The sequence below is a fragment of the Pleurodeles waltl genome, chromosome 1_1, assembly GCF_031143425.1.
Source record: "Pleurodeles waltl isolate 20211129_DDA chromosome 1_1, aPleWal1.hap1.20221129, whole genome shotgun sequence".
NCBI classification, from domain to species: Eukaryota; Metazoa; Chordata; class Amphibia; order Caudata; family Salamandridae; genus Pleurodeles; species Pleurodeles waltl.
This window is the reverse complement of record NC_090436.1, coordinates 146,978,333-147,122,511: the sequence shown is the minus strand read 5'-3', so window position 1 is coordinate 147,122,511 and position 144,179 is coordinate 146,978,333. Positions and strand designations below refer to the sequence as shown.

Sequence of the window (144,179 nt, the reverse complement as noted above, 5' to 3'; positions counted from 1 at the left end):
TTAATCAGGGCAGACAACACTCTTGTCAGCACTATTGAGAACATTGGCTCTGACTTTCCTACTGCCAAGCCCACTGTCACTTGGAAGAAAACAGTTGCCAAGAAATGGATCACAGATAGGATTTGCACAAGACGGGGGGGATACCAGTGGGGTGATGGATAGCAGATATCAGGTCAGGCTCCAGTTGGGCACACAGGTCCGTGATTGTGGCCTTGTCAAGTCTATAGGTGAGGATAATGTGCCTGTCCTCCATTGTTGCCAAGTCCACCAGGGGTCTGTACACTGGGCTATGTCTCCAACTCCTATTCATCCGCAGCGGTTACAGTCTAAGGAACAAAAGAGTGCGGAGCCGGTCACAAACTGAACATTGTAGCCACAACAGTACAATGCATGATGTAAATTTGTAATATATAAGTGGTATTTGTCCAGTATGTCCTATTTTGAACTGTGATGCAGTTATTATCCAGGGCCTACCCCCCCCCCCGAAATGGCATCCGCCTGTCCTGTGTGGAGGGACAGGTGGAAGTGATGTAATTCCGCTGACATTGTGCGCCGTTGCGGGAGGCGGGCGGGAACCACGGTGCAACTCCTCATTGGTGATTATTGGGCCCTATGGAGCAAAGTGGCCAATGGTGATGTACGCCGGAGATGACAGTATGCACCGCCGCGGACGTGACTGCCAATTTCTATCTGTTCCCTCACTTGCTTCCTGACCTTCAACAGGAGAGGACCTACATTGCATGTGCTGCTGTGACCTGTGTCTGGAGCCTACCATGGCTCGTGTGATTGGGGAAAGGGCCCCTGCCTTCACCTCGGTGGAGTTGGAGTGACTGGTGGATGGGGTCCTACACCAGTACGGACTGCTGTATGGGCCTCCAGACCAACAGGTGAGTACACTGTGAGCATGATGCATGTGGCATGAATGCATGAAATGGTGTGTGAAGGCCTCGCGTAGGGGGTGTGGGCGGATGTCCCCTAGGCTGCATGCAGCTTGTGTGATGGGCCATGTGTGTGCAAATGGCGATGTGAAGGGGTATGGTGGCCCATAAGTGCAGGACAGTCTGACTGATATCATTTCCTGTGTGTATTTCTCTGCAGGTCAGCGCCCATCAAAAGAGAAGGGTGAATGGCATGCCATCGCCAAGGACGTGCGGACCCTGGGGGTCTACGGCAGGTGCAGCACCCACTGTCGGAAAGGGTGGGAGGACCTGAGACGCTGGGCACAGAAGACGCAGAGGCGCAGCTGGGGATGGCCTCACAATGAGGAAGGGGTGCCCATCGAACCCTGACCCCCTTGATGGCCTGCATACTGGCAGTGGCCTATCTGGAGCTGGACGGGCGCTTGAGAGCATTACAGCAGCCACAAGGGGGTGAGTACAATGCCCATCATCACTACTTACGCACAGTAGGGGGATATCTGGGAGGGGGGGGTGTCAGTGGGTGCCACTAGGCCAGGCCTGACATTGCCGAGTAGGTCCCATGTTGGGCACGGTTATGAAGTGATGATCCTGCTACCTAACTTGTAGGCATCCACAACTGGTCAGTGCTGTGTGGGTCCAAGGGGTGCTGCATTTGGCGGTATGTGCCCCTCCTCATGCCTTGGTGGCTAGCATTATAACTGGTAGTGCATTGCATAGTGCGTAGGGCTGTTCCCTGTGTGTGACAGTGGTGTGTACGCCAACGGTGGTGTTGGTGTAGCGATTGACCAAGTGTATCCTTTGTCTCTTCCCCCCCCTTTTTGTTTTGGCATCCCATCCTTATGTGCATTAGCATCATCTGGTGGAGGAGCAGCGACACCGGCGACGGATGGAGCTGCATCCCACAGGACCCAGTAGGCAGAGTCCACCGATGGTGAGGGCACCAGTAGAACGGAGGGCGAGGGGAGCACCACGGCGGAGACTGGAGGGGACAGTTTGGGCACAGATACCTCCTCTGATGGGAGCTCCCTGGTGGTGTCGGACACTTCTGTGACCACCCCAGCTACAGGTACAGCCACCCCCCCCCGTACCAGCCCCGCCCTCCCAGAAGCCCCTCATCGAGTTGCCCGTGCCAGCTCACCCATGAGAGTGGGTATCTCCTTTGGCCCAGGCACCTCAGGCCCTGCCCCAGTAAGCCCTGCTGCCCTGAGTGAGAAGGCTAATGACCTCCTGAGATCTATCTCTGTAGGGCAGTCAACCATTGTGAATACCACCCAGGGGCTGGCAGCCCAAATGCAACAGACAAATGCTTTCCTAGAGGCAATTCACACTGGCTTGGTTGCCCAACAGAGATCAATCCAGGCTCTGGCCTCCTCTCTGATGGCAGCCATTGTCCCTGTTTCCACCCTCCCCCCTCCAACTTCCTCTTCCCAATCCTATTCCCCTCAACCCAAACCTATCCCAAGCACACAGGCAGATGAGCATGCACACAGGACAACACACAAGAGTGGCACAGGCAAACACAGGCACAACACATCATCCCACAGGCACTCACACAAACACCATCCAGATGCAGACATACCAACATCCACTTCCTCCACTGGTCCCCCCCCTCCTCCTCCACCCTCCCAGTTGCGTCTACACTCACACCTGCATGCACTACATCCTCATCCACTACCTCCATCACAAGCACACCTATCAGAACACACACCTCACTGCAGACACCACTACAACAGCCATGCACACAGCCCCTGTGTCCACTCCCACTGTGTCTGTCCCCCCTCCCAAGGTACACAAACGCAAGCACTCAGACACCCAACAGCCATCCACCTCACAACAGCATCCAGCCCAAGGACCTGCACCCAAACACCTACAACCACTCCCTCTTCCTCCACTCCCAAACCTTCTCCCTCTTCCCGCCCCAATGGCCCTAAAAAGCTTTTCCTCTCCACCATTGACCTCTCCTCTAGCCCCCCAGTCCTTCACGTCTGGCCAGGGTGGCAAAACCCAAGCAAGCACCTCAGCCACCCAGTCCACGGGCCCAGTAGTCTCCACACCCACTTGTGGTGGAAAAGGATCCAGGGCTTCAGCCAGCCTCAAAGAAAGTGTGCCTGTCCCAGCTGCTGCCAGGAAGGGCAAGGAGCCTGCCCCAAGTTCTGCCAGGAAGAGCAAAGAGCCTGCCCCAAGTGCTGCCCGGAAAGGCAAAGAGCCAGCCCCAAGTGCTGCCCAGAAGGGCAAGGAGCCTGCCCCATGCGCTGCCCGGAAGGGCAAGGAGCCTGCCCCAAGTGCTGGCAGGAAGGGCAAAGGGCCTGCACCAGCAGGCAGAAAGAACAAGAGGCCTGGTGCAGGGATTCAGACGGAGCCCCCACTACCAACCATGGTTGTGCAGCCATCCAAGGCTGCAGGGGGTGGGCTGGAGCCTCCCCCCACCACCACGAGCAGCAGCAGCAGCACCACCACTACCAGCAGTGCGCAGCCATCCGAGGCTGCAGGAGATGGGCTGGAGCTTCCCCCACCATCAATAGCAGCAAAACCACCAGCAGTGGGCAGCCATCTGAGGCTGCAGGGGATAGGCTGGAGCCTCCTCCACCCCCACCAGCAGCAGCACCACTGCCACCACTGAGCAGCCGTCACCACCGGCGGACAGTATCTAGTCCTGCCTCCATGGGCTGATATGCGGCCTGGGCCCTGCAAATCCAGTGGGTGTGGCACCCACCTGAGAGACTGTAACCTTGCACTCCCCAGGATCAAGAGCACAGGGCACGATGCCCGCACAGAACCAGTGGGTAAGACACCCACCAACCCCAGCCTCCCGAGGATCAGAAGCACAGGGCACGAGGCCCCCTCCAGAACTAGTGGGTAAGACACCCACCAACCCCAGCCTCCCCAGGATCACAAGCACAGGGCACGATGCCCCCTCCAGAGCAAGTGGGCAAGACACACACTTGGGAGACTGTGGGCTTGCACTCCCCATGACCAAGCACAGGGCATGTTGCCCCCTCCAGAACCAGTGTTCTTGTTCCATCTGCCGGCTGAGGTGCCCCCCGTTTCCCGTCCCCCTGAGGTGCCGGCCTATTTTCCAACTGATGCCCCTGCAATGTTCTCTCCGTGTTGTTGCAGGTGACAAGTGGGGCCTTGGACTTCGGCCTGTGGCCCTGTGACTCACTCACAATGAGGACTGGACAGTGTCCCTCGAACTTACATATGTATATATCATTAGAGTGAATTTTCCTATTTCAACTGTGTTGTTATTATTACATTCACTTTTGCACATACCTGTAGTCCTTGCATTATTCCTCAGGGGTACAGAGTAAAAATGTTTCATTACTGCAGCTGATTGTGTGTATGGTGTTGGGGTGGAGGTGTGTGTGTTGCGTGTGTGTGTCACTCTCTTTTTCCTTACTCCATCTCCTGTGTGCTAGGCAGCTGTGCTCACCGTTATCGTCTTTGCCGTCGTTGGTGTTCGCGGTGGAGCAGGACGTAGAATATCATAGGGAATATTAAAAGTTTGGGTTCCATGGATGCGTGGTTGTTCCCTGTGTCTCCAAAGGTGAGTCCTTTCCCTTCTGAGCTCAGTTTCCACCAGGCTTTTGATGTCGTTGGTACCACCCTGGAAAAGGTGCCGGATTGATGTGTCTTAATATGGTGGGTGGAACATTGATTTCCCCTGGCTGTAGGCGGCTACCGCCGTGGTGCCTGTTGTTTCCGCCCTGGCGGTCGGTGTTGTAAAGAGTCTGTATATTGGAGTTCTCACCGCCATGGTCCTAATTTGGTGGTAGTTACCACCAGCCTGTTGGCGGTATTACCGCCACTTTAACACCAACCACCAGTGTTGTAATGAGGGCCTTATTGTTTTGCTGATTATGGTTAGTTTGAAATGGCCCTTTGTGCAGGGCCACTCCTAAACTTTTGCCTCCTTCCTCCTAGTTTTTCTGACCTGTTTTTGTTGGCTTTAGGGCTCTGGCCACTGCTAACCAGTGCTAAAGTGCATATGCTCTCTGTGTAACTTGTATTGGTGATTGGTTTATCCATGATTGACATACTTGATTTACTAGTACATTCCTAGTAAAGTGCACTAGAGTTGTCCTGGGCCTGTACATCAAATGCCACCAGCAGCACTAGTTGTGCCACCCACATTAGTAGCCCTGCAAACATGGCCCAGACCTGCCACTGCAGTGTTTGTGTGGGCAGTTTTAAACTGCCAATTTGACTTGGCAAGTGTACCCACTTGCCAGGTCTAAGCCTTCCCTTTTCATACATGTAAGGCACCCCTAAGGTAGGCCCTAGGTAGCCACAGGATGCAGTGTATGTTAAAGGTGGGAAATGTACTGATGTGTGTTACATGTTCTAACAGTGAAATACTGCTAAATTCAGCCTCCACTGTTGCAAGGCCTATCTCTCTCATAGTTTAACATGGGGGCTGCCTTTAAATTACTTTAAAGTTCAGATTCCCTTTGAGAGCCGGTAGAAATTTGGAGTTTGGGGTCTCTGAACTCACAATCTAAAAATACATCTTTTACTGAAGTGGTTTTTAGAGTGTTAATTTGGAAATGCCACCTTTAGAAAGCATTTTCTTGCTTAAACCATTCTGTGACTCTGCCTGTTTGTAGATTACTTGTCTGGGTCAGTTTGACAGCTGGGCTGTTTGTGAATCCCCTCTAGACAGTGAGAAAAAGGGAGCTGGGGTGTAGCCTGCATATCATGACGAGCCATCTATGCTACAGTGGCGGGAGTAGTGGTAACTTACCCCTGAACTGGCTGTGCCTGCCCTCTCACAATGCATTCTCCAACCCCCTGGTGGTGACTCGGGCCTGGCATGGGCAAGGCAGGATCTTGCAAACAAGAGAGACATCCCTTTGAAGTTTACCGAATTCAAAGGCAGAAAGAGGTATAAGTATTGGACCCAAAAACCCTTCAAAATTAGATTTCTTCAAGATCACTTTTAGATTCAAGAGGAACCTCTGCCTGGAGAAGAGCTGAAGAGTTGAGGAGAAGTGCTGCCCCTGCCTGTGACTGTGCTCTGTTGGGCTATCCTGCAGATGCTGCTTCTGCCTGTGTTAGCGCGTCAGACCTTAATAAGTAAACTTACAAGGGGAAGCGAATAGGTTGATGAACCTTTTGACCCATTTAAGATGTTCTTGCCACAGCTCCAGTACATAAACCCTAATCAATAATCAATACGCAATAATCAATAATCATTAGTCAAAATCGATAAACAATGGAGTCAGTAATTGTCACGCACCATGACTTTTCAGCCATAAATAATCTCACCTTTAGTAAAGTTTATTAAGTTTATTTCCCTTATATTAAAAATACTAAAGTCAGATAGATTAATCTCAAAATCAAATGAAACACATATAAGAACAATACTGGTTGACCAAAACAACAGAAGAAACGCAGTCTAATGAAAGCTTGAACCACAACCCATTCTAAGGTTCCAGTACATATCAATAGCAGAGTCAGTTGTAACAAAGTAATCACATACATAGAATTCAGCAAAATAACTTGTCAAACAATTTTCTCTAAAATTCGTCAGCTGTCATGGGAATGACCTCAACTAACCCAGATTAGCATCAGCATGTTGGGCTTCATGCAAAACAATTTAGAACACAAATTTAGAAAACATCTAGCTAGGGAAACTATCAAGATAGCGCAGTTGGTACCTAGAAAGAAAAGGCATAAAAACACAAATTCAGTCACATTGTCATATCTACCTATCCACAATATGGGTCACCAAGCAGAATCAGTCTTCGTCATCAATCGATCAGCAAAGCATCAGGCTCACAGTCAGAGAATATGAGCCCAATGACAGAATCTCAATTCTCTTCTTCTCCCAAATTGCATCTTAAAATGGGATAAGATCTGAAGTATTTTCTCTCTGTTGTGTTCTTATATCAAAGTCACCTAGACTATCCCCTAATCCCCTATTGATCAATTAATCATACGTTTATACACTACCCAATATTATTTCTACACCAAATCTATGATTTCAAATATTTCGCTCTTCACACAAAGTTGATTGGCCCACTTTACAATGTCCTCATCATCCGGCTCATCAGGTAACAAATTTGTTGCATCTTCATCTCCAGTCAGTGTCTTCATTGTTCGCGTCCTTGGAAAGTACATCTCACACACATTACACACATTTTGTTACATTGCTAGGAACATCGTCTCCTGTCTGTTGGTTCTCACAAAAAGCTTTGGTTAACCACTTTTAACAAGACAATGGACATTTCAAAGTTTAGTTTACTTGGTGTATTAAACGCTAAGAAATACAGCTTCTACATGAGGCCTGGCAAAACTAGACCAAGACACTTGCTAAGTTAAGGCCTATAATTAATATGCTAGAGCATACTTCATAACCCTAAATATGACATAATACTACATTAATCTAATACATTTTCAATATTTCATAAGTATTAATCATCAATTAGTACATTTTGTGAACACTGGTGGGCATTCTTAGAAGTCACATTTTCAAACGGGTGCATCATTTCTCTATGTTATTTATTTTCTACATAATTCATTATTCAAAAATACATAAACACTCATTAATTATTTCCTGCTTCAGTACCTGTGAAAGGGGACAAAGACTGGACTTTGTGGTATATTCCTGCTTGTGAAGAATCTCCAAGGCCTTAAGTTGAGCTTGCCTCCTGTTTTGAAGTCTCAGGGCCATCAAAGACTTCCTCTGCTAACATCTGGACTCTCTGCTGAGACTCCTGCCCTGCCAAGAGGTGTCCTATCTAGTCCCTCGGCCCTTGAAAGGTGAAGTTGGCAGACAAGAGCTGAAAATCCATGCACAAAACGCCGTACGGGGACATTTTTGACACACCATCTGCAATGCAGCTGAGAAATGACGCGCAGCTGAATTTGATGCTCCACCTGCATTGTGGCTGGGAGATTGACACATCGCAACTGGAGAAATAATGTGCAACACCCGCTCGCGGCTGCTGATAACGACACAAACCTCACACATTGCCGTTTTCTAACACTGTACGACAGGATTTTCCATGCATCGCCCCTGGGCATCAAAGTCAACCTGATTTCACGCGGATCCAAGGTGTCCCCTCCGGAAATCGAGGCATTGCTCTCTTGCAAGGGAGAAAAACAATGCATTGCCGACCTGACCAGAGAAAAAACTACGCATGGCCTCCCTGGCGAGGAAGGAATCGATGCATCGCTACCTCTTCCGATGCAAGCTTGCCCGTGAGGCTTTATTTTTGAAGCTAACCAGGTACTTTGTGCAAAATTATAATTTCCATTGTTTTCTATGGTGTAAGACTCCTATTCTTTTTAAAATTCATATTTTAACTTGTGTATGTTGGATTTTTGTTGTTTTGGTCTTGTTTGATTTAGATAAATATTACCTATTTTTCTAAACTGGTGTGGTGTCCATTTTGTAGTGTTTTCACTGTATTACTGTGTGTGTTGGTGCACATACCTTACACATTGCTTCTGAGTTTAGCCTTCCTGCTCGCGCCAAGCTACCAAGGGGGTGAGTGGGGTTTAACCAGGTGTGTTTTTACTTTGCCCTGGCTAGAGGGAGGGTCCTTTCTTGGACAGTGGGTTACCTGACTGCCAACCAAAGACCCAATTTCTAACATGGTTGATCAATTGGAATTTCATGTCTGGGGTGGTAACTAGTAGATTCTCCTAATATCTGGCACTGAAAGTCAGTTTTTTTTTAACGAAGTTGGTTGTGATCATGCCTTGCGATTTAATCTCCATTGACCGGATTGTTTTTGGAAATTACTAAAAAGTATAAGTATGAAATGAATCATCTTATCTTTTATTATTTAAAAACTGATGTGTATCATGTATGTTTTGTATAACAAGTGTTTTTCGTTAATATAGAGGTTTTGATCCAGGTGACAGCCCAGTGCTTCACCAGTTCAATGGCTTTCTCATTGGTAAAGTCGTAGGTGTGGGGTGTCAATATTTCAGAAAGTAATAACCGTGTAGTTTGGATCTAAAAAGAGCAATTAATGTTTCTGTACCGCTCCGAATCAACACCCAGCCATAAAAGGAATGTGTGGTTTAGCTGTAGACCCTGAGAATGGGTAAGAACAAAAACAGAAACACTAAAGCCCAGATTTTGAAAGTTGTCAAGCAGTGCAGTGCAACAGCCAAAAATGCTGTGCTGCGTGACAAGGAGAGAGTAGGAGAGCACCATATTCACATAGAAATGGCACTCTCATCCACTCTCCCTTGCGCCGGCACTGATTTCAGTTGCCGTGCGTCATGCACACACCTTGGTTGGATACTCATAATCCAGCCATAGATTTGAAAAGTTCGGCAAAGGACTCCATTTCACCTTATGGATCGCTCACAACCTTATTCTTTTTTTTTTTAAAGCACATGTTGAACAGCATATATGCATGCAACCTCACCATCTTGTGTTTTATCAGGACTCTCCGAGCACCAAAAATATTTATTGGTTGTTGCATTGTCGAGTCTAGTAATTGGATCCAAAGAACTACACCTTGATAAATTTTAGTGGACATGAGGGAGAAAGTTTTCAGCAAATTAATCTTAGAAAAATTAAAAATCTGGTCTGACGAGAAAAGATTGATACCCATAGAACAAGGTGGTTTTAAAGCCGGACACTCCACTACAGATCATTGCTTTAGTTTATGGACCATAGCTAGGAAGGCAATTTATCTGAAAACAAATCTCTTCTGTCATTTTGCAGATTTTTGGGCAGCTTTTGATTGGGTGAACCGTGAGATACTTTGAGATGACCTGAATAATATGGGAATACACAGTGTCCTACTAAGTATACTTAGGGAACTCCATCAGGAGAACTGAACGCAGGTGGAATTAGATAAAGATTAGATGACATCATGATTGTGAAGGGCCTAAGGCAATGGTGCGTGTTGGCTCCAACCCTCTTTGCTTTATATTTAAAGGACCTACCTAACGTGGGGGGGGGCACCATATACCATGTCTGCTTTATGAGGATGATCAAGGTAAATATTGGATATGACCCAAATTGCGCTCTAGCAGAAATTAGATATTTTTAGCAAGCACTGTAAGACTAAAAAACTAGTGGTCAATATAGAAAAAAACAAGATTTTATGATTTGGTCAAAAAAAGAAAGTTTGAAGTGTTTTTAAAGGAGACACAAATAGAAGAGGTAGAATTGTATCGCTATTTAGGTATGAATTCCTTACCCAGCTTAAAATGAACAACACATTACGAGATAGTGAAATCCAACACCATGCCCCCCATATTGGGGATTAATAAGCTTATGAAGGAATACAGCGGTCCCAATTTGATACCTGTTATATCTATATATGGTACAAAACTACTTTAGCTCAGTTGGAAGCACAAGTGGGAGGGAACTGAAGGGCAGGGCCTAAAAACGGTGATGAGTATGCCAAAATCAGCAATAGTACAGGCACTATGAGGGTCATTCTGACCCTGGCGGCCGGTGGCCGCCAGGGCCACCGACCACGGGAGCACCGCCGACAGGCTGGCGGTGCTCCAATGAGCATTCTGACCGCGGCGGTTCAGCCGCGGTCAGAAGCGGAAAGTCAGCGGTCTCCCGCTGACTTTCCGCTGCTCATATGAATCCTCCATGGCTGCGGAGCGCGCTCCGCAGCCATGAGGATTCTGACCCCCCCTACCGCCATCCTGTTCATGGCGGGAAAGCCGCCATGAACAGGATGGCGGTAGGGGGGGTCGCGGGGCCCCTGGGGGCCCCTGCCGTGCCCATGCCAATGGCATGGGCACGGCAGGGGCCCCCGTAAGAGGGCCCCAAAATGTATTTCACTGTCTGCCTTGCAGACAGTGAAATACGCGACGGGTGCAGTAGCACCCGTCGCACCTTCCCACTCCGCCGGCTCGATTACGAGCCGGCATCCTCGTGGGAAGGTCGTTTTCCCCTGGGCTGGCGGGCGGTTTTACTGGAACCGCCCGCCAGCCCAGGGGAAAACTCGTAATACCCGCTGCGGTCTTTTGACCGCGGCGCGGTAATTTGGAGGGCGGGATCCTGGCGGGCGGCCTCCGCCGCCCGCCAGGGTCATAATGAGGCCCTAAGTCTGGAGTTAGGTGTGATTTGATGGCCCATTTCATGCTCCCAAAAAAGTCACATGGTATAGAATGGCAGAAATTTCAAGACAGAGGAATGTCCAGGGGTGGCTCCTCTGCTATGGTGGAAGAGTGTCCCCTCTTTCCCCCCCACTAGCAGCAGCAGCTGCAAAATATTTATAGTAAAAATATAATAAACGCTGTTTGGCAGCATGAAAGCAGCAGTAGGATTGGACGCAGGGTAGGCTGAGATCCTGTGCCTGCAATACAAAACGGAGCGGATGGAAAGTTGCGGCACGGCGCGGCAAAAAAGTATTTTTTTTTTTTTATTATTACATTTTTTTGGGTTCCCCCCCGCCCCTTTTCGCTCCTGCGAGCCGCGCCTGGAAAATTGATATGGTATTCTTCTCTGTATCTGAGGTGGACAATTTAGTAATGAGACAGGAACTTTTACTGGTTCGAATTGGGATAAAACCCATGTATCAAAGGGCAGGGCTGGCCAAGAGACTAATGTCAAATGGGGGTTTATGTCATTGGTATAAAAATGAAATCCACTAAGAAGCACATGCTATTGGATTGTATGTTTTTTAGAAGCGAGCATAGAAAAAAATTAAAACAAGTTTTAAGCAAATATGGAATTTCTAACCGATATGAAGCCTTAAAATTTCTCTCTCACATGCAATTTTTAGATTCGACTTGTGCATTAGCTGTTATTTTGTTAGCAAGTAGAAAGATATGAGAGACCTTTTAAATGAATTAGTGATATGTGTTTAGTTAGTAGGAATACTCTGTATGATGCAGGTGGACTCAGGAGCGGGATGCCGATGGACAGCTTCTGCAAACAACGTTCAGCTGCTCCCTTTCATGTGTATTGTTTGATCATTTGTGTGAAGTTTGATGACTTGGGGCAGACTGGTTTTCATCAAGGATTTAAAGTGTATAGTATGTCATGGGTTACGTTTTATGGACTACTGTCTAAAATAAACATATTTATGTGTTGAAAGCCTAGTAAGTGGAAATTCACTATATATAGCATGGTCTCCTTTCTTTTTAGGACCTTGGAATCGTTCAAGAGCTCTGGGTAAATCTTATGAAATGTTTAGATACTACAGACACATTTTCTGTACAAGGACAGAAGTTCTGACAGCGCAATTATCCCACTTTTTCGCCCTCCTTCAGGATCATTGCCCTATATTTATTGCAGGCACGCAGCACTGCCTTTGTAGTTACACCACCACCTCAAAAACTTTTAAGAATTGACAAAACTTTATTATTAAACTGCCATTTGCTGAAAACGACTCGTGGAGAACAGAGCTTCTTCCTTCTCAGAGAGGTAGGAACATCGCTGTGCTTTAGAACTAGACACTCTTGATAAAATGGATACTAACTTAGACTTATCCGGAGTAAAACAGGGTTGACTTATTTGACAAAGTTTAACTTTACTTCAAACCTAGATGATGCAGGCTGATCAAGTACAGGAATTGCAATCATAACTCTTTTTGACTCCACGCGTGTGCAAATGGACACCCTCTATTGGTCTTACACACTGAAGCACTAAGACAAACAAATACACACACAGACAAATAACCCATACATCTGCCAAAAAGGAGGAAAAGCCCTTTACACGGAACCGCCACGCTGCAGTCTCTCCAACATGGGTGCAGTTAGATAGGTTTGCTATAGAAGAGTTGGCACAGCTTCCAATCACCTCAGAGGCTGGATTGAAGGTACAGTAGCCATCCTAACTCAGGTTGGATGTCCACTTTGGGTGACTCAGTCAGCAGAGCAAACCTCTGCTTATAAACACCAGAGCAACCAAGTGGCGCACCTCCTGCGGACCTGCAAAGGGATAACTAAGCCAATGCCATTACAAATGAACAGGTAAGACGGAACAGCTTTTCCAAGCCATACAGATAACGTAACTCCCACCAGCAAGCCACAGAACGGGGACATGTTGGAGAGCTCAAAGCATCACCAGGCGTTCTGTTGCCTTTAAATAATGTTCTACCGTGAACCAGAGCGATTTTGTACAAGATATTAAAAATAGAGCCAAGATGGTTTATGGCATTTCTATAAGTTGTATGAGATGTCCAACGTCTCATGCAATTAATGCAGCGTGCCACACAATCACTGTAGGGTACCAGAGAAGTTACCAAAGTCCTCGTCAGCATAAAATGATAACCTCAGCTTTTGAAACCCTATTAAGGAATCTGAATAGACAAAATGCTTTAAATAAAAAGACAATGTACATATCCATGTATTAACTGTAGCAATATGCCTCCTGCAGGACAAGAGCATGATGATCTCCACTGATGCAAGAGCATCATCACATAAGCTGCTGTGCTGGCATCTGTTGTTGTGTTTATAGAGTGTTAAGATCTGGTGGTTTTTTTGTGGTCTGGTCTACACTAAGCCCATGTGAAATCACGAGAAGGGCTAGTGCTGATTCATTCCCAGCCAGTCTAATGGTAGGAGGGACTGCACAGAGAGAGAGTTATCAGTTTCACAAACAAGAGAAGTCCAGTTTTTTTACAGTTCGACAAACAAATGGAAAGTGGTTGACAGTCAGACCTGACTGTTGAGGCAGGATTGTTTCATAAGAGTGTGCACCGATGCCCATGTCACACCTGACAGATGTCCAGCACTGACACATCCCCACCAATGTTGTAAGAACAGGCTTGACTTTAATAGAATGAGCCCACATACCTTCTAGGTGTACCTTCTAAGCCAGTGTGTAGCAGATTTTGATGCAAAGGACTATGTACCCTGACTATGAGTCCTTTTTAGGTCTCGCCTAGGCAGCGCATGCGGTGTCTCTTCAAGACATTCTGGGGGTCATTCTGACCCTGGCGGCCGGTGACCGCCAGGGTCACCGACCACGGGAGCACCGCCAACAGGCTGGCGGTGCTCCCAAGGGCATTCTGACCGCGGCGGTTCAGCCGCGGTCAGAAAGGGTAAACCGGCGGTCTCCCGCCGGTTTACCGCTGCCCCATTGAATCCTCCATGGCGGCGGAGCGCGCTCCGCCGCCATGGGGATTCAGACACCCCCTACCGCCATCCTGTTCATGGCGGGAAACCCGCCATGAACAGGATGGCGGTAGGGGGTGCCGCGGGGCCCCCGTAAGAGGGCCCCACAAAGAATTTCAGTGTCTGCTTTGCAGACACTAAAATACGCGACGGGTGCAACTGCCCCCGTCGCACCCCTGCAACTACGCCGGCTCAATTCTGAGCCGGCGTCCTCGTTGCAGGGGCATTTCCGCTGGGCCGGCGGGCGCTCTTTTGGAGAGCGCCCGCCGGCCCAGCGGAAATGTTTGAATGGCCGCCGCGGTCTTTTGACCGCGGTGCGGTCATTTGTCGGCGGTACCTTGGCGGACGGCCTCCGCCGTCCGCCAAGGTCTGAATGACCCCCTCTGTATTTAGTCTGTGGGTTTTTAGCACTCCCACTGCTTTTCATTTGTTCTTTCATGTGCCTTTAGAAATGCATTGCTTTTTAGTAGTGACTGGTTGTCATTTGTCCCTTCTTTTGATGTGTTGTTCCCTTCCATGGAGACTGGCCCTGTTACAAGTCTCAGTTTGCTTCTGGCCATTTAAGTTACTTTCTGTGCACTACTTTTTTCGATTGCCTCGGCTTGTGTTCAAGTAATGTATTTGTTGGCTTTCTAAAGCAAACGCACTTATGGCAGTAAATCATGTCCCTATCTTGTTTCTTGTCCCGTCCCCCAATCACCTTCCTCCAGCTGCCCCTTGTTTATTTGGTTTCTAATCAGTATTTTGTTCAGTTACAGCATTATAGTAGTATTTTTTTCTTGAGTGTGGCAAGTACTTGTGCAGCCTCCTTCTGTCCATCTGTCCATCCCTCCCTCCCTCCCTCCCTCCCTCCCTCCCTCTCTCTCTCACTCACTCACCTCAGCTGTCACGGCATTGTATTCGTAATATTCTTGAGTGTGGCCAGTACTTGTGCAGCCTCCTTCCCTCCCTCCCTCTCACACTCTCTCACTCCCCTCAGCTATCTACTTCTCAGAATACTTTCTGATCTCCTCAACTTTCGGAATGCGGCAGCTCAGACTTGCAGCGAATGCATCATGGCCCAGTGCCAGACCCCTTATCAGCATCTTGGCCCGCCCACCCCATTGCTCACACACAGAAATGCTTCCACCACGGCCTGCCATCTTAGTACTTGTGCAATCTCCATCCCTCCCTCTCTCACCCTCTCGTTCCCCTCAGCTATCTGCTTCTCAGGATATTTTCTGATTCCCTCAGCTTTCAGAGTGTGGGAGTTCAGACTTGCATTGAATGCATCATGGCCCAGTGCCAGCCCCCTTTATCAGCATCCAGGCCCTCCCACCTCATTGATCACACACAGCAGTGCTTCCACCTCTGCCGGCTATCTTAGTACTTTTGCAATCTCCTTCCCTCCCTCCCTCTCTCTCCCTCTCTCACCCTCTCGATCCACTCAGCTATCTGCTTCTCAGAATATTTTCCGATTCCCTCAGCTTTCAGAGTGCAGGAGCTCAAACTTGCATTGAATGCATCATGGCCCACTGCCAGCCCCCTTATCAGCATCTTGGCCCTCCCACCCGATTGATCACACACAGCAATGCTTTCACATTGGCCTGCCATCTTCATTATCGTGTATGAAATCACTTACCGATATGTGAGTTCAGACTACCAGTTGTACAAAAATTACACTTTAAATAAGTACTTCGCAATTCAGTGCTATAATGTGCCTATTAGTGTAAAAGCTTCCACGTTAAAGAACAGTAGATGCTGGAGCACCCAGAATAATGTGCTGTATGACTAAATACTTGCCAGGTCCCAAAGGAGAGACCTATTGGCTATGCCAATGCTTGTCTACACTGCCTTGCCTTTCCTGGTCCTAGTTACTCCGCAAAGAGCTGATCATTCACACAATGATCTCACATACAGTCAATGTAGAAAATCATAATTTGCTTAGGTTCAAGACAATGGAACCTTTCCTCTTCTTCCGAGGGGTGTGGTGGGGAAACAAATGCCAGCAGAGAAATCAATCAATCAACATGGAACGGTGATCTAACCTTTGGCAGGAGCATGGCAGCCCAATCCTCAGCACCAATTTTTCCAGGAATAAAGAGGTATTTGAAAATCCAGGCCATGCATCTCCAGGGATGCCATCTAGCCCCTTTACCCAGAGAGTATCTAAGCTACAGTAAAGATTTTGACTTTGTCTATCAGAAAGACATTCAATATCTGGAGGTCGAATACAGCCCTGAGGCCTCCGTCCTTCATCAGCACAAGACAGTAGCGCAAACAGCACTTCTCGTCCCTCTCTGAGTTTGGTACCTGGTTGGTGGCGCCTTTTTTTTGGCCACCCGAAGACTGACTTCTTGCTTCAAGAAGGTGAAGCTTGCCAAAAATCACTATTGTGTGGGGGAGGAAAAGAGGTGCAGATGAAAAGTAGGGTGTAGTCTGTCTGTGGGCCAGAGAGCACAAGTCAAAGTGGCTTGGGAACTACTGTCACAGGGGAGGAAGAGTCGGAGACTTGCTATCCATACTGGACTGAATAGCCTTGATTAACCCCACACACCCCGCTCTGAAAGAACTGATTTTGCTGTAGCACCTGCCAGGAGGATTGACTCTGCTGGTAACTGAAGCTTCTGTAAGAGACCCTGAACTTTCTGGTGGAATTTTCTGGGGCAATATCCCCAAGATCGAGCTCTAGCACAATTATTTTTGAATTGCTTGAGCACTCAGTCAGCGTTATGTCTGAACAGTCTAGATCTACAGAAGGCCATGTCCAAAAGGGACACTTGAACAACACTTGAAAACCCAGTTGATGGGATCCGGGCATTCATTCTAAGTACTAAACATTTACCAACAGCAAGGCCTAGTCAGTCGGTCATGGGCATACAACACACACTTTGCTGTGTCCTGTCTGCCTAGGATCATTTGGTCTAGTGAGATACTGTGATCCTCCGGAACAACCGGCAAAATCTCTCTGGCCATTTCCTGTAAAGCAGGGGTGCACCTGCCTAGAAGTCACCCCATATTCAAGAGGGTAAATCCAGCCTAGATTAGAATTTTTTTCTTGTTCCAAAAGCATCAATATATTTAGACGTCCTACCTAGGGGTTAGCAGGAATGGTATTCTTATTGACTTCACTTGGGGATACGTGCACAAGACTTTCATATGTTGGTTGTCTCATCAAAAAATTGGGGTTGCCAGAGGCTGGTCTGTGCAATCTGCGAGGGGCTGAGCATGGCTTGGCTATGAGAGTGTTTGGCCTCATTAAATGTTAAAAGTGGCTCAGATGAAGTCAGGCCTGTGTGGAGAATTTCAGTAAATAAAGTGGATTTGGTTTTCAGAGGAGGCTACTGCAAGTCTTCGGCTGCTGCTTGCACTGCTCCAGCAAGAGTCAGTATCTTCGATTGGTGGACCTGGGCTGTGAGTCCCGCTCCGCTTCTGGTGAGGTATCTCACCCACTGGCATTCTGCAAGTCTCCACACAGTACTTCATCAGTGTAATGAGAAGGAAGCAGATTGTCGTGCTCCTCGTCATCTGTGTCATGAGGTACATTAGCTATGCCCTGGACCACATTGGAGTTGGAGCCAAAGAGGGCATCTAGCCTCAGATAGTAATGGCATTGAAGGAGATACTAGAGGTCTGGCTGTATCATCAATGGTAGTGCCTTACTTGACAGTGGCACAGCACAAAGTCCTGGTGTGCTCCGACTTGGGTTCTGGGTTAGGGACCTGTGTCTGCTGTGTTGGCACTGGCGCCAGTACGGAAGGAAATGGCATGGAGTCTGGGCAGGAGTACAAGTCTGGTACTGATCCAGGAATGAGGCCAAGAGGACAGTTCTCAGTAGATCCCAGTAGGACTTTTGGTAGCTTCAGGCCAGCTGCTGAAAGTCCTACTGGGAGCCCCTGTGTTTCCATGGGGACCAAAGAGGGGAGCCGGGGGAGCCAGAAAGAAGAGGATTTTTAGAAAACCTTACAGGACGTTTATTGTTGTGCGGTGGATGACAGCCTGGGAAATTTGACAAATGCTGGACCAGCTTATAGTCAGAAGACACAAGACCCATCAAATGATACCCTTGCAGCTTCTAGCGGGACTTCAGATGGTGGGGTGGAGATGAGTCCTGTTTGGTTTGATAGCATACAAAGCACATTTTCAACTTTGACTTACTAAAAGACTTCGATCTAGAACCAGACTGTGCACAGGGCTGACCTTGTGACTGAGAGCGGCCCTGTACACTGAAGTGCGTGCAGGACCTCTGTTTCTCCACAACCTCTTCTTATGGTTGGTATATCTTTAACTCCCGCTCCCTAACAGCCTTCGGAAGCATGAGGGCGCACTCTTGCATGACTTTGTGACTCTTGCATACATTGTGTGGTTCTGTGACCAAAATCAGTTTTGCTGAAGCCGCTGAACTGGTTGAATTCATTTTTTTTCTGGGAAGTCATTTTGCCTGTCACTGGTGCATTTTGGATTAGTAAGGAAACTGACGAAGTTCGGAGTGGAACTAGAGATCAGCATCAAAGGGAATATAAAGGATGGAACAGACATTAACACACTGGGGCTGCAATTATATGCAGCTCTGCTCTGTCTCTTCCCGGGTGAGTCAGCGCGGAACCATATAGTACCACCTCCTGGTGTGCAGTGAACACAGCTGGAAAAATCTACTGATCCAGTATGGTGCCTGAGAATGTTCTAGAGGTGAGGAATCTGATGTTAGAGGTATCCATCAGAAAGAGCGATACTGGAGTTTGCCAGGTTTGATGGAAAGAGAGTTTTTTGTTAGGAAGGAGAACATTTGCCCAGGATGGCAATGACCGTATTTAGTGCAAGTCATTTTACTATGATGAAGAGCAAAAGGGCTGCAATTCTCTATGATCGGAGACAGTTGTATGCCTTTTTCTTGGATGGTGGCCATTGGTTAGTTTAGGATGTTGGGCTGGTGTGAATGGGTGTCAGATTAAATGGCACAAGAGATGCCTCTTATGACACCAGTGTTGCTGATGAAGGAGGTCAGAGGGTTTTCAGACTGAGTGGGGGATGATGGAGGTTATGATGGCCGCTTCACTCCTAGCTTTGGAGAGAATTGGTGGCTTGTGAAGTTTTTGTAATGGATATATTAGAGGAATTGTTTTGTGCTTTTCAGTAAAAAACACAAATGTTTCACTGGTTTCTGTGAACTACAGCGCAAATGCCATAGTTTCTCACAGGGGTCAGTTAAAAATCGCTAGTGCATCCCACCAGAGCTCTGAACTTGTGAAGTGGCCACTGTCACTCCTTTTCACTCTATCTAATGCTCTGAAAGATTGTAACATGACCTGCCTGCCAATTACAGGACTTTTACATAACAGGTTAAGTACTTTAAAGTTAGAATGGATTACAAAGAATAAGCTAGTGTTGTTATAACTGTGTTTAGGCTTTCTGAGGTGGTATGGTGGGCAAAAAACGATGGACTGGGTCGAGGCCAGAGTAATCGCCAATGGCTGGGAGTGAATCAAGCAATCCACCCACCAGTTTTTGTTTTGTTTTCCTTGGTATTAAATATTGCATGGCACATTTGCTCATTTCTGTGATTAATTTTATTTTCTTCTAGTTATGTATTTGGTTTATAAAGGCTATGAGACTTGCCACAAAGCACTAGCTGGATTTCGATTTTCATAAATTGTTTTTAATTGTTCAGCGTTTTGAAGCTGCTTTTCCTTGGCATTGAGCATGTAGTGCCATACAAATAATAAACAAAGAAACAAGATGTGTCCTGGTTCACTGCAAACAGGCTCCACAACTTCAAATCAAAGAGGTTTAAATAAACCCGAGAAAAACATTCGGTACAAAAAGTCATTTTGTTAAACTGTATTACGCATGGTGACGGGCAGTAAGGCTTTCAAGTAATTTACGTAAACCAGTGGCGGAGGGATGGATTTCGAAACACGCGTTTGCATACCTGTGAGTTAATTAATTGCACAATGAGTCCAGTGTAGCCCGGCTAAGCCATCCACCCAGCTGGAAATCCTCTGTTTAAACCGATGCTTATTAAAAATGGATTTGAGCTTCTATCCTTTGCAAGATCCTATTTCGTGAACGTACAAGATTATATTCGAAACGTACAGTGATGATTAAACATGACCTGGAACATTTCCAGCTTTTAATGTGTGCACAAAACGTACTGTCTTTTCTTAGAGTATGCATCCGGTCATTTCACTCTTTCCTACAATCTTTCTTTCAGGAGGGAGCACACCCAGCTCAAGAAATAGGAGAATAATTTACCAAATAATTAATTTGCAATAAAAATGGTAATATTGTATATTTATTTTATAAGAATGTTATTGTGTTGCTACAGAAGGAGAGCGTCTAGTAATGCCTGACGCTAGAACAACAAAGTGATGGCTAGGAATGCTTGAATTAATTTCAGCCACTGGCAACAACTTGGGGCCGCACCCAAGCCATCGTTTTTTGCCCACCATGACACCCCAGTTTGGACCCAGTCATATGCAAATCAATCTTGACCCTGCTCCAATGAGAACACTCCAGCTTGTACTGCCAGACGTGGATCGCCTACACTGTGCCACTAGAATCAAGCTATACCCGACTGATGGGCCCTAATAAGAGTGAAACCGGTCATAGGTTGTTTGTATTCTGGTTCCACGAGAACCTGGCCTGGCAGTTCAGACTGGACTGTTCCCATTGGATCAGTGTCAAGACTGAATTGCATATGGCTGGGTCCAAACTGAGGTGGCATGCAGTGCTTAGTTTGTAAATAAAAATGTGCCGGTGACCAAAGCTCTCCTCTGAAACACGCGTCTGCTGTATTTAAATGTGCGAGGTCAGAATACTGAGACATCGTAATCCTGAAGCCACCTCAGGTCTCTTTAATCCATTTACAGCCCTTTAGTTTTTCTCTTCCTCCTCTTTCCCATCTGTGTCTTTTGCTCGCATGAAATGCCTGATGCAGAAAACTAAATGACGTGCTTCAAAAATAAGAGCTCGTGCTCCGCACCGGAAACCACTGGCTCAAATTAAGCACTTGTGGCTGGGATGCGGCCCCAAGTAATTATCAGTGGCTGAGATTAGTTCAAGCTTCCAACCATCATTTGTATACTTTAGTGGGACACGAGAACAGGCAGAGACTAAAAGAAAACACACACTTCCTTGTTTAACTTCAGTGCTTGATTTCTGCCCTTGGTTGCAGGTGCTTAGTAATGACGCTCATTTATGGAGACTTTAAGGAAAACTGTTACAACAAGCATTTGCAATGCAACGGGTCTCGCATTTCGTCGAGTTAGAGCTATAAGCCTTGTAAACTCCTAACCAGACTTTTCTTGCCACATTAAATGAAAAAAAAAAAACGAGCTCAATCACGCTGCGAAAGAAAGAGAAAAAGTAGTCCAGAAACATACGGAAAACATGGAGCCTCGTATGTTTCCAGTAGTTGGCCGGTGTGCTCCAGGAGGGCTAAACATCGGAAAAGGCATGACGTATGCATGCCTTACACTAATGAAAGCAAGCGGATTTTAAAAGGCAAGCCCAGGAACCAATGTAAGGGACTGACGTGACATGGGCGTGGTTAGAAGCCCAAAGAGAGATTACATCAGGGGACGGAGCGCTTTGCGCTCGCCCCTAAAAAGGGTGGTGGGTTTTGAACAACCAAGGACTTTAGCAATGACTGCGGCGGGCTCGTACGACAAACATGGGCCTCTGACCTAATTAAGTTGTGCTCCTACCTGTGCAGTTCAGCAGTGTCAGCACTTCCAAGAGACATCGGGTTTACTGTAACATTACTCATATTGGCTCAACCTGTGGTACTACGAAATTCCTCAGGGTGGTGCTGCTGACCGTTCTCCAGCTAGTGACATGCAGTAGTCTTCCTAAAAAAATAACCGCGGATATTTACGCTTTTAATGTTAATAAACAGTGTCATTTAAGTGCCAAAAAGACGAACAGTCAAGGGACAAGAAATACTGAGGTGCCTTAAACTACTTCCGTTAAATTACATAGGTCATAGGCATAGCATAGATTTGGTAGAAACCAAATGTTTTTGATTTTGCACGATCTTGCACGATTTAAACTACGCTTTGAAAGAAACAGTTTTAATATTTTCAAGTGGTAGATCCAATTCTGTGTAACCTGGCAAACGCTGGTTTACAGATAGTAGCAGTGCGTAATCTGGCATGACGGTTGTGACGTATGGATCAGAGCAGTGTGTAATCTGGCACGGCATTGGTGACGTATACATCAGAGCACTGATAATCTGCCATGGTGGTGGTGATATAGGCATCACAGCAGTGTGTAATCTGGCATAGTGGTGGTGGTGACATACACATCAGAGCAGTGCGAAATCTGGCATGATGGTGGTGAAATCACGCATTAGAACAGCGCATAATCTGGCATAGTAGTGGTGAATTATTCATCAGAGCAGTGTGTAATCTAGCATGGTAATGGTGACGTATGCATCAAAGCAGTGCATAATTTGGCATGGCAGTGGTGATGTATGCATCAGAGCAGTGCGTAATCTGGCATGGCAATGATGATTTATGCATAAAAGCGGTGCGTAATATGGCATGGTAGTGGTGAGGTATGCATCAGAGCAGTGCGTAATCTGGCATGGTGGTGGTGAGGTATACATCCGAGCAGTCCGTAATCTGGCATGGCAATGGTGACATACATCAGAGCACTGCGTAATCTGGCATGATAGTGGTGACATATGCATCAGAGCAGTGCGTAATTTGGCATGGCAGTGGTGAGGTATGCATCAGAGCAGTTCGTAATTTCGCACAGCAGTGTTGACGTATGCATCAGAGGTATGTGATCTGGCATGGCAATGGTGACGTATGCATCAGAGCAGTGCGTATTTTGGTATGGCAGTGGTGACATATGCTTCAGAGCAGTGCATAATTTGGCATGGCAGTGGTGAGGTATACATCAGAGCAGTGCATAATCTGGCATGGCAGTGGTGAGGTATGCATCAGAGCAATGGTGAAGAATGCATCAGAGCAGTGCGTAATCTGGTATGACAGTGGTGAAGTATGTATCAGAGCAGTGCGTCATCTGGAATGGTAGTGGTGAAGTATATATCACAGCAGTGCGTAATCTGGAATGGTAGTGGTGAAGTATGCATCAGAGCAGTGTGTAATCTGGAATGGTAGTGGTGAAGTATGCATCAAAGCAGTGCATAATCTGGCATGGCAGTGGTGAGGTATCCATCAGAGAAGTGCGTAATCTGGAATGGTAATGGTGAAGTATGCATCAGAGCAGTGCGTAATCTGGAATGGCAGTGGTGAAGTATGCATGAGAGCAGTGCATAATCTGGCATGGCAGTGGTGAGGTATGCATCAGAGCAGTGCGTAATCTGGCATGGCAGTGCTGAGGTATGCATCAGAGCAGTGCATAATCTGTCATGGCAGTGGTGAGGTATGCATCAGAGCAGTGCGTAATCTGGAATGGCAGTGGTGAAGTATGCATCAAAGTAGTGCGTAATCTGACATGGTAGAGGTGAGGTATGCATCAGAGCAATGCGTAATCTGGAAAGGTAGTGGTGAAGTATGCATCAGAGCAGTGTGTAATCTGGCACAGTAGCACTGCTTCGCAAACTGGGACAATGAGGAATATAGCAATGTTGATTTACATAGTGTGACAGTGTGGGATCCGGCATGGCTGTGACGCTTCATATACTGTGACTGTCTGGAGTCTGGCATGACTGTGATGCTTTACAATCTGGTAAAGTGGGAAATCTGTCATATCTGTCAATGTCCTTTTACCTACTGAAACACTACGGATAATGGCATGGCAATGTGCTCTCAGCATAAAGGACCAATATCAGAAAAAATGCACCAAGGTAGCATCTAAAATAATAGGAAATGAGCATGTAAACAAGTAACGCGAGGGTAATAAGTAACTTGCAGTAGCAGCGTGACAGTGTGTAGCCCCGGCCTGTTCCAGTAGTATAACCACCACCGCCATGTTTGAGTATCACTACTAGCGCACCGAACTACCATGACCTCTTTGAGCATCACCACTGACATGCCAGCACACCGAGCGCCACACTGGGGTATGGCATCAGCATCCTGATATCACAGGACGCATCACCTAGTTCATGCACACGATTTCCTTCTAGGCATATTCGTGATCGTTTGCTGCAGAAAAGTAACTCCTGTGTGCTGTGGCCGTCCCTGAAGTACTAATGAAATACGATTTTCTTTTCACAAGGTGCTTTACTGTCTGTTCAAATGCATGCTTTTTTTTAACTGCAGCATTTGGACCTATGTGTTTTATTTAACAGTTCTGTGGTGGTTGGGTGGCATGAGAAGGAAGGAGGTGAACTGCCCCCCCACCCCCCATGTAACCACCATTTTAGATTTTTGTATTTTCCCTTTTACACAAAGTGGGAGAGTATTACAATGTTTTAGAGCTGTTTTCCCTGAGAGGTTTGTGCGAGTCCCCCAGTGATTTCTCGTCTGTTGCAACAACCCGCATTCACCACTCACACTGAGAAACCCACTCTTTTTCTTCAGCACTGCTTGTGAATTGTTCCTTTCCACTGAAACTATCCATTGAGCCAAACCTCCATCTACATGTATAGACTACCCACCCACGAGAGTCTCAAGTTACATAAACCAGCCCACTATGGGACCGACCTACTGACCACCGCGGATACATCCATCCGACCCACACACACAATCTCAATCACCCGCCCACCCTCCTGTCCCCAGGCTAGCATTTATTCAGTTTCACCTAGTCATTGATCTAGCCTGAAACTTACATTCATATAATCAATTTCAAATTCTTTATCTTTATGCAGCTACTTTTCGAACAATAAAAGAATAACAAGAGCCGGACACATAATAATAAAATACTACAATATACATCATAAACAGAATAAAATACAAGGTAAAAAGATAAAACCCAGTAAATCCTCCCACAGGTTCCTAAAATTCGTTGTGGATCTTAAAAAACAAGAAACACAAAAAAATTGTAAATTCATCAGACAGCATTTGTAAAAAAAAAAAAAAAAAATCAGAGCAAGCCCTACTCGAGAGAATCTCATGTCCTTCAATAACGGGATAGTAACAGCTCTTCTGGGGTCTTTAAACAATTTGTAAAATATCACAAAGTGTCATTTGTCCTGCGGAGATGTGTTTTCGCAGCCGCGGGGACATATCCGGGGCCAAAACATCATTTGGGAACAGCCAACAACAAGTGCAGAAGATTTAACTTAAATCTAGTGAGCGAAAAGTGATCTCTGATGTTTTTAACGAGGGTAAGATGCGGCTCCATGGACTGTGATGTTTTTAACAATAAAATCTCCATGCTGTAGGTTTCGCCATTTCAGACTCCTCCCTATACAAGCATCTTCTCGCTAAGAAATTGTCCTTTACCCACTTCCTGTCGGAATTGCGAATGCTCTTGGGTTGTTAAAAAGCTCTCTCCTCCCAAAGACGTAAAAGAATCCCTAATATATTTAACCCCTTTGGCATTTTCAGAACACAATAAAGCGAAAGACAATCCTTTAGGATCAATCTGTTCAAACTAAGTTCCTCCTTTGTCCACAACCTGATCCAACCCAGTAAAGGACGGAGAGCAAGAAGGTCACTCACATATCCAACACTCAGCTCTTCATAGATACACAAGGAAGCGGTGCTTTGGGAAGCGCATGGTACCAGCCGCAGGAATTTGTTTACTGTAATCAATAGCTGCCACATAGCCCCATAAATCACTTCCATGAGAGACACTTTGCTTGATAGATCTTCACCAGGGTCATAAGGGGCTTACTACCTAGACGCGACGCAAAACTAAAGACAGCGGCAACAGATCTAGCGAACTCCTCGTTCTTAGCTGCCACTAACAGCTTCCAATTCATGTGGGAGTCAAACAAGTCTCCTAAATATGGAAAGTCCTTAATCTTACCAGTTTTGTGATTGCATATACTAAAGATTTGCGTCTTAGTCGAACGGGGCCCACCACCGTCACGAAGGACTTTGTAAAATTGACTGTAAGATCTAATTTATCAAAAAAGGCTGCAGATTCAGGAGGGTTTGTTGGCCCCTTGCGGTCCTTGCCATCAAGACTGCATCATCTGCGTAAAGCAAGACGGGAGGCGAGCAGGATCCTAATGGGGGGCAGTCGGCTCCTGCATCCAGCAGGGCCTGTTTGAGTCTATTAATGTAAAGGGAAAATAAAAAAGGGGCCAATGTGCAACCTTGACGCACCCCTCTTCCTACCTTAAATTTTTCTGTGTTGTCTGACTGACTGGAGTATTTAACTGACACTGAGGTCTGGGAAGGAGATCCCGCAAAAAGTAAACAATGTCAGGGTACACCCCGATCCCTAAAAGGACAGCCCATCGTCGGTGCCTATCAACCCAGTCGAAAGCCAACGTAAGGTCAATAAAAGCAAGGTGAAGGGATTTGAGTTGGTTGACAGTGTATTTGTTAGCAACCAGGTACAGGTTCATGCACTGATCAGAGGTGGACATCCCTTGCCTAAAACCATAGTGCAGGTCTGAAATAATGTTATTCTTTTCTGGCCAATGCAATAATCTTGCCAGCAATACCCGTCCCAGGACCTTTATGACAGGGTCAATAAGGGATATAGGTCTGTAACACTGAGGATTATCCTTATCTCCCTTTTGGAAAAGCGGAACTATAACAGAGGTGGACTAAGAAGAAAGGGGTCTTCCCTGACTGCCACATGTAATATCTGGGTCAGCACAGCCCTAACAGCGACATCACTAAGATACAAATCTGGGTTGAAACCAACAGGACCCGGGGCCTTATTCCTTGTGAGACCTAGGATTCCCTGGGTGACCTCATCTAAGTTGAATACCAAGTTCGAACTCCCCTGAATAAGTAACTTAGGCACTACCATCACCGCCTGGGGGGATCTGGTTGTATATTCCTCCAAAATGGGAAACCCACAAATTAGCGATATGATGGCATAAAGCAGCGACATTGGCCTGGGCAAAACACGGCTGAGCAATAATATGCCAGAAGGTCGAACTATTCTTCCAAGTAGATGCTAACGTGAGGCCATCCCACTTCTGTACCCTCAAAGCCTCTCTGCGCCTATTTAACTCGTTCTTGTAGTTCATATGGGCAGTAAGAACAAGCTCTCTGTCTCTAGGGATGGCTTTTAATGCGCTCCTTAGGGAATCAAACCAAGTCAGAGCAGGGAAAGTGGAGTTAGTGCCAGGGCAGAGTATAAGGGCTACTATTTTGTTAAACATGTTTCCAAAAGCTGCTAGGATCACTGGGTCCCTAGAAAACAAATCTGAACAGGTGGCAAAATCCTGTGCACAACTATAAAACAGGGCCTGTTTAAAACAATCTGGCTCTACAATTGCCCACCTTATGCGTCTTCCCTGACAAGTTGGACAATAAGAGCATGACTCCTCCTTTAATCTAGTCAAAATGGGCTGTGGCCACTGCAGGGTAAGAGAGGCAGGATTGTGATCCCTGAAGACACTGTTCGAAATTTCCAAATTAGATATCAATGAAAAAGGGGAGTCGATACAAACATAAAATCAATAATGGTAGAACGACACCTGCCCGTGAAGGTGGGTAGAACTTGTAAGGTTGGAGAATTGACTATTGTTGGACCTGGCTTTTTGACAGGGACATCCCCAAACTTTTTGCCTCCTTCCTCCTATTTTTTTCTGACCTGTTGTTGTTGGCTTTTGACCTCTGAGCACTTTACCACTGCTAACCAGTGCTAAAGTGCATATGCTCTCTGTGTAAATTGTACTATTGATGGGTTTATCCATGATTGACTATTTAATTTACCTGTAAGTCCCTAGTAGAGTGCACTACATGTGCCTGGGGCATGTAGATTAAATGCTACTAGTGGGCCTGCAGCACTGGTTGTGCCACCCACCTCAGTAGCCCCTTAACCTTGTCTCAGGCCTGCCATTGCAAGGCCTGTGTGTGCAGTTTCACTGCCACTTCGACTTGGCATTTAAAAGTACTTGCCAAGCCTAGAACTCCCCTTTTTTCTACATATAAGTCATCCCTAATGTGTGCCCTAGGTAACCCCTAGAGCGGGGTGCTGTGTAGGTAAAAGGCAGGACATGTACCTGTGTAGTTATATGTCCTGGTAGTGTAAAACTCCTAAATTCGTTTTTACACTACTGTGAGGCCTGCTCCCTTCATAGGCTAACATTGGGGCTGCCCTCATACACTGTTGAAGTGGCAGCTGCTGATCTGAAAGGAGCAGGAAGGTCATATTTAGTATGGCCAGAATGGTAATACAAAATCCTGCTGACTGGTGAAGTCGGATTTAATATTACTATTCTAGAAATGCCACTTTTAGAAAGTGAGCATTTCTTTGCACTAAAATCTTGTTGTGCCCTTCAATCCACGTCTGGCTAGGTTTAGTTGACAGCTCCTTGTGCATTCACTCAGACACACCCCAAACACAGGGTACTCAGCCTCACTTGCATACATCTGCATTTTGAATGGGTCTTCCTGGGCTGGGAGGGTGGAGGGCCTGCCCTCACACAAAGGACTGCCACACCCCCTACTGGGACTCTGGCAGACAGGATTGAGCTGAAAGGGAACTTGGTGCATTTCTTAGAGACTCTTTGAAATCACCCCCACTTCAAAGGCACAACTTAGTATAAAACAGGGCCTCTGCCCTACCTCATCAGACACTTGCTGGAGAAGAAACCGGAACCAGAAACTACATCCTGCCAAGAAGAACTGCCTGGCTGCTCAAAGGACTCACCTGTCTGCTTTCTCCAAAGGACTGCTGTCTTGCTGTTGCCCTGCTGCCTTGCTGAACTCTTGTCTGGCTGTGAAAGTGCTCTCCAAGGGCTTGGATAGAGCTTGCCTCCTGTTCCTTGAAGTCTCAGGACCAAAAAGACTTCTGCCTTTCACGTGGACGCTCCGTGCGCCGAAAATTTCGACGCACAGCTTGTTTCGCGGCGAGAAAAACGCCGCACACCGACGCTGATCAACGCGACGCCCTCGGGACGATCGAGACTTCGACGCACAACCTCGCAAGGACAAAGCCGCCCGACTTCCAAGGAGAAATCGACGCGACGCCTACCGTGAGTGCGAAACTTTGACGCACGGCCTCGCAAGGACAACGCCGCCCGACTTCCAAGGAGAAATCGACGCGACGCCTGCCGTGAGACCAAAATTTCGACGCACGGCCTCGCAAGGACAACGCCGCCCGACTTCCAAGGAGAAATCGACGCAACGCCTACCGTGAGATCGAAACTTCGACGCGCAGCCCCGCAGAACGACGCGCAGCCGGAAAATAAGCAGGAGAATCCACGCACAGACCCGGGACATCTGGTAATCCCCGCGATCCACAAAAAGAGACTGTCTGCGCGCCGGAAAACGACGCCCGACTTCCCCGCGTGGAAAAGAACGACGCAAGTCTGTGTGTGCTGAGGAGAAATCGACGCACACACCCCTTTTTCCACGCATCTCTTCTCCTGTGGCCCTCTGAGGAGATTTCCCACCAGAAACCAGGTACTCTGTGCTTGAAAGACACTTTATTGCTTTTTAAAAGACTTAAAGACACTTAATATCACTTTTCAGTGATATCTTTACAAATTCGTATTGCAACTTTGATCGTTTTGACCTACAAGTACCCAGATAAATATTCTATATTTTTCTAAACACTGTGTGGTGTATTTTTGTGGTGTTATACTATGGTGTTGTATGATTTATTGCACAAATGCTTTACACATTGCCTTCTAAGTTAAGCCTGACTGCTCGTGCCAAGCTACCGGAGGGTGAGCACAGGCTGATTTTGGATTGTGTGTGACTTACCCTGACTAGAGTGAGGGTTCTTGCTTGGACAGAGGGCAACCTAACTGCCAACCAAAAACCCCATTTCTAACATTGGTGATCAGCGGTGAGGATAGGACTTGTGTTTGTGCAGTGACATACAGTAGCTAAGTATTTCACTACCTACCCACAGTTGAAGGTCAACTTGATTTTTTATCTCTTTTTAGACTTTTGGTCTCTGATGTCCTCCTGGATATACTATTGATATTTTGGACTTTGGATTTTGGTTTTTGCTGGTAAGATCCTATCAGAATGGGATCGCTTACCTACTTATTCTTTTTGCCTACTGACCACCTCACTAAGGCTGACCTAAGGAAGCTTTGCAGAGAATGTGGCCTTCCTGTAGCAAAGAGATCTACTAAAGCAGAGATGCTACATGCCTACATAGTCTGGGAGGAAGACAGATGGGCAGAGAGAGAGGCAGCAAGAAACCAAATGACTAAGTACCCCTCAGAGGAGGAGGAGGACGACTCAGATGAGGAAAGAGACCCAGTGAAAAAAGAATGGCTCATGGCTCAAGCACGGTGGATGGAAGAGCTAGATGAGTTTATTGAAAGGGCTGAGGCAGCAAGTCTCTTAGCCCTGGAAGAAGAAAAGATTGCAGCTCAAGAGCTGAGCTGTAAAGAGCTGAAACTGGAGGCCGGAAGGGCTGAGTCCAGTTCAGATGGTGGCAGCAAAAATCTTGCATCTAGTACTGCTGAAGAAGGGCACAAGCCCAGAGATGTGGTACCCAACTTGAAGAAGAGAGTTGACACACCCCAGGCGGTTCAAGGGTATGAGGTAGTTCCCGTTATGCACAGGGTCCCTGAGAAGGATTGGGGAACTGGCACAGGGAGTCATATTCCTACTGGGGGGAGGGACACTTTACTGACTCTAGCAGAGAGTGACAGAGAAAAGGGTTCCCCCCTGGTGGACGTCCTGGATATAGAGTGTAGAGACATCCCAGAAGAGTTTGGGTTGAGTGTCAGGGACAGACAGATACTGTCTCACCAGTCTCAGGAGGGTGAAGTAGAGTGCTTTTCCAAGCTTGAGTTACTGGGTGGTTGGGTGAAGGGTACTGTGGTTAATACATGTGAAGGGCAGAGTGATGTAATTGCTGGAGAGCATATGTCTGGTCCTTATTTTCCAGAGCTACGCCAACACCAGGTGGAGTGTGAGTTCTCTGACCCCAGGGAACTTACAGTGGAGGCAGACTTTTGGGTGAGTACCAGAGAGTCTGAAGAGGCATTTGGGGGTGCTCCTGAAGGGAGTGGTCTAGGTGGTTCCCGACCAAGTGAGGTGGGAGAGGATTGTAGTGTCCCAGGTAGGTCTCAGAGCCTAACCTGTACCGTAGGGCTACCTTTTGAGGGAAGCCCCGCAGTGTCAGAAGAACTTGGGGGGATGACTGTAGACAGCATCCCAACAGTTCTGGTGTCTGGCAGTACCACTCCTAGTGAGGGGGTGCAGAAGTCCAGACATAGGGTTGAGAGGGGGTGGCCGACCCCAGTGGAGGATCTTGAAAGTCAGGGGTCAGCTCTGAGAGCAGAGCCCCCCAGGAATGACCCAGGTGAAACCGTTTCTGGTTTGGGGGAAACCCAGACTCTGCCGGATGGGCAGAGGTCGGGAGACCTGCGCCAACCAGACTCTTGTGTGGCCCTTGGGGACGGCGTGTCCCTTGTGGGGGGTGAGAGTGCCCCCCAGGAAGTCCTGGCATGCCAGGCAAAGATTCAACCTCAGGGTGGTGACTCTGGGTTGGATAACCGGGTTCAGAGGTTAAACTTTGACCTGGTGGGGGGTAGATGTGCCCCCCAGAAAGTCCTGGAATGCCAGGCAATGGGTCAACCTCAGGGTGGTGACTCTGGGTTGGCTTACCAGGTGAAGAGGTCAAACTCTGACCGGGTGGGAGGTAGGTGTGCCTCCCAAGAAGTCCTGCTGTGCCAGGCAATTGTCCAACCTCAGGGTGTTGACTCTGGGTTGGATGGTCAGGTTCCGAGGTTAAACTCTGACCTGGTGGGGGGTAGGTGTGCCCCCCAGAAAGTCCTGGCGTGCCAGGCAGTTGTCTAACCTCAGGGTGTCGACTCTGGGTTGGATGGCCAGGTTCAGAGGTTAAACTCTGACCTGGTGGGAGGTAGGTGTGCCTCCCAGAAAGTCCTGGGGTGCCAGGCAATTGCCCAACCTCAGGGTGGTGACTCTGGGTTGGCTAACCAGGTTCAGAGGTCAAACTCTGACCTGGTGGGGGGTAGGTGTGCCCCCCAGAAAGTCCTGGTATACCAGGCAATGGTTCAACCTCAGGGTGGTGACCCTGGGTTGGAGAACCAGGCTCAGAGGTTAAACTCTGACCTGGTGGGAGGTAGGTGTGCCTCCCTGAAAGTCCTGGCCTGCCAGGCAATGGTTCAACCTCAGGGTGGTGACTCTGGGTTGTATATCCCGGTTCAGAGGTTAACCTCTGACCTGGTGGGGGGTAGGTGTGCCCCCCAGAAAGCCCTGGTGTACCAGGCAGTTGTCCAACCTCAGGATGGTGACCCTAGGTTGGAGAACCAGGTTCAGAGGTTAAACTCTGACCTGGTGGAGGGTCAGTGTGCCCTCCAGGAAGTCCTGGCATGCCAGGCGATTGTTCAACTTCAGGGTGGTGACTCTGAGTTGAATGGCCCAGTTCAGAGGTTAAACTCTGACCTGGTGGAGGGTCAGTGTGCCCTCCAGAAAGTCCTGGCGTGCCAGGCAATTGTTCAACCTCAGCGTGCTGGCTCTGGGTTGGATAACCGGGTTCAGAGGTTAAACTCTGACCTGGTGGGGGGTAGGTGTGCCCCCCAGAAAGTCCTGGCGTGCCAGGCAATTGTTCAACCTCAGGGCGGTGACTCTGGGTTGGATACCCAGGTTCAGAGGTTAAACTCTGACCTGGTGGGAGGTAGGTGTGCCTCCCAAGAAGCCCTGCTGTGCCAGGCAATTGTCCAACCTCAGGGTGTTGATTCTGGGTTGGATGACCAGGTTCAGAGGTTAAACTCTGACCTGGTGGGGGGTAGGTGTGCCCCCCAGAAAGTCCTGTCGTGCCAGGCAATTGCCCAACCTCAGGGTGGTGACCCTGGGTTGGGGAACCAGGCTCAGAGGTTAAACTCTGACCTGGTGGGAGGTAGGTGTGCCTCCCAGAAAGTCCTGGTGCGCCAGGCAATTGTTCAACTTCAGGGTGGTGACTCTGAGTTGAATGGTCAGGTGCAGAGGTTAAACTCTGACCTGGTGGAGGGTCAGTGTGCCCTCCAGGAAGTCCTGGTGTGCCAGGCAATTGTTCAACTTCAGGGTGGTGACTCTGAGTTGAATGGTCAGGTGCAGAGGTTAAACTCTGACCTGGTGGAGGGTCAGGGTGCCCTCCAGGAAGTCCTGGCGTGCCAGGCAATTGTTCAACTTCAGGGTGGTGACTCTGAGTTGAATGGGCAGGTGCAGAGGTTAAACTCTGACCTGGTGGGGGGTAGGTGTGCCTCCCAGGAAGTCCTGGTTTGCCAGGCAGTGATCCAGTCTGAGGGTACAGACCCTGGGCTGGAAGACCAGGTTCAGGGTGTCCCCCCGGACCTGGAGGGAGGGGCTACTGATAACAGTGCCCCTACCATGTTGTCTTCTGAGGAGGCCACTCCTAGTTGGAGGGTGCTGGACCCCAGAAGGGAGGGCAGGGGGAGGGAAGCCTCACCCCGGGCCCTAGTCCAACCTGAAGGTACAGGCCCCAGGTTGGAGGGCCAGTGGCAGGTTAACAGCCCTGCACTGGTGGAGGAATGGTACAGGGTGACTTCTGTAAGCACCCTGACCATGTTGGACCCTGGGGGTACCGCTCCAGGAGGGAGGGTACAAAGCCCCAGAGGGGAGGACCAGGTTCAGGCTGTCATCCCTGACCTGGTGGAAGGGAGAGTGGTTAAAGGGTGCACAGCACCTGGGGCTACCGCCCCCCACTCTCCACAGCCACAGTGGTTGGAGAGCTTTGAGAGGCCTGGGGCCTGGCTCTCATCCCTGGCAGCTGTCAGTAATCACTGTGGCTTGCTGTCCGGGTGGACAGAGTTATCCCTGGGGAGGGGACAAGTGTCACACCCCAGGGGTAGAGTGGGCAACACCACTATGTTGGTCATGGTGGTACTATCCTGCTCCTGGGATACATCTGTGAGCAAAGTAAGGTTAGGTGCTACACAGATGGGATCCGCAGGAAAGGAGAAAGGTTCCCCATGGATGGGCTTAGTGGGCCCTGAGAGTATGGACAGAGGGATCCAATGGGAGTCAGGAAGGCGAAGAACTGGAGCATGCCCCTGCTGTTGTGGGCCTGGGTCCTTGTTCTGTCGCCTCAAACAGGGAAGTACATCAGGATAGTGATTGTTCTCCCCTGGCTTTAGGCTGGTGGGGGGTCATGTTGGACCTGGCTTTTTGACAGGGACATCCCCAAACTTTTTGCCTCCTTCCTCCTATTTTTTTCTGACCTGTTGTTGTTGGCTTTTGACCTCTGAGCACTTTACCACTGCTAACCAGTGCTAAAGTGCATATGCTCTCTGTGTAAATTGTACTATTGATGGGTTTATCCATGATTGACTATTTAATTTACCTGTAAGTCCCTAGTAGAGTGCACTACATGTGCCTGGGGCATGTAGATTAAATGCTACTAGTGGGCCTGCAGCACTGGTTGTGCCACCCACCTCAGTAGCCCCTTAACCTTGTCTCAGGCCTGCCATTGCAAGGCCTGTGTGTGCAGTTTCACTGCCACTTCGACTTGGCATTTAAAAGTACTTGCCAAGCCTAGAACTCCCCTTTTTTCTACATATAAGTCATCCCTAATGTGTGCCCTAGGTAACCCCTAGAGCAGGGTGCTGTGTAGGTAAAAGGCAGGACATGTACCTGTGTAGTTATATGTCCTGGTAGTGTAAAACTCCTAAATTCGTTTTTACACTACTGTGAGGCCTGCTCCCTTCATAGGCTAACATTGGGGCTGCCCTCATACACTGTTGAAGTGGCAGCTGCTGATCTGAAAGGAGCAGGAAGGTCATATTTAGTATGGCCAGAATGGTAATACAAAATCCTGCTGACTGGTGAAGTCGGATTTAATATTACTATTCTAGAAATGCCACTTTTAGAAAGTGAGCATTTCTTTGCACTAAAATCTTGTTGTGCCCTTCAATCCACGTCTGGCTAGGTTTAGTTGACAGCTCCTTGTGCATTCACTCAGACACACCCCAAACACAGGGTACTCAGCCTCACTTGCATACATCTGCATTTTGAATGGGTCTTCCTGGGCTGGGAGGGTGGAGGGCCTGCCCTCACACAAAGGACTGCCACACCCCCTACTGGGACTCTGGCAGACAGGATTGAGCTGAAAGGGAACTTGGTGCATTTCTTAGAGACTCTTTGAAATCACCCCCACTTCAAAGGCACAACTTAGTATAAAACAGGGCCTCTGCCCTACCTCATCAGACACTTGCTGGAGAAGAAACCGGAACCAGAAACTACATCCTGCCAAGAAGAACTGCCTGGCTGCTCAAAGGACTCACCTGTCTGCTTTCTCCAAAGGACTGCTGTCTTGCTGTTGCCCTGCTGCCTTGCTGAACTCTTGTCTGGCTGTGAAAGTGCTCTCCAAGGGCTTGGATAGAGCTTGCCTCCTGTTCCTTGAAGTCTCAGGACCAAAAAGACTTCTGCCTTTCACGTGGACGCTCCGTGCGCCGAAAATTTCGACGCACAGCTTGTTTCGCGGCGAGAAAAACGCCGCACACCGACGCTGATCAACGCGACGCCCTCGGGACGATCGAGACTTCGACGCACAACCTCGCAAGGACAAAGCCGCCCGACTTCCAAGGAGAAATCGACGCGACGCCTACCGTGAGTGCGAAACTTTGACGCACGGCCTCGCAAGGACAACGCCGCCCGACTTCCAAGGAGAAATCGACGCGACGCCTGCCGTGAGACCAAAATTTCGACGCACGGCCTCGCAAGGACAACGCCGCCCGACTTCCAAGGAGAAATCGACGCGACGCCTACCGTGAGATCGAAACTTCGACGCGCAGCCCCGCAGAACGACGCGCAGCCGGAAAATAAGCAGGAGAATCCACGCACAGACCCGGGACATCTGGTAATCCCCGCGATCCACAAAAAGAGACTGTCTGCGCGCCGGAAAACGACGCCCGACTTCCCCGCGTGGAAAAGAACGACGCAAGTCTGTGTGTGCTGAGGAGAAATCGACGCACACACCCCTTTTTCCACGCATCTCTTCTCCTGTGGCCCTCTGAGGAGATTTCCCACCAGAAACCAGGTACTCTGTGCTTGAAAGACACTTTATTGCTTTTTAAAAGACTTAAAGACACTTAATATCACTTTTCAGTGATATCTTTACAAATTCGTATTGCAACTTTGATCGTTTTGACCTACAAGTACCCAGATAAATATTCTATATTTTTCTAAACACTGTGTGGTGTATTTTTGTGGTGTTATACTATGGTGTTGTATGATTTATTGCACAAATGCTTTACACATTGCCTTCTAAGTTAAGCCTGACTGCTCGTGCCAAGCTACCGGAGGGTGAGCACAGGCTGATTTTGGATTGTGTGTGACTTACCCTGACTAGAGTGAGGGTTCTTGCTTGGACAGAGGGCAACCTAACTGCCAACCAAAAACCCCATTTCTAACAACTATCTTATCCATAGCGAAGGCTAAATTACTATTATGCAGAATTTTATTCAACTTTATGCCTTCTTTTGTGTGTTCCATGTGTAAACCGTTTTGAATCCTACAAGGAGAATATTTTCTTATAGCAGCCAGAGGGCACACACATAAATGCATGTTAAAATCACCAACAATGATTAACATAGGTGTACTCACCCATCTCTCTGATAAGGAGTCAATATAGGATCTCAATAATTGAATGTCTGAAATATTCTGAGAGCCTGAGTTCAAATTATAAAAAATCAGTAGATAAAAAACAGGGGAGCCAGGCAATACCATTCTTAAAACTTGAAGCGCTGGAGAACCAGAGGAAAGTTCTATAACACGGCCACACACTACCAACAAAACATAAATCACTAGACCCCTTTGGCCCTTCTGAAAAACCACTCCTCTGAGGGGACAGAAATCTGCATAACCCTCCAAAAATAAAAGTTTGGTAGTCTCCCAATATTCTTGCAAACATTTCACTTTAAACTTTCTGATATATGAGTGCCAGTTTGGGTCACTAAATTTAGAACCAAGGCCAGCAATGTTCCAGCTGACTAGGACCATGTCCTTAGCGTTGCTTGTGTCGGGGCTTGCTGGAAGATTGGACAAAAAACAACCAGCTGGGGGGGATGTCAGAAGACTATGTTGAAACATAAGGTGCCAGTCAGTCACATGATTCCATGGAACTAAGTGGAGCAGAAAGTTTAACGGATTCCAGGGATGGCGGTGATGGAAGCACCAGGAACAGAGGCCAACCTAGATGCCCCACACATGTCCATGGTGTGGGGCAAACGACCTTCAGCCAGTAGAAGAAACCCAGTGGAAGGGCCTGGATTGAAGATGGTTTGCGCCACCTATAAGAATTAACAGCTACCAGGACTCATGCTGCATACGCAGGACAGTTAAAGGTAACCACCACAGTGTCCCTCTCATAGGCTTTTGTGTCTTTCCCCAACCAACTCACTCTTCTCACCATATTTAGTCTTCTGTGTATATGATGGCCTAAATTGGACTGTGAGCCGATGCAGTGAGTCACTTTATTTTTTAATTGATCAGAAGACCCACTCACACCACGGAGGAGCAGCAGTGCATTCCCAATCACCACTACAAAAGGTGTAGCTGCAGGAGGCAACTCAATAACATCTCCACTATTACAGGATGCTGGTCGAACCTGAGAAGCAATAGATGGGCCACCACTAGGACCAGAAGGCTGAATGGGAACGTGAGGCAGCACCTGTGAGGGTGAGGACATACACCTTACCAAGGCAACCAACTGGTCAGGGTTACCAAGGGGACCCCTACTCTGGGTGTTATCCAAGGAAAGGCTCACTGAGCCAGTCTGGGCTGGGGTCAAGCATCCATGAGGGAAGAAAGAAGGCATAGGGACAAGTGGCCTGCTCAAGGTTTCCCAAGCGCTGCTTCAGAGGAAAGCATAAACCCTTAATTGTCGTGCCCAGTCTCACAAGAAAGTTATCCAAGGAGTCTTTAATCGTGTTATTAATCAGTGATTCCAACAAGCTTGCGGACACCCCCTTCTTGTTGGCTGAATTACCCCTGTGAGGGCCTTTTATAGTAGGACAATCCCTTTTTTTATTTTATGTGTAGGCGGGTCCAACACTGAATCTGTCCCCAAACCCTCTCGGGGGAGGCACCTCCCTTAGGTGGCTGATGCACCATCACCTGCACCTAGGCAATGTTAGAGCAACCACTCACAGCACCACTCGGGTGGGGGGTGCTAATAACAGCAGCGTTACCCACTGGGAAGGAAGCAGGACACAGTGGGCCTGGGTAGAACAAGGATTGTTTGCCCTCCCCTGAGGCGAGAACTTCCTCCATCTTCAAGATTTCATCATTCAACGCACCCCCGGCAGAAGAAAGGAATGATGAAATACTCCACTTACTCGGCTGAGATTTAGGGGCATATTTACAAGCCTTCTTGCTGCGTTGCCCTGCGTCAAAAGAAAAGGGTAGGAATGTGCCATACCTATAAGATACGGCACATTCCTGTCCTTTTCCCCTGCGCTGGCGCACAATGGGCTGCCATGAACCAAAGCAGGCACCCTTGCCCCATGGTGCAACGGTGTTTGCATTGCAGGGATGATTGTTTTTGTGCAGGAAGGGCCACCTTCCTGCACAAAATCAATCATGAAAGGTGTTTTCAGCACACATAGAAAAAAGAAAAAAACGAGGAGAAATAAAGGTACTTCTCCTCATTGTGCCTCCCGACGCATTCCTAGCTTTACGAAATCTTGTAAATCTGGAAATGTGTCAAATGACATGGAAGTTCATGGGAACACCAACCGTAACAACCATGGCACGCCTCCCTGTCGCAGGGTGAGGCGACTTGCGCTGCGTTGCCTCAGTCCATTTTTACAAGGCCATGAAAGGCCATGAAAAGCCATGAAAAGCCACGCTTGGTAGCTTAAAGTGGGCTTGTAAATATGGCCCTGCAGTGTGCGCTGCCGGACCTTCATAAAAGTGAGGATGCGGTGGCTCAGAGGGGCTTGTAAATAAGCCCCTTAGTTTGGCACAGTCATCGATTGACACAATCATTCATTAATACACAGCATCCATCATTCCATCTTCTTTTCTCATTAACCCAATCAGTTTCGCGATCTAATTGCCCCTTTCAAGCATCTATCCTCTCATTGATAGATACACGCTTGAACGTTCCTCAGTCCTCTCTAGTCTGATTATCTCTTCACCACCTCATCACTCTGCATACCTCGGCAACCAGATGGTCTCATCCAGTCATCACCTCGGCTATCCATTCAACCATCAACCCAGCAAACTCCAAATTCTCATTTAGCCATTTGTCCACCAATCCACCCCCAAACTTTCGTCCCACCATTTACCCATTCATCCGCCCACCCACACTCATTTACCCTCATTCAAGACTGACGTCACCAAAGAGACACGGAGTGGTTCACAGCAAAACAAAGACAGTTTCACAGCTTGCGAGATGTACACCACCCGTCTCCGAAGACAAAACAAAACGCGTCACCGAACACGTGACTGGGGCAGCACGACCTTTCTCACATGTTCTATTAACACACTAGCGTTTCATGCATCACATTAACCGCAATTAAAAAGGGACTATTGATACTGAACTTAGAAAAAATGTGGACGCTTCATCGTTCAATCAACAAAGTATCAAACTATTACAAAGAAATAGCTATATTCAAATAATAAACAATGTTACGGTACTGTAAAAGAGAAAGTGCGCCAAAATATTTATCAAACAAAACGTTCTAATAATGTTTCTTACCAGCTATAGCGGGTCTAATTTCTGTTCAAATCCCTCGTCACATACTTCCCTGAAAGTTTAGAACAGATTGTAGCGCCACCTGGTGGAGGAGATTCGCACAGCCTGTACTCACGCTTTGGAGCGCACTATTGTCAGAGCATACCAAATTAATCCATTCAGAATGGTATAACCTTGGGGAAAGCTATTATTTTTCAGTGCTAAAATTAATTTACATTCATTCTTTCTCCAAGCCAGTTCCTGGTTTCCAACTGTTCCACAACTTTTGAGAGCTTCTCAATAGCGAAATATTTCAAATCAATAGAAATACAATTGTGAATTTCTAAAAAAAAAAAAAAAAAAAAAAAAGTTCAGCGTTTGCAAATCGCTTTCATAAAAGGTCGGCTATTCCAAGAAACACACAAATACGGTATTTAAGGTGGCAGGATGTATCTTGATGCGTAATTGTACGCAGGGCTTTAATGGACGAAAACATTATCTTTGGGGGCGGGAGGGAGAGGTCCTCTGAAAGGCGTGGCTTGAGAAGCGAATCTAGAAATCCCTTTCAAGGGACAAGGCTTGTATAATGAGAAGCATGGCTTAAACGCGTGAACTAAAAACCTGCACTTCCCATAGCATATCATCCAAGCAGTATTTCGGGGCCTCTCTGAGTTTATTATTGTTGCATCCAGCCATATCACACAGTATTGGGCATGCACCTAGAACAAACCAAATCTACTGGCTTTACCAATGCTTGTCAGCAGTATTAAAAAAATAATAACAACAATATTTAATTTGAAGTGAACGTTTCACGACTAAATATAGAAGACTGGAATAAATATTATTGGGTTCGTGGAAGGGGTAGACGTCCTCAGAGTGTCCTTCCCTTCACATCACTTCTCCCTGCAAACTCGCTGTTAGAAATTTCCACTATTTTCTCTCCACATATTTCAGAAATCTTCCACTTGCATATCTCACACTTCATCTATTCCCTGTTTCAGCACCCTCTCTTCACTTTTTCCTGCATGTACTTCCTTCCATTCTTTTCACTTCCCCACCAACCTATATTCACAGCACAGCCACCCACCTTCAGGTAGTGCATTCATTGTCTTTTATGTTTGCTCAACAGGTGCATAGTTTCATCACACACGTTTGATTAGAATCACAAGTAGAACACCTGACCACTGCCTGCTCGCTCCGTGGCGAGGCCAAGGACTGGATGGGCATCTATTCTCAACCCCTTTGCGATGCACTGACAGGCAATGAGAGAAACCCTTATTGTCTTTGCCATGAACTTCAGTGCTCTCAGTCGCGACTTGTTATATCACCCACCCAAAACCTCGACTCACACAGACACGGAAGCGATTAAGTACACAGTAGTCATCACTATACAAGGGCAGTATGCTAGAAGAAGAAAAACACTATCGAAAAACATCCTGGAAAAAAACAATTGTCTTGGGGAATGCGTTATTAAGTAAACATGTAAATCGCTGACATGGATTACCTTAACGTGCTTACAATAATTGTTCAGAAATTGATCAGTGTTTTTGGCTGCAAAGTTAAGGGCCTAAGCATAGAGCCCAACAGGGACCTGTTTCAATGTCATTTTTTTAATTATTGATGGGTCTGAGACCCCGAGGGACCCTGCCCACTTAAAGCCTTGAATGTGCGTATTTATGTGGTATTTTATCGCACGCACCTAGTTGCGCTGTACATGGTGTCATTTTAGCAGGATTGTCACCCTTGAGGGTCCCTGCACTTTGTAGCCAGTGCGTGAGTACAGCCCTCGAAGTCTTAGTCGAAGAGGCAGGTTTTCAGGAAGAGAGGAACAGGCACTGACTGTGTTGTGGGAGGCAGTTTCAGGCTTTGGGAGCCAGGTATGAGAAGGCACCCCCCATGCTCTGCTTTCGTGTACGCGTGGGGTGTCGTGCGAGTACAACAGAGTTGTTTGGAATGTTGGTGGAAATGAATGCGCCTGTTCAGGTGGGCAGGGCCTGTGATGTGCTTTGTAGGTGTGGGTGAGGAGTCTGAAGTATGCACTTGTGTTTCGGGATCCGGTGGAGTTCTCTAAAGTGTGGTATGCTATATATATACCAGAGCACTTAGGACAGCAGACAGGCACACGCCTACAAGGACACAGTGGGTGATATGTTGTACTCTATATACACATCTTCCCTCGCAGCATATATATTCACACTAACACCAACCAACTTGTTGGAATGGTCCTTGTTCCCTTCTCTTTTCCTCGAGGGCCTGCTCCCCTTTCTTGTTGCTACCATCTGACATCTCCCCCTTTTCTGGGAAGCATGCACTCGCCCACCTCCCCTTTTGAAACGACAACCGTGCACTTTTGGTTCAGGTTGTGATTGCTTACAATTCTTTAGTGACTCGTCTAGGGTCTCAGGATGACCTGCCCAGCACTTCTGGTACACATGGCTTTTCTGTGCAACCTTCTACTGTCACTCCTGCTACTGATTCAGACTCTTCATTGTCCCTCATGCCTCTCCGCCTTCCTTCATATTCTGTAAAGTGAGGCACATTCTTTACACTTCTTGTTGCTCTTGTCATTAAACCTTTGATTCTGGTCACTCTTAGAGGTTGCAGTGCAAACCTGGTGTCTATCTGTAACCACCGTTGCTACCTCCGCAGTAGAAGGTCATGTATTTTGATGTCCCATCATTTGGCACCTTGCTTTAAATGGGTTTGTAATTTAATTTTCTCCTTATGTGTTTTTTCAACAATGCTGTTCCAGTTTAATAAAGAACTGAACATGCACTTCTTAAAAGATTTCATCACATTTCATTCCTCGTTCTCAGTCCAGCAATCTTCCTCATCACTCACTGACTTTATGCATGTCTTTGACCCTACACAATCCTCTGCTGCCTTTTGTCAAGCTTTGTGCAATACAAATGCTACATACATTTCTTGTAGATCTTCCTCACAAATATGATATTTCCTGGGTACTTACCAGTGTGCGGAGTGGTCTGAAACACAGTACCTGATCCATTGATGATTTTTGTGATTCATCCTGGTGTAGGATTTTTACAAGCAGGCCTATGAACTACTCCAACATGTCATTGGCTTGCAGTGGTAGTGGGGTGCTTCTTCAGTGCTGAGAGGATGATGCACCCAAATCTCTCAGATTCGTGGCAGCTGAATGGAAGCTCATTGTCCGTTTTCATGATGGACGGGATACTTACATTTGAAAAGATGTCTTCTAACGCTAGTATCATCTTGTCCGCCCTTATCAAGGCAACTTTCCTGACAAAACGAAATGGAGAGTATTTATCAATCACTACCAGGAAGTACTTTCCAGACGCCAGTGATCCAAAACAGTTTCCAAACTCTCTCCATCAATGCCTTTTTTGTTGCAACAGCTCATCTGTTGTCCCTATTGTACCAGATCATACAGATCTTGCCTCAGTACTCTATTACTGTGACCACTGTGAGAGCATCCTGTATGTGTTGGACCTCAATGAGCTTGCCTAGGTTCACTTCACCTCATGTCTGATTTATGTCTTTGGCATGCCTATATCCTGGAGTATCAATCAGGTGCTTCACCTACTGTAGATCGTCATCTTTGCCTGTTTCTTATGTTATCTTGTCAAATGAGAGCGATGGAGGTGTGACAACTCTTAAGATAACATGTACGTATTTTTCTGACATTGAGTATTTGGGTTCTCTTTGCCTAATGGGGTTCTTCAATTTGTAACCTGGTTTGTGTATGATAACACAGCTGTACTCTTGGAGTTGGATGCTCCTCTGTTCAATTCCTGCGGGGCATTTTTGGTTTTGGGTTGCAGAATATGTCAACAATGCCTGGTGATCTCTAACAACTCTGAAGTATTTCCTAGAGAGAAACAGGTGGTGGTACTCGCATATCAAAGAACTGCCAGGCTCTCCTGTTCTTGTTAAGAGTGCATGCACTCCACTAGAGATAGGCTTTTAATTATGTGCTATATGTTGTGCCATGGGGTGCCTGGGTTTTTTGTGTCGTGCCCAGGCATCCTGGACTGGCATCTACCATTAGCTCAATGTCCCAGAACAGGTGGAAGTAGGCCAAATGTTCTGATTTTGAAACCACTTTACTGATGACATCGATGGCTTATCACACTCCAGAGAATAGTTGTATTCCACGGTGTTGTGCTCATTGTGGCATAATCTTATGTACCTGCTGCAGTAACCTGACATTCCCAGGAACAATCGTAGCATGCGTACATATATTGGTGGTACAGTCTTCACCAAGACCGCAACCTTCACCTCATCAAGTCACATGCTTATCAGAAGTCACATTTTCCTGCATTCTGTGTTCTGCTGGTTTTCTGTTAACGCTTTGCTGAATTAGTGCAGCACTTTATCATGACAATCCCTTGTGGTACCAAAGCATAGGATAGTATTGCTGTTGTCTGATTGTTAAGTGACTTTATGCTTGTCTTTGACCATTTGATCACTTGCCAATTGTTTTCCGAATAGCTTCCTGAAATATCTTTGCAGGTGACAAAATATCTAAGTTCACTCTTTAGCACCTGAATAGCCATACATGCGTGGAGGAAGTTATGATGTGCACGAGGTTTTCTTCTAGTTCCAGTTGAGGGTATCCCTTGTTGAGGTCAAATTTTGTGAAAACCTGGGTTCCATTCAGATGTGCAATCATCTCATTCATGTCATCCCCCGGGTGTCTCTCTTGTTCAATCACTTTGTTTGGTTGACGCATGTCCACGCAGATTCACACTTTTACTGTGTCTTTTTTCAGAAATACTATGATGGATGACACCCATGGGGTGGGGCCCTTGGACTCCTTTAATATGTCAAGCACTATTAGTGGGTGTACTTTAAGCTGGATGTTGTGTTGATTGGGGCCTTCACACTGTATTTGTCAGATATCAGGCCCCTATTGTCTGCAGTTTTGAAGCTCAGCAGGCACCCTGCTGCCATCCTTCCTTGTAGTACATTTAATACAGTGTTTGTTTCATGCTCTTTGTATTTGAGGGTTGCTTCAAAATATCCTAGACAGGTCCGCGTTTTTGCTGCCTCATGTGTGTAGACTTGTACCTAAGCTGCTTAAGGAGGGTGGTGGTCTGGCTAGCTTCTTGTAGGTGTCGGCACAAAAGACCTTTATGGAGGCCTTGCTGTCTGTTCCTCCACTTGCAAGTCAATGGATGAACATCTTTTTTGTTGGGTTTTCCAATTACCCTGATTTTGTTGATGGCGTGGTTGATTGTGATCATCCTGGGCTGCTTTGTGGTGTGCAAGCCAAGTAGACTTAGTGCTGGGATTTTATCTTTAACCACACGTATTTCAACTATTTTCTTATTTCCACGTAGCAGGGTTGTGAAGAACGTCCCTGTAGATGAGAGCACCTTAAACGCAGCACAGCACATCATAGTGTTGCCTGCGACTGCCAGGACACTTACTCCAGTACATGTCACTGACGGTGGCTTCACTATCCAGCACAAATGCTATCTGACATTCTGTCACTTCTCACTCATTGTTGAGGACTCAGCAGAGTTTGTCTCCATCCAAGATCATGCATCTGTAGTCAGCATTTTCCCCAATGTCTGATGTCCTTGATGATTCCGATCCCAATGCTACCGTCAGAGGGAGTGTCTTGTGTCTCGACATCAATGACTCAGAAGTTACATCTGTTTAGTTGTCTTCTGTCTCCCATCTACTTTTGTGATCACTGGATTTCACCATGCACACCGACTCAAAGTGCTTGGCTTTTCCACAGTTTTAATATGACTGGACCATCTCTGGGCATTAGATATCCTGTGGCGAACCTTGCATACATCAATCCCTCTGGTTCTTTTTGCCCCTGCTTTTACATTTGCTTCTAGGTTTCTATTTTCGTCCCTGTTCCTTTCTGCTTGCAAGTGCCATTACCTTTTACTTTAAGTGTGCAGACTACCTGTTCAGAACTTGGTCTCTGCAATATGTTGTCTATTTTGCAAATCTTTTTTTAGAAGGAATCTTCTGAAGGACTCCCTGAGACACCTGCCGAAGACTTATGGCCTCTTCTTCAATGGACCTGTTTAATTTGCAATGATTGATTAGTTTCCATAACTAATGGACAATCTAATTCTTCAATTCACCATTTTCTTGTTGAACCATGACATTCGTCTTAGGAACAATATATCAATGTAATACTTTTCTTAACACCTGATATGTGTCTGACTTGTCTTCTGGACGTGTATCAATGAGGTCCTTGACGTCCTCCCCTGCTAAGTTTTTGTATATTTTCAGTCAATGTATCCCTAGTCTCCTCTTTACCCTCAATAAGCTACTCTTATTACTTAAGCTACTTTACCCACAATGGCCCTGTCTTATGTCAACTGGAGAACTCAAATGAGAGTGGGGGTTGTAAGAATGATGCCACATTGTACATTGATCTATGTTTTAGGGACATTATATTGTGACTTTGAGATGTTGTCATTCTTAATGGTTATAGAAATTGGTTTTATTTATATATGCTTTTGTCTTATTAACAATTAATTATGTTACCATCTGCACGTGTGCCCTTGCAGTCAGGTCATACTACTTGTTTTTGCTCCTGGCAAATTAAATTGTTTATATGGGCCAAGTGTACCTGATTGTGAGATGGTCACACCCTGTATGCAGGTCACATTGGGCAGGCCTCACTCCAAGGTGGCCGCACCATGTACACCATGCATGATCGCTCAAAATGGCCGCCCTCAGTATATGGACTGAGCCACGTGCTGTTGCTGCACAAATATCGTTTGACCGAGCATGTGGTCACATGTAAATTGGACGACACTTATATTCTCTCCTTCTAAGTGTACAGAGCTAAGTGATGAGCAACTCTGTTATCAAGTACAGAGTCATTGAGGGGTTTCCACTCTAATGCTTGACGGTTTACGTCTTCAATTGGGGTATGTGGGCTTTCAAGCCCTTTCTGAGACTTGTATTTTTTTTGGACAGATGAGCATCACAGGCAGAGACACACAGCATCGCTGCACAAAGCAGGCTAAGGCTTGCAGGTCAAGGGGTGCCAGAGGACCTACCAGCTTTGGGTTATATTAAAGACCAAATTAAATTCCCAACTTCAATCCCTTAGAGTAAAAAAACGCTGATGAGAGAAATGGTTTGCAAGAAAATATGCACTGTGTACCAATCACTTGGAAAACACACTCCAGACACCTTCAAAATCCTTAATGGGACATGTGATTAAAGAAAAGGGACTCTAACTGTCGAGGAATGCCAAACTGCGAAGATGCCACCATCGCCAATTAAATTAGCACAACACAGTTGCCAGTGACTGAGGTGCGGGACGAGGAGTGAGAGAAGCGAAAGACTGCGTCGCAGATGCTAATGACCTGGGGGAAGGTGACCTGACCCCATCCATTACCGCTCCAGAATCCCATCAAACAGCAAAGCGGCGGAGGTGGTGGGGCAGCGATAATGGTGGCAGAAACGGCTGAGGGCCATCAGCCTGCCAAACTCCGCTGCGGCCTCCACAGAGCGTTCCTGGTAAGAGGGGGTGGGGGCAGCAGCTGGTTCAGTAGCGGGCGCAGAGGCCCCAGGTCCACTGCTTAATTTGTAAATTAACGTGCCGGTGCGCAGAGCTCACATCTGAAACATGCGACTGCTGCAATTAAATGTGCGAGCACAGAACATTGAGGCAGCGTAATCCTGAAACCATCTCAGGCCTCTTTAATCCATTCACAGCCACTCCCTGTCTCTTCAGCTCACTCTTGCATCCTTCTGCTTTCTCCCTTTGTGACGCGTTTTCCTTTTCCTCCGCCTTTCGGGTGTGTGTTTTTCTCGCAGAAAATGCCTGATGCATAAAACTAAGTGCCGGCCCCCAAAAATAAGTGCCGATGTTCCGCAGCAGAAACCACCGGCTCAAATTAAGCACTGCTTAGGTCCCGCTGCACATGCTAGAGCCACGGGTCCGCTAAAGCGGCCCCACTAGGATCGGGTGCAGCTTGGATGTGCTCCCTGCCCATATTCATGCCCGCGTTTCTACACCCTCCCTTCTGACCCCCCCGCCTTTACACCACGCCGCCACCCTGTTATATTGATTAAAGGGACGCTTGCTTGCTTGTTCACCATCTTCCACCTTTAACGTTACATTACCTGCTCCACTACCCATCACATTCCAGTTTGCAAATTAATGTATAATGAAGCTGCATAGAAAATGTGTTAGAATAATACTAATGCACGCCTTTCAAATGTGCCCACGGGGAGTGGCCACCAAAGTATACGATGACTAATGAAACTGATTAATAATTAATTAATAATGTACTCATGTATGATTTTGTATTAGCATTAAGAGTTATGTATTAAGGTTTTGCTAAATTACTCACTAGGCCTTAGTTAGCAAGGGTCTGGGCCTAGCTGCCCGGTCTCATATTAACTGTGTTTTCTAACGTGCAATGTTCTGCTTTCCTGAAGGACACAACGCTGTACTTTTCAGAAGCTAGAGATGTGTGTGTAGCCGTAGTAAATTCTTTCTCAAAGGACCCGACTTGCTCAAGGAAACATTCTTGCCGAATGCAACAGTGTAATTCGTCAACAGGTGCAAGGTCGCCTAAACTAGTAAAGACAATGGAACTACTGACTGGAGTGACTAGTGTAACTTTTTCTACCTAACATTCTACCCGTTGAAGACGTCAATCACAGGAGCCAATACACTGCATGAGAACTGTCTTAGGTGAAAATTCTAGTAAGGTGAGCAACGGATTATTGGACAAAGATAACGATGCACCAAATATTGCCCAAGGGGAAATAAGGGACTTGTCCGGAAACTTTAATATAACGACGTGACACAAGGAGAAATCGGCAATTACTGGACATTCCACCGACCCTTTACCATCCTCGCCTTGTTCTTTTCATGGTTTGCACTTCTCCTTATGAGGGAAGAGCCCTTTGCTATGCCTTGCTGAGCTTTACCTGCTTATCCTGGCTGATGGCGAATCGACTGCTGTCCTAAGGACGAAGACTGTCACTGTATGTCGCCCCATTTGGATGGGTAACTATCTGATGATAAATTGTGATTGTCTGTTTGCCTTTTCTTTCTAGGTACCAACTGCTCTTTTGACAGAGGCCATAGTTAGATGTTTTCTAAATTCATGTTACTAAATTGTTTCGCATGAAGCCCAACATGCTGATGCTAACTAGAGGTTAGTTAAGGAGGTCACTAAAATCGGGTGCAAATAGACAAATGACTGAATCTTTGCTTTGTTGAATAATGTACTAATGATACTTTGCTAAAGTTTGATTCATGTTGACTTCGTGTTTTGTCCTAATGTTCATGATCTTTGCATTGATAAAGTCTTATTCCAGTTGCCATATGGTAGTTTTGTTGATGTGCTTATTGGTATTGAGACTAATGAATATGCTAGTAGGTTGTAACTAATAGGGTATAAATATCCAAACTCTTACTAGATTTGAGTGGTTATTCAATGGCCGAAAGGTCATGGTGTGCACCATTCTTATTAAATGTTAATGATTAGTGTCATTGATTAGTTATTGTGAATATTGATTTGATTATTGATCTATCAGTTGGGATGTTAAATAGATATCTCGTCCTGAGGAGTCTCCAATCAGGGTCAAAAAGGTTCATTGGCCTAAAACGAGTCCCTTTGTAAGAAAATTATCAAAGCTGGGACGCGTTATCAGGGGCCAGAGGTAGGTGGCTGGAGTAAAGGCTATTAAGACACGAAGCACTAGCAGCAGCAATAGTTTGCCTCACATCGCGTTTCACTGCGCTAGCATTGGACTAGGAACAGGGGGACCAGCGGGGATTATGCTGAAATGCCTGCTAACTTTTCAGAAGCGACCAACCCAATGAGTGAGACCAGGAAATACTAGGAAAGAGTCCTACCTCCACTTATGCTCCAAAAACCTCTACTTCCAACCCCAAAAACCTTGCAAAATAGGTTTGTGCAGTGTGCTCGTGCCTCCCTCCCCCATGTAAAATATCCGAGGCTACAACACAGGGGGTGCACTAGAGGAAGGGACTGAATTTATCTGAAACTATATGAAATAGTGAACGTTAACAGAGAAACAGAAAAACTCAAGAGTCAGAGAGATCGAAAAGAGCACGAGGGTAACATTCTGCAGCGCAGTAGGGCAGCAGCAAAGAACAGGAGCTGGATCTGCAGAGAGCGGGTGAACCAAACTACCTGGCACAGTACTAGGCATGAGCCTCAAGGGAATCACCATTAGCAACACGACGTGGGGAAAGTTAGAAATACATTGTCTCTTGGGAGCACACAGAAGAAACCCACCCCAGGCAGTACAACAACCCAGGACAAGACCTGGGACCCAGCGGCCCACCGCAACAGCCAACCATAAATAACTACAAACTATCAGCTCTTGAACGACACAAGCGCCGCCATCCACTAAAGCACAACAGACATTGTGGGTCTGTCTGTCCTTCTGACACCAACTATAGTCATACACACCAATGTTCAAAAGGTTACCAGCATCACACCCCAGCATCTGGCAACGACACCTGTCCCCTAACTCCACCTTTCCAACATGGGGACTAGCAACACCCCAGACCTGTAACTGGACTATCCAGGTGAGGCACACAAACCGGGAAGGGGAAGTATTGTAAGCAGGGACATAGAGTTGCAGCAGAGCCTTAACCCAAGATTCCCAGTAGCATCCCTGGGAGTTGAAGATCCAACCTGAGCAGTCACCACAGCAGCTAGCAACTTGAAGGCTGAGACCAGGAAACCACTGTAGGAAGCTGGCCTGGTGTATGGTGGACACCTATGGTGTTTGAACCTTATACCAGGTCCAGGCAACCCCTATTAGTGAATGAAGACAGTGTCTAGGAAGCCAGGGCTCTCTAGTGGTAGCTGTGGTGAGCAGCCAAGACTTATCAAGGAGGACTGTAAAGCACTTGCAATACCACAGCAGTCACACAGCAACTTATCACACAGTGTTACAAAAATAAAGATACTTTATTACAGTAGCACTGAACTAGATTTATGGCCCTAGGGGAGGGCCAAACCTTACAGTGAAATAGTGGAATGCGAAGTGAGGTCCCCCACCCAAGGATGTGGAGTAGTTAGAGGGGAGCTGGGAGAACGCAGGACCCTAAGAGGTGAGTACATAGGTGACCCAAAGCAGCCAGGAGAGCAGAGGTAAGTTACCTGGTGTTCCCAAAGACTAACAAGGGGACTTGGAAGAGGAAGATAGAAAGACCAGGACCAGTTCGGTGGAACCCAGCGATGGATTCCCGAAGAGGAGGACCTGCAAAAGAAGGGGACAGAGTCCAGTCCACACTGGAGTGTCCAGGCGGGGCAGGAGCCACTACCCACCCTTCTGTGGATGAAGATCCATGTCAACGAGGGAGGATGAAGATCAGCTGTGGAGGCCAGGAGATGCAGAGAGTTCCTTGGAGTCATGCAGATGATTTCTCAAGTTGATCGCCGGATCGCGGATGGTCATTGGTCAGGAGGACCACCAACAAGCCTTGGCAAACGCAAGTTGGAGCAAGAGAAGATTTGCAGTGAAGAAGAGGACCCTTGGAGGGGAGTCCGTGCTGACACTCAGCAGTTGGGAGACCCAGCAGAAGCAGTCGCAGCCTTCACAGGCAACCCACTGGTAGCAGGCACAGTATGTTGCAGTGAAGCCCAATCAGGACACCTGGAGAGGAGACCCACATCCCTAGAGCACCAGAGGAGAGACTGTCCTTCAAAAGGGTGAAGTGCTGGAGGCTGGGGGTACCTGGAGCCTAAAGATCCCTTGGAGCAAGAGTCAACAAGCCTTGGTTGTTTAAAAAAAGTCACTGTGCACAGGGGTACTGTCCTGCAAGGAGAGGCAAGGGCACACCATCTCCCAAGTTGGACAGCAGCTAGAGAGGACCAAGGGGACCACTCAGACCCACAACCTGTGTTGGAGGTTTTTCCTGGAGCCGGATGGCAGAAGATCCCAGCATGCGGTCGTCATTGTCTTAGGTGCCTGCGATTGCAGGTGAGTGACTCCTTTACTCCAAGGAGATTCCTTCTTGCTTCTTTGGTGCAGCTGAAGTCTTGCCGACCCCAGAGGATAGACAGCCGTGGAACTGTTGCAAATGCATGAAAGAGCCAGTGAAACATTGCTGCAAGGTGAGGTTGTCTCGGGAGTTTCAGGCTTGTTTGGTTCCTGTGAAATCCAGCGGCAGTTCGAGAGGCCAGTAGCAGAAGCGGTCGGTGCAAAGGAGTCCTGGTAGAGCCTTGCACGCCGAATCTGACGACCCACTCTCAAGTGAGTCCCTAAATAGCCCTAACTATGGGCTTGGTCACTCTGCAAGGTGACCACTATCAGAGGGGGTCACTGACGTCAGTCACCTGCCCTGACCAACCAGATGCTGTCGTGGGCCTCTGCACATCTTGTTTTCAAGATGGCAGATTCAAGTGGGCACCAGGAGGAGCTCTGCATAACACTCCTGGGGTGCTGATGGACAGAGGAGTGATCACTCCGCTTACATTTGTGTGCTTTCGCACCAGAGCCGGGACCGGGGGGTCCCTGGACTGGTGCAAACTGGATTATGCATGGAGGGCACATGTGCCCTTCAAAGCAAGCCGGTGGCATGGGGAGGCTACCCCTCCCCAGCCTTGTAACACCTATTTCCCAGGGAGAGAGTGTTGCCTCCCCCTCCCACAGGAAATCCTTTGTTCTGCCTTTCCCTGCTTGAGCTGGTCAAGCAGCAGGAGGGCAGAAACCTGTCTGAGGGGCTGCCTGCAAAACCTGAAAGACTTTTAGGAGCAATACTGGGGTTCTCCTAGGAGCCCCCAGAGTGCATGGAATCATGTCATCAATACTCATATTAGTATTGGGGTAGGATTCCAACATGTTTGACACCAAACATACCTAGGTTCAGAGTTTTCATTATGTAGCTGGACCACAGGTCAGTACACAGGTCAAATTGCTTCCCTGCACTTATGAAGTCCAGTGCATTGGAACTGGAGTTTGTAGGGGCACCTCTGCTCATGTAGGAGTGCCCTCACACACAGGGACCTGCACCCTGCCCTCTGGGCCAGGAGGGCCCACCATAGAGATGACTTACAGCGACCTGGTGCAGTAACCAGCAGTGAAAGAGTGCATGCACCTTTTCACACAGGATCCAATGGCAGTCCTTCAGACACAGTTTGCACGGGTTCCAATGGGTGGCATAATACATGCTGCAGCCCATGGGGGACACCTGGTGTACCAATGCCCTGGGTACCTAAGTACCATACACTAAGGATTGAGAGGGTTACAACAGAATGACAATGTGGGGTGTAAAGGGTACTAAAGCAACCAAATTTAGAGGAGATAGAAGTATCACAGTGAAAACAGTCTAAGCACACTGATAAACAGGAAAAAAGTGGGGGTAACCATGCCAAAGAGTGACTTTTCTACAACCTCTACACCCAGAGATTCATGCATCATGCAGCACTGTGGCCCTCAGTACAGATAAAGGATTCCCTGATCTAGACACAGCAATCCCATCTATTTCCCCAACCCTAAAGAACGTCCCCCTGGAGGCGGAGGAGATGATCAATCTAGGGTCAATGAGAAAAGATAGATATGACATTGGCCAAGATTGTCTAAATTGGGTAAGGTTAACGGACCAAATGGAGCTTTCCTACCTAACACAGGAAGAGTGGGACAAGATGTTGGCTTCATACATAATGGAGAATGATTAGGAATACACAACAGAGAAATTCCATCTCCACCCAGGGCCCAACTTCTAGATAAAGCTGCAGAGGATAATGACCCTCCAAACAACGGATTCTGGTCCTCTATGCTGAAAACTATCCACTCAATGGTTGATGCAATGGATTATCACTCCGCCAAAATGGATATACAAATTGAGCTATTGAACACCCTGGCAGTGCATGTGGTCGACATTGACTGTAAAATCACCAACCTAGAGACGTGGCCATCTGCTGAAGAAGATGGCTGCTTTCTAAAGCAGCTACTGCCTCTCGCAGGCCTAATCCCCATATATCAGAGGAAGTGACACATGAGATACAGAGGGAGCTGTTTGTGTGTCTCTGGGATGCCCCCGCTCTGAAAGTGAGGACACTGCCTGTGCGCTGATAAAAAGCCTCGACCTTGCATGGGGAGCTGAAGGCGACCGGGGCGAACGGCGTGGCTGGGAAAAGCGCCCACCCTCCCTCATGTAGGCCTTGGACATTACTCACTGAGGGCCTTCCCAACCCCCCACCCCAATCTCCTCCTTTGGGGAAAGAGAAATGATCGAGGCCTCCACACATGCAACACTAAACCGCGGGCCTGCCGATCAGACGTAGCAGTCAGCAACAACATGGCCGAGCACGCCCATTTTGAGCAGCAATTCACGGACGCTTCGCCATTCTGCACAGTAAGCAGTTCTCTTCCTGTCCCCACAATTGTGCAGCACGATTGGACCAGCGGGATCAGAGCTTTTTGGGGTGAGGGGAGACAAACAAAAAAGCTTGCAAACAGCTGCTTACTACACGCAGTACTATACCAAGACCTCTGGCAGTGAACCCCTGCGGCCTCATTGCAGTTTGCAAACCCTGATGCCTGGCTCAATAAATTTCCTACAGCTACCTGCACACAAGACAACAACTGCAGTGAGGGCAACGCTTATGCTGTAAAATTGGACAGTGCTGTGGTTTCACTGAGTCTTGCACTTTTTATTGTCCTCCATCCTGAACACAACCGTGATGGCACATTTTGAATTTATTGAAGCGCTTATAACTACCTGAGCACCACAATTATTATCTTTGCAGCTTGGAGTATGGAGGTAAATACCTCTCCTGAACTGTAAGCGGTCTCACTTGCTGCCTATACACCCCTACTACAACACATGCTGGGTCACCATGCCCACTTGGTGAGAACTGATCCTTGTTGGGGAGTATGGGTCTAGGGACAGAAAACCACACGGGCTGCTGAGTGGACTGTACCCCACTCCAGGCAGGCGCCGGTGACTACTTTAGAGGCTGTAGCCTCTGCTGCACTTAACAGTTGGATGGAACACAACTTCACCAGGATACAATGACGGGTGGTAAGGGGGACCCGCAACACCCACAAAACCAAGCTGGAAAAGTATGCCTTGCCCAAACGGGGACCCCCACATCACAACCCGCTTCGGTACAAGTACCCCCAACAGAAGAGCCTCTTACACTCCACAACATCATGGAGGCAATTCAGGGGGCCTGCGCCTCCTTGGAGTGCAAATAGACTCAGTGTCAACAGAGCTCACGCGAGTAAGGGCGGACCTCCGTAGCATGGTTGCCAGAATAATGGAAGTGAAGGATTTAATCACCACGCTCAAGGTAGATAACTCGACATTATAAAGGCAGGTCAGCGAACAATGCAATGTCGCATGTACTTTGGAAGTCCACAAGGTGGACTTCCAAGGTCGCTCAAGACGCAACAACATTCGTATTATTGGACCAGCAGTGGACCTCTTTGTAGAAGATCTCATACTCAATGTGCTGCAACATAGGAGCCTCTCAAAATATTTTTCGGTCGAACGTGCCTATCGAATTCCTATCACCCCACCTAAACTGGGTGCACCTCACCGTCCCATCATTGCCCGCATTTTTAACTACAGATCGGACGTTTGGCTACAAGCAGTGCATAGTGCTCCACCAATCACCCATTAAAATGCTGTCATAACCTCTTTTCTGGACTTTACGCTAAAGGTTAAAAAAAATGCAGCACAGTTTTCTAGAAGTTAAAGCTTTGAGGGATGGAGAAATGAAATTCTTCCGGAAGATTTAAAAATAGCAGAGGAGGGTAAGACCCGGCGATGCATCGGACTGGCTGTAGGGCTGGAGAATGGTTGGAAACCTAAAGACACGATCCAGAAAAGGGAAGGAATGCGTGATACCGACACAACTGTGACACAGGAGGAACCCAAGCTACATACCCCTGACAGCATGCTGGAGCGGGCACCTTGATCACAGTGCCTAACTTTCGGGTGATTGAGCCCTAACGCAGACCACCTTTACCCACAATGCAACTCCTTGACACACTAAGAATCCACTGTTTTATATGTACCGGCAGTTCTCCATGCGCCACGCACTGCACTACAAACGATATGACTGCGGAGCGGCGGTGCCGAGGAGTTATGTAACTTTGGTAAAATCTTTCCTTCAAAGGGGGGGGGGGGGGGGGGGAGGGGGGTTGTTGTCAGGTGAATGGCCGTTTGGCATTGGTTATCGCCACCCACTGTTTGTATAATGTTAGGGGACGACAGCCACTCTGCAGAGTTGGGGGGGGGGGGGGGGGAGGGGGCGGACGAATAGTTTGAGGTTTGCTATGTAGGGAGGCAGAAAGTTTCAACTGGGAACTTTTGTTGTTGTTATTACTGTTTTGCGATTACTCTGCCAATACTCCACTACACACCACAGAGGTCACATGATCTGCTCCACCAAAATGGGGCTCTTCATTTACGCCACTTACAGGGATATGCATACTGTCCTGGACCTACATATACACAAACTTACCTAGCTGATGGAATCAACCATTAGATGCTTTCCTGGAACGTGAACAAAATGGGTGACAACATTAAACACACAGTTGTTTTACAGTATATCAAATAGTGCTCCCCAGAAATAGTCCATCTTCAGGAAACACCTTAAAGGAAACACATATCATGCGATGGACCGATGGAGATACAAAATGATTGCTCCCCATGGTACACCTCCAGCTCAAGGGGGCTGGGTATCCTGATGTGTAAAAAGCTACCACTCACAGTCCAACAGGTATGGCCTGACACCCAGGGCCGATATGTGGCAATCACTGGTACTTGGGAAGACAGAAAGATTACTGTCATTTCTCTATACGTCCCCGCATTTACATGAATAAAATCTATGAATAAGATCTAAGTGCTCTTCCTCTCCATCTTCCAGAGGGCATATTGATAATAGGATGTCTTTAAAATAATATTTCATGATGCAACTGATCGGTTACCCCTAGAACAACCACAACGTCTCACCATCCATTCGCAGACTTTTTGTTGGCGCTTGGTCTCGTGAATGTATGGTGCTTCCACACCCGACAGCTAAGTAATTCACTCAGGGATGCGTGGTAGTTTGTCCTGCATTGATTATATGCCTATACCAGCACACTTCGCCCATCACTTTAGCGAAGTTTACCACCTGGCATGAGGAATTTCAGACCACTCTCTGTTGTATGTGGTATACCGTCTGCCAGACCGTCGGCACCACTGCGGGATAACGCTCACCCCCTGGTATTTTAAGATACTGTATATACGAGGGGGTCTCCTAGAGACCACAGACCAATACTTTTGCAAAAACAAACATTCCGTAAGATCTGCACAAACCCTCTGGGAAGCTTTTAAAACTGTCATAACGGGACAGAGACTATCATTGCTCGCCAGACACCTGAAAGAGAAAAGGGCTCAGTTGGAGACAATGGAGCAAAAAATCATAGATCTTGAAACTACACTTACTCTGCCAGAGGATCAGGGTACTCTACATCGGCTGCACTTAAAGCAAAATAATATAGTAACATAGCATCAAACGCAGCTAAGGCTAGCTACCGAACAGCCCAACACGTCATATATCAAGTTGGGACAGGGCCTGAAAACTCCGGGCATGGCTTGATAAAAGAGAAAAGACAAATCACTGCATCCACGAAATACAAATAAAACACTGGGGAACAGGTAAAGGGAATGCAAGAGGTAGCAAATGTCTTTTCGGCCTATTACCCAACTACATTCTCCAGCTGTGACTTGCACAGCAGATGATTCCTGCAAATAGTTCAATCAGTCAATCAATGGTTCATATAGAGCGTGGCTAATCACCTGATAGGCCCTCAAAGCGCTGGGGACAGGTGGTTGTGCAGATCAGGGGAAGAGCCTGGTCTTGAGTCCTTCCTGAATTGAGGCAGTGAGGGTGATTGTCTGAGATGTAGCGTTAGAGAGTTCCAGGTCTGCGCAGCGAGGTAGAGGAAGGATCTTCTTCCGGCTGAGGTCTTGCGGATCCTTGGGATAGTGGCCAGGGCCAGGTGGGCTGAGCGGAGATGTCTGGTGTGAAGGAGAAGCAGTGGTTGAGGTATGCAGGTCCGATGTTGTAGAGGGCCTTGTAGGCATGCGTGAGGAGCTTGAAGGTGATTCTTTTGTTGATCAGGAGCCAGGGAAGGTCTCTCAGGTGACAGGAGATGTGGCTGTGGCAGGGGATGTTCAGGATGAGTCTGGCCAAGGCATTCTGGATTCTCTGCAATTTCGTTCGGAGTTTTTGGGTGGTGCCGGCATAGAGTGCGTTGCCGTAGTCGAGCTTGCTGCTGACGAGCTTCTGGGTGACTGTTCTCTTGGACTTGGTGGGGATTCACTTGAAAATTCAGGGAAGGTACTCAAGAAACTTCCAGTCATTACCGCGGTAGCAAGATCAAAGCAATGTCAAAAAAGGAAATCACAAAATAAAAACTTGTCAAAAATAAACTGGCTAAGGAACTATATGCCATCTTTGACAAAATGGCTCAACACCAGGACACTGGGAGATCACTCCCGACTGAATGGGGCAATATCGGAAATAGTAACCTGGACAAAATCAACACTTAACACATTGGTACCAGATACAGAGAGCTTGGGGGCTGCCCCATGGATTTCCTGGTCAGCTCTCGCGCTCATACCCAGAGACCAGCCCATCAATTGTAACAGCAGTTGGTAATCCTGATCCTAAAACACATCAACTCTCCCCACAAGAGGATCAGGACTGGATGACCGGAGTACGTGGGTTGGGCCCAGGCACACTTGATGACGAACATCGGTGAGATATAAATCCTGACACTGTGATCACTGCCCCCATTGACCTCTGAAACAACATTCTATACAAGATTTTCTACTTTAAAACAAGGTCTGAAGTCTCATGCAAGGGCTATTGTGTATCCGCTGGCCTGTGGCCGTTGGGTCTCTGTAAGCCCTCTGAAGAGCACAATAGTCGAGGAGAATCGGGGAGGCATGGGATGTGACATGGAATTTCCAACTCTGAAGACACCCAACAAAACCTTCTCCAATAGAATTAAAAAGAACAATCTAAAACAAAACGAAAGGGCAACTGACCTTCCACATGCATCAGCACAACATACCCCTTGGCAACCCCTGATGGCAGACAGAAGTATACCGGCGCCCAGGGCAAACCCCTAAAAGGGGGATTAAGCATAACCCGGTTCCAGCCGGCATACCGCTCAAGGGAAAATTATTATATCCTCAAACCAGGAAACATCATCAAGCTGCTAAATCAGATGCCAAGACTTGCTGGGTCACTTCTGCCAGAAGTGAATCCATCCAATTTATTAGCCCGGCACCAGGACACTAGAGTGAATCAACCAAGGCCACCTGGGGATCATCTGGCATGACCTAGAAAGTACTTTGACAGAGTAAACAATTTATGGACTGGAAAATAACCGTGGAAACATCCCAGGAGTCTGGGTACCGGTACCCACTTAGGAGGACCAAGGACATTGAGTCTGTGACTACGAGACCCCACAGATGCCCTGTTCAGTCCTCAAGAATGCAAAAGGCACATCGCCTTCAAAAGTGAAAAAAAGCAAGTGGATCAGACCCAACTATTAACACAATGATCCTCCACGGGGAAGAGAATCCAATGAACTAATGTGGGTGGATAGCAAAGCCTATTAACCAGCCATCACAAAGTGAATCAGCCAAGAACAAGCAGGTAGCCCTGAATACAAAACATCCACTTTTTGACTTTGTTCACGGAATATACACAGCCTGGTGGGTAAGCTTGATGGCCCGTATTTACTAACCTACCCACAAACCTTTTCAGTGATTGACTTACAGGAAACATCGGCCCTGGAACTGACCTTAATTTCAGATTTCTCCCACAACGCAGTCCCAGCTATAAAGGAAGCGAAATGTGGTCATAGAAGAGTTGGTCTTGTAATTTATCTGTCAACAGCAATCAAAACCACGAGCAAGGAGCAAAAAAAAAAAAAACAACGACTGACAACTTTCAAATACTGCAGATAACATTGGAAATGGGGGAAACCGGTACGGAGACATTAATAAACATCTATATACCAGCCAGTCACAAAGACCGCGCTGAGCCATCGAAAAAACTGATCGAAAACATCTTCAAAGTAGGGGAGTCCCACCCGAGCTTAATGGTTATAGTGGCAGGTGACTTCAACATGAAACCGCTAGGCTACCCAACGAGAAATGAAACCTTAGAGGCAAAGGAGCATCAACGTGAGATCTCCAAACAAGCAACGATTGATCTTGGAAGGAGGGATGCAACAGGCCTCAACCTGCTTGGCAAACTAGAGCACTTGGGTCTACGGGTCCTCAATGGTTGATTTCAAGGGGACATCCGCCAGCTTTGTCTTTTCACTCCTCCAAAGGAAACTCCATAATTGACTACACACTGGGACCCCTGCCCTTGTTACAGTTAGTAGACTCTTTCAAAATTGGCCTGATATCTGAGAGTGACCCATCTGCCACAGAATCTGGAATTTGCCCTAACCCTGTGCGAAAATAGATGCACTGTAGAGCCATAAGGCTCAGTATATTTGACTGATTTAAAGAGAGTAAAATGGTCCTCAGCCACAATAGAATCACTGGAGCAAAAAGCTGAACATGACTTACAAAATACTTGGAGCAATAGGAATTCTGCAGGGGAGAACTGGGAAGCCTTCACAGACTCTTTTTCCAAACACCACGCCTCAAGAGTCAATTCAAAAAGAGCCCTCTCAGTAGCTTACCCACTGAATGGCCAAAATCATCACAAGAGCCGGGCAATGAAACTATTGAAGAGGGAAGTCAATAAGGGCCTACGAGCAGTGTGGCGGTCCCTACACAACGAAATCCTAACAGCAAAACTGAGGCACAAGAAATAGGATCTAAAATGGGCAACCTAGAGCGCAAAGAGGCAATACATAGAAGCCTTTTGGAGCAAATTATTCTGGGACATCATGCAACACAATTGCAACGCGTTCTGGCAAACAGTGAATGCCCTAAGAAATCCACCCCAGCCTCACTTGGAATCCAGCCTCTCTGAGGAAGCATAGGCCACCTTTCTTTACACCCATTTCTACTTACACGCAGGCATAGTGGCAACACCAGAAGTCGAAGGAGACGCTTCATCTGAGGAAAATGGCATGCCAGCTGCACAGCCTCAAGACATAGATGTGTGCCCATCTTCAATGCAAACGCCATACATCGGCAGATAACTAAGGCAAGAACCATCAGAGCTCCAGGTCTAAACGTAATCCTCAAGGCCATCTACAAGATCGATCTGATTAAATGGGCTAAGCACATGACCCCACTATTCAATCATGCCCTAACAGGAGCCATGATACTAGCATCTTATCGCCCATTTTTAAAGGAGGCAACAAATCAAAAGCAGAGAACCATAGACTCAAAGTCCTCATAGACAACAAGGCAAAATGCTATGCTGGCAATTTGCTGGAGGACCTTCTCAACTGGGCCAGGACAAATTCATTTATCCCGATCAACCAGACTGGGTTTACAAAAAAAAAAAAAACTGGGACTTTGACAAATATCATGGCCTTGTCATTACTGCTTGACTCCTCAAAAACTGCCAAACTTCCTCTTAACCTCTGCTACATCAAATATAAAGTCACTTACAAATGTGTGTACCAAAATAGGCTTTAGAGGAAATGAAAAATCAGTCTTATACCCCATGTCCTCCTAAGAGCTACTTAAAATCTATACTTTAAACCCTTGGTCAGAATAAAGTTGGGAAGTGGAGCCAACCTATCCATTGCCATTCCAACATCTTGCGGTCTTGAACAAAAGTGTGTCCTGACCCCTACTTTTTCTAATCTATTTCTGGCAGACCTTCCCCCTGTTCTGATCTCAGTCACTTCCCATGTCCTGTAGTTTGGCTCCATACTGCTCTAGAATCGTCTTTACATTGATGACCTGATGCTGATCATTCTGATGAAAGTCGGTCTGCAGCACCTTCTGAATGCCACCCAAGTATACTCCACCATGAACGGCCTGACGATAAACACCAAGAAGACAAAAATCATGAACTGCCTCAGAAGAATAAATGGAAATGCTAGCTGGTTTCTTGACTCCATCAAGGTCGAGGAAATAAGTGAATACAAACCCATTGGTCTCTTGTTTGATAGCAACAGAACGTTCAAACCCCAGAAGGAGGAAATCAAAAGAAAAGGGATCACCCTGGCAACCAGCCAGTCATATAGTTCCATTTGACAAATTACCAGGACAAAAGCCTACCCTGGCTTACGGAAGTGAAGCCTTACAGGGCAGAGATTAAAAAATCTTGGACACAACCATTGCAAGAATTTACAGACAAACCTTCGTACTCCCCAGCTACACATCACCTGCCCAGATCAGCCTGGAGTTTGGTTTAGTGAAAGAGTTATTCGCCAGGCGGAGCAGCGTTTGCCACCATCTGCTACAGACTTAAATCTGTACAGGAGAACACCATAAATCACAAAGCATGGTTGGAGATAACCAACAGATCTCACTCACCTGCTAGAGACTATTTTAATACAACAATTGATTTGTTTAGTCGAGTAGAACTATTGCCTGCAGCATCGAGTTACAGAACCATTAAAAGAGCTGTCAGCAAAACGTCCAAAATATCATCATCTTTAGATGACAGGGCAACCCCAGAGAAACGTTCACATGCATGGATGGTACTAAAATGCTATACATCCCTATATCTGGGTGAAGTCTTCAACAGGAGGATAACAGGCCAATACTTGAAATACCGGCTAAGCATGCTGCCTTCAAATTCACACGCCACCCATTGGTCGAGGGCAGAAGGGAAGGTGGCCTGCAGGCTGTGCGATCACCCAATAGAGGATGCAATTCATATTATATACCTTTGCAAGCCTACCCTAAGCCTCCATCAACGTTGACTGTGTCCTCTCTAGAATCAGGCAAGGGTGTGCTCCTGCAGACAAACAATACTGTTCTGCCTTAATTCAGTTGAGCCACAATCAATCTCCTGAACAGCAAAATACCCACAGGGGGTAAAAAGAGCCTTAGAGAAGGCACCCAATTAGATTGAACAAAAATACCCACCCTGAAACTTTATCTCATCGAGGAAAGGGAAGACAAACTTGCCCTCAGATCAAACCAATTACATCAGCCAACAATTTCTTCTGTACTCTGGGGTAGAACAGAACACATTTCCCCATATTGAAACTTTGCCTCATCAAGGGAGACCCCTCCACCTCTAGATCAAACTAGTCTCATCAGTCAACAACTTACTGGTACACAATCACATTTTAACCTACCTCCTTTGAACCTCCTCTCCATCAGGGCCCGAACGGAGCACAATGGAAAGCAGGGAACGAATATCCTTAAGGCCAAAAGCTCAAGAACAAGAATTCCATACAAATTGCATAGGCACGAGACAACCATCATTTACTGCTGTTTTAAAAGTGCTTTTATTTGAAACTACATTTGGAGAGGTTTCAGCAATCTTTGCACAGCAACGGGTGTGCCAAATGGCAAGAAGATCATGATATTTAACACTGCTGACATCTGTTTGCACAGGATCGGATCACTGTTCCCAGCTGTACTGCGCATGTCAGTCACAAGTTCAGAGCCTTTTACTGCTCAGGCTTTTGTACTGCTTTTTAGATCAAAACAACAAGATAAGGACTCCAGATAAATCCAATACTGCATCCTTGCATTGAAACGACAACCATATCTTATGTTGTTTTAAAGTGTTTTTATTTACTTTAATGCTGGGACTGCACATGGAAAGGTTTTAGCAATGCTGCACAGTAAATCATTACTACTCCACTTGGCCAAAGGGCTCATCTAAATGGTGAGAAGACCAGGACACTAGCTGCTGTCGACTAACTTTTTTGCACAAGCACCTTGTCCTGGATCGGACTACTGCTGCCAGCTGGAGTGTGCACGCTATTTACAAACTAAAAAGCCTTTTTATCGTATATTCTCTTTGACTGTTTTTGGTATTTTTTGTATTTTGCATATTGTAATAATTTTAACTAATCGCACAATAAAGAACATTCATTCATTCAACTCATCTTAAACATCTACACTAAGTATATCTCATGTGCCACCAGCTATTTCGCTTTGGGAGAATTAGCTAATTTGATTGCCTAAACCCTTTGGAACATTCTGGAACTTTTAGCCACACCACATGGCAGGGACCCCAGACTAGATACTTTTGGGCAGTGTGAGAAGCATACTCCAGGAGAGGACCCAGTGGCACCTGGATCAGAATCCCAATGTCGCCCTCCTACATATACCCATTGACTTTGACACCAACAAATCGAAATAAAATAGTACTGATACACTTAGGATTGGTAATCATAGAAGAAGAGATATCGCCAGAAATTCACAGAATAGAGGCTCACCTGGTTTATAGGAATGGGCCCAAGACATGGATCATTCGCGGGAGGATCCAATATACATCTCTGGGCTATCTGCAAAAGCACACAAATCTATGACAAGTGGATGGATTATCCTGGATTTGTGAGTAAATGCCATGCTGACAAAGGAGTTGCAACTTACAATTAATTAGATGAGATGATTTTTCTAGTGCATTACTGACTTATTTTAGAATGCAAGTGTTAATGTGTTGCCCCTATTGTAATGTGGACATTTGTGAATAAAAAGCCTACAAAAATGTATTATAAAAAATAACTGAACAGATGACTTAACTGATGTGTTTTGTACCACGGATGTACCCAACAGTGAATTAGTGTTTGTCAATGATATTCCTTGTTAGAAGGGTAGCACAGCTACACTGTGAGGCTGGTTATCATTCCCCCACTGCCCAAACTCAAATATGTCAGTTATTGAGAAGAAATTGGAGGCACTTGCCAGAAAGGTGCATTTACTAAATGATTTTGATTAACCAGTGGGAAGAACCCAACATTGATGAAATAGTGAACAAAGAACATAACTTCTCATTTGGACTCCGTTATGCTAAGAATCTATTTTCTAGCCAAGCCATGCATTATATATGTGTACTTGCCCATAATTGAACTTCATAATTTAAGCATGGTGGGCTTCAGCTGGATGTCAATCATGTTAGCAGGGCACGAGAACTCATTAATATAGAAATATTCTTTCTCTACAGATCTAGTCCTTTGCTAGTAATAGTGGACCATTATGTTAATCTTTAAATTACCATGGACTAGTCTACCCGTTATCTGATGCATGACTGATCTTGCTCATTTTCAATTCTAGTAGTTGGGTGCCATTGTTATGCATGTGCTGCTTGCATTTAAAATCCCAACTAGTTTAGCATCATCTGCTACGCTGGATACAGGTCTCCCCCATCAATATCTCAATCAGGAGTGTCAAAATGTGACACTCCAGACCTGAAATCACACCAGTTTTCAGGATCAAAATTTACTTCAGCAATTACCTATCTAGATTAATTAATTACTAATGCATCCCATGTTAATAGCTGGAAACCCTTTCTGTGATAAACATTTAAAAATGAAAATCAACCCAATACTGCACAATGTGGAGCTCTATTACATTTTTCACAACACTATTTCTTAGCATTAAAATGACCCTGATTTTGACCTAGATAAGTATACATGCAAATATTATCCTTAAATCATTTAAAACACATATAGTTTTTGATTATATGAGACATAAAGGTGGATCCAACTTCAGAAATTAAATAATTTTAACAAACAAGGGAAACTGCACTCCAGTAGTCAGCATAGTACAGTTAAGTAAATGAACAATAGCAGTTTTTGTCAAGCACTCATTACTAAACCTGTGCTAAGAGAGTTTGTATCAATGAAAGTCTTGTAAATCTGGACCTAAAAAATAGTATAACGGACAATTCCTTTTCCGCGGACTTCCCGCAGGCGCTGACAGTGGCGCAAAATGTTCAACATTCCATGAAATCGCTTGTCAACCTTCAGCTGGGTGAACTCTTTAATATCTTGATCAACGATGAAATATTGACCTGAGAAAAAAGGCAAGGAATCTCATTTAATAACATCCCAGAAATTAAAGAAACACAAAAGAAATGGTCATGTTTAACTACTGTGATTTGAGAAATTCAGCTTGGTGCACATCACGACTGCAAGGCAATGGATGCAAAGTTGGGGACTGCAAGAACGTGTCACTATAATAAAAGTTGCAGCGGACCTTCCAGACAAACTTTGCTCTTGCCCAATGTGGAGCCTTCCTGACAACCTACGCTCATGCTCAATATGGAATAAGTTTGAGGACTATATTAAAACATGAAAATTATGGCATCTCGACTAGACAATAATCAACCTGCTTAATAACGCTATTTAGATGGACAGCGAATAATTTTGTAAAAGTGAGAATTAGGTGCTCTAAAGCTGATCTTAGAAGATTATGTTGCAATTGTATCTAGGGATTTATTTTATAGGGACAACTACCTGTGCTAAAATGTTCTGCATCAGGTTTCCAAAGGGCTCTTTTTCTTCCGTTCATTCATTGTATATATGTGGTATATAGAGCAAACCTAGGCAAAAGACAGAGGAGCAGTATAGAAGATCTAAGGCAACAATACAGTAAATGTATGAAACAAGTAAACGAATGACTGGAGATGTAGCTTGGCTCTAAGAACAGAAGTGGACTTCATTGTGATGTAGAGTACTTTAAAGAGGTGCATCTTCAGCCCTTTAAAAAATTGGGGCAGAGTTGAGAGTGTCCTAGTGGACATGGGGATATTGTTCCAGATTAAGGGTGTACAGTGAAAAAGACCTGTTGCCTTATTTAATTTTTGTACTTCTTTGCCTCCAGTTTGATGGGGTCGTGGCTACTTCTCAGCAAGACAGTTGTGCAGTGCTGCTAGTAACGACTTTCTGCAGTTGATTTTGAAGATAGTGCAGACCAGCAAGGGAAGTCAGCCACTAAGGAGTCTAGCAAACCATGAAGCAGAGCAATATCACCATCCAGATGCAGGCAGCAGTTCTGATGTCACTATCTGGGAAGATCTTTTTTCCTTAGGGAGAGCTGGTACCATTTAGTCTTTTTTGTTTTGGATATGTGTACCCGAAGAATGAAGACTGTGTCCCGGGTGAGTCACAGGGCCAGATGTACGTAGGGAATGGTTGGCGATTACCAAATATCTTATTTTTGCGACTGGCTATTTGGTAATCGCAAACACAAATATACTAAAGTGTGTTCAACACTAGTTTGTGATTCCCAGTGGGTCGCAAATAGATGGACCATATTAACATTCATGAGGTAGGTCTCAGTTTGCGAACCATTGGGAATGGCAAAAATCACAGGGATGGTGGCCTGCTAGGGTCAGCACACCACCATGTCTGTGATCGCTTTTCAATAAAGCATTTTTTTTTTTTTAAATACAGCCCATTGTCCTTAGAGGAGAAGGGGTTGCATTTCAAAAAGAAATATGAAAAGATTTCTTTTCATTTTTTTTAAGAGTAGGCAGTGGTCTGTGAGGCCACTGCCGGCTATTAAAAAAATATTTTACCAAACATTCTTAAAGGGGAAGGAGTCCTTTGAGGACCCCTTCCGATTTGCAAATGGGTTACCACCAACTAGAAGTTGGTGGTAAAATGCGAATATTTTGTGACTGCGTTTCGGTCGCAAAACATTCATACATAGCACTGCGATTCGGTATTAGGAAGGGATGCCCTAAACACACCCGTTCTTATTATCGATTCGCAAACCCAACTTGTGATTCTGTAATAGAGTACTAAATCGTCAATAGGGCTTGGTACATACCACAAGCCATTTTTCTGGTCGCAAACGGCCCGGTTCTGTGAATCGGCCCGTTTGTGACCAGAAAAATCCTTCATACATCTGGCCCCCAGGGTCTTGGTTTTGGATGAAAGCTGGGAATATAATACATCCAAGCTCAATGTTGTTAAAACAGATTTTAACTAGCTGTTGTTTGTTTGTGGCAGACAACGGGAATTTAGTTTTGGTGCAGTTCAGCCACAGGTCTGGATGAGGACACATAGGTTAGAGAGGTTCTGGATGTGGCGATGCCAACACGAATGAGCATAGGTAAAAGGAGAACAAGTGAAGGGAATTCCCAGTGAATCCCATACAAGGCTTCAGAATGGGGATGAGTTGATCAACCATGTCAGAAGTGGGTGAGAGATCCAGCAATATCAGGAGATAGGGGTCCAAAGGCCAGGGGGTGTCATCTATGATTTGTAAAGTAGCTGTCTTACTGCTACAGCTTGGCCTGATGACGGATTAATAGTCGTGCAGGAGATGGTGGGTGTTGATGTAATCTTGGAGTTCTGGATAAGCTGCTTGTTTGATGATCTGGCCAATGAAGAGAAGGTGCGTGTCTGAAGATTTTCATAATTTTGATCTTTGTATTTTATCAATTTGATTTAAGAATCAATTTTATGTGAATTCTATGCTAACGTGTGTTTCAAGGTATTTGCATAAAGTAGAACAATTGTAAATTAAAATACTTAAAAATAATTAAGTATTTAATCAAAATTACTGAAACTCTCAGTAGCTTGGAGGGCGACTGCTCTTGATGACAACCATCACTATATTGACTGGAAAACATTCCAGTAGCTTCCAAATATATTTTTTACTCAAAGTTACCTTGTGCGAAAGCAGAGTTTATTGAAACCTGCATACAGTGCAAATCAACCAATTTATTTTTCTGATTTTAGAATGCATCATGGAAACAAAGAAATGGAATACCAAATAAATGAAGATGATGTAAATGAAAGCGTCAACACATAGCATCACAATGTGGAATATGGTAACAAGAAATACTAATAAAAGTGATATAAATAATAGTATGTGGCTGACAAAAAGAGAGTGGATGCTACCTTCTAAATCAAACACAAATCCCTTTCATTCCTACTGTTATTCAGTGATCACACTACATTCAGTAGTGGTAAAGCACATAGTATAGATGTAGGCAAATATCTCTGGAGTATAGCATAACTCGTTAATGCGTCAAAAGTCATTTACTACAGGAGAATGACGGAGGGTGTCAGACCATCAGAATAGTAAAACAGGAGAGTTCATTAAAGATAATTTTCAGGAAGTCTAAACGGTCCTTCTAGACCGGTCTAGAACAGATCTAGAAACTATGGGCCTGATTAAAAGTTTGACAGACAGATGTCACGGATATTATGTCCTTCTTATTACAAGTGTATTACATCCTGAAGCACTTGTAATAAAGCAACAGGGATATCCGTCACTTATCTGACAGAGTACATGTTAGCTTAACTCTCAATCAGGCATTATACCTGCAGTTATTCTGTTGCTATTGGTCAAGTGTTCAAGGTGTTCTTTTCTTCAGGAGTAAGGTATCATGCTTCCTCCAGATGGTGTTACCATTTTTGATGTGTTTTAAATGATGGTATGTTATATATTTAGCGATTCTCCGAAACCATAACCATGTCCCACAGGCATGCACAGAAAACTTGCTGGTCGATTGCCAGTCAGACAGGATAATCTAGACTCTCAGCGTCAACTTCAGATCCAGTAACTTCATATCTGTGTTACTGATTGGGGTAAAGATTGGCGTTTTTTTACATTTCCCAAACATACTGTAAATGGGTCAAAAGTTATGTAGACATCAAAAATGTTGTTGATATATTTGTGAATATCTGCCCACAGTTGGTAAGGATACTGACAATGAAAGAGCATATGTATTAGATCACCCCACTAAAACTGCAATTTCAGCAAGTGTCGGTAAGGAGGATTTACACTTTTTGAAGCTTAGATGAGGTCCAAAAAGAAATACGTACAACTAACAAGCAAGGCTGTGCTATTTATGGAATAAGTTTTGATTGAAATAGTAAGTATCTGATGCTCTACCTGAAGTGTTTCAGCTCTCAGTTTTGAGTGAGTGAGTACGGGAAAGTCAGAGGTGTGGCATATGGAGATCATATTGTCTTGTCTCTTTCTGACTTAAGAAGTTAGGTAGGTGTTGGTCATGCATGCAACAGACCTTTGACAGAGCTATTTCGAACTTCAAGAAAATAAAACAGCTATCCAGATCATACAGCAACTACTTTTGTGCATAAGTTTGAGGCATCATGAAGGGCCAAGGACCTTGGTGTTTATTTTTCCACAAAGACATTAAACACGATTTACATATGTTCCTTCCAAGTTTAGCCTTTAATAGTAGGGGAGTCGAAACTGTGCAGGCAAACATCTGATGGGAGAGAGTAAGTTGCATTTTGAAGCTAGTTATGTGGATATACTTTTATTGTGGACTACTATGTCTCAATCTTCAGCCCAGCTGGGCAGGAAGAGGATTCTGATAGGAATTGATATCTGCCTTGTCAAATTAGAAAGGCTATTTGATATTTATAGAGTCTTACAGGAAGCATACCAGCTAAGTACTTCACCCTCATGGTAATCATGGTCTCCGCTCTGCCCTCCCCCCCCCCCCCCACGAGATGTATTTTGGTAACTATTCCACCAGTAGCGCAGCAATTTAATTCAGATTATACTTTTCATTGTAGAGAGCTGATTTTCTAAACTAACAATTAAGCCAAATTCCCAAATACTAAGTATTTGGATTGCCAGCTGTCAGGTGTTACCTAATACATTGTGGGTGCAGGCAAACTTCAGAGGCCAAATCTCAGTCTTATCTCTGTTTAGGATTAATCCTGACCTTTCTGTATATTTATGGATATTGTCAAAAATCACTGGAAACGCTTTGCAAGCCTGCACAGTGAGCCCATATAGGCAGCCATTTCGTAGGTGCCGCTCCCTGCGTTGAACACTACTAATCTAGCATCCTTTCAAAGTATTTCCAGTAAGGGTTGAATGGATAAGAGAACCACCAAAGATGACGAGACAGCCTTGTCTGGCGCCTTGGTCTAATTTAAATGTGTGTATATGGTTTTTCTAGTTGTTTCTTATTCAGTTCAGGTATCATTACTAAGTCAATGCTTTCCGAAATTATTGTGCATTCGTCAGTGTTTGCTGCTTGGGATGGGGAGTAGAGAGAGGATGACATAAAAGTATCTAAAGACACTGGCAATATTGTCCGCTTTTGGATGAATTTGGTTAACTTTTTCTTTAACCACCAAGATGTTCAGTGTGTTTGTTTTGTACTCAAGGAACATCTCTTCTCACTCTATCACAGCAGTATAACTTTTTGGAAATTTACCCAAAAGTGTGCTTGTACTCATACTTAAGATCAATGAACACCCTTAGTGAGGCATTATCATTTATATGGAGACTTCCTTGTTCAGTTTCCTTGATCTTTTTGTCAAGGTTATGCACTTTAGTATTCAATTCTTTTTTCTTATCTCTTGTACTCTCAATTGAAATGTCACATACTATGGCAATTAGTTTTCTATCAGGAATCGGGAAACCGCATTTTAATCTGGGTGAGGAGTGTGCATTTTGTAGTAATTTTTCATGTCCCTATATATATTTATCTATGTTTGCAACTGTATATGATAATAATGACATATGTGCCTGTTCTAACACTAAAATCAGTTGTATATAAATATATTACACAATAGGTAAGTGGACACTGTCAATCAGAATGTAGTTAATCTTGGAACTGGTAGGCCTGGCCGTATGCTTAAGCAAGATGGCATCTTGATTTGGAGCCCACGGCCACCTACAGAAGAATCTGAAAAACGTTCTAGCTACATTGGTATGATCTGTAAACTACAGTAACGGTGGCCTAGGTGGCAGAATCGAATACTACAGCCGACAGACCAGAAAAGGGCGGGTCACAGCTCTAATGTAAGATTACCCCTCACTTTCTTTGGCCCACACTAAAGGGCAAATTAAAAAATGGAAGGGTGGGTGACCGCCTGATGGAAGATGTAAGCGCTGTGGAGCCCCGGTGCGGCGGGTGATCTGGGGGCGTCGGAGCCACTGAAAGAGAAGCTCTCGACAGAAGCTGGGCTTAGTGAGGGCGAAAGTTGGAATACCTGCTAGGACACAAAGGTCTACAAGGAGCGCTGGGTGGGGGAGAGGCTCTTGGGAAGGCCGGCCCGGGAGCAGGATTTTCCAGCAAGGAAAGTATTATCCATCTTGTGGATGGAGATCCTCCCATATATCTGACAGGCCTGTAGCTCTTATGAAGGTAAATCAGTGGAATCCTCTTACTCGTGTTGCCTTTTGGTGTTGAGTCTGACTACATTTATCATGCATTATTAAATTAAAATTGCTTCTTGTTACTAAACGTGTTTCGGCCAGCGCGTCCCCATATCCATTCTATTCAAGTGTTCCAGGGTATTTGTTTGTAAAGTTAGGGGTAGTTATATTGGAATTACTTTAATCTTTTCACCATTCTATTACTCACCAAAGGCAGCGTACCAGCCCAGCAGGTATACCCAATAAATGGGCACTTGTTACCTACAGGTGTGTTTTTTGCAAGATTGTAATGTGTGGGTTATGTCTGGTGATAAAGCACAACACTATACTTCTTTTGAGTTTATTGTCCAGATCATTCACATTCCACTATTCAAAAAGCCCTCTAATGCCATGATTTTTGTCCTTCTGTAGTCCAATCTCTCCATTCTGTATGTGATCTCCGCCTTTTAAGCATTATGATAAAACCCTGTTCCCAATTCTGTTATGTAACAACTCGTCTTTCAAAGCCACCCCCAACAGCTTCTTGCAGCGAGATTGAAACTACCCGCCGTCTAATGCACAAGACACTTGTCTTCCCCTCATACCTTGCTAATGTACACAAACCAATTTGTTTAGATATTGTAAAGTAGTCAACAGACGCCTTGTTACTGTGGTATTGATATGTGTAACTCTTGTGACCTCTCTCCTTTTTTTGCACACATGTCCAGTTTGTTCATGTCGCAGCATCATGTGCCATAGAGTTACCAGACAGCAGGGCCATGCCTCCTTCCCCTGAGACATTGCACATGTTCCAGCTGTAGATGGGTTTGTATGCTTTGTTTCTGATTGTTTGTCTCCCCTATATAATTCTGTGTGAATTTGTTCATTTAGCCTTATTTTGCGGTATCTTTTCTCTCTCCAGATCAGCGCCCCACCCTGACCAGGACTTCCATCCATTGTTGATTCATGTCACAGCTGGGAATCAGGCTCCAGGTTGCTAGTTAAGTCTGTCTTCTTCTTCCCACCTTCCGTCACCTGTCAAGCCAGTTCCACACTTCCTTGATGGAGGTGAAGAAACTAGGATTTCCTCTCCAGCATAATGTGTAGTTTGGCTGGGAACAGCATCATCAGATATCTCTCTTCCGCAGTTTCTTCTTCACAGCATCTAACGTTTTACTTTTGGCTTGGACTCCATGAGAACAGTCTGGGAATATGGAGATCTGAGTATTTTCAAAGTGAATAGGCCCACTCATTCCGGCCACCCCCACAATGCCATCTGGATCTCTGACACTGAGGACTCTGGCAATTACTGCTCTTGGACTTGCCCCCAGTTTAGACAGAGGACAAAGAGCACTGTGCTCTCAAGCGGGATGTTTTCTGCCACCAAAGCCTTTATAAAGGATTGAGTTGATGACCGCTCTACTTTCTCAGGTAAACCAAAATTTTTAAAAATGAAAAATGTATCTATTGTGAAAGCCAGGAACCAAAAGGTACTACCTGCTAGTGTTTAAAAAGATTGTGACATTTCCAATATGATATAAATCTTGATCATGGGACTATCAGTTCTATATTGAACTTTTTCTCTGCCCTTTTCATAACATCATAACAACAGAGGATGTCAACTGCTGACGCTATTCGTCAAGAAAATGGACTAACGAGCCGAAGGAAAGGACCACTGCACACTGAAACAGCATACACTTCTGAAGTTAAATGGAGTTTTCCAGGAGGGTCACTTGGTTTCAATAACAAAGGTTCTTTCCATGGTTAAGACTCTCTCAGCACTGACAACGAGAGAAGGTAAACTGCACAGCATAGTTGTCTCTACAGTGAATAGTCCCATGGCTGATGTTATGTAGATTATTTTTCTTTGAGAGGCACTTCAGTGCTTGTCTTCAGACTATCCTCTCAAGTAATACTCCCCTCGAACATTCATCAAAGAGTCTTTCATTCATTGTTTTTTATGTTTACCTTCCTCTACAGTTGCAGGAGAGAGAAGTGATTGCATGAGAGTGGAACAACAGTGCATCCACTGGCTACTGCACCACTTTTAGGGTGCCTTTCGTGGCCTCAGCATCATAGCCAAAGTCAGTACCTCATCTGGAGAGCACAACAGGGTTCTAATCCTCATCCATGACTAGATCGCCTGGGCTATAGTAGAATGGCTCCTAAACCTTAGGGCCGTTAATGGCAGCACCTTGAACTAAGCAGAGGTCCTAAAGCAAAATCAAGAAAGATGAAACAAATGGCCCCTCAACATTAAAACAGATACCTCTGAAGTTCAGTTTGGAGTACCCTGCCATCTACCGCAGGAGCAGCAGTGACTTTTATGCAGAACCCCAAAAAGTTTCAGAACTGGTCACATCAAGGATAGAGGCAGAAGGATATTTTCTCCTCTGGAACTAAATTTGCTCATGCACTGCCTGTCGAGTCACTCTGTACCCTGTTACATGGTACTCGCTAGTACCTATTCTCATTGTGGCCTGCCAGCTGAAGTGGGCCCAGCAGAACTCTTAACATGTTGTTTGCTGAGCTCTTCTTGTCAGCCTTTGAGGCTAACTCTTTTCTCATCTTGTTGCAGGTCTTACAGTCCTCCATGGTGTCAAAGTCTGGAAAGCAGGTCATGTACACTTTCCGGTCACCCATTGTAAATATTTTCACACAGCAGGAAGAGCATCTGTCAGAGACAGACCACAAAGGTAAAAATTTCAAAATATATTCTGGGAGCGCTAATATGTATGGAGATATTCCACAGTTCATGAATATCTGAGAAAGTCCCATGAAGGAGAACTCCGTAATTTAATCTAGGTGTAGAGTCCATAGTTAGCCACCTGGCCAATGAGATGCATTGTCCTACTGCACTTCATAGTCCTCACACTCTTGTAAGGGCCATATTCATTAGTGTAGACCTTCTCATACTACATCGAAAAGCTCCATAATGCCATCCTGATTCTGATCAGCAGGAGAACAGGGAGCCAAAATAAATACTAACTGTAGAATTTTAGGTTGCTCTTCTAGTTTTGGATACTGAGCCATTGGCATAAAATGGAACCAAGAAGCCCTAGAAGTAGAAAATGTATGGTGACCCTATCAGGGGCAGAAATCACCCATTATCTTGTAAAGAGATTCTAAGAAATAAGTTGACACTTTGGCCATTGGTAGCTGTGAACTGGTGACCCTGTGGGTGGAGGAGAGTCCCCGCCTAGTTCCTGGGCATAAGTTTTCTCTTTCTCAGTATCTATGTAGCTCTAGTTGTCTTAGATCTCCAGAGAGCACACCTTCTTCCTCTGGGTCCTACTGGTCTACTTTATGTTAAGATGTACTCTGACTTCAAAATGATATTTATGCTTGTAACCCTTAGGAAAATACATTGCTGACCCATCAAACCGTTGCTTCTTCAGTCTTACACTGTATCATCACTAAAAACTACTTCCTGCTACTTTAGGGATGCATCTCTTTTCCTCTTCCCAGCAATTTGTGCATTACTCTAGGTTTTCAGTGCCAAAATATCTTAAAGGAACTAGACCAGTATGTCTTTCTCTCAGCAGTCTCGTGCTCCTTGTCCTTCCATGAACTGGAGCCTCTTCTCTTGATCTTAGAGCTTCTCACTTGTCTCCTGGATTGTCACAATTACTTAGGCTGCTCCTCGACTGCAGCCTTTGCTTCTACTCTTGAGCTGACAAGCCTTTAAACTGTCCTGGAATGTCTGGAGGTTAAAGGTACTTGTTGGGATTTATTCTTCAGTAAGAATTTCTTTCTGCCCTTATCACCACTGCAGTATTTCAAGATGTGCACTTAAATGGGAACTCTACTCAATGACATATTTTAAGTTACATGAAGTACACAGTTGTATATAACAGACACCGCAGGAGCAATAATATTCTTCCTGCAGAGCATTAGTATCTCTTTTTTCTTCCAAAGGTCAGTGATGGATCCCACATTGTAGAACTCTCTATACATCATAAATTATACTCTTAGCAGGAGACACCATAGACAATGACATCAACATGATAAATATCAGATAGAGCTGAACACCACACTCATCGCATTATAAGGAAGCTGCATAGATATCATCATGAGCAATATGTCAACAACTTTATGTGAACTCATTATAGATTATATAAGGTGTGCACATAAGGCTGTAGACAGCAATGTAATAATCAGCAAGGGTGTTGTTAATGGAACGTGTCTGAGCTAATGTTTAGGGATATTTTTTCTGTTTCCAGGTGAGGAGGTCAATGACAAGGTGTTTTTAGTAATAAACAATGCGGTTGTTAACTAGGTAGAACCCTTCATTAACAAAGGAGTTGTAGTTGAGGGCCATAGCTGAGAGGAAGTCTGAGTCAAAGCAGAGGTTGTTTTCTGAGCGGTCAAATGATGGGTTCGTCAACAAGGTGTTCAGTTATTGACAGACCAGCCCCTCAATCCCTCCACCAACTGACCAGAAGAGGCAGAGAACATGTTTTATGAAGATAAAAGAAATGCAGGTCATTTAACACGAGCAGATATCACAGTATTCAGAGGAAGCTCAGAACGTTGAACCTTTCATCCCTAGTCACAGCAAATTTCAAATGTTTCCTCTTATGAGACTTTTGATAGGCTCAAGATTGGGACCAATCATGAAGGAATCCTCTTCAGAGGATTGAGCTTCTTCCAAAGGAAAAAATAATCTTCTCTATCAGTCAATGCCTACGCAGATGGAGCTTGACTTCTTTGGCAGTTTTGGAGAAGAGGTTGAGGATGGAGGCAGTTATATATGCAAAACATGTGTTTTCTGCAAACATCATCTGTTTGGTGTGGCTTAAGGAAAGACCTTTTAATTTTGGTTGAAGTCTCATCTATGATTACAAATTAGAGTTGAAATAAAGCTGTAAAAAATAAACCTTTCCTCTAGCGAGCTGTACAGACAGAACCTCTGAAACAACTCCAGGAGCTGCAAGTTGAAATGAGTAGTAAAATAGAACAAAATATCTTATCTATGCCTGGAGCACAAAACTGTTAGATGCACCATTAATTTCCTTAAATGTCAATAGATGGTGTAGAAAACGTTGACTCTGTCTTAGATCTTTTAGGAATTTCCATCCACTCAATGTGTGGTAAAAGATCTAAGGTAAAGTGGCTTTCATGGTGATTGTAACCCTCCCTCTCATTGGCTATGAGGCACATCTCATAATGAGGTGGACAGCATACACAAAATGTTGCTGCTAAATTTTTGTATTCTGATGCTGATGTTTGTTAAAATGTTCCCAAGAAAACTGAGGTGTAAAATAATTCAATAACATACATCTACAAAATGTCCAATGGTAGAGAACTGCACAGAAATTTCAGTGGCAAACACTGCTTATCTATAGGTATTTGAAATCTAATAATAATTGCATCAACATACTACAGTGGAAACATTGAAAGGGACTAAGTAGAAACAATCAGACTGTGCACACAGACCACTCACCTTTAGTATCCTTGGTTTCTTCTTCCTGAAATCTGTAGTACAATTTTCGAACATTAGAGCTCATCGACTTTGGTGGTTGATGCAGAATCTTATATTTGCCAACAACAGCCTTGTTAATTTCTTCAATAAAACTGTTGATTTGGTCATAGGTGAGGCGATTCTTCATATAACTGACATAAAATATAAAGCATACATTGTAAAGAAACTTTCAATATAAAAAAACAAAGACAAAGGTTTAATTTATTTTCTAAAATATTTTTCAAATTACAAATGACTTTTCAATCAACTACACAGATTTGAACTAATACAGTAGTCTTCCAACTTTTTAAGGATGCCCCCCCCCCCTTGTGAAAAAAAAAAAAAAAATCATCGGGGCCCCCCTCCAAATTTTTTACATTTATTCTATTAAATTGTCAATGTTTAAATATGCCTGGACTTATTTAAACATTGCAGTTAAGTTCGGATACTGTTTTAAAAATGCAATCATATACATGATGCCAAACGTACTATTCTGGTCAAGCAGGCCTTAATAATGTGTAAAAGTATCCACAGTGGTACTGTTAGATGAGCAGGTGGGGGTTTTGAATTTCGAGTCCCTTCCTTTTTGACATTTACACCCAACTTGGATGTAAATGACAAAACATGTTAGTGACGGCCTATTACAGAGTTGTTTACTGCTGCTCATTTTTTTCAGCTTGAGACAAAGCCCTGTTATCAGCAGAATGCTTGTTTTTGCCAGAGGCTGCCCACCCAGATCACTTGAGGCCCACATTAGACCAAAACGTTCAAACCTCTGACTGCCAATCTCAGAAATACTTGACATCTGCTAGTCTTCCATAAAGATCTAATTGTTTAGGTTTCAATATGTTAGAAAAGAGAAAATATAACTTCTACTTGTTCCTCTTCACACAAGCTCACACATGTATTCTAAAGAAGTTGAGGCTACTCACGCTGGGATGCTTTCAAACTCCTGGACAGTTATCAACTCCATCTCTTTAATAGGCTTCTTGGCTTTTGCAGGTTTCTTATCAGGCACATGTTCTTCAAATCTAGTTGTCTCTACTGACTGCGCTTTTAGATCAGCCGCACTGTAAAGGGATCACCAATAAGTTGAATCTTATGTTTGTGGTTATGCAGACAACTGGGAGTTATTAACCCTTATTGAGGCTTGTGTATCGAACAAGAGAGTTGGGGAATATAGCCCACTGGTTCCCAGTGTATATGATGCTGAATATAAATGACCATCAACAAAGAACACTGCTTGCCCTTAATAAATGAGTTGTGGTGAGAACATAATCTGACAACAGGATTCCACTTTAATCTTCTTTTCAAGAGGAGCTTCAAACAATCCTCAATAGACGCATCAGTTACTGCGTTTTGATGTCAATCTTCCCTAATGCGGGGGCCGAAGTGGGCGTTCTGGATACCTTGGCAAGAATCTTCTTACAATGGTTGTAATGGCATCTTCACATAAAACTGTAGTATAAGAAGCCATGTTAGGCTACAAAAAAATCATGCCTTAACATAATAGTTCTAAAAGTAAGGTTTGGAGGCTCTAATTCCTCTGCAAAAATTATGTTAAACTGTTGAGCAATCTCAGAAAATTTCCACTGGTAAAATATAACCTTTTCACGAAACTAAAAAGTTTTACTGGCAATTGTTTTCCTCAGGAACCATTTCCCTGGTTTAGGATGGACTTTTGACCAGCACCGACCAATCTTTAAAACAAGACTGTAGAACTGGTGAATGAGAAATGCAAGTTAGTTTTCTCATTGGGGCACACAATAAAAGAATATGGAGTTTAAGTGGAGTTTGACTGATTCAGGACACCTGCCAAAAATTGGAAGATATCCCATCTGCCTAGTTTAGACTGTATACCCACGAATACATTCTAAAGAGCATGGACAGGACATAAGCCAGTTGTCCTTCATCTACCATCCACCAAACTCTAAATAACCCCCGTAACCCTTTCAGCAGCCATGTTAGGGTCAAGCACTGCTGCAAATGCTCCATGTGTACTGCATAGTAGTGCCCAGCTGACATGCATGTCTACGGTTGAGAAGCCTACAATGGAGAGAAAGACTGCAGCAGCAGCAATGGTGGTCTAAATTTTGTGCTAGGGCTCGTGGAGCAGTTTTCTTTACGCAGAACGTTTTTCTGCCCCTTGAAAAAGTTTCACACTAGTAGACAGGTCAGCAAATGTTATTTTAGTTACGATTTAAGTAGCACATGTTTGATACTGATGTATCCTGTCGGATGACATACTGGCCCTTTCTGCAGCATATTCACTTTCCACACAGGAGGATGTTCACTTGAAAGCAAACAAGCATAGATAAAATGCTTTTGAAGAGTATGTACCACCCAACAAGACCTGTCAGCCTTACGGTCGTCCTTCCCCAAACGTTTTTCCTTCACCCTACCTATATTTGATGATCTTGTTTTTCTTGGCCTTAGAAACCTGTGCATTTTACCACTGCTAAACAGTCTAAAGTGCTGATACTCTCGGCCCTAAACATGGGAGAATTGGCTTATGCCCAACTGGCACATTTAATTTGCTAGTAAATTGATAGTACATGTACCCAGGGCCTGTAAATTAAAGGCTGCTAGTGGGCCTGCAATAACGTTTGAACAGGTATCAATCAAAGCAGTTTTAGCAAAGGTTAATGCACAAGAAAAACAAGGGAAAGACACCAAGCAAATTACTGTGGTTGTATTTACAAGATCAAGTAAAACGATATGTATTAGCATGAACAATTATCTAGATCAAGTGCAATGAACAGAAAAGTGAACAAATATTGCTCATGAACAAGTGTCCGAGAACAGTGCATATAACAAACATGAGAAAAGACAGCACATAGGCAATAATTAAAATATTTCAGTATAAGTTGATGATAAACACATATGTTATAAATATCATGTAGAAAATAATGAGCCAGAATTCACTGTTTTAAATGTCAATGGCATTTCAACCATTGTCACTTAAGGTCATCATCAGGACAAAATTGCACAGGGATAAGGAAGTGCTGATAAAAGAAAAGGAAAGGAATTAAAAGAGAAAATAAAGAAAGGACATCCATGTGGTGCATAGGTAACTGTTACGAGAGCTGTGTCTCACCAACCTTCAGCACTTATGCAGTCCTCAAAAGGAGCCCTTTAAAATGGCTCAGACCTGTCATCAGAGCCTGTGTGTGCAGTTTTGAACTCCAGTTTCAACCTGGTAAAATAAACCTTTTGCCAGGCCCAAGCTTTCTTTTTTAATACATGTAAGTCAACCGTAGTGAAGGCCATAAACAGCCCAGAGGATAGGGTGCAGTGTATATAAAAAAGTAGACATGTACTTTTACATTTACATGTCCTGGTAGTGAAAAACTCCTAAATGTGTTTTTTCACTACTGCAAGGCCTATCTCTCCCACAGGATAGCAATGGCCTACCTGATCACATTTAATAAATTGTAACTTTCAATTGAGAGCCGGTACAAGGTTCGAGTTTGGTGTTTAAAGAATTGTAATTAAAAGTGCTCTTTAATAGTAAAGTCAGATTTGAACTCACAATTCTGAAAATGGCACTTTTAAAACATTGGCAATACCTTGCCCTAGCCATTTGATGCCTGCAGCCTGTTCCTGAGTTGCATGACAATGTGAAGCTGTCAGCTGGTCTATGTGGATTGCTCCCAGACAGTTAGACAAAATAGGACAGGGGCTTGAAGACCCTCCAACGGATTACAGGTGCAGGGACACACCTGCGCCAGGGCTCAATGGTCTCCGATCTCAGTGATACAAGCAAAGCAGAGCCTGGGTGTCTATCACCCTCTCCCCCCAAGTGGGCGGACCACTGCTACAATACTCACAACGGCAATCAGTCGCTGTGCATGACCTCCCATCATCTGCTGCTCTCAAGACCGGAGACCCCTCACCCAGGCTCTGACTGAACACCTGAACCTTTCTCCGGAGTTGGGAGTGGGAGGTAGAAGAACACAAAACAACGTGTGAGCCCAGGGGGTGCGGACAGGACCCCGGACAACACCGGCACCCCACTCATCATGCAACATCCCTTCCCGGAACTGCGAGTGCCTGAAGAGCCCCATAGCTTGCACAAGGCTTGGCTCAAACAAGCCCCCCCCGCTATGGCAGCCGCCAAGTCTAAGAAAGAACGCTCCCTTAAAAAGATGCTCACGGAGCCCGCAGGATCAATTGGGGATGCCGGATTCTCCCCCTAGGACACTGTCCCCCCCTCACAGCAGCAGACAACAGTGGCCCAGTGACCAGGTCATTCATGGAGGCTCTCTTCTTTTCGCTCAAGGACAACTTGCAGGCAGTGAAAAAGGACCTGTCAGCGAACTTGAGGGAGGTCCGATGAGACCTGGAGGATCTGGGAGACAGAGTTTCTGCAGTGGAGGATCAGGACACCGGACAAGGCAAGGAGGTTAAATGGCTCCAACAAGAGGTCCTACGACTGCAAGACCTACACATCGGACTTCAAACCCATGCTGAAGACCTTGAGAACCAATCTCGGAGGAACAACGTTCATATCCGAGAGGTACTGCTGAATTCAGAGGGAACAGACATTGGAGGCTACGTGAATGCACTGTTACCGCTACATACTGAATGCCACCGAAGATATGGGGCTGAAACTTGACTGGGTTCATTGGTTGGGTCTGCCTAGATTGAATGGGTCACCACTCATGGACATACTCACCTGTGTGCACGACCTTTCAGCTAAAAGTAGAGATCCTCCGAAAAGCCAGTGAGAAGCACCTGATACAATTCAGAGACCATGCGTCTGTCCTATACCAGGACTTGTCCGCCATTACACTGCAACGGCGTCAGGAGTTTTGCCCAATCACCACCCATCTCCGGAATGCAGGCATTGCCTATTCTTGGGGCCCCCCGTTCCAGATCATATTCTGCCACAATGGAAAACTGCTGCAGCTACTGTCCCTGCGAGAAGCTTGCAGTGTTCTGGGCATCGATGATCCTAAAGCACAACCGTCTGAGAAGGTTCACCCCCTGACACAACCCACAAGAAAGTCAGTTGGCGCTGCACCAAGAGCTCTGCTACAAAAACACACCCGGACCCAGTCACTGTGACAAAAGAGAGACAATTGCTGCTTCAGAAGCTTTCCGGAGGAGTCGATGGCTCAGACAAACATTAAATGTGTAAAGGTCTGCAGCTCCCAAACTGAGCCCGACCCGTCGGTAGGGCATGCAGAGAGCGGAGTCGGAGCCATATACCCGGATTAGTGACATGTTCCAAGAGTCTCTCTTCTAAGCCTAGCTTTGAATCCCATGGCCCACCCACCTATCTCAACCACTACCATATTTGGACTTCATTATTTCACGTTGATAGTTTCTAGTTACCTTTTTTTCCTGTTTTGGGGATTGTTTTTACTTCTGCCCTCTCAGGAGTAATACTACAAGCACAACCCACCACCTGCTAATATGAACTCACATGATCCTCTACCTCTACTACTCCCAGAAAGCCGTTCCTGGAGGTTAAGGTACTGAACCTCAGTGTTAGAGGCCTCAATAACCCCCAACAAGCGCAGATCGACCTTGTCCCTACTTGAAAGCTTCGAGAGCGACATTTGCTTGCTCCAAAAGACCCAACTCCTCTCTAAAGATACACACCGCATGCAATCTAGATGGTTCCACAACAATTATGGTCCACGAATGCTATGAAGAAGGGCGGGTGGCTAGACTGTTCTCTTCTCTATTCAGGGGCGATATCCATTCCAAAAGAACTGAAATCAGGAGAAGAATCTTAGCTTTCAAGATACGGGTGGGATCCCTACAGTTTACTCTAGTGAATATTTACGTTCCTAATGGACGTCAAGAATCTTTTCATTCTAAACGCATTTTCTTCTTTATTGCAAACCCCAGACGCCGCAATACTAATTGTGGGTGCTTTCAATCTAGTCATGGACAACAACCTCAACAGATCGTCCCACCGCTTCGATTAGACCGGAACCATGTTGCCCAAGGTATGCAATTGGCTAACGGACTGTGGTCTGACTGACGTGGGGTGGGTCCAACACCCCACTTCCAAGAACTATTCCCACTACTCTACACAAGACAAATGCACTGATTACTTCCTGGCCACTCCTGCCATCTTGACACTGACCCATGACTCAGACATTGCTCCGAGATAAATTTCTGGTCACGCCCCCCCTTAACCTGACTATGCATTTCACCCAGGCTATGCCAGCCCCTCTACACTGGCACCTTAGGGACCCTCTGCTTCAGGCCCCCGCGAATTACGTTGCACTGAGACCAGCGATACATGACTAGATGCAGATTAAAGGCACTGACCAAATCGCCCTGTCCTCTCTCTTTTGGAAACTCTGAAGCTGGTTCTGAGGGGTGAATTGATAGCCATCTCCGCCTGCGAAAATCGTATCCGTAAAGAAAAAACTGACACTTGAACGGAAAGTCTTGGACCTCAAGACAACCCATAAGCATACGGGGCGCCTCGAATATGAAGAGAGCTCGAACGCAGGCAATTGCTCTTCAAACGCTTAGACCCTGCAAGAGCAGAGTATGCGTTACTCAGGCTGAGGCCTAAGTACTACATGGGGGAAACAGGTGTGAAAGGCTTCTGGCACACTGTTTGCGAGCCAAAAGGCATTCAGGAACTGTCCGAGCAATTAAACAATCCCCCACTGCAAAAGTGCATTCGGACACTTAGATCGCAGAAGCGTTTTTATGAAACCCTGAATACCAGAGACTCAGAAACAGACACTGACTCCTCCACTTATCTCTTAACTCTCCCATTCACGCAGCTCCCTACACACACTGCTGAATCCCTTGACCAACCCATATATGTAGAGGAGGTGAGCTCCACTATTGCATGTCTTGAGACTCTGAAACCTCCAGGCCTCGATGGCTTCGCTCCACTTTTCAATAAAGTCTTTTGCCACGAAATAGCCCCTATTCTTACAAGGCTCTTTAACTCTTTCACTACCACTGGAACCATCACGGAATCTATGGCGTCTATAGCGGTTATTCTAAAACCAGGCACGGACCCCAGCTTGTGCGGGTGCTATAGACGCATATCGCTTCTTAACATTGATGCTAAATTATTCACCGGAGTGATCCGGGACGTCAATGCGGAGATAACACTCAACGTCTCTTCCACCTCTTGGACAAAGCATTGCACTCCAAGACAGAGACCCTCCTCTTCTACATAGATGTGGAAAAAGCGTCCAACAGCATCCACTAGCCATACCTGTTCAAAATGCTAGAACACTTTGGCTTTTGAGACCGGTTCTTCCGCTGGATCAAAAGCACTTATCGCTCTGCTAGGGCCACCATCTGGGTCAGAGGATTGACCTCAACACCTTTCAGCATAGAGGGAGGAACAAGGCAGGGATGTCCCCTGTTGCCTTCCACAGAGTCTCTGGCTCTAGGCCTCCGTTCCCATCCTGATATCTCACACTCTGTGATTTGAGGTTAACAACACCTCATTAGCCTGTATGCAGAAGGCATGATCCTGCCTGTCTCCACCCCTTGCTCTCTCTTCCGAACCCGATACGTGAGATACAGATCTTTGGCTACTCTGGATTTAAGGTGAATATAGAGAAATCTCTTATCCTGAATGTCTCTGCCTCATCTCATACCGAAATGGCCATTCAACGAGAGGAGCAATGGCGTCTAAGGCTTTCACCTTGGGGGCGTGTTTGGAAGATATTCTTAATGCAGCCGATTGGTCGTCGGAAACCACGTTCAAGACATTTTACTTTAGGCCCATCCAAACCGTGGCCTCGCTAGTGGTCTAGAAGCTTTAAACTAGCCTAATCCTCGCCTACGGTCCTGTCATAGAATGAAAAATGTCCTAGCAATCGTAACTGAAAGTTTCAATTCTATTAAGGACACAGAGGCGAGGATTAGCCCACCCCCTTAGATTAAGGATCCTGGGTAATCTGAAATGCCTTTTATTTTCCAAAACAAATTGTTAATGTTGAAAGCTTTGATGTTGTACATGACTGCATGTTCTGTGGACGCTGGTTTTGGGAACCTTCTAAAGTCTTGTTTGAAATGTTGGCTCACACTTTTTTCATTACAGATGTCTGGTTTTAATCACTCTGTGCTGTTTTAGGAACGGATACCTCAAAACAAGAGTAACGAAATCCACTCTACTGGGGGTCGCAGGAAGAAAGAGAGAGAGAAGACGATGGATCGGGCTTTTCAGGCTCCGGATGACTGCTGACTGGACACTGCTGGATGATCCCTCTTTGTTGTTGTTTTTTTCCGATGTTTCATGGGAAATGTAGTTAATGAAGATCTAAATGCTTGGTTAACGCTGCTGTAAAAAGGTGAAGAAAGAAAAGCCTAATCCTCGCCTCCGTGTCCTTAATAGAATTGAAACTTTCCAGTACGATAACCAAGACATTTTTCATTCTGGTTGTCTAGTCTTGGACCTGTACAAGGTATTTGATTCTCTTGAATGGCCCTTTTTATTTGTAGTGCTGAGCAGGTATGGACTGGGATCCAGTTTCATCCGACTGGTTTGTCGCTAATATACTAATCCTACAGCCAGGATAAAAATAGGTTGCCATATCTCTGACCCCACTTCAATACAATGGGGCACTCATCAAGGATGCCTGCTGTCTTCCCTCTTATTTTCCTTAGTGTTGGAACCCTTAGCACACCTTCTGCATATGCAGGGCCGACACTGGGGAATACCACTTGGTGATGAAACACATTCGGTCTCCCTTTACACAGACGATATGTTGTTCTATCTGAATAATGTCTAGACTATATCTCTCACCAATGAACATTTGTTAGCCAAACTCGCTGCTTCTTCTGGCTTCAAAGTCAACTGGAATAAGTTCTGTCTTTCCCCCCTTCAATGCAAACATCCCAGATGCAATATATCGTACGAATGGCATCAGTCTCAAATGACAGCACTCCACATTCTGCTACCTGGAAATCAGGATCTGTCCTGTAACGGAGGGTCTAATGGAGGTTAACCTGCTTTGCGTGGTCTCTGCCTTACGAGCGCAGATCTTGTTCTGGTAGTCTCTGCCGCTGCCAAAAATTATGGTATTGCCAAGAATACTGTACTACTTTACCAATCTTTCCCTCTTTGTATATAGGCCCGTCTTTCGCAATTAGCAACATTTGTTGGGTGATTGTATATAGCATAATACGCGCCACAGAGTAACACTCCTCAAACTTTATTTGCTGTCAGACTGTGGCAGACTAAATGTGCCCATCCGTACTAACTACTGCAGGGATGTTACTATGCACTTAACACCCTGCACGGGCACCACTGTGGTCTACACCTGGGAGATGTGCCTACTCGGTCATGGTCAGCGTCCCAAAAAGTACAGAGCAGCAATATGGTTTTCCGATCTAGCTCTTATCCTGGCAAAACATCTGATCACCCTCAAGTGGAAGTAAGCAGTCGCTCCGGCCGCTTCGTTTTGGGTGCTGTCTATGGCGGCATGGGCGCAAACGGAGCGCGCTGCACTACATACGGAGGAGGTGAGGAGTCTCCATAAATATCCAATATCTGAGACATGGGATGTGTTTGTGGGGAGGCTTCGCAAGGGGGTGCCAGATGTAGATCTCTCATGTAGAGATCTCCTTTCGATCCCCCCATTATGCTTCAACACGTCTCTGCAGATGGTTAACACACTGCCACCCTACTGGCGATCTGTGGGGCCTCGGGAGGGCCCAGGGGTTAGCAGTTTTCACGACATTCCCTCTGTCAGATTGAGTGAGTGCAGGATTCCTATATTTCTTGTTCAGTTCACTGCAGTTATAAGCAGTTGTAACCTATGGCATCTTCGTTCTTAATGGACCTTCATTATCTATGCTTAGCCTTGCTCTCTGTGATGACCATGATTGTTTCTGGCGAGGTCCTGACCATCATCATCCTGTGTCTGACAACCCTTGTCTGTACAATTTATTGTATATACATGTGAGGTGTGATTGTACTGAACTGGATACACATTATCTGTGACAATATTTGCTTAAAGTCCATAACTTTTTTGTAAAAAGAATTAAAAATGGCAATAATTGATGTTTTTTTTTGTTTGTTTTTTTAATCAAGAGAAGCAAAACAGGTTGGGAGAGAAAACAAAAAGGGTAGGAAAGGGAAAAGAGGGGGGAAATAGAGAGGCTGAAGATTACAGTGATTCTTCCTTTACATTAGAGCAGTGGTTCCCAACCTGTGGTCCGCGGACCCCTGGGGGTCCGTGAAGCCTCCTCAGGGGGTCTGCGGCTGTATAGACATTTTAAGGATATTAACACATTAGGTCCTCAGCTTTCAGTAATGAATCACTGGGGGGGGGTCCCCAGATTCCAATAATGATTCAGTGGGGGTCCCCGTGTTCCACTACTGATAAAGTGAGGTCCACAGAAGTCAAAAGGTTGGGAACCACTGCATTAGAGACTACACAACATAAACACAAACTGATCCAGGAGAATCTATTGTACACAACTAACTGTTAAAGTTAACCTACCAGTTTTTGGTTTTCTTTGGCAGGTGTGGGGGAATATTTTCTTTCAGGTGTATAGCTGCCATGTGGTCCTCTTTGATGGAGATTTCAAGTTCCTAAGACAAATGGGTTATTTCACATTTTGCTCAACTCAATTCTTCGCAGAAATAATAAACAAAGAAACAAGAGTAAGTTAGCATTTTGAACTTGTTCCCGGGCCGCTAAGGAGTACGTCTAGTAGTCTATGTAACTTATACATATGGAGACAGGGCTCGTAAAATCATAAAAATGTTACTAGGCCTGCAAGTCGAGTAACTTAAATAATCTACTTGACCTAACTGTAATGTACTTGACCCGTAAACGGGTCTCAAATTGTGTGACCCTAGGCAAATAGTTTACAGACTCGCCTTTTTCTTAATTCTCACATATGATGGCACCTTCAAATATGTGAGCACAGCATTTCTGCAGTACAAAACCTCTTTTGTTTGATTAAGTAGACTAAAGTTTGGAGCACGCATCACAAGAAACTAGCCCACATACCCATGAGTTCTAGCCCACATAACCTAGGACTTCTTTTAGTTTACTAACAACACTGTCATCAGGACAGGGGTGTTTCTCAGTTTGTTTAAACACTCAATCTTAATAAATATATATAACTAAACCATGATGTGGTAACATTGTCATCTACACACGGTAATTTTCCAAGAAATATCCAAAAACCTCTCCACTAATTTGCAGATTTATTGATAAAACGATATAGTGTATTAACAATCTGTGAAAATTGGGCTTCAGAAAACATATCCTTTGCACATCAACATGTAAAGTATTCTGATTTGTTTTCATCCCACTAAAATATTTTTTTATCACACAGAATTATAAAAAAGGGCTTTCACAACTACTGAAATATATTTTGAAATGTTTGCAAAGTTGACTTAGTCATTTAAATGTTGTGTGTCAGGAAAAACCTGACACCCTATATCCTTTTATTTTACATTCTAAGCAGCAGGTCAGACAGTTCACCTTACAAAGTCATAGAACTCTGCAGTCAGAAAGAAAATTAATTGTAAGAAAAACAGACTTTTGACCTATGTCTGTGAACACAGAGCAAATGTGACATAAGAACAAGATTTAAACCATCTTTTATTGCCCCTCCACTTTTCAACTGAACAGAACACCTGTTCAGTGTCAACTCGCCAGAAGGGACGAGTAAGTATTAAAAATAGCTTGACCAGAACAAATAAGACTCGCCAACGTGAGTGGTCGAGTGGATTTTTCAAGCCCTGGGAAAGGACTGAAAAATTATTTCACCGATACCAAAGAAATGTAAGGCCAATGACACAAGTGTAAAGGCAATAAAGAATGTCAGAAAGATTCAAGTGCTGATAATTCCTTCTTTAAAATACCTAAAATACGAATGCGATCACACACTAGAACAAAATATGTGATCTTGCAAGCAAGCACAGAACTAGACACTAAAGTATTACTCTTGTTTCTGTGTTGCAAACAAATGCAGGTGCATTTTATACCTTCAGTGAATTTGACAAGTTTTCTTGGCGTTGAACTTCTCGTTCCAACCTATTGAGCAGAAGATGCAGCGCATGACTTTCCTCTGCTATTTTACCCAGTACAGTCTCCAGTGAGGGATCTTGACCTGTGGAATTTTAAAAATAAGAGAGATTCTTATCGAAAATCCACTTACATCAATCACGGACGACATTACTACTATCAATAAGCCTATGGCCTAGTAGAAGTGGAAGAGAATAAATGCTTCACAAGATGTACTTCAGCCTCACCTGGAGTCACAGACAGAAATGAACTAAAAACTCTCTAAAAAAACACATGCCTCACCTTTTGGAAGCCTGACGATACTCCTGACCTAAACCTTGCAGAAGTAATCGGACTGTAAGACACACAACACTGCAATTATTCAGAGCAAGATTTACTTACCACAATTACAAAATAAGGAGAATCCAAAAAAAAAGTTTCATGAAAGGTTTCAGCTTCAAAATAAAGCAATAAAATCCTAATGTGGAAAAATATGGTTAACCGTCCAATAGGAAATTTTGTTTGGTGTATTCAATAGAAATTGTATCATATTATAGAGGCATAATTTCAAATCTTTGGCAATAGAAGCATGGAAGTAAAAACTGGCAAGTGAAAGAAAATTGAGATTTTCTTAGTAACTTATGAAGGAAAGTCTTAATTTTATTAAAGAAACTGAGGCAAGTACAGAGGTGTGGAATTTATTAACATATCTACTTGTCCAGGGGACAGGTTGCTTCTCAAATCTACTTGTCCTGTATAAAGATCTACTTGTCCCTTTGGTGCCATGTAGTGTGGCGACAAATTATGGCAGCAATTAATAGCCTCTCTGATTATGCCAGGGCTACTACCATAGTAGGGCTTGAATACTTGGAGTTTCAATCCCTACTGTAGCAATTTCCTTATTTTGCCACCTTTCTGCAGATCTGCATACTGGGGCTGGAGGAAGCAGTAAGCAATAGTTCCAGGGCTGGAATGCCTTTGAGTCTGCAAACCTACTAACCTGCATGTTTTAAAGATTTTTACCAGCTTCTCTCTAATATTTTCCCATAATAAGAAAGGTTGGACATTTACTCCTGACAATGGCAGAATTAGAACTTCTTCCAGGGTTGGGAAGAAAGTGGCTGGAGGGAAAATGAACTTGCAAATGCTCAATAGATTTTCACATGAGCAAATCTACACATCGTATTTACCCACGCTAAAATACAGTTCACAAATATTTTATAGGGGTACGACATATACCATGGGTGCACTTTTGTGACTTTCTTTAAGAATTTGGGGCCACAAGTAGGTAGGTTCAGATTTGTGACCGGCAAATTGCGAGTCGCAAATCCGAATGTAGGATGGTGTGCTTGACACCATCTGTGATTCGCAAGGGCTTCGCAAATGCCCACATCATGAATAATCATGAGGTGGGTCGCAATTTGCGACCCCCTCAAGAATGGTGGCCTGCTGGAGACAGCAGACCACCATGTCTGTGACTGCTTTTCAATAAAGCAGTTTTTTTGTAATGCAGCCCGTTTTCCTTAAAGGAAAACGAGATGCATAACAAAAATGAAAAATGAAACGTTTTCGTTTCATTTTTTCAGAGCAGGCAGTGGTCCACAGGACCACTGCTTGCTCTGAAAAAATGTTTACAGTGACATTCACAATGGGAAAGGGGTCCCATGGGGATCCCTTCCCTTTTGCGAAAGTGTTAGCACCCATTTGAAATGGGTGCAAACTGCGATTGGTTTGCGCCCGCGTTCGCAAAACAATCCTACATTGCACTGCGAGTTGCAATTAGGAAGGGAACACCCCTTACTAATTGCGAGTCGCAAACCTGTTTTGTGATTCGGTAACCAGGTTACTGAATCGCAAAACTGGGTTTGTGCATCGCAATGTGCTTTTTGCACGTCGCAAACAGCGAAAGTCGCTGTTTGCAACATACAAAAAGCTACCTACATGTGGGTCTTGATCCCTAATTAGGTCTGTTGTTAACAAAGACATTTTGTTTTTATTAAACTTCTATTTCTCTCTCTTTTGGCTGGCTTTACTGTGAGTGAACGCATTCTGCTCTTCCACAAGGAGCATATTGCCACACAAAGTAGTTTTGTTCAGTGTCAGGAACTACAGTGGCAATTAGTGACGTAACGAAACTGGAGGGTGCCCCTTTGCAAAGAACATGGAGGAGCCCCCTCTCCAGACTCACTCAGGGCAGGTGCTGTGCTGACGGGGCCCCCTGGAGCGTGGCTGCGGGGCCTTTGTTATGCCGGTGGTGGCAACGTGGGCTTTAAGAGTTCAAAAACTTTTTGGGGGGGGTTTTGCCAATGTTTGTTACAATGTTGAGGGCCTGGTAGCTCCCACAACAATAAAGTGTTACAAAAGCCATGTCAAAACAAGACACGCATTGATGAAACTAAAAGACTTATAAAAATATGTCAGATCAGTTGGCTTTGTCAGTGTTTGTTTATTTTCATGCTTCCCATAATCGTGTTGAAAATGGTTACACTGATTTTCCATTAGAAATATTTTTGGGAAATACTAGCATGCATCAACACATTTTACTAAATGACACTTCATTTGCATATAATCAGAGAGCATTCTGGGAGCATTATACTTGAGCATACCTCTTAGCCTAAACTTTTCAAACATGTGTGTACATGTTTTTTTGTTTTGTACTGGAACAACGTCAGTAGTTAAGTGTGACCTTAAAACATTTATTTACAGCACGCACCCTAATAATGAAGGCTTTCAAATAATGAACCATAAATACAAGTTCGAACAGCATTATCTTTTGGAAGCACATTACCTCAACTGCAGAGAGTTCAACTCTCTATAAACAAGCAGCCAAAGGGTTTGTGCTGCAGGGGGTTGGGCCTACTTGTCCCAAGGACAAAGTAAACATAAAAACTTGTTGCCCTTGACCCCAAACAAGATGTCCCGGCGTCGAGTGATAGGAATTCCACATCCCTGCAAGTATTATGCTAATTCTTTTCTTTATTTGCAAACAGCAGCTGCATTCAAGAAAAAACTACAGAACCCATAAGGCAAACGAAAGTAGCCAATGGGAAACAAAGAGTAGTTTAATACAATGCACCAATCACGAACGAGCAGTCCCAATAACACCTATCTTGACTGAGAACAGCCCTCTTTTCTTGTGCGAGACTTAATAAGTAATAAATAACGGAAAAATGGTACAAAAAATTGCCATAATAACAGATAAAAGTTCTTGTAAAATCAACAGCAGTCCAGAAACAGAATTCGGAAGTCTCTGTGGATCCGAAGGATGGGTGTTCCTTCATAAATTACTAGGAAAATATACATTTTATGGCAAGATCGGAGGCTCCTATTATGCTATTTTAAAGCGAATCAATAACATATAAAGAAGCGTGTTGTATTGGTTTACAATAAAATACTCTTGAATACATTATCATTGGACCAGTCAGCTGATCTGAGAATGTCCTCCAGACGAGAGCCATCCCAGAAAGCTTTAAAAGCCATAGCTCCTCTAGCCGAGTGGGCCCCAAAGGCGGAGGTGTCTATATCAGCCAAGGACATAATGCAACTGACCCAACAGCTTAAGGTGGGAGAGGACACAGGATTAAAAGGTTTCCTGAAGGAAATGAAGATTTGGGATGTAGAAGCGTTTCTCAAATCAGCTGTCTGTTGCTCATAAACTTTCAAGCACTGACCTACACATAATTTAGGGTGATCAGGGAAAAAGGGATAGAAAACTGATGAAAGATTAGTCTTAGTGCATCTATATACATTCAATAGAACACCTGTTGGGGTAAAATGACGAGCTGTAAAATCTAACGCTCTAACATCAGATAAACGTTTGAAAGAAACCAGCCATAATAACAGGGTGAGTTTAGCAGATAATTGTTTTAAAGAAGGCATTGGATTGTCTGGCCAGGAAACATAAAGGTTTAACACAGCATTTACATCTCACAAAGAACTATATTTGGGTTTTGGAGGATTAGAAAATGTTACTCCCTTTAAGGGACGGCAAACTAACGGATGTTCTCCAACTGGTTTTCCATTGATGTAAGCGTGAGAAGATGAAATTGCAGATCTGTATAGGTTGATAGTATGAAAAGACTTACCGTTGCTGGCCTCTGCCACCAGAAAATTGACAATTAAGATTATATCTGTTGCAAAGGGAACGTGTTTTCTCATACACCAGCTGTGCCAGAGAGACCAAGCTGATCTATACGCTTTTTTCGTTCCTGGAGCCCGGGCCAGATCGATGAATTTTGAAGCTTCTGTCGAAATAGGTAGGAGAGATGCCTGATATTTTCCAGGCTGAAAGGGAGAGGAGATTCTGTAGAATCAGATTGTGGCAGATGCTGAGAGGGTTGGTCAAAAGATCTGGAAAGGAGAAAATTTGGAGAGGAGCATCTATTGAAAGTTCCAGGAGAGTGGGAAACCACACCTGGGAATGCCAGTACGGGGCTATGAGAATTAACGTGGCCTGTTGGCGTTTGACTTGAGCCAGCAATCTGGAGATCATGATAAAAGGAGGGAAGGCATAATTGAGGGAGGATGACCAATCCTGAGAAAAAGCAGTGAAGGCTAGAGCTAATGGATCCAGGCGCCAGCTGAAGATCTGTGGAAGTTGAGTATTGAGACGGGATGCAATTTGTGATGTATGGATTTGAATACGTCGGAGTGAAGCTTCCAATCTCTGGAATCTCGGAAATGACGAGAATGCCAATCTGCTACTGAATTGAGATTGCCCGGCAGGTACTGTGCCTGAACAGAAATTCTGTTTCGAAGACAAAACTCCCAAAACCCTTTCGCCAATTCCACTAAAGGCTTGGATTTTGTGCCTCCCAGATGGTTGATGTAATGAACGGCAGAAATGTTGTCCATTCGGAGAAGAACCAAACAACAAACTCTGACTCTTGCAAGGCTTTTGATTGCAAAGGAGCCTGCAAGCATCTCTAAACAGTTGATGTGCAACCTTGACTCTCTAGAGACCATGTGCCTCCAGTCAAGATTGGGCCACAACGGGCTCCCCAACCCAGCAGACTTGCATCTGATTCTAATACTAGATCTGGGGCTGATGCGAAGATAGTCCTGCCGTTCCAGACATCTAAATGGTCTATCCACCATTGGAGCTCTGATCGAGAGTCCTGGTCTAACACAATGGTATCTGAGTAAGTGAGACCTTTTTGGAGATGTCGAATTTTCAGTCTCTGTAGGGCCCGATAGTGTAATGGTCCTGGAAAAATGGCTTTGATCGATGAAGAAATGAGTCCTACAATCCTTGCTAGGGATCTGAGGGACAGGAGGGCACTGCGAAGGATCAAAAGGATTTCTGATTTAATGGATTTTATTTTTGCTGATGGAAGGAGGAGAGAAGCTGAAACGGAATCCACTAGAAAACCTAAAAACTCGATTCTTTGAGCCGGAACCAAGAAAGACTTTTCGTAATTGACAATAAAACCGAGATCTAGAAGAAGAGAGAAAGTGAGATGACCGTGAGACAGCATGGACGTCCGATTTTGATTCATGATAAGGATATCGTCTAAGTAAATGATCAGTCTGATCCCTCGAGCCCTGAGGAAGGCCACTACTGGTTTAATTAATTCTGTGAAACACCATGGAGCAGACGACAGACCAAAAGGAAGGGAAGTGAAGTGAAATGTCTGGTTGAGCCATTGGAATTGAAGACATTTCCGAGAGTCTGGGTGCATGGGAACTGTGAGGTACGCTTCCTGTAGATCTAGTCGAACCATCCAATCTCCTTAAAGCAAGGAATCCCTGAGATGTAGAAAAGTTTCCATCTTGAAGTGGCGATATACGACAAATTGGTTGAATTGTTTTAGATTGATGACGGGTGCATCTTTTTGTTCTTATTTTGGACTAGAAAAACTGAGCTGACGAACCACAAAGGGTCTAGTGAGCAAGGGGCAATTGCCTATTTTTGCAAAAGAGATTGAATTTCTAGAGAGATTAAATTTGTCACCTGAACAGAAAACTGAGGAGGATGGGGAAAATTTGATTGGAAAGGCTCTGAGTAGAGCTCGATAACATAACCTTGAACTGTATTTGAAACCCAAGGATCTGCTGTGAGATCTTGTCTTTTTAGAAGGAACAGAGAAATACGACCCCCTATGATAGGAAGGGAAAAAGGTTGACTTACCGGGTTGTAAAGAGAACCTGGAACTGCAGTTCCCATTGTTTCGGAAACCCCTGTTTCTTTAAGGGTAAAATTGAGGTCTGTATTCCTGGTATGAGTTGTTATTGTTGAAGAAACCGTGGGAACCTTGGTTCTTATAGGTACGGCCGGCAAAGCGGTTCCTACCTCTGCCGGCCCTGGAGAAAACCCGAGAGAAAAACATCTTCTTCATCGATTGTTGTGCCTTATCCAGAGAAGCAAAAGTTGTAACGTATTTAATGAGCTCCTTAATAAAAGGGTCACCAAAAAGTAAACCTTCAGCCTTGGTGCCTGGGTCAGAGACAGCAAGATTTACCAACTTGGGGTCAAGTTTGAGAAGAAGCCCCTTCCTGCGCTTGTGGGTAATGGCAGAGTTAGCATTTCCTAGTAAACAGAAGGCACGTTGGACCCACAAAGACAAATCGACAGGGTCAACCGCAGAGTGCTCCAAACGGGCTGATTCAGCCATGTCAAATATGCGGGTCAAGGGCCCCACAATGTCCAAAAGCTTGTCTTGGCAGGTGGACCAAGCTCTGTCTAGCCCCTTGCGAGGGTCTTTACCGAACTTAGTAAAGAAAGTTATGAGAGATGAATCAATGGTAGGAGTTACCGCTATTTTTGTAGGTAAAGATGGTCTAAGACACTCCAACTTGAGTTTTGCTCTGACCTGTTTACCAAAGGAGTACGAAACCTGGAGGTTACGTATTCCGCTACATGGTCTGCAGGAAACCATTTGTTGGAATGCAGGTGTTGAATGTCATTGGGGTCAAACATTGAAACCCCCTGTGCATCCGTGACTTTGCGTGACCCTGAAAGTGGTTGTTGGCTGTCAAGTTGAGCTTTTTTGGGAGGAGGAGGGGAGAAAACATCTCCATTGTCTTTGTCGGAATTATCAGAGTCCGAGTGATGGTCATGCATTTCATCATCGGTGTCAAGAATTTTGGAAATAATAATGGGGGAGGAAATGTGTTTGGATTTAGCTGCACATTTTTTTGATGGTCTAGATGAAATCCCCTCCTTTAAAGGAGGCCTTTGAGGAACCGCGTCCTCTGCCTTGTGTGAAGAACGCTCACTACTCATTAGCGTCGGTTTAGAATTTTTTGAAGGGCCAGGACGCTTTCTGCTACCCTCCCCCCCCCAGACTGGGCCAGCATGGTTTTAGAAACCAACTTGACAATGGAATTTTCCACATTTTTAGATAATTTTTCCAATGAAGCTGAAACAGCTTGTTCAACTGAAAATTTAATGAAATCATTCAGGTTATCTTTAATAACCTCTTCCTCCTCGTTTAAAAGTTGGGAGACAGGGGAGCTGTCCATTATGAAAGAAACGAAGTGCTGAAGAGATACAGAGGAAAAATGGTGAGGAAGGGGTTAATTTCCTCACTGGCAGCCAGAGAGAGAGGCCTAAGGGCGGGAAAAACAGTAGAGGCAGAGCCGGGGGTTGTGAGGGAAGAAACAACCTCGGTCGCGGCAGGAAACAGAGCCGTCGTTGAAGGAATAAGGTAATTAATGGAGAAATGAGCGAAGGACTTGCCGTTAGAAATGTCGACTGCACATTGAGGGGAAAAAACAGTAGAAATATGCAGAGTACGTGGCGCAAGACAGCAGTGCGGCTACAAGCCGGCTTAATTGACAGTGAACGCGCAATACGCAAAGCACGTAAAGCCAAAGTTATAATCACAAAAGTGTAACAATAAAACTGTGTAATAAAGGAGAGGGCAAATACTACTTATCTTGACCGCAAGCAGCAAGAAAAGAGGGGTGTTCCCAGTCAAAATAGGTATTATTGGGACTGCTCGTTCGTGATTGGTGCATTGTGTTAAACTACTCTTTGTTTCCCATTGGCTACTTTCGTTTGCCTTATGGGTTCTGTAGTTTTTTCTTGACTGCAGCTGCTGCTTGAAAATAAAGAAAATAATTAGCATAATAGGAGCCTCCGGTCTTGCCATAAAATTTTGTATATAGTTGAGAACATTCATTGATTACAAAAGAATGCCACATTGATTTGCTTAGACGCTGAAAATGCATTCAATGGGGTTCATCAGCAATTGCAAAACATTGGAGACTTTTTGTGTTGGGATCCAAACTTAGAGACTGGAAACTTGGTAGCTCTAACAGTCCAACTGCCTGTGTCAGGTCATTATGGGTATTTGAGATACAAAACGTTACTAGGCAGGGTTTTGAACCCCCCAAAATCCCCATGCCCCACTGATTTGTATGTAAACCATGGAGTTTGCCTGCCGGAACAGGGCAGCCAAAGTGGTACCTTTTGAGGGATAGGAGTAGAATTGAATTACGCATGCAGATGACATATTACTTTCACTTACAAATGCTCTGAGAACAGCACCCTTTCTGCTGAAGGAATTGGGAGATATATGGTAAAACATTAGGGTATAAAGTCACACACAAGAACCACAAGTACAGAGAATCCACATCCCAAAAGATGAGGTGCAAGAGATACAAAATGATTTCACATTCTTCTGGTCCAAGGTCTACATCATGTACCAAAGGGCTGCGGTACAGCTTCTAAAGAACAATTACTGCCAACAAACTTTGACCTGCAAGTGACAGCTGAGAGAGTGTAGCTTATATAAAATCTATATTAGCATGAAATGTTATGAACTAATGTGTGATAATGCCGCATAGAAACTATATTAGTATATTTTGTTAAACGTGCACTTGAAATGTGACCATGGGGAGTGGCCACCAATGTATACGGGGACTAGCGAAAATGACAAATTTTTATGAAATATTGCATTTAAATAGTTTTGTACTAATTATTAATGATCATGTTATTAAAGTTTTGCTAAATAAATCTTGTAGGCCTTAGTTAGCATGAGTCGAGGCCTAGCTGCCTGGCTCTCATATTAAATGTATTTTCTAAACGTGCAGTGTGCTGACTCGCAAAAGGACATGAACTCTTGTTTTTCCTTCAAACTAGGAGCTGAATGTAACCATAGTAGATACGTTCTCATGAAATTCATATTGCTTGTAGAAATGTTTTAGTCAAAATGCAACAGTGTAGATTAATATAATGTACAAGGCCGCTCAAACCGGTACAGACAATGGAGCTACTGACCGAAGATGTGCAAAGAAATTACAGAAAGATGAAATCATACCGGACGTGCTACCTCCGAAGACGTCAATCATATGGACCAATAAAATGTCTGAGAACTAATGTGGGGTGAAAGATTAATGACATAATCCGTTTTTTAATTGGCTAAAGATAGTGGGGTGTAATATTTGCCCAATCAAGTTTTAGGGGAATGTACAAAGAAAAAGGGATAAAACCTCTTGACACACGGAAATGAGTTAGTTAGTTAGGGAGATGCTGATGCGATTTGATGGGATCCAGAGACTTTGTCACTTTGCCTAGTGACTTTGCTGATTTACTTAGAACCATCCTTGTCCCTAGTCTACCCCTTTACACTTTGCCTCCTTATGAGGGAAGTGCCCCTTTACCCAGAGCTGTGATACTGATGGCGATTCAACTGATGTCCTGAAGACGAAGACTGAACCTGAGTGCTGACCCAAATCTTGGAGGGTAACTATGACAATGAACTTGTGATTTGTCTGTTTGCTTTTTCTTTTCAGGTACCAACTGCTTGCTTTTGACAGAGACCATAGCTAGATGTTTTCCAAATTGGTGTTTTAAATTGTTTTGCATGAAGCCCAACATGCCAATGCTAATCAGTGGTTAAGACAGGGGTTCACTAAACTGACGCAAATAGACAAACGACTGAATTCATGTTTTGTTGAACTGACGCGTTAATGACACTCTGCTAAGGTTGATCTATGTTCACGCCGTGTTATGTTTTGATGTTTGTGATTCTTGCATTAATGAACTCTTATCAGAGTTGCCATATTGTGATTATGCTATTTTGTTTCTTGGTTTTGAGATTAACCCACCTGCTCTTAGAATTGTAATCAATAGGGAATAAACCTCAAAATTCTACTACACTGGTGTGGTTATTCATGACTGCAAGGTCATGGTGGTGTCTTGAGTTGATTAATGTCTTTGACTAAAGTGAAATGCATTGTGGTAATAAATATTGATAACATTATTGATGCATTGATTGACATATTGATTAGACGTCCTAAGGTGTCTCTCAACTGGGTCAAAAGATTCATTGGCCTAAAACGAGTCCTGATGTGTAATAAATTATCATAGAGGGACGCGTTAGAAGTTCTGGTAGCAGAGCGACGGTTTAGGCCCTTTGGGGCCCTAGGACGGAGAACTATTGTTTAAATAGTTTTTCGGAGATAATGCAATTTGGAGATTTAATGTGTTTCAAAATTCCCCGTGACTTTCCCGGGATCTCGGAGCCTGCCTAAGTGAGTTGGGAATGTTCCCGGCGTTTTAGCATGTGTGGTGTATAATTTGCGCTTGCTCAGCTTATGCATATTGCAGGTGTTTTGTAAGGATTATGGGGGTCATTCTGACCCTGGCGGCCGGTGGCCGCCAGGGCCACCGACCACGGGAGCACCGCCAACAGGCTGGCGGTGCTCCCACGAGCATTCTGACCGCGGCGGTTCAGCCGCGGTCAGAAGCGGCAAGTCGGCGGGCTCCCGCCGACTTACCGCTGCTCGGGGGAATCCTTCATGGCGGCGGAGCGCGCTCCGCCGCCATGAGGATTCTGACAGCCCCTACCGCCATCCTGTTCATGGCGGGAAACCCGCCATGAACAGGATGGCGGTAGGGGGTGCCGCGGGGCCCGTAAGAGGGCCCCGCAAAGTATTTCAGTGTCTGCCTTGCAGACACTGAAATACGTGACGGGTGCAACTGCACCCGTCGCACCCCTGCAACTACGCCGGCTCAATTCTGAGCCGGCGTCCTCGTTGCAGGGGCATTTCCTCTGGGCCGGCGGGCGCTCTTTCGGAGAGCGCCCGCCGGCCCAGAGGAAATGTTTAAATGGCCGCCGCGGTCTTTTGACCGCGGTGCGGTCATTTCACAGCGGTACCTTGGCGGACGGCCTCCGCCGTCCGCCAAGGTTAAAATCACCCCCTATGTGTGTTTAGGCCAGGTAATGTTGTTTTAGTGGGAGTGGGCGTACTCCGCAGTATGAGAGCAGGGAAGTTGGCGTACTTCATGTGAGTGTGGCGCTTTGTGTTAAAAAATTATCCACGTAGTTGGTTGTTAATGTACGGACCCGTCGTGGTCTAAGACTCCGGAGTATATTGACAAGTGTAGGAGACACTTGGGTTTATGTTGTAATTTGTGCGGTTTAATTAGGTCAAATCGGGCGTGGTTGACAAGTCGAGTTTGAGTCAAGTGTATGAGTGAAACCTTCGATGGAGATTTGGCAAGTTCTAAAGTGCACTAGAACAAACCATTGACAAGTCGAGAGTAGGATTTGCGGGTCGAATTCTGCTTGCGTATGTGGGAACTGAGAAGGAGAGAGTAGCGGCCGAGGCTTCAAGTGAAAGCTCTGTAAAGTTCTAAAGCGATTGTGTACCCTTCCTGTAGTAAACCGGCAAATTTGAGTTGTTGTTGTCAAAGTTGCTCTAAGTAATTTTGCATTAGTTTGGTGTGAATCCAGTGTAAGGAAGACACGCCGCAAGACTTTGTCAGCTGCAGTGTGTGAGTGTGACGTCAGCAGTGCCGCGCTGAGATAGGTCAGTTGCAGAGAGGGGTCGCGCACGGATTGGCAGCCGTCAGGGAGAGGCATTAGGTTGAGAAAGGTAGGTGAAGAGTGTCCTGGGAATTAAAGTCACTTCCTGATTAAACAAAACAAAAGAAAAGACGCAAAGATGAATTTTATCAAGGCTTTTAGGAGCGCTCTGAAAGGAGATGCATACATTATGGCGAGTGAGGGGGAGCCTACACCACCTGAGGGTACTCCAGCTTATACAGTAATGGAGGAAAAGGGAGTCGCGCCTTGCTTATGGATGAAACAGTGGCGCAAATTAACAGAGAAGGGGGGATGTTTAGCGTTTCCGGAACACGGAACGTTCAATACGAGAGTTTTTGAAAATTTAAGGTGGATGTTAAGTGTACAAAAGCCACCTCCGAGGCCAGCTCAGTATGAGGCACTAGGAGTCTGGGATTTAATGGCTATTAAACAATGACAGCAGAAATTTGAGAGAAGAATGAGGAGGGCAGAAAAGACTTTAGCTGAGGCTGGATTGGACAACAAGAGCAAAATGTGGAGAAGGGGAATAGTTGACGGACTCAAATTGTTTCCAGCAATAACACAAGAAGACGAGACACAGGGAAAGAAAGCCACCTGTAAGACAGATAAGAGCTCTAGCAAACCAAAAAAGACCAAGAGGTCTTGGATAGAGGAAGACGACTCGGATGATGAGGAGTTTCTTAATCAGTTGTTGCATGATCGCCCGCCACCTTATGCAGTAGACGACAATGCCCCAAGCACTAGTGCGGGTCCTGGGAACCAGACGCAGGATAAGGGAGTTACAGATACTGTACAGACTAGTGATACAGTTTTGACACAAAGTGGTGTCAGTGTACCCACTGCGCCAGACATGCAGATACAGTAGCAAACCTCCACCGCAGATACAGAGAATCTATCCAGACGTCCCAGTACTAGAGACTACTACGAATCTGATAGTGCCGCCTGATCCGATATATACAAAATCGAGGTTAGTGCAGATTGAGCCAACTCCGCAATTGCTGCCCCAGCCGCAGCAACAGCTAATTCCAAGTTATAGTCCAGCGGCAGGATCCCCATTCGTACCTACACCAACCATTGGGAGCCAAGCTTTGGGAGTTACTGCTCCACGGAGTTTGGGATCAGGGCAGACACCAGCTGCCATATCATTAGCAATTACTGTTGGTCCACCTGTACCACTGTATGCACAGGGTAAACCTGACACATGTAATCAAGGGGTGGGGACCCAGGAGATAATGAGAGAAGGATTCCCAGGAACCCCTCGATCAATATCGCCAAGATCGCAAACAGCCGAACATCTCAGATCTCTGTTAAACCTTAGTCCAATTGGGGCTCCTTTAGAGGCAATGAGACAAGTAGGGTCAAGTGTGTTGGCCCCACAGACAATGAGTGTGGATACATCACAGACACCATTAATGCAGGCAGGAAATATCTTGTTGCAAGACTTTTCCGTGCAGCAACTAAACGAGTGACTGGGAATTAACAAAACTTCACAACCAGCTACAGTGATCACATAGAGATCAGAGAGGGATGATTACCTAAACTTGGTAAGACTGGGTGTGGAAGCTGCTGTACTAGTGGAAGGGACAATGGGGGTAAACAGATTAGAGTCATACACAGAAGCAGAATTGAGGTCTCTGTGCCCCAAAATCACTAAAGAAGTAGGTAAGGTACATCAGAGGTTGGCGAACCTGGCAGACAAATATAATATTGACATTGAGAATACTAAACATTTGAAAAGAAGCTACCGATTAGACTTTGACTCTAAAGACTTTGAGCACATGAGGTCTGCCGGAATGAAATCGCATCTTAAAGAAATACTGCAAAGTGCGCAGATCTGGGGAGCCTTAGAAAAGTGGGAAGGCAGATGGGCAAAGAAAAGAGATAAGAAGAAAAGCAACAGTCCGGGATCAAATCAGACTAAAGCTTCACCAGACGTTGGATCAGTAAAGATGTTACCGATGAGAGAAACAGCTGGAGGGGTTCTAATCCATGTACCGTGGTCTAGGGCAGACATTTTGTCATTTACAAATGATTATCCTAGGTTGAGGGAGAAACCGATAGAGTGGTATCAGCAGACAGACAGGTTTGTGAAGCTTGCGAAGTGTCTTTGGGAGGACTTGAATACCTTGTTTGAGATCATAGTTCCACCTGATTTATGGCTGGAGTGCAAGAGAGGTGTGGACTGGCCGACACAGGAACCGGCAAGGGACAAGGTGACTGGAGCACCATCTGAGGAGGTGATGAAGAACTATCATAAAGTGATTGAGTTTTTGAAACAGAAAGTGTCACCAAAAGTGGCTGATTGGCAGAAAATCGACCGGACCTCACAGGAGGTCAAAGAATCAATCCATGCTTACTATGAGAGGTTGTTGAAAGCGTTCAAGCATTACAGTGGCACTGAGACTATTGAGCCGAAAGACATGAACCATCTTGTGTTTAGATTTGTTGAAGGATTTAGACCAGAGGTTAGTCAGATGATCAAGAATCATTTAATCTGCTGGCAAGCGAAGCCGATGGATGAGGTGTTGCAGTATGCGAAATACTGTAGTGACGAGATTGAACTGAAGCAGAGAAAGTTGAAGGTGGTGATGGTGATGCAGATTAAGGCAGCACAGGCAGGTATACAGGGAAACGGAATTCAACAAATGGTACAGCAACAACCGCAAGGGAATGGCATGTTTCAGGCACAGCCGAGAGGTCGAGGTTTTGTGAATCGCGGTCCGGATTTGAATACTGTTGTGGTTCAGAATGATGCACAGGGGATGAAAAAGATGTCACCATGTCACGCCTGCGGGGGCGTGGGGCACTGGAAGCGGGAATGCCCGAATGTGGTGCATGATGGTGTCGTTCAACAAAGCATTGATGTCGGCACATTTCAAAATATGAGGGGTCCAAAACTGAGAGGTCAAAACCAGAACCTCTAAAATAACATGGTTCAAATGCAGGGGCTGCAGCCTATGCAGCAAATGCAAATGCCATGTGTTCAACCAGCACAAATGCAGCAAGTACAACAGCAGGTTCCCATGGTACCTAGACAGAAAATGCAATTACCATTAGCTCCAATGGGACAGCAACAGGTGATGCTTCCTCAGCAGGTCACAGGCCAAATGATGATTCAAAATAACACAGTGCAGCAGTTCCCACTGCGGGGTGAAGATGGAATGAATGATGAATGGTCGGATGACAGTTCAGACAGTGAGGAGTGCAGGCTTGCAGCGTCCCTAGAAGTAGATCAGAGAGGACCATATGTAGAGGGGAAGGTGATGGGTCACAAGGTCTCATTTTTGGTTGACACAGGAGCTACACGCTCTACAGTCAGAAGTGCAGAGGTTCCAAAATTACCACTATCAGGGCGTACCATAAGAGTGGCAAACCAGTACCTGACAAATCCGATTACTGACCCAGTTCAAGTTGAGACTGGCAACTTTCAGGGACTGCATAAGTTTGTAGTCTGTGATTCGAGTCCCGTATCCCTACTGGGAAGAGACTTACTGTGCAAGACAAAATGTTTGATTACCTACTCTAATGAAGGGATTGAAGTGCAAACAAACAGTGATGATGAGGGAGATGATGGGCAGTTTTCAGAATCAGAAACAGAGACCGCAAATGAAGATTACCCTCTGATAACTTTGTTCCCGATGCTTACAGTAACTGACTTGGCAGCTGAGCTGCAAGGAACAGTGACAGAGAAAGTGTGGGACCTGACAGGAAAGGAAGTGGGACTGATAAAAGGAGTAGAACCGGTTAAAGTACAAGTAAAGCCAAATGCAGTGTTTTCCCAGGTGCCGCAGTACCACATGGCACAAGATGTTCTCATCCAGGTATCACAGATAATTGCAGACTTTGTAAAACAAGGAGTTCTGAAGGAGGTATTGAGCAGCCCATGTAATTCACCAATAATGGGTTTGAAAAAGCCTTGTGGGAAAGTTCGAATTGTGCAGAATTTGAGGAAAATAAACGAGACTGTGGTAAAATGTTGCCCCATAGTACCGAATCCAGCAGTGATCGTGTTCCAGGTTCCTTGTGATGCAGAGTGGTTCACAGTAGTGGACCTGTCACAAGCGTTCTTTTCGGTGCCTCTTCATGAGGACAGACAATTTTTATTCAGTATCAAATTCTTGGACAAGGTGTACAGTTGGTGCAGAATTCCTCAAGGGTTTTCTGAGTCACCTTCCATCTTCAATCAGATATTGAAGAAGGACTTGGAGTCGCTAGAACTGCCTTTCAGTTCAACCCTAGTGCAGTACATTGATGATTTGCTGATTGCGTCCAGAACAAAAGATGACTGTAGGTATGGCACAATTGCCTTATTGAACCATTTGGGAAAGAACGGGCATAAAGTGTCCCCAAAGAAGCTGCAGTACTGTCAGAAAGAGGTAAAATACTTAGGGCACTTGATTGAGAAAGGGTCGAGGAGAATATCAAAAGAGAGGGTGACGGCCATACTACAGATGAATCCCCCGACGACAAAGAGAGATGTCAGAATGTTTTTGGGAATGGTGGGCTATTGTCCCCAGTGGATACCCAACTTTTCGATTATCTCTAAACCATTGATAAAACTGACAGGCAAGGAAACTAAGGATGACCCGTATACCATAATTCTGTCCGAAGAAGAGATTGAGTCATTCATGGAATTGAGAGAGTACATGTGTAGGGCGCCAGCTTTAGGTATGCCTGATTACACGAAGCCTTTTCTACTGTTTTGTCATGAACGTGATGCTTGTTCTTTGTCTGTCTTAACGCAGGTCCATGGAGGTGCAAACCGTCCTGTAGCATATTTTTCAGCTACTCTGGACCGAGTCGCTGCAGCCTTACCGGATTGTTTGCACGCAGTTACAGTAGTTGGTCAAAGCCTCACACAGTGTGAAGGCATAGTGATGGGACATCCCCTAACAGTAATGGTTCCACATTCAGTTGAAATTCTGTTGACCCGAACTAAAACTCAGCACATGACAAATGCCCGACTTACCCGATATGAGACAATTATCTTGGGGTCACCTAATGTCTCCTTGAAACGATGTACTGTGTTGAACCCGGCAACTCTACTTCCTGTTGAAAACACTGAGATTAGCAATACAGAGGAAATGGAGCACGACTGTCTTGAGGTAACAGAACTATGTACCAAACCCAGACCTGACATTAAAGATACGCAGTTAGAAGAAAATGACTGCATTATGTTTGTTGATGGATCCTGTTTGAGAGACTCAGTCGAAATACTGAGAGCCGGTTATGCTGTATGTACAATCACCGGTATTATAGAAGCCTCCTGGCTCGAAAGAGTGTATTCCGCCCAAGTGGCAGAATTAATTGCCCTTACTAAGGCATGCCACGCAGCTGAAAACCTGAAAGTCACTATCTACATGGACAGCAGGTACGGATTCGGAATTGTACATGATTTTGGCCAATTGTGGTCACAGAGGGATTTTATGACCTCATCTGGCTCACCAGTGAAAAATGGCGAACAGATTAAGGATTTGTTCCATGCGATTCAGTTGCCTCTTGAAATTGCCGTGGTGAAATGCAATGCTCATGTTAAGTCACAAGACTGTATCAATGGGAAACGGCTATGCAGATCAAGTCGCAAGGTTTTGCGCATTAAACTGTATATTGTTCAAAGATCAGTGGGAATTGTTACCGCAAACTGAAAATGAAACATGTTTAAATTTTGCATTAAGAGTTGTTGACACATTAGATAAGCTAAAAATCACTGCAGGGCCGTGCTAGCAGAGAGGAGAAACGTTCCTGGCAGAGAATGCAATGTGTACAAAGAGCTGACGATTTGTGGGTGTCAGAGATGGGGAAGTTGGTTTTGCCAAACAGTCTTTTGTCACAATTTGCAAGGCCTTATCATGGGCAGGCCCATCTTGGGAGAGATGCAATGATTAGGGTGTTCAAAATTGATTGGTTCAATCCGAAATTCAGACAAGCCGCAGAGGTCACCTGTCACAGGTGCATCATCTGTCAACAGATGAATGCAGGAAAAGGGACTGTGGTGACTTTGAGCCACATAGGGAGAGCTGGAGGTCCGTTTAGCAAGATGCAGATGGATTTCATTGAGATGCCTATGTGTGGAGGCTTGAGGTACATGTTGGGGATTGTGTGTGTTTTCAGTCACTGGATTGAAGCTTACCCTACACGTAGGAATGACAGCCTCACAGCGGCAAAGCTATTGCTTAGGGAGCTAATACCAAGGTTCGGATTCCCGGACTCTTTATAATCAGATAGGGGCAGACACTTCGACAATGAGGTGATAAAGCTCTTGTGTGCTGCATTAGACATTGAGCAGAAGCTGCATTGTAGCTATTGCCCCGAAGCATCAGGACTAGTGGAACAGATGAATGGCACTCTGAAGTCGAGAATGGCAAAAATGTGCACAGCTACCAATATGAAATGGCCAGATGCATTGCCTTTAGTGCTGATGTCAATGAGAAACACACCTGATAAGAAGACAGGACTATCACCCCATGAAATACTGATGGGCAGGGCAATGAGGTTGCCCGCAGTACCTGCAAATGCTCTTGTGAATATCACGGATGATATGGTGTTGGACTACTGCAAGGGTTTGGCTGACGTGGTCCGCTCTTTTTCCCACCAGGTGGAGACCAATACATTGCCACCAATCAGTGATCCAGGTCACACCCTACAAGCCGGTGACTGGGTGGTTAAGAAGCACATGAGGAAGTCGTGTTTGGAGCTGCGCTGGAAGGGGCCATATCAAGTAATACTGACAACAACCACTGCTGTGAAATGTGCAGGCGTACCAAACTGGATACATGCCAGTCACACAAAGAAAGTGACATGTCCAACTGACGAGGAACTTGAAGTGCCCGAAACAGCAACTCCAGAGAAGGAAGTCTCAGGGCTAGAGAGTATTCAAAGGGGAACTGAGACTGCAGGAGAGCCCACTGAGGACGGCCTAGTCCCTCAAACAGTAAACGAGTTTGAGAGAGGTGACGGTGAGGCTCTCTCAGTAGAGGCAGCAGGAGAACCGCAACAAGGACAGGTTTTCCCAGAAGTAGACGGATACGGGTTAGAGCTTGAACCCGTTACAGACCCAGAAGACGAGGGGGAGAGAGCAGAAGGAGATCAGAACGCACAAACACTTCCTGAGCCAATTGCAGGTCCGTCAAGAGAAAACACCATAGCACAAGAGGAGGGTGCTGTTCAGCGTCCTGAAAGGCCGAGCAGGAAGAAAATGCATAAAGGTGATAACTGGCCAAATAAACAAGCTGCAAGAGAAAAGGTTGTCCCTTGTTAGACAATAGAGGAGGAAGTTGATACGACCAGAAGGGAGGATCTTAGTGAAGGAGAGTTGCAGAGTGAATGCAGACTGAAAAGAAAAAGGGTCGCAAACAGAAGGTACGCAGGTCCTGAATGGGCGTATGCAACGACATATGAATGGCAACAAGAATTCTTACCATTCTGTTTTGATCAAGAGGTACCAGGCCAATATTACGGCACCTGAAATCAACCAGAGAAAGAGACTGTGCTAAAATTGAAATTGAAAGCTAAAAGGCTGAGAAAAGAGACTGAAAAATTACCGGATGTGGCATTGAAACCCTGAATTGACTTTGAAAAGAAAAAATGATTATGACAAACTGCTAACCTGATTTGACAAAAGGGTCCTGGGGTGAGTGAAACGCTGTAAATAACACGCATAGAGAAAGAGAGACTTTGCATTAAGAAAGAGAGAAAAAAAAAAAAAGGAGCTTTTAAATCGTCCTCAAGTTGATTGTTTGTCATATATTTTCTGCTATTTGATTCTTTACAGATCATGGCTTACACTAGAGGTAGTAGCAAAAAGGGTAAAGTGTGTGGTTGGCTAAGTATTATATTAGGTATTGTGTGTGCAATAATAATTGTGGGTGTGATTGTGGGAATGCCATGGTTGGATAAGAAAGTGACTAATAATGCTTCAAAACCTGAGACTGCTACACTAACACCATGGGAGAAGTTTGAGCAGGATACTAAATATTTGCATGAGGGAACTAATTCAAAGGGGGAACTCTCTACTAATGTCTTCTATCGCTTGCTGAATGAGTATATTGATACTATGGATGCGAGGAACTGTTATGTGTGCACAAAGATTCCTTCATCAGTACAAGAAGGGGTCACTTATCATAGCCTGCCACTAACATACGGGATAAGCTGTAGTTTGCTGCTAACAAGATTCTATGACCAGGAACATGTGCAATATTTTTATTCAAATCTAGATGTAGTGTTTTCTTTTGTGCCTCTGATTGAGTTTCTGAATAAGTTAGCTAAAGAGCATAGTATAAAGTTAGTTAGAGGTTTCTTTGAGCCAACACTATCCTTTGGCACAGCTTATGCACATCGCAATAATTTGACCTGTCTGCTAACACCTGTGGAGAAAAGCTTCTTAGATCACACTGATGATAGACGCAAAGCATTGAAAGAAAGATTAGAAAAGGGGCTAGAGAAACGTACATACGCAAATGACTATGCTTACACTGCAATAAAGACGCAGGGCAAGTTAGCCATAGATGCACTGCATGTAGGTAGGCTTTGAATATATAGGCCAAACTCTGATCATGACACTTTATTTGTGGGAACGAGTGAACGCAGGCATGTGTTTTTGTTTCAGAGTAAATGGACATTCATGTTAAATGGACAGGATCCAGCGATCCCTGGGATCTATTACATCTGTGGACTCAATGCTTATTACCGTCTCCCTAAGGGATGGTATGGGACATGTTATTTGGGGATAGTTTTCCCAAAGATTTACCAGATTGATGACTTAAAGCAAATACCTAAAATGTCTGAATTACAACATACTAGACAGAAACGAGAGACAGCGGCTGCTGTCGCTGGTGACATATTTGGAGCCATAATTCCTTCAGTAGGGGTTATTTTAAACTCCATAAAGATTCGAAAGTTGTCTACTATTGTGGATAACATGCTGACAAATTTTACAGGAGCTATACTCCTAATGGATACTGAACTTGCTGCGGAAAGAGCTATGACTCTTCAAAGTCGGCTTGCTTTAGACATACTTTTAGCAAAGAGCGGCGGAGTCTGTAAGATGCTTAACGAGCGTCATTGCTGCTCGTTTATTCCAGATAACAGTAAAAAGATTAGAGGTATGCTTACTAACCTAACAAGAGATAGTGCAGACTTGAAAGATTTGAAGTAACCTGGAGTTTGGGAGAAGGTTGGAAAAGAAATTGCCAGAGTAGGGAGCTGGTTTAGCAATATTTGGAATGGGGTGCTTGCAAAAATATTAGGGGGTCTATTAATTGTCTTGATCTGTTCATTGGGCTTATGGGGAGCATGCAAAATTAATGAGAGAATTCGAAGAAATTGGACGAAAAGAAATAAAAGAAATGAAGAAAACGAAAGGGAGAAAATGTTTAATGAAATTTGGGAAAGCTCACACAAAGGGCAAGATGTCGAAATGCGCCGGCCCATGAAGATGGAATGAATGATGAATGGTCGGATGACAGTTCAGACAGTGAGGAGTGCAGGCTTGCAGCGTCCCTAGAAGTAGATCAGAGAGGACCATATGTAGAGGGGAAGGTGATGGGTCACAAGGTCTCATTTTTGGTTGACACAGGAGCTACACGCTTTACAGTCAGAAGTGCAGAGGTTCCAAAATTACCACTATCAGGGCGTACCATAAGAGTGGCAAACCAGTACCTGACAAATCCGATTACTGACCCAGTTCAAGTTGAGACTGGCAACTTTCAGGGACTGCATAAGTTTGTAGTCTGTGATTCGAGTCCCGTATCCCTACTGGGAAGAGACTTACTGTGCAAGACAAAATGTTTGATTACCTACTCTAATGAAGGGATTGAAGTGCAAACAAACAGTGATGATGAGGGAGATGATGGGCAGTTTTCAGAATCAGAAACAGAGACCGCAAATGAAGATTACCCTCTGATAACTTTGTTCCCGATGCTTACAGTAACTGACTTGGCAGCTGAGCTGCAAGGAACAGTGACAGAGAAAGTGTGGGACCTGACAGGAAAGGAAGTGGGACTGATAAAAGGAGTAGAACCGGTTAAAGTACAAGTAAAGCCAAATGCAGTGTTTTCCCAGGTGCCGCAGTACCACATGGCACAAGATGTTCTCATCCAGGTATCACAGATAATTGCAGACTTTGTAAAACAAGGAGTTCTGAAGGAGGTATTGAGCAGCCCATGTAATTCACCAATAATGGGTTTGAAAAAGCCTTGTGGGAAAGTTCGAATTGTGCAGAATTTGAGGAAAATAAACGAGACTGTGGTAAAATGTTGCCCCATAGTACCGAATCCAGCAGTGATCGTGTTCCAGGTTCCTTGTGATGCAGAGTGGTTCACAGTAGTGGACCTGTCACAAGCGTTCTTTTCGGTGCCTCTTCATGAGGACAGACAATTTTTATTCAGTATCAAATTCTTGGACAAGGTGTACAGTTGGTGCAGAATTCCTCAAGGGTTTTCTGAGTCACCTTCCATCTTCAATCAGATATTGAAGAAGGACTTGGAGTCGCTAGAACTGCCTTTCAGTTCAACCCTAGTGCAGTACATTGATGATTTGCTGATTGCGTCCAGAACAAAAGATGACTGTAGGTATGGCACAATTGCCTTATTGAACCATTTGGGAAAGAACGGGCATAAAGTGTCCCCAAAGAAGCTGCAGTACTGTCAGAAAGAGGTAAAATACTTAGGGCACTTGATTGAGAAAGGGTCGAGGAGAATATCAAAAGAGAGGGTGACGGCCATACTACAGATGAATCCCCCGACGACAAAGAGAGATGTCAGAATGTTTTTGGGAATGGTGGGCTATTGTCCCCAGTGGATACCCAACTTTTCGATTATCTCTAAACCATTGATAAAACTGACAGGCAAGGAAACTAAGGATGACCCGTATACCATAATTCTGTCCGAAGAAGAGATTGAGTCATTCATGGAATTGAGAGAGTACATGTGTAGGGCGCCAGCTTTAGGTATGCCTGATTACACGAAGCCTTTTCTAATGTTTTGTCATGAACGTGATGCTTGTTCTTTGTCTGTCTTAACGCAGGTCCATGGAGGTGCAAACCGTCCTGTAGCATATTTTTCAGCTACTCTGGACCGAGTCGCTGCAGCCTTACCGGATTGTTTGCACGCAGTTACAGTAGTTGGTCAAAGCCTCACACAGTGTGAAGGCATAGTGATGGGACATCCCCTAACAGTAATGGTTCCACATTCAGTTGAAATTCTGTTGACCCGAACTAAAACTCAGCACATGACAAATGCCCGACTTACCCGATATGAGACAATTATCTTGGGGTCACCTAATGTCTCCTTGAAACGATGTACTGTGTTGAACCCGGCAACTCTACTTCCTGTTGAAAACACTGAGATTAGCAATACAGAGGAAATGGAGCACGACTGTCTTGAGGTAACAGAACTATGTACCAAACCCAGACCTGACATTAAAGATACGCAGTTAGAAGAAAATGACTGCATTATGTTTGTTGATGGATCCTGTTTGAGAGACTCAGTCGAAATACTGAGAGCCGGTTATGCTGTATGTACAATCACCGGTATTATAGAAGCCTCCTGGCTCGAAAGAGTGTATTCCGCCCAAGTGGCAGAATTAATTGCCCTTACTAAGGCATGCCACGCAGCTGAAAACCTGAAAGTCACTATCTACATGGACAGCAGGTACGGATTCGGAATTGTACATGATTTTGGCCAATTGTGGTCACAGAGGGATTTTATGACCTCATCTGGCTCACCAGTGAAAAATGGCGAACAGATTAAGGATTTGTTCCATGCGATTCAGTTGCCTCTTGAAATTGCCGTGGTGAAATGCAATGCTCATGTTAAGTCACAAGACTGTATCAATGGGAAACGGCTATGCAGATCAAGTCGCAAGGTTTTGCGCATTAAACTGTATATTGTTCAAAGATCAGTGGGAATTGTTACCGCAAACTGAAAATGAAACATGTTTAAATTTTGCATTAAGAGTTGTTGACACATTAGATAAGCTAAAAATCACTGCAGGGCCGTGCTAGCAGAGAGGAGAAACGTTCCTGGCAGAGAATGCAATGTGTACAAAGAGCTGACGATTTGTGGGTGTCAGAGATGGGGAAGTTGGTTTTGCCAAACAGTCTTTTGTCACAATTTGCAAGGCCTTATCATGGGCAGGCCCATCTTGGGAGAGATGCAATGATTAGGGTGTTCAAAATTGATTGGTTCAATCCGAAATTCAGACAAGCCGCAGAGGTCACCTGTCACAGGTGCATCATCTGTCAACAGATGAATGCAGGAAAAGGGACTGTGGTGACTTTGAGCCACATAGGGAGAGCTGGAGGTCCGTTTAGCAAGATGCAGATGGATTTCATTGAGATGCCTATGTGTGGAGGCTTGAGGTACATGTTGGGGATTGTGTGTGTTTTCAGTCACTGGATTGAAGCTTACCCTACACGTAGGAATGACAGCCTCACAGCGGCAAAGCTATTGCTTAGGGAGCTAATACCAAGGTTCGGATTCCCGGACTCTTTATAATCAGATAGGGGCAGACACTTCGACAATGAGGTGATAAAGCTCTTGTGTGCTGCATTAGACATTGAGCAGAAGCTGCATTGTAGCTATTGCCCCGAAGCATCAGGACTAGTGGAACAGATGAATGGCACTCTGAAGTCGAGAATGGCAAAAATGTGCACAGCTACCAATATGAAATGGCCAGATGCATTGCCTTTAGTGCTGATGTCAATGAGAAACACACCTGATAAGAAGACAGGACTATCACCCCATGAAATACTGATGGGCAGGGCAATGAGGTTGCCCGCAGTACCTGCAAATGCTCTTGTGAATATCACGGATGATATGGTGTTGGACTACTGCAAGGGTTTGGCTGACGTGGTCCGCTCTTTTTCCCACCAGGTGGAGACCAATACATTGCCACCAATCAGTGATCCAGGTCACACCCTACAAGCCGGTGACTGGGTGGTTAAGAAGCACATGAGGAAGTCGTGTTTGGAGCTGCGCTGGAAGGGGCCATATCAAGTAATACTGACAACAACCACTGCTGTGAAATGTGCAGGCGTACCAAACTGGATACATGCCAGTCACACAAAGAAAGTGACATGTCCAACTGACGAGGAACTTGAAGTGCCCGAAACAGCAACTCCAGAGAAGGAAGTCTCAGGGCTAGAGAGTATTCAAAGGGGAACTGAGACTGCAGGAGAGCCCACTGAGGACGGCCTAGTCCCTCAAACAGTAAACGAGTTTGAGAGAGGTGACGGTGAGGCTCTCTCAGTAGAGGCAGCAGGAGAACCGCAACAAGGACAGGTTTTCCCAGAAGTAGACGGATACGGGTTAGAGCTTGAACCCGTTACAGACCCAGAAGACGAGGGGGAGAGAGCAGAAGGAGATCAGAACGCACAAACACTTCCTGAGCCAATTGCAGGTCCGTCAAGAGAAAACACCATAGCACAAGAGGAGGGTGCTGTTCAGCGTCCTGAAAGGCCGAGCAGGAAGAAAATGCATAAAGGTGATAACTGGCCAAAGAAACAAGCTGCAAGAGAAAAGGTTGTCCCTTGTTAGACAATAGAGGAGGAAGTTGATACGACCAGAAGGGAGGATCTTAGTGAAGGAGAGTTGCAGAGTGAATGCAGACTGAAAAGAAAAAGGGTCGCAAACAGAAGGTACGCAGGTCCTGAATGGGCGTATGCAACGACATATGAATGGCAACAAGTATTCTTACCATTCTGTTTTGATCAAGAGGTACCAGGCCAATATTACGGCACCTGAAATCAACCAGAGAAAGAGACTGTGCTAAAATTGAAATTGAAAGCTAAAAGGCTGAGAAAAGAGACTGAAAAATTACCGGATGTGGCATTGAAACCCTGAATTGACTTTGAAAAGAAAAAATGATTATGACAAACTGCTAACCTGATTTGACAAAAGGGTCCTGGGGTGAGTGAAACGCTGTAAATAACACGCATAGAGAAAGAGAGACTTTGCATTAAGAAAGAGAGAAAAAAAAAAAAAGGAGCTTTTAAATCGTCCTCAAGTTGATTGTTTGTCATATATTTTCTGCTATTTGATTCTTTACAGATCATGGCTTACACTAGAGGTAGTAGCAAAAAGGGTAAAGTGTGTGGTTGGCTAAGTATTATATTAGGTATTGTGTGTGCAATAATAATTGTGGGTGTGATTGTGGGAATGCCATGGTTGGATAAGAAAGTGACTAATAATGCTTCAAAACCTGAGACTGCTACACTAACACCATGGGAGAAGTTTGAGCAGGATACTAAATATTTGCATGAGGGAACTAATTCAAAGGGGGAACTCTCTACTAATGTCTTCTATCGCTTGCTGAATGAGTATATTGATACTATGGATGCGAGGAACTGTTATGTGTGCACAAAGATTCCTTCATCAGTACAAGAAGGGGTCACTTATCATAGCCTGCCACTAACATACGGGATAAGCTGTAGTTTGCTGCTAACAAGATTCTATGACCAGGAACATGTGCAATATTTTTATTCAAATCTAGATGTAGTGTTTTCTTTTGTGCCTCTGATTGAGTTTCTGAATAAGTTAGCTAAAGAGCATAGTATAAAGTTAGTTAGAGGTTTCTTTGAGCCAACACTATCCTTTGGCACAGCTTATGCACATCGCAATAATTTGACCTGTCTGCTAACACCTGTGGAGAAAAGCTTCTTAGATCACACTGATGATAGACGCAAAGCATTGAAAGAAAGATTAGAAAAGGGGCTAGAGAAACGTACATACGCAAATGACTATGCTTACACTGCAATAAAGACGCAGGGCAAGTTAGCCATAGATGCACTGCATGTAGGTAGGCTTTGAATATATAGGCCAAACTCTGATCATGACACTTTATTTGTGGGAACGAGTGAACGCAGGCATGTGTTTTTGTTTCAGAGTAAATGGACATTCATGTTAAATGGACAGGATCCAGCGATCCCTGGGATCTATTACATCTGTGGACTCAATGCTTATTACCGTCTCCCTAAGGGATGGTATGGGACATGTTATTTGGGGATAGTTTTCCCAAAGATTTACCAGATTGATGACTTAAAGCAAATACCTAAAATGTCTGAATTACAACATACTAGACAGAAACGAGAGACAGCGGCTGCTGTCGCTGGTGACATATTTGGAGCCATAATTCCTTCAGTAGGGGTTATTTTAAACTCCATAAAGATTCGAAAGTTGTCTACTATTGTGGATAACATGCTGACAAATTTTACAGGAGCTATACTCCTAATGGATACTGAACTTGCTGCGGAAAGAGCTATGACTCTTCAAAGTCGGCTTGCTTTAGACATACTTTTAGCAAAGAGCGGCGGAGTCTGTAAGATGCTTAACGAGCGTCATTGCTGCTCGTTTATTCCAGATAACAGTAAAAAGATTAGAGGTATGCTTACTAACCTAACAAGAGATAGTGCAGACTTGAAAGATTTGAAGTAACCTGGAGTTTGGGAGAAGGTTGGAAAAGAAATTGCCAGAGTAGGGAGCTGGTTTAGCAATATTTGGAATGGGGTGCTTGCAAAAATATTAGGGGGTCTATTAATTGTCTTGATCTGTTCATTGGGCTTATGGGGAGCATGCAAAATTAATGAGAGAATTCGAAGAAATTGGACGAAAAGAAATAAAAGAAATGAAGAAAACGAAAGGGAGAAAATGTTTAATGAAATTTGGGAAAGCTCACACAAAGGGCAAGATGTCGAAATGCGCATTATGCGCAAAGTGAAAAATTAAAAGTGAAAGGTTAAAAGGGAAAGGTTGGTGTGATGACGAACGTCATCAGAGGAGGGACTGAGAGAGTGTAGCTTATATAAAATCTATATTAGCATGAAATGTTATGAACTAATGTGTGATAATGCTGCATAGAAACTATATTAGTATATTTTGTTAAACGTGCACTTGAAATGTAACCACGGGGAGTGGCCGCCAATGTATACGGGGACTAACGAAAATGACTAATTTTTATGAAATATTGCATTTACATAGTTTTGTACTAATTATTAATGATCATGTTATTAAAGTTTTGCTAAATAAATCTTGTAGGCCTTAGTTAGCATGAGTCGAGGCCTAGCTGCCTGGCTCTCATATTAAATGTATTTTCTAAACGTGCAGTGTGCTGACTCGCAAAAGGACATGAACTCTTGTTTTTCCTTCAAACTAGGAGCTGAATGTAACCATAGTAGATACGTTCTCATGAAATTCATATTGCTTGTAGAAATGTTTTAGTCAAAATGCAACAGTGTAGATTAATATAATGTACAAGGTCGCTCAAACCGGTACAGACAATGGAGCTACTGACCGAAGATGTGCAAAGAAATTACAGAAAGATGAAATCATACCGGACGTGCTACCTCCGAAGACGTCAATCATATGGACCAATAAAATGTCTGAGAACTAATGTGGGGTGAAAGATTAATGACATAATCCGTTTTTTAATTGGCTAAAGATAGTGGGGTGTAATATTTGCCCAATCAAGTTTTAGGGGAATGTACAAAGAAAAAGGGATAAAACCTCTTGACACACGGAAATGAGTTAGTTCGTTAGGGAGATGCTGATGCGATTCAATATGATCCAGAGACTTTGTCACTTTGCCTAGTGACTTTGCTGATTTACTTAGAACCATCCTTGTCCCTAGTCTACCCCTTTACACTTTGCCTCCTTATGAGGGAAGTGCCCCTTTACCCGGAGCTGTGATACTGATGGCGATTCAACTGATGTCCTGAAGACGAAGACTGAACCCCAGTGCTGACCCAAACCTTGGAGGGTAACTATGACAATGAACTTGTGATTTGTCTGTTTGCTTTTCCTTTCTAGGTACCAACTGCTTGCTTTTGACAGAGACCATAGCTAGATGTTTTCCAAATTGGTGTTCTAAATTGTTTTGCATGAAGCCCAACATGCCAGTGCTAATCAGTGGTTAAGACAGGGGTTCACTAAACTGACGCAAATAGACAAACGACTGAATTCATGTTTTGTTGAACTGACGCGTTAATGACACTCTGCTAAGGTTGATCTATGTTCACGCCGTGTTGTGTTTTGATGTTTGTGATTCTTGCCTTAATGAAATCTTATCAGAGTTGCCATACTGTGACTAAGCTATTTTGTATCTTGGTTTTGAGATTAACCCACCTGCTCTTAGAATTGTAATCAATAGGGAATAAACCTCATAAAATTCTACTAAACTGGTGTGGTTATTCATGACTGCAAGGTCATGGTGGTTTTCTTGAGTGATTAATGTCTTTGACTAAAGTGAAATGCATTGTGGTAATAAATATTGATGACATCATTGATGTATTGATTGACATATTGATTAGCTATCTCGGCCTAAGGTGTCTCTCAACTGTGTCAAAAGATTCATTGGCCTCAAACAAGTCCTGATGTGTAATAAATTATCATAGAGGGACGCGTTAGCACAGCAATACGAGGTGAGCTGCAATTTTGGCACATGGGTGTCTTCTCTTGGTTGGGCAGACTAACCAAAGTGAAGATGAACACTCTACCTAAACTTTTTTACCTTCTCCAGACCTTGCCGATGCCCATCCTCCCAAATTGATAAGAAATATACAAGGTGTGACCAACAAACTTATATGAGAGAATAATAAGCCAAGAACTGTCAGACTGGTCGAACTCTATCGTTCCGAAAAGCAGAAATCAGATTACCCAGCATTACCAAATACTATCAGGCGGATCAGTTGCATTTCCTGGTAGAGGGTGAAAGGGTGAAATCAGAGAAGCAGTGGTGCTTTTTGTGGTTTGGGCCACAGCAGAAATTTGCTGGAAACTAAGTAAGTAGTGTTGGGTCTTTACTCCTCGCCTATACCCACATCTACACTAGGGGTACGGGATTATGTTGCCACAAAGATAGGGCTGACGTTTTGTTTGCAGCTTTGAACGAGAGCTCCCTTAGTGAGTGGAAAACTAATTGGCACAAGAGAAGGGGAAAGTTCTGTGGTGAGGCGTGCACTGTCCTGTTTTTAACACTGAAGCGTGAGTTTGGTCTAACTGAGATTTAAAGATTTAGGTGCAGTTAGGTACCCCATGCATTGAACCATCTGAAAGATGGAAGGAGGAGTCTGGCCTGGTAGAGGCAGAGAGAACCAGGTGTGCCATTGAGTTATACATAAAGGTCCCAGATTTCCATTTTAACAGATACATACAGACAGAAAATCATGTATTGGTATTTATTCGACTGACAATGCTGTTATTCATGACTGTCTGGATATTAGCTGCGGAGAACGACAGGCAGAGGAGTTTCATAATGATGCTTTAAACGGTGTATGTACTGCAAAGCTAATGTTTTCATATGAATGTACTGATTATAAGTGATGCACATACGTGGCTTTTTATGTCAGTAAAACTCATCAGGCGTTCAAATGCAATTCGCTAAATAAGTGTATAAATATCCTAGTTGCCGCTTCATTTTTACAAATCCCCCAAAAAAGACAGATAAAAAGAGCAAAACATAAAATAAATATGGATCAGTACAGATGGAAATGGATGGAAAATAAATCCCATATTACGGGAAGCCCTTGTAATGCACCAGTCTATTAAACCACAAAGTCCCTTCTTTTGCACTTTCCAAGACTCTGATCAGCTGTTCTTGATGCACACTAATCTATAATTGAATAATTTGTCCCTCCCCTTCAAGCGTACATTCTTTATGGTAAACATGCCCATTCTTCTCATTCGGGAGAAACTGATGTCTCTGCACTTTTGTGCTGCTCAGCAGTGGATACATTATGGGGGTAGATCCAGAACCGGGGAACTGGTAGACCGGCTGCAGAGGTTATGAGTCTTTATTGGAGATGGAAAAAGTTGCCTTCTCACTTGCTCAAAAGTCAGAGGCTTATACAACTATTCTTTTTTTTATTATTTATTTTTGCGGTTTTTCTACAGGTTCACAAAAAGTTTACAAAATGAATTTTACAGCGAGCAATATCTAGTTCATCATCAATTATATTTATAAAGTGCGAAGTCTGAACAGGGCAAAATATAGACCATCACAAAACAACTAAATCAGTTCCAATATTATAATTTCAAAAACAAAACTAAAATAAAATTTCAGAAAATGTGGAATAGTAATATTTCCTCCTCTAAATTACCAAAATATACATCCAGATGCTGTGTGCAAATACACTTTCACAAGTAAGCGTCATATGCTAATAAGCTCTTTCTCTGAAGTGCCTTTGTGGAAATCAAAGTGTCGAGTGCTAAATACATAAATATCCAGACTGTAGTGCAAGCTTAGCCCACTCCAAAGACAGTAAAGAATTTCAGAAAGAATCAAGTGCTGAGAATTAGTTTTTTTTTAAAACAAAAATACAAACTGAGATGCTACCTACTCAGTACAATTTCTAAAATGTCACATGTTAACACAGAGAGATCATAATACTAAGTACAATTTCAGAAGTGTCCAGTGCTAAAATGTTCTTTCTCAAAAGTGCTGATATAAAAAGTATAGTGCTAAGTGCATAAATATCCACAGATATTTAAAGTACATGTTTGGTTCGTACTAAACACAGCTTAATTCACTTTCTTCCCCAACTCCCATACATTACCCTTCTTATAATCTTACTTCAGACCTGCATAAATAGAGAGGAATATTTCCATATTTTTGCGAAACTTCTACTTTTTCCCCTTTTGCTTTGCATAGAGTTGCGTCTTTAAATATACATTATTGACCTTTTCTATCCACATTTGCAACTTTGGGGGTTCCGCAGATTTCCACAATGCCATAATGATTGACCTCGCCAACAACATTGCTATATACAACCAACGCCTAGCTGAAACGGGTCTAATACCTACATGTTTTCAGCAGCCCAAAAGAGCTCCACAGTCCTCTCAACACCTTCTCCCAAAACATTTGAACACTATTGCATTCTCAAATAATATGAATCCGGGTGCCCCAACAGGTGCATCTGTGACACTGCTCCAATATATTGGCAATTCCAATTGGGTAACAAGGCAGGGTTAGATTATACCATCCACTGGAAATACAGTTGCATTTTACAAAAGTTGGGACCAGGTAATACTCTGAAGTTAAAGGCCGACACTTCCAACCATTGAATAGAGTTCAGTTCACCCCATTCTCCTGTGACCACTTGACTTGTATGCTTAGAAACTGGGTTTGAAAATTCGTTTCCGCTAGATTCAACAATTTTACTTTGAGTCTGTTTTGTATAAATCTGGCTGTAATAAAAAAAATTAGAGCCTCAACTGCCTCCTGAGGTGTTCAAATTTAAAATGGCTGGAGTTTCTATAAGATAGACGTAATTTGATAGTACACCAACCTATTTTCCCTCCAAAATATCAGAAAAAGCAGCCGAGCATTCTCCCATTAAATCAGGGCCCCATTCACCATCCAGTCCCCGACTTTCCCAGGACTATATATACTTTTCCAATATCGAACCTACCCCTTTCATCTCCACCGGGCACCAACACTGAATGGAGCTCAACATAAATATTTTGGACTTGCAGCCATCGAAAAAGTTGTTTCGGCTTGGTTCTACAGACTGAATGTGCGATATCTAACCTTTTTGGGGTTCTTCTCCAAGGGAATGTTGGGATCTAGACAGAATGAAGTTTTTTCAGCCATGACAAAAATAAAAGAATTATCAAACGTTTTGCACTTGTTTAACACTGAATACCTAGGACAGTTCAGCATATTTGCTGCTAAATAATACAATTTGAAATCGGTAAGGCTAACCCACAAGACAGCCTTGTCATTCTTATGCTTGGGCTTCTCTTATTCATTATAAAAGCAGTATAATCTGCCCATTCAGCCTTTGAGAAACGTTATGTAGCAGGCAGGGAACAGCTGTTGTTAAAAAAAAAAAAAACAAGGATAAAGTATGCATTTTAACAGTGCCACCCTACCAATGCTCGAGATTGGCCTCTTCCCCACTGTTCCAACAAAGTCTGGGTCTTACATACCAGGCCAGGGTAATTTAATTCATACAAATCCTGGTAATGTTCAGAGATCCTTATACCTATGCACCCGACAGGCTTTTGCTGATACACCCTCTGAAGATCTGAAGGCAAAACGGATACATCCGTATAAAAAATACAGAATCTTGGTCTTAGAGATATTCACTCAGTATCACCAAGGCCTTGAAAATTGGGAAAAGATGCTAAGTAATCTTTGAAATACCCCTCTTTCAGGGCCTAGATACAGCACTAGTTCATCCGCATACAGTTTAAGTTTCGCAATTCCAGGCAATGCTGCTTTAGCTCCTACACTTTGGCAAATGCAGCAAGCAAGAGGCTCAATAAAAAGGCCAAAAAGTATTGGGGATGGGGGGGGGAGGTGTGGGGGCGGGGGGTGGACTCTGTCTAGTGCCTCTAAAAATCTGAAAGGGTTTCAAGATCTTACCATTAAGAGAAACTGCCACAGAAGCTCCCTGATACAGAGATGCTATCGACCTTGTGAACAGGGTGGAAACCCCATAGCCTCCACTACCAAAAATAGATAATCCTACTTCACCAGGGCGAAAGCCTTCTCGGCATCAATAAAGTAGACCACTGAAGGGTTCTTAGTGAGATTAAAATATTTAATTGCTTCTGTTAAATAATGGGTATTATAATATAGCTGATAGACAGTAATTAACCCAGTTTAATCTTTCTCAATTAACAAAGGCATCACTTCCGTCAATCTTGCTGCTAAAAATCTTCATCAAAATTTAATAGTCCGATGTTAGACTTGACATGCTTTAGCGTGGTCACCCCTAACTTTTTGCCTGCCTCCCTCCACTTTTTGGACTCTGTTTTTGCTGGCTCTTAGACTCTGCGCACTTTATCACTGCTAACCAGTGCTAAAGTGCATATGCTCTGTCCTTTTAAACATGGTAATCTTGTATCATACCTGAATGGACTATTTAATTTACTTATAAGTCCCTAGTAATGTGCACTATATGTGCCTAGGGCCTGTAGATTAAATGCTACTAGTGGGCCTGCAGCAAGGGTTGTGCCACCCACGTCAGTAGCCCCTTTACCTTGTCTCAGGCCTGCCATTGCAAGGCCTGTGTGTGCAGTTTCACTGTTACCTCGACTGGGCATTTAAAAGTACCTGCCAAGCCTAAATCTCCCCTTTCTCTACATATAAGTCACCTCTAATGTGTGCCCTAGGTAACCCCTAGAGCAGGGTGCTGTGTGGGTGAAAGGCAGGACATGTGCCTGTGTAGTTTACATGTCCTGGTAGTGTAAAACTCCTAAATTCGTTTTTGCACTACTGTGAGGCCTGCTCCCTTCATAGGCTAACATTGGGGCTGCCCTCATACAGTATTGAAGTGGTAGCTGCTGACCTGAAAGGAGTAGGAAGGTCATATTTAGTATGGCCAGAATGGTAATACCAAATCCTGCTGACTGGTGAAGTTGGATTTAATATTACTATTCTAGAAATGCCACTTTTAGAAAGTGAGCATTTCTTTGCACTTAAATCTTTCTGTGCCTTACAATCCACGTCTGGCTGGGCTTAGTTGACAGCTCCTTGTGCATTCACTCAGACACACCCCAAACACAGGGTACCCAGCCTCACTTGCATACATCTGCATTTTGAATGGGTCTTCCTGGGCTGGGAGGGTGGAGGGCCTGCTCTCACACAAAGGACTGCCACACCCCCTACTGGGACCCTGGCAGACAGGATTGAACTAAAAGGGGACCTGGTGCACTTCTTAGCCAATCTTTGAAGTCTCCCCCACTTCAAAGGCACATTTGGGTATAAAACTGGGCCTGTGCCCTACCTCATCAGACACTTGTTGGAGAAGAAACCTACCAGAACCTGCATCCTGCCAAGAAGAACTGCCTGGCTGCTCAAAGGACTCACCTGTCTGCTTTCTACAAAGGACTGCTGCCTTGCTGTTGGCCTGCTGCCTTGCTGAACTCTTGTCTGGCTGCAAAAGTGCTCTCCAAGGGCTTGGATAGAGCTTGACTCCTGTTCCCTGAAGTCTCAGGACCAAAAAGACTTCTCTTTTTCATTTGGACTCTTCGTGCGCCAAAAATTTCGACGCACAGCTTGCTCCGCAGCGAGAAAATCACCACACACCGACGCTGATCGTCGCGACGCCTTCGGAGCGACCGGAACTTCGACGCACGGCCTCGCAAGGACAACGCCGCCCGACTTCCAGAGGGGAAACCGACGAGACGCCTGCTGTGAGAACGAAACTTCAACGCACAGCCTCCCGGAACGACACGCAGCCGGAAAACAAGCTGAAGAATCCACGCACAGACCCCGGGACATCTGGTAATCCCGCGAACCACAGAAAGAGACTGTCCGCGCACCGGAAAACGACGCCCGACTTCCCCGCATGAAAAATAACGACGCAAGTCCGTGTTTGCAGGGGAGAAATCGACGCACACACCATTTTTCCACATATCTCTTCTTCTGCAGCCCTTTGCAGAGATTTTCCACTTTAAACCAGGTACTTTGTGCTTGAAAGAGACTTTGGGGGTCATTCTGACCCTGGCGGCCGGTGGCCGCCAGGGCCACCGACCACGGGAGCACCGCCAACAGGCTGGCGGTGCTCCAACGAGCATTCTGACCGCGGCGGTTCAGCCGCGGTCAGAAGCGGAAAGTCAGCGGTCTCCCGCCGACTTTCCGCTGCTCGTTTGAATCCTCCATGGCTGCGGAGCGCGCTCCGCAGCCATGAGGATTCTGACCCCCCCTACCGCCATCCTGTTCATGGCGGGAAAGCCGCCATGAACAGGATGGCGGTAGGGGGGTTCGCGGGGCCCCTGGGGGCCCCTGCCGTGCCCATGCCAATGGCATGGGCACGGCAGGGGCCCCCGTAAGAGGGCCCCGCAAGGTATTTCAGTGTCTGCCTTGCAGACACTGAAATACGCGACGGGTGCTACTGCACCCGTCGCACCTTCCCACTCCGCCGGCTCGATTACGAGCCGGCATCCTCGTGGGAAGGGAGTTTTTCCCTGGGCTGGCGGGCGGTCTTTTGGAGACCGCCCGCCAGCCCAGGGAAAAACTCATAATACCCTCCGCGGTCTTCTGACCGCGGAGCGGTATTATGGGGGCGGAATTCTGGCGGGCGGCCTCCGCCGCCCGCCAGAATTAGAATCAGCCCCTTTGTTTGCTTTTTAAAGACTTAAGACACTTTATATCACTTTTCAGTGTTATCTCTACAATTTCACATTGCATCTTTATTCGTTTTGACCTGCAATTATCCAGATAAATATTATATATTTTTCTAAACACTGTGTGGAGTATTTTTGTGGTGCTATATTGTGTTATTGTATGATTTATTGCACAAATACTTTACACATTGCCTTCTAAGTTAAGCCTGACTGCTCGTGCAAAGCTACCAGAGGGTGGGCACAGGATAATTTTAGATTGTGTGTGACTTACCCTGACTAGAGTGAGGGTTCTTGCTTGGACAGAGGGTAACCTGACTGCCAACCAAAAACCCAATTTCTAACACTGGTGATCAGCGGTGAGGATAGGACTTGTATTTGTGCAGTGACATACAGTAGCTAAGTATTTCACTACCTACCCACAGTTGAAGGTCAACTTGATTTTTATCTCTTTTTGCAAATTTGTTTTTCCTGACAATTTTCAAAAACTAAATCCTCACTCAACATGTCTCTGGCTGGGTCTCAAGTAGGAGATTTGGACCTAGCCCTGTTGGAGACATATACTGTCAAATAGCTAAAAGGGTTCTGCAGGGTGATGAGAGTACCCACCCAAGGGGCCTCCAAAAAGGAGGACTTTCAAGTGGCGCTGATGGCCTGGGCAGAAGCCCATTTAGAGGAAAGTGATGAGGAAGAGGAGCCAGAAAATGGCCTCTCAGAGGATTTATTGCCATCAGTAGGTAATGTTACCACTGCAATTGTGCCCCCTTCCAGACCAGGGAGCAGTGTCTCTGAGCAAAGCCTGACCGCAGAGGAAAGGAGAGAAGAAAGGGAGTTCCAATTGCAAATGGCAAAACTGAAAATTGAGGCCCAACAGGAGGAAAGGAAGACTGAAAGAGCAGCCAAACAGGTGGAAGCTGAAAGAGCTGAAGCTGCAGCTGAGAGAGCTTTGGCTGAAAAGAAACTATTGTTGGCTCATGAACTGAGTCTCAAGGAGCTGGAGATCAAGGCGAGACAGTCTGAATCCAGCAATAATGGTGGCAGCATACAGACAGGACCTGCTGGAGAAAAGAAGGTTTGTATACCCAAAAATGTGGTGCCCATTTTTGTGGTGGGAGATGACATAGATAAATGGTTAGCTGCTTATGAAGTTGCACTAAGGGCTCATGAGGTTCCAGAAGGGCAATGGGGTACAGCTATGTGGGGTTATGTGCCGCCATTGGGGAGGGACACACTTCTCACATTGGATCAACCTGATCAAAACACATACCCACTTCAGAAAGCCACTTTACTTGCCAAGTTTGGGCTGACCCCTGAGGGATACCGTCAGAGGTTCAGGGACAACACCAAACAATCCACACAAACATGGGTAGATTTCTTTGACTTTTCCAGTAAGGCACTGAATGGATGGGTGCGGGGCAACAAAGTAGATGATTATAAAGGGTTATATGACTTGATTCTGAGAGAGCATATGCTCAATACTACTTTTACAGAGTTGCGCCAGCACTTGGTAGATAGTAAGCTGACTAATCCCAGGAAGCTTGCTGAGGAGGCGGACCTCTGGGTTAGCACCAGAGTGTCCAAAAAGGTACCTGGGGGGGACACCCACAAAGGTGGTCAGGGTTCCCAACAGAAGAAAGGGGGGGGAGATAAACTTACAGATAAGGAACTACAAAAGGCCCCCAAAAGAATTCCCAGGGAGGGGGTGGCAACCATTCCTTTTCCAGATTTGGGAAAAAGCCAGGGACGTATCATAAATCAGGGAAATCCAACCCCAAATGCATGAAGTGCTATCAGTATGGTCACTATAAAGGTGACCCCCAGTGCTCAAAGAGGGCACCGTCCACTACCGGACTGACACCTGGGTTGACTAGTGTAGCGCTCGGGGGGGGGGAGATGGACCCAGATAGCTTTGGGGAGCAGGTAGAGATTTCCCTAGTGTCCCTGGGAGAAAGAGAAATGGTGCCCAAAGCCCACATGCCCCGAAATACTTCCAAGTACAGGCAGTGGGTCACCATTGATGGGCAAAAGGTGGAGGTTCTGCGTGACACAGGAGCCAGTATGACTACTATCAAGAGTCAGCTGGTGTCAACAGAGCAGATAGTCCCTAATACATTCCACCAGGTCATAGTCGCTGACAATCGTGAAAGTCACCTACCGGTGGCTCTGGTTCCCTTTGAGTGGGGGGGGGGGGTCTCTGGTACTCTGAAAGTAGCTGTGAGTCCTGCCATGCCTGTAGATTGTCTGTTAGGCAATGATCTTGAGCATACTGCTTGGAAAGAAGTAGAGCTCAGATCCCACCTGGAGATGTTAGGGTTACCTGAGTGGGTCTGAGTGACCACACGGTCCATGGCTGCCGGGGAAGGGAGTCAAGGAGGACTGGAGCCTGGAAAGATGGCCCAGGCAACTACAAAGAGGAAGGGTAAGAGGCGCGGGAAACCCGCCTCAAATGTTCGCACGGTGGTGGACGAGGCCCCTGAGGAGGAGGAGGCCCCTGAGCCAACTGGGGAGGACATAGCTGACCTGGGTAACCTACCTGAACTTGCTGGCTGGCAAGTGGAGGGGGGTGGGCAACCAGGGCAGCATTCTGCAAGGCGCAGAAGGAATGCCCCGCCCTTGAGAGCCTGAGGCAACAGGCCACAGCCCAAGCAGCAGGTGACACCTCTGGCGCTCACCATATTTACTGGGAGAATGATCTCCTTTACAGTGAGCCTAAGGTTCCAGGTCCTGGGGCAACCCGTGTGCTTGTGGTCCCCCAGTGTTACCGGAACTTCCTACTGGGCCTGGCTCACGATCATCCCCCTGGAAGGACACCTGGGCCAAGACAAGACCTTTAACAGGCTTGACACCCACTTCTATTGGCCCAGAATGAGGACAGCCTCAGATAACTTCTGCAGAGCTTGTCCCACTTGCCAGGATAGTGGGAAGACTGGGAAACGGCTTAAAGCTCCCCTGCTCCCACTCCCAGTCGTTGGCACCCCCTTTGAAAGGGTGGGCATCGACATTGTTGGTCCCTTGGACCCCAAAACTGCCTTGGGCAACAGGTTTATCCTGCTTTTGGTGGACCATGCCACCTGCTATCCAGAGGCAATCCCTCTGAGAACAGTGACTGCACCGGTGGTGACCAGAGCCCTGTTGGGAATATTTACCCGTGTGGGATTCCCTAAGGAGGTCGTGTCCGACAGGGGCACAAACTTCATGTCTGCATACATGAAGTCCATGTGGGATGAGTGTGGGGTGACCTACCGGTTTAACACCCCTTATCATCCTCAATCCAATGGGCTTGTTGAGAGATTCAACCAGACCCTGAAAGGCATGATTGGTGGCCTGACTGATGCCATGAGGCGTAAGTGGGACGTCCTCTTACCCTGCCTGTTGTTTGCTTACAGAGAGGTGCCCCAGAGAGGGGGGGGTTCAGCCCCTTGGAACTTCTCTATGGTCACCCTGTCAGGGGACCCCAAAGCATTGTTAAGGAGGGCTGGGAGAAAGCTCCCAAGTCACCTCCCCAGGATGTGGTCAGCTACATGCTGGCCCTCCGCAACCAAACCCAACGCTTCTGGAAGCAGGCCCAGAGTAACCTCGAGGCCAGTCTAGAGGTGATGAAGGAGTGGTATGACCAGAAGGCCACTCTAGTTGAGTTCTCACCTGGAGACAAAGTTTGGGTGATCGAGCCAGAAGAGCCCAGGGCTCTCCAGGACCGCTGGACTGGCCCCTTTGAGATCAAGGAGCGTAAAGGGGAGGCCACTTACCTAGTGGACCTCAAGACCCCTAGGCACCCCCTAAGGGTCCTCCATCACAACCGGCTCAAACCTCACTTTGGGAGGTCTGAAGTAAGTATGCTCCTGGTCACAGATGAGGGCATGGAAGAGGAGAGTGAACCTCTCCCCGACCTCCTCGCTGTCAAAGAAGGGGATGGGTCAGTGGGAGGTGTCATTCTCTCTGACTCCCTGACTCTAACCCAGAGAGGAGACTGCTATGAGCTGTTAGAGCAGTTCTCCCCCCTGTTCTCCCTTACTCCTGGACTAACCCACCTCTGTGTTCATGACATTGACACAGGTGACCGTCCCTCTGTGAAGAACAAAATTTACAGGTTGTCGGATAAGGTGAAGGCCAGCATCAAGGAGGAGGTCTCCAAGATGTTGACTTTAGGGGTTATTGAGAAATCCAGTAGTCCCTGGGCCAGCCCTGTGATATTGGTTCCTAAGGCCACTGCTCCAGGTGCAAAGCCCGAACTCCGGTTCTGTGTGGACTACCGGGGTCTCAACTCAGTCACCCGGACTGATGCTCACCCCATCCCCCGAGCTGATGAGCTCATTGACAGGCTAGGCGCTTCCAAGTTCCTGAGTACGTTTGATCTTACTTCAGGGTACTAGCAGATCGGCCTGACTGAAGGGGCTAAAGAAAGATCAGCATTTTCCACCCCTGATGGCCATTACCAATTCCGGGTGATGCCCTTTGGGCTGAAAAATGCCCCCGCTACCTCCCAACGGTTGGTTAACGGGGTCCTAGCTGGTAAAGATGCCTTCTGTGCAGCTTACCTGGACGACATAGCTGTCTACAGTTCCAGCTGGGAGGAACACCTGCTCCACCTCAAGGAGGTGCTTCAGGCTCTGCAACAGGCAGGCCTGACTATCAAGGCTAGTAAGTGCCAGATTGAGCAGGGTTCTGTGGTGTACTTGGGACACCTAGTAGGTGGTGGCAAGGTGCAGCCACTCCAGGCCAAGATTGAGACTATCAAGGCCTGGCAACCACCTAGAACACAGACCGAGGTGAGAGCCTTTTCGGGCCTCACTGGATACTACCGCAGATTCATCAAGGGTTATGGTACCATTGTATCCCCCTTGAAAGAACTCACTTCCAAGAAACAACCTAGGTTGGTGAATTGGACAGAGGCTTGTCAGAAAGCCTTTGATTCTCTGAAGGAAGCCATGTGCACGGCCCCTGTGCTCAAGGCCCCTGACTACTCCCAGGAATTTATTGTGCAGACAAATGCTTCAGAGCATGGCATAGGGGCTGTACTAGCACAGCTAAGTGAGGAGGGCTCAGACCAACCAGTAGTCTTTATTAGCTGAAGACGATTACCACGGGAACAAAGGTGGAGTGCTATTGAGAGAGAAGCATTTGCTGTGGTCTGTGCACTGAAGAAGCTAAGACCCTACCTGTTTGGGACTCACTTCCGGGTTCAGACAGACCACAGGCCCCTCAGGTGGCTCATGCAGATGAGGGGTGAGAATCCAAAACTCTTGAGGTGATCCATTTCCCTACAGGGGATGGACTTTACGGTGGAGCATCGCCCAGGGGCTGACCACGCCAACGCTGATGGTCTCTCCAGATACTTCCGCCTTAGCGATGAGATCTCCCAGGAGGTCGGGTAGCTCGCCTCACTTTCAGCTGGGGGGGGGGACACATGTTAGACCTGACATGCTTTAGGGTGGTCACCCGTAACTTTTTGCCTGCCTCCCTCCACTTTTTGGACTCTGTTTTTGCTGTCTCTTAGACTCTGCGCACTTTATCACTGCTAACCAGTGCTAAAGTGCTTATGCTCCCTCCTTTTAAACAAGGTAACCTTGTATCATACCTGATTGGACTATTTAATTTACTTATAAGTCCCTAGTAGAGTGCACTATATGTGCCTAGGGCCTGTAGATTAAATGCTACCAGTGGGCCTGTAGCACTGGTTGTGCCACCCACTTCAGTAGCCCCTTTACCTTGTCTCAGGCCTGCCATTTCAAGGCCTGTGTGTGCAGTTTCACTGTCACCTCGACTTGGCATTTAAAAGTACTTGCCAAGCCTAAACCTCCCTTTTCTCCACATATAAGTCACCTCAAATGTGTGCCCTAGGTAACCCCTAGAGCAGGGTGCTGTGTGGGTGAAAGGCAGGACATGTACCTGTGTAGTTTACATGTCCTGGTAGTGTAAAACTCCTAAATTCGTTTTTGCACTACTGTGAGGCCAGCTCCCTTCATAGGCTAACATTGGGGCTGCCGTCATACAGTATTGAAGTGGTAGCTGCTGATCTGAAAGGAGTAGGAAGGTCATATTTAGTATGGCCAGAATGGTAATACCAAATCCTGCTGACTGGTGAAGTTGGATTTAATATTACTATTCTAGAAATGCCACTTTTAGAAAGTGAGCATTTCTTTGCACTTAAATCTTTCTGTGCCTTACAATCCACGTCTGGCTGGGCTTAGTTGACAGCTCCTTGTGCATTCACTCAGACACACCCCAAACACAGGGTACTCAGCCTCACTTGCATACATTTGCATTTTGAATGGGTCTTCCTGGGCTGGGAGGGTGGAGGGCCTGCTCTCACACAAAGGACTGCCACACCCCCTACTGGGACCCTGGCAAACAGGATTGAACTGAAAGGGGACCTGGTGCACTTCTTAGCCACTCTTTGAAGTCTCCCCCACTTCAAAGGCACATTTGGGTATAAAACAGGGCCTCTGCCCTACCTCATCAGACACTTGCTGGAGAAGAAACCTGAACCAGAACCTGCATCTTGCCAAGAAGAACTGCCTGGCTGCTCAAAGGACTCACCTGTCTGCTTTCTACAAAGGACTGCTACCTTGCTGTTGGCCTGCTGCCTTGCTGAACTCTTGTCTGGCTGCAAAAGTGCTCTCCAAGGGCTTGGATAGAGCTTGCCTCCTGTTCCCTGAAGTCTCAGGACCAAAAAGACTTCTCTTTTTCATTTGGACTCTTCGTGCGCCAAAAATTTTGCCGCACAGCTTGCTCCGTGGCGAGAAAATCGCCGCACACCGATGCTCATTGACGCAAAGCCTTCGGAGCGACCGGAACTTCGACACACGGCCTCGCAAGGACAACGCCGCCCGACTTCCAGAAGGGAAATCGACGCAACGCCTGCCGTGAGAACGAAGTTCGACGCACAGCCTCCCGGAACGACGCGCAGCCAGAAAACAAGCCGAAGAATCCACGCACAGACCCCGGGACATCTGGTAATCCCGCGAACCACAGAAAGAGACTGTCCGCGCACCGGAAAACGACGCCCGACTTCCCTGCGTGAAAAATAACGACGCAAGTCCGTGTGTGCAGGGGAGAAATCGACGCACACACCATTTTTCCACGTATCTCTTCTTCTGTGGCCCTTTGCGGAGATTTTCCACTTTAAACCAGGTACTTTGTGCTTGAAAGAGACTTTGTTTGCTTTTTAAAGACTTAAGACACTTTATATCACTTTTCAGTGATATCTCTACAATTTCACATTGCTTCCTTATTCGTTTTGGCCCGCAATTATCCAGATAAATATTAGATATTTTTCTAAACACTGTGTGGTGTATTTTTGTGGTGCTATATTGTGTTATTGTATGATTTATTGCACAAATACTTTACACATTGCCTTCTAAGTTAAGCCTGACTACTCGTGCCAAGCTACCAGAGGGTGGGCACAGGATAATTTTAGATTGTGTGTGACTTACCCTGACTAGAGTGAGGGTTCTTGCATGGACAGAGGGTAACCTGACAGCCAACCAAAAACCCCATTTCTAACATCCGAGTTCAGTGATGTAATTGGGCGAAACAAGTTTACATCCTCGGGGTCTTTATCCTTTTTGAAGGAGCATGTTAGCAGGCCTTTTTGAGAAGAGGGTGGGTGGGACTGAGCCGCTTGTCAAGCTATTATTAAACAAGGCAGTCAAAAGGTGCTGTCACATAATCAGTGCCTGATACCATTCTGCAGAGAACCTATCCTATCCCAGTGCCTCCCCTCTTAACAAGGATTGGACAGCAGCCTCTGCTTCTAATGGTGATACTGGACACACAAGATTTTACGCTGTATCGTCCGGAAGCTTTGGAACAGTCATACCTTCCAATCCCCCCCACCTCTCTAGCATCTGTTGATGGGTCAGCTGAATATATACTTCCAAAATGCAGGCAAAATACCCTGTCAATTAACAAGGACTCCCGCACTAAGGCCCCCGCTAAGCCTCCCATTTATGGCTTTATCCCCTGTATTTTTAACTTGATGGGCTTTAGCTCACCAGGCTAGCATTTTTCCGCTCACTTTTCCCACCTCATACAATTATTACCCATAAGTTCCAGCAGTAAGAATTTGCTTTGACAGAAGAAACAGTTGGAGCTTATTCTTCGCTTGCTCTTTCTTTTTAAAATGTAATCCAACAAGAAAATTAATTCTCTGCTAATTGAAAATCCCAAGACAAATCCCTAACCTATGCCCTTGCTAACTTATTAGAGAAAAGTTGAAAGGCAGTGATCTCCCCCCTTATAGCAGCTTCAAACGCTTCCCAGATGTTATCTGGCGAGGAAATGTATAGATTTTCATAAAAAACAAGGACGTATGTGCCTTCATTTGTGCAAGAAAAGCTTGTTCTGCAAGTAGTGCCTTATTAAAAACCCACATCTTAGCCAAAGGAGTCTTTTTGTTGAGCCCCAAAACAGTGCTAATAGCTTTATGATCTGATAGAGGTTTCGGTATAATTGAGAAAGCAGGAACTAGTATCTCTATAGATAAGAAAGAAAGTCTATCCTTGAAGCTGAAAAGTACAGAGGGGAGAAGAAAGTATAGTATGTTGTTTGTGGACAAATTGCTTTCCGAGGATCCACAAGCCTATGCTCCTCTGTAATTCTATGCACTGCCTTCACCATTTCACCATTTCCGGTTTACACTGAGATATTAATCCTGTGCTGATGTCTACCTCTAAATTCTGAGGGATATTAAAATCACCACCTTTTGTTATACTTCTTCTACCATTAGCCAACTGAAAAGAGAGTTCACACATACAAAGGCTGAGGGCCATCTGATGTTGCACCATAAAAAAAGCCCATAGAGTACCTCACATCATTAATAGATATTTCCGCCACCACCCATCTTTCCTCACGTTTCACAGCCACCTGCTCCAATTGAACCTTAAATCTCTTACTAGCCAATATAACAATGTGACACAAAGGCCGATGTATAGCAAAGTAATGGAAAAGTAGACCTCTTGATTGATGGCATATTAGCTTTCTTAATGTGTCTGCTGCAGTAAGACCAAGCAGTCCCTTTGTTCCGTACGCCATTCAACAGCTCAACGCTTACACACTTTATTTAACCCATTTACATTAACAGAAAGTATCCTGCAATACCGCCCTACAATCCAACCTGACATAACAGGTTCTGAAATTCAGAGCCCTGCAGCAGCAAGACCCTACAAAACAGCCAATACGCAATCCACCTTGAATTTAACATTTCCCTGCAAGAACCAAATTATCCCCATAAAGACACTCGGCCCGATCCCCTTCAGGTTTCCCCACACCTGCTTGTTCACACCTCTGTGCCCATCCAGTTTTCCAACCAAACAACCCTCTCCGAATCCACCCACCCCCCACCCTTCATCGCGACCCTGTTGCTTGGTCACAAAATCCCCTTCTCTGACTTGGTCCAATGCTTGCACCATGCAGTAGGCTCTGATGGTCTGACCCCCAACCACCCCCCAGAAGCTGCCCCCCTTAAGCCTAAAAAAAGTAAGGAATTATGCAAATAGTGAAAAACAATCACATTCATAAACATATTCATGAAACTAGCACATCATTTCTCTATGGGTTGTATCAAATGCAAGTAATTTTGAGCCACCTGAACATCATTAAACACTCTGAAGTCTCCTTTGACCAGCATTCTAAATTTAGCTGGTTGTATAATTTTTTAACAGACCCCCCCCCCCCAAAACCGTCTGAAATAAGGATATATTTTTACAGAACTCCCTCTGACGTTTTGAAGTCTCAGATGACATGTCCGCGAAAACCTGGATACTCTGCCTTCCCTAATTTTGATACCCTTTTGTTTGATAGCAGAGTTCAGCACTTTTTCTGACACCCTATAGTCCCCAAAATTATCTAGCATTGTCCACCCTCTTGATACATCTGGATTTTCCTGAAATGGAATCCGGTGAGCTTTGGTTATCATGAAATCTTCCATATTTCCTTGTAATAGATTGGTGCGGATCAAGTTGTCCATAAACTCTATTTCTGAGGTTGCTTTTCCCCTCTCCTCTTCTACTACCGTCACAAACCAAAGATTGGACATCCTAGAACAATTTAACTTGATCTTCTAGCTTAAGCTTCATAAAGTGAAGTTCCTTGTGTAAGGTAGAGTTTGTTTTAGCCAATGCATTCTTGGCATCTTCAAGATCCAAAATTCTGGAGGTTGCTCCTTCCACTAGTGTGCCAAAAGATTCAATTTTCTTTTCCATCTCCGTTATCTGCATTCCAAGACTTTGGGCCAAAGAAATTTGAGAAGCTTTGACCTCCTGTACCTCTGCCAGAATCTTTAGTAATAATGATTCAATCTTAGCCTTTGCTGAACAACCTTCTTTACCCCCACCAATCAGTTGTAGTAACTAAGAATGGGTTTTTAAATGAGGATCAATTGTTGCAGTAGTTTCCACCTCCTCAATAGGTCCTACATTTAGCTGGGAGGGTGGGGGAGCCTGCAACTGAGCTACCTGAGTATTCTGTTTATTTTCTAGCACTGAGATACCACTGTCTTTAGTTGCATAAGCACTGCCCATATTAGGGAGTGAGACAGGAACTACTGAAGACTTAACCTTCTTGCTGAAAACTGGGAAAAGTTTTTCAGCTCCAACAGAAGATTTTTCTACAGAGGAAAAAAACTACCACTGAATTTAGTGATGCTAAATAAACTGGGACCCCACAGCATCTGCCCGAACTCTCTGCCCCCCTTTTTTGACTGCTGCCTTGAGGTAGCTCCAAGTTCTCACCTCTTGCATCCCCTGTTAATTAATCTTTTAGGGGGAGGGGCTCCCACTTAATTTTGTTGAGCTGAAAGAAAGGTGTGCATTGCCCTGCAAAGCTCTCCCTCCTTGTGAGTCTCCAATTCCCTGCTGAGAAACATTATTAATCAACAAGGAGGGCAAAAGTTCATGTGCCGGAGATGAGCTTTCTGATATCTCAGCCCTTTCTTTTTCTATATACGTCAGCACTCATGCATTAGCACTGCTGGTCAGAAGTATGCCAAGTCTTAAAACAATATCTACTAGGGGTCCTCGACGCAAAAATCTTGGTCCACATGTGAAGGAGAAGATCCAACTTCAAGCAGGAATAGGGCGAGCGCTTCTAGCACTATCAGAAATGCTAACTTCACCTAAAAAGGACACATCTAGAACAGATGTAAAAAAAAAAAAAAAGAAAAAAGAAAGGGCAAAGTATAAAAAAACTATTGTGGCGACATTCCTGGATTAGCTTTTCAGAAAATGTATGGAACCTATGTGCCCTCAATACCTGAGAATCATACCATCAGACTTCTCACAATTGCTTGCTGGCAGTAGGTGAAGAAGCAGCTAACAGGAAATACATGGGTCATCAGGTGACCCAAGGAGTAGTATGTATGATATGACTTGTTCATATCAAAAAATCACTGAACCTTGCAGAGATACTTTAGAAAGCTCGCAGCTTGTGTTGATGAGATGCTTGAGATACTACTAAGTAAATTCCCACACGTAAAATTAAAAGTTACAAAAGTTAAAAAATAATCAACAGTAGAGCTTTTCTTACCAATATTTCTTAATTGTAGGATCTTCTTCACCGTAGAAATCTTACTGTTAATGTGCCAGCATAAATCTTCCAAATCTGTGGATGCCATATCTCCTACAGCACAAACATATTAGCGTTCAAAACCAAGTAAAAGAAATGTCAAAGAAAACTGGGAAATGAAAGAAAAGGAACGTCTAGTTACTTTGAACTTATGGTATTTAAATGTAACTGTGGTTTAATAAGTGACAGCCAATCGTATGTAATGTTAGGATACTGGCATTTGAATAGTACACATTCTATCAATGTGGAGCTTCATAATGCTTTTGGTTTTTGAGTGACTTTGAGCATGGATTCCACCGTTACCATCAAAGACCGAAGTTTGATTGCACTTGTTGGAAAGGGATTTATGAAGTTCTTAAGAGGAGGTTTATGACTAATGAAGCTCTGTGGCTGTGTGTTCAAAAAACATAAGCACAGTGGAGAATAAGCACAGAGGGACCACATATGTTTACTCAGAAAGGAACTCTGCAGGATGGGGGAAGGAGAAAAAGCTGGTGCTGTAGACGTTTCTCGTGAAGCAATAACAGAAGAAAAATGACACCTGATAAAAGATTGGAACACAAGTTTATCACTTAAAAAAGCCAGGGTTTACAACTCTTCCACAAAAGTTTAAAGTTTAAAAGTTTGTAAATAAGGCTACTAGTCATGAATGGCAGAAATTATACACAAGTAAAACCATACCAAACCAGATACTATATCAATGCCACTAGAAGTATTGACACAAAACATGTGTAAGAAGGTCATAAGCATTAGATAGTTGTGCACATGCAAAGGATCTTGGAGAACTTTTAAAAATTATAGATTTACTGACTGCAGTTACAATGCAGTTAGGATAATGAATTAAAACAGAAAAAAACTACTGAAATCTGAAAGTTATGGTTAGGACCACAATTCATAAAATAGCGGATGTTGCAAGTTATGTATTGTGTAGTTGGTTAACCAAAATTGGTGGATTTCAGTGGTTTGTCGCATTTGAGCCAGAACCATAAGTAATGTTTTAACTGTTAATCATGTGCCTCCATTGTATTCATCACTTCTGCTCGCTTGTATCACTTTTTATTACTCCCATCGCCCCGCCTCTCCCAAAAGCAATACATGCCATTCTTTCCTAATGTTTCTTATCAGGCCATTGTCTCCACTTGTCACCTCTTTCCCTTCAGAATACCCAGCTGTCCTCTATCCATATAGGTGAGAACCCAAGGGCATAACATCCCTTCCATTGCTCCGTAACAATCCTTTGCCAAACCTGAACGTCATGGGCTTGAGCCAGGAAGGGAGTTATGCTAACACTCTCTTGTAGCCAAGGTGTGGGAAATCAATGCCAAATCATCCCTTTTGCTACTTTCTCATATGAAAGGTCTTGCAATGTACCATCTTACACATTACGTGTTTTTTATCTTAACTATATGTAATGTATTCATGATTGTAAATCTGGTGCACTTTTTGTTTTTACTACAGGACAACCCAGCAGCCAACAGAACATGCTAGAGCAAACACATAACAATCATCACTGCGCATTTATACAAGTCAAGTATTGTGACATTTTCAACTACACACAGCAGCAAGGTCGTACCACACAATCACCAAAAAGACCACATTAAACTGTTCTTCTCACAATTCTGATATGCAGTGTGGATAGCTACCATTGAACTTCCAACAGGACGTATTCTCCAAAAATGCCTCTTAATCATATCCAGATACATTTATGCTCTGCTGCATTCCAACAGGACACATTAGACTGACCATTTAGTACCATCATGCACACACGACATCAAAGACACACAGCTACCAAAGAATTGCCACCTCAATAACACTTTCACATGCTTTCAGTAAACTACATATCAGTACAAGTACAGACTCAAGCACAATACACAACATTTCACAGAAGCCACACAACCAGTTAATGATGCCACCGAACTAAATAAACTCCGAAGGCCAAGCAGTGGTCAACTGTTCACCAGAGCAAAAAAATGTAAAGTCCTTCAGCGCATACAATTTCAAACAAGGACTCTGATCCAGAGTAAGTGTGACCACTCATCGGAGTCCTTCGCAGATTTTGAAAACTTGCCACTTAGAAGAAGGAATACTTTTTGGTTATTGATTAACTAGTTTATGTATATTATTTTCTATTACAACAATGCTAACTGGCTAAAGGGCCAAGAAGTCCCTGCCCTTGGAAAATGCAACAAAAGGGAGCGCTTTGTTTTCATATGTATGGAATTTATGCTTGCCCGCCAGAGAGTAGCTGAAGTCACCCGACCATTTCTGTCACCATACATCAAGTAATCTAATTTGAAGCGGCTTAGAGAAACAACCAGTTAGCATGTCTGTGGTTTCTGATTCCTTTTCACTTTGAGCACTTTCTTATTTGGCTGTTGTAGTAGCAGAGTGCCGTTTGTCTTGCGGAGACCTTATATTCATTGGTTCTAGCTTCCTTAAGGTTTTAAAATTAGAGAGGCAAGGTTTTGAGCAGAAATGGCCTGTTACAAGCAGGTTCAATGTTGTAATGCACTCTTTATTGCTGTGCAACAAGAATACAGTACAGCATATGGCGTTTCAACTGAATTGCAGTAAAGTGTGATTTATACAGATGAACTATGAATGCAGAGCCCAAGTTCAGCATTATGGCAGTGACAGTTGGCTCGCAAAGTGTTTCCAAGGAGACAGCATGGCAATTTGAAACATAATTATAACATTTTGTATGCATCACAATACGTTTAGGGTGCCCTTTGTCACCTCTAACCCTCTGGAACGTATATATCAGATAACATTAAAGGACGACCCAAAGCAGCACATACGAAGTACAGATGTTTCAATCATGGCAATGCACAAATGGAAACGTCACACATACACATATGGAATACACATAGCAGGCAGTTTTAATCTTTACCACTAGCCCTCATGAGTGCAAGCTTTGGTATACATTCTCTTTAAAGATTGCGTCCAGATTTTAAATATCCATTTGGTTTAACTTACACAACTCCCCGAACCTATAAAGGGTCAGCTAAAAGGTCACTCGGGGTGCCTGTGGGATTGCTTATGTGATATAGCAGACAGCACTGCCGCAGAGGTGACATGCTTATCACGGGCTGTAAGGGAAGTCACGTCGGATTGCACCTGTTTTAACAATCATCCTGTATTTTTCTGACAGACGAGGGAGAGGTAGTAAGTCCTCAGCTAACTTCTTCAAGCTCATCTTTACTGCTCTGTTTTTGGTAACGACGCTAATTATGGTACAGCAAAAACATACTTTATTTACCAAATTCAAACCATGTAGCTCTTACATTGTCTAGCAAAACACAAACGCTGTGGGAGTTACATCTCTCACCCACCCATATATCTGTGCCTTTCTTACAACATAAACAGCTTCTAAAAATGCAACAACTGTTCTAAAATACAACGATGCTATGCTGACGTGACTTCCACGCGATCTTTAAGTACAACAGCCTTGTCTCATCCTTGTGTGATAACAGTAACATGAAGCATCACTTCACATATTGTATTTGTAGCATCAGTACTGTCAAACCACGTCTCTCCTATGATTCTAAGCGAGATCAATTGATTTGTCAACGAATGTCTGTATTTATTTTCGGATGCTTTTCCTCTCGCTTACCTTCTCTTTCAACATTTAATTCCTTTTGACATCTGCCAAATTTTTAAATCAGCCGCCGATACCAATTTCCTATAGTAACTGCGTTTGTTTCAAATCTCGCGAGAAGCAAACGCTCGACACTCGATAGACTAACGTGGCGGCCATTTTGAAATATTCAATTTTGGTCTTTATCAAACTGTTTTTTCACTAATGAATGGTAACCGTTATTTTCATACCGAGCAATCTAATCAGATAAGTAGAATCATATCATTGTGCAAATTTGCACTCTCGTGGTGTCTTATTCACCCAAGTACCGTAGGTCCTAATTAACTTGTTATATTACAATGTTGGCAACATCATTTTATGTTTGAAGCATAGGCTGATCAAGCAGCCTCCGTTAAGTTATCTGTCACCTAGCGATGGTTGTAAAACCGAAAATCTCGCAAGCCGCCTACAAGTTAAACGAGCATCAGCTACAGAGAACGTTGAAGCAATTCAAGAATGGTCACTAAAATAAAGAAGATGAGCAGGTATTAGGACGCTGTCTGAAAAGGGGAGACTACTGTTAGTTTTTCTCTAAACCAGGAAAGACGGACGTGCATTACAAAATACTTTGTCAACCTCCAGTTGCTTAAAGGTGGGGGATCCAATAAATTAACGGGAGAGCCGATTCAGAACCGATCCAAGAGTCTGGCTTGGCGCTAATAGCGTATACACGAACCAAGTCATGAAAATGTCTGGCATGCAATAAGTGCAAAAACAACGTTTAAAAGTATTGATAACGTCTGTTCAAACTTCAAAAAAGTGTATTTGTTCAATATGCTGAGTAACCCTACGTCGGTCATGTTGCATATAGAGTCAGCCAACACCAGGTTCTTTGGTAGCCTCGAGAGCCTGTCTGGATGGGATTTGTTGTGTTCAGTAGAAATGTCCACTAAGCTAGGTGAATCGGACTGGACTCCGTCTCACAGCAACTTTTTGAGGCGCAACTTGCAGTGAAGAGCAGCTCGGCTTATCAACGTCGCCCTGTGCGGTTATCCTTTCACTGCTGTTGAAAGCAGGATAGTCTGTGGTCTGCAGAGAGTTATCCATCGCCTCTTATGCTCCTAACCCACCTGCCGTACCTACACACACCCAACCTGCTTGAATAAGGAGTCGATCTTTCATCTCTGGTACAGGGCTGGGCTGCTCCATGTTCTGAGCTAGTGGGTCAAAGGTGCTCTGAGTTTCGAAAGTGTTCCTACTCCAATTGCCAATTTAAAATATGTGCACACATGTAGTTAATTATTTGTCTTTTCAAGGGGTAATCACATAAGACACCTACACTCCTGGTGAGTTTTTGTGAAACCCTCCATCTGCATATACTGCAGCTCTTCTATTTCCTTTTCGGCACCTTTTTCACTCTCCTGCATATTTTTCGTTGAACATCTTTTGTCTCACCACTACCGCCACACACACCCACCGATTCACCTTTTTTTACTTTTGTTCTGCCAATATTTTGGCAGCTGTATACCTCCTTCACTTATTTTCACATACAGTCATGCATACATTTGCCACACTAAGCCATTGCTCATCGTACTCTGTAGCTATCTCAAAGATTAGATGAGCATGTATTCTGAACCCCATTATGACCCACTAACAGGCATTGTGAGTACCTCGTACTGCTATCTGCATGAACTACAGAGCTCTCCATCGTGGCCTACACTAAACACCTACTCACAACCTGGACTCACGTAGTCATGGACCCTACGATCTTTTCAACCCGCTCGCCTCTCTTTCTCCATTCTTTTTAAACCTCCCACCTGTTCTTTTCACCCACCCCACAGCCCTCCGCCTGCTGCACATTCTTTATTCCCCATCTCCTCTCACTCTTGTTTCTTCACACCCTCAGCACCCCCTTTGCTGTTTTAAGACCTTGCACAAAAAAACAAAATGCTATGGTGCGCTCAGCATTGGCCATGCCACAGCCATTTGTTTTTATTTAGTATAAGCCAGTTCAAAACCACATTAACAAAGCCAAGCATCTTACGTATTTGGCTTTGTTAATGTTTAGCATAGGTGAAACCTATTGGCTTTGCCAATACTTGTCTAATTTATCACTCCATCTTGGATCAGTAAATAAAAAAAAAAAGTGCAAAAGCGTTTTGCTTACTTTTTTTTTTAAAGCGAGTGGGAGGAAGTAACATGGGGGCCAAACCAACACGATGGGGTGGGAAGCAACACAAACGGGGAGGCGAAAGACACATAGGAGTTGCAGGTGAGCAAAGGAAGAAGAAGGGCACAGGTGGTGGGATGCAACACAGAGGGTGCAAGTCTGGAGTGAAAAACACAAATAGATGAGAGAGAGCAACGTGGCACACAGTGGGTAAAACAAACAGGCAAGAGACTAACGTGGAGCTGGGGGGAGAAGCATACATGGTGTCACAGAGTGGGATGTGGAGAAGCACATGGGCGAGAGAGCAACACGAGCGTGAGGAAGGTAGGAGAAGCACACTAGAGAGACAGCTGAAAAATACATGCACTCGTTGAGTGATTAAGAAAAACAGTTGCTCCCTAAAAGTCAACAGTGCAAGGACACAAGTACATTGAACATGCTCTATTTGAGGGATAGACACAAAATGAACAAGGCACACCATCAAATAAGAAGGCAAATAATGACATAAAACCAACCAATGGTAAGCAATGTGCAGGTTGCAGACCCCTCTATGTTCCTCTGGGCCCATAAAATGTCTTACACAACCAGACAGCTCTGATGCCTGTAAGCTCGACCTAAAACTGAGTTTTTAAACATAGACTTAGAAACATTCACATCCTTGCTCCAGTTCTGCAAAGTGCCATCAAACACATGTAATTTTAACGCATATATGCAATGTGACAATGTGAGAAACTGGCTTGTTGGTTGGGTGAGGCGGACCCTACTCAAGCAACAGGCACAATCCTTGTCAGGGTGTACCACAAATAGTCACTAAATTAACCTGTGCTTAACGCTCTTGTAGCTCGGCTGTAGCAGTCAGATGTAACTTAGAGACAATTTGTAAAGTATTTATGCAGCAGCAGTAATATAGTAATATAGCAAAAAACACAATGCAAGAAAAGCTCACTTTAATTTAGACAATAGAGTGAATTTTAATAAACTATTTGGCACTATGTTGTAAAGTCCCTTCTTTGGATGGTCACACCCCACTTTTTGCTGCTTGATGCTGTTGCTTTTGACCTGAAAGTGTACTGAGGCCTGCGAACCAGACCTCAGTATCAGTGCTCTTTCCCTTAAATTGTACTGAGATTTTTACAAACCCAATTGGCAAGTACTTTACCATCCCTATAAGACTCTAGTAAATGGTACCAGTGGTACCCAGGGCAAGGATGGTAAAGGTGTCACCAGGGTGGCAGCACTGGTTGTGGCACCCTGCTTGACCTAAGTAAAAGTAAACATGCAGAGCTGCCATGTCAGCCTTCACGAGCAGCCTGCCTGCTCGAGTTCAACTTGGCCCCAACCAAGTGCAGGCACAGTCTACTCACTGCCATAGCACAGGTTCAGTCCTCCTATAGCCCAGGAGGAAGGGTGCACTGTGTTATGAGTGTGGGCATATATGCACAAGCATTTATGGCTGTGTTGTAGCATTCAAAACTTAATGCCACCGCAAGTGACTGGCGGTCAATGGAATAACATGGGCTGGCACCAAGGCAGTCCCCAGATGTCCAGCTTCATGATGACCTGACCAATGTTCCCCGTGTTTGGTGTCAAACACTGTGCTTTCTAACCATGAGCAAGATTCTCATCCCCAGGATTAGCTAGCATGTAACCTGGTGACATCCTTAGAGGATACTCACCAAGATACCAGCTTTCCCCTACCTTGACGGTCTCTCCTGAGCCATTTGCCACCAAGACAAGAGTCTGCCCTCCTGCTGGTCATGCTAACACTTTCCCCAGGACAGAGTCAAAGGACCTGGGCATGAGGTAGGTCACACCCCACCCTAAGAGAATGGCTAATGTTTACAGTAATCAAGGCGGTGAGCATCAAAGTCTTCACGGCCCCTGATATGTTATCTCTTGACCCCAGTTGAGGACAAAGCCCTTTCCGCCCTGACCAACCTGGCAGGAAGAAAAATTAGTTATTCAGGAGACGTACACCTCCCAAAGACTAACCACTCCAT

At 45.0% G+C, this 144,179-nt stretch overlaps 1 protein-coding gene across 4 annotated transcripts; it reads right to left on the bottom strand.

Moving 5' to 3' along the window:
* Positions 1–63,263: 63,263 nt before the first annotated feature.
* Positions 63,264–141,719, bottom strand: SKA1 (spindle and kinetochore associated complex subunit 1). Of its 4 annotated transcripts, none has more exons than XM_069219242.1 (7): positions 141,680–141,719; positions 136,394–136,486; positions 89,007–89,131; positions 87,505–87,596; positions 77,986–78,123; positions 77,036–77,205; positions 63,264–65,515 (listed from the first exon to the last, which is right to left on the bottom strand). In XM_069219242.1, exons 1-7 carry the CDS (start codon positions 141,696–141,698, stop codon positions 65,367–65,369), a joined length of 786 nt encoding a protein of 261 aa, XP_069075343.1. In that variant the 5' UTR covers positions 141,699–141,719; the 3' UTR covers positions 63,264–65,366. The 4 variants fall into 4 exon arrangements, with proteins under 4 accessions (XP_069075343.1, XP_069075339.1, XP_069075342.1 ...); XM_069219238.1 differs by lacking the exon at positions 141,680–141,719 and adding an exon at positions 141,149–141,251; XM_069219241.1 differs by lacking the exon at positions 141,680–141,719 and adding an exon at positions 141,164–141,251.
* Between the last annotated feature and the right edge of the window lie 2,460 nt (positions 141,720–144,179).

Coding starts and splice junctions, on each gene's coding strand:
- SKA1 (XM_069219238.1), bottom strand. CDS start 141,218: ATGGAGCAGCCCAGCCCTGTACCAGAGATGAAAGATCGACTCCTTATT. Junction 89,132..136,393: donor CCTACAATTAAGAAATATTG/GTAAGAAAAGCT, acceptor AAAATTCCACAG/GTCAAGATCCCTCACTGGAG. Junction 87,597..89,006: donor ACTTGTCAAATTCACTGAAG/GTATAAAATGCA, acceptor CATTTGTCTTAG/GAACTTGAAATCTCCATCAA.